The sequence below is a fragment of the Somniosus microcephalus genome, chromosome 1, assembly GCF_052327205.1.
Source record: "Somniosus microcephalus isolate GS21.2 chromosome 1, FLI_Smic_1.0, whole genome shotgun sequence".
NCBI classification, from domain to species: Eukaryota; Metazoa; Chordata; class Chondrichthyes; order Squaliformes; family Somniosidae; genus Somniosus; species Somniosus microcephalus.
The window spans coordinates 78,990,970-79,131,884 of NC_140987.1; the positions used below are offsets into that span (position 1 = coordinate 78,990,970).

The 140,915-nt window shown below is 45.9% G+C and overlaps 1 protein-coding gene across 1 annotated transcript; it reads left to right on the plus strand.

Annotated features, from left to right (window-relative positions):
- Positions 1–16,109: 16,109 nt before the first annotated feature.
- fbxo10 (F-box protein 10) lies at positions 16,110–97,691 on the plus strand. Its single transcript, XM_085983631.1, has 11 exons — positions 16,110–16,361; positions 19,182–19,772; positions 31,593–32,444; positions 67,312–67,461; positions 68,426–68,562; positions 69,914–69,984; positions 70,914–71,066; positions 74,962–75,237; positions 78,756–79,066; positions 81,525–81,706; positions 95,214–97,691. The coding sequence occupies exons 2-11, from the start codon at positions 19,188–19,190 to the stop codon at positions 95,398–95,400; spliced, it is 2,904 nt and encodes a 967-aa protein (XP_085839757.1). The 5' UTR covers positions 16,110–16,361; positions 19,182–19,187; the 3' UTR covers positions 95,401–97,691.
- Positions 97,692–140,915: the final 43,224 nt, after the last annotated feature.

Below are 140,915 nucleotides of genomic sequence, written 5' to 3' on the forward strand. Positions count from 1 at the left end.
CCTCATGGATGATCCATCTCAGCCTCCTCCTGAGTTCCCACCATCACAGAAGCCAGTCTTCAGCCAATTCTATTCACTCCACATGATATCAAGAAACCGCTGAGCGCAATGAATATATCAAAGGCTATGGGCCCCGACAACATCCTGGCTGTACTGCTGAAGACTTGTGCTCCAGAACTAGCCACGCCTCCAGCCAAGCTGTTCCAATACAGCTACAACACTACCATCTATCCGAAAATGTGGAAAACTGCCCAGGTATGTCCTGTCAATAAAAAGCAGGACAAATCCAATCCGGCCAATTACCGCCCAATCAGTCTACTCTCAATCATCAGCAAAGTGATGGAAGGTGTCGTCAACAATGTTATCAAGCGGCTCTTATTCACCAATAACCTGCTCACCACTGCTAAGTTTGGGTTACACCAGGATCATTCGGCTCCAGACATCATTACAACCTTGGTCCAAACAGGGACAAAAGAGCTGTATTCCAGAGGTGAGGTGAGAGTGACTGCCTTTGACATCAAGGCAGCACTTGACTGAGTGTGGCATCAAGGAGTAAAACTGAAGTCAATGGGAATCAAGGGGAAAACTCTCCACTGGCTGGAGTCATACCGAGCACAAAGGAAGATGGTTGTGGTTGTTGGAGGCCAATCATGTCAGCCCCAGAACATCTTCAGCTGCTTCATCACTGACCTTCCCTCCATCATAAGGTGACTGCACAGTGTTCAGTTCCATTCGCAATTCCTCAGATAATGGAGCAGTCCATGCTCGCATGCAGCAAGACCTGGACGACATTCAGGCTTGGGCTGATAAGTGGCAAGTAACATTCGCACCACACAAGTGCCAGGCAATGACTATCTCCAACAAGCAAGATTCTAACCAACCACCCATGACATTCAATGGCATTACCATCGCCGAATCCCCAACCATCAACATGATGCTCCAGGTTGGCACCGCCCCACAGCAACACCATAAAGCATCCCTGCAATGACTAAAATGACTAAGCCATTCCTTTCACACTCACCACCATTGCGGGGGGTACCGTTATGTTTCACCATTCACTGCAACTCACTAAGCCACTTACAAAGGTGGACACAAATCTGTCCAACACTGGAAAGTGCTGAAAATGAAGATTTTTATGTTTGACAGCACGTTAACGGAAACTTGACATAAACATTGGATAACACACCCAAGTGGCCTCCTTGTTTGTTGTTAGTTGATGTGATTGCACTAGGATGAAGGTGAGTGTGAGGGGTTGCTAGTGAGATGGGGATGTGATAATGTAGATAGAGAGGGGTCGGTGGGCATGCAAGGTATGTTGGTGTGAGTAAGGATGTGCAGGGGTAGAGTTGGGAAGGCAGAGTGATGGGGATGTGATGAGAGGCACAGCAGGATGAAAGTGAGTGTGGCTTTGCACTCATGTTTCCTGATCTAATGAGATAATTGAAACATTTGTGGCACTGCACCCAGGTCCTCCTGACCACATCCCTGCCGGTGACCTCCTCTGTAATCTCAAACCAGGCTGTTTTGGTGTCCTGGGGAGGTCTCTTCTGCCCATTGGAAGGGAAGAGGACCTCCCTGCATGCTCTGACTCCCTCCATAAGCATATGGAGGGAGTCATCGGAGAACCAGAGCCTTGGTGAGACCACACCTTGAGTATTGTGTGCAGTTTTGGTCGCCTTATCTGAGGAAGGATGTTCTTGCCATGGAGGGAGTGCAGCGAAGATTCACCAGACTGATACCTGGGATGGCAGGAATGACGTATGAGGAGAGATTGGGTCGATTGGGCTTATACTTGCTGGAGTTTAGAAGAATGAATGGGAATCTCATTGAAAGTTATAAAATTCTAACAGGACTAGACAGACTAGATGCAGGAAGGATGTTCCCGATGGTGGGGGAGTCCAGAACCAGGGGTTACAGTCTAAAGATAAGGGGTAAGCCATTTAGGACAGAGATGAGGAGGAATTTCTTCACCCAGAGAGTGGTGAACCTGTGGAATTCTTTACCACAGAAGGCAGTTGAGGCCAATTCATTAAATATATTCAAGAAGGAGTTAGATACATTTCTTAAGGCTAAAGGGATCAAGGGATATGGGGAGAAGGCAGGGACAGGGTACTGAGTTTGGATGATCAACCATGATCTCATTGAATGGCGGAGCAGGCTCGAGGGGCCGAATGGCCTACTCCTGCTCCTAGCCTCTATGTTTCTATGTAACCTGGGTGCAGCCCTCTGCCTCTGTGTAGTCATTGTCAGTGTTTGCAGCATTCCAATGCTGTAATGCACTGACAGCACTATGTTACATTGACATTTAAATCCAATGTGGCCATGGCCCCTTTAAAGATCCTGGTTGAAAACACGTCATTGATGATGTCACCAGACCCGTACCATTTAATTGGGCCGGGTAACGCACAGGGCGGCCTTAATAGGCTCTATTAAGGGAAAGTCATTTTCAGCAGTGAGATAGAGCCAGCAGCGGGGTCGCAACCCGCCATGGCCAATGCCCATACTGGACCCACCCAGGTAGGCAAAATTTCAGATATTCGATCTCCCTTGTTAAAAATAGGAATAATGTTAGCTATTTGCCAGTCCTCTGGCACTACACGTTTTACTAACAAATGATTAAATATGTGTAATAGTGCCTCTGCTATCTCTTCCCTAGATTCTTTTAAAATGCACGGATGCAATCCATCCAGACCAAATGTTTTATCCTCTTTGCGTTTGAACATTTATTTAATATTTCTCTTTTTATTTTAAATATGGTTATTTTATTTCTAATTTCATCTTCCAATGTCATGTCCATACTGATGGTTAGTGTAGTGTCCGGGTATCAATAATACTTGGACTGCAGGAGAACAATAAAACAGGTATTTACTGAACAGAGGGGAACTCAAAACTGAAATACAGAAGCCTGCTATGGCTTTATATACAGGGGTGGTCACTGCCGGTACTGCAGTATAGAATCAGATCTTCTCTTAAAGGTACATACACAACAATTCCTCCCCTTTTAGATAAACAGTACATAACATTCATTTAACAATTAAATAATAACTAATTACAATTACAATTTTCTCTGTACTATATACATCAACTGAAATAATCATTTATAAGTTCAGTCTTTGAGGAGGCTTCCTGATCCTGAATGGATAGCGCCTTTCTCGAGTATCCTGTTCTTGCGGCGGAGTTGATTCTGGCTCATTGTCATTGGTTGGTTCGTCAGCTTCCAATACCACTGCTTCTGAGGTAGATGCAATCTGTACTTCGGGTTGATTACCAGGTGCACCTGCTCGTGGTATGGGTTTGGCTTGTTCCTGTGACTCTAGAATCTGGTCAGCATGGTGTCTCACGATGCTCTCTCCAACGTCCACTGTGTACATTAGTGGCCCCTGCTGTGTGCATATCGTTCCTGGCTGCCATTTTTCTGTTCGGTAGTCGCGGGCCAAGACTGGTTGCCCTATCTTGAAGCTCCTGGTTGGCTTCTCATTTATGTGCTGGAATTGCTTATCCTCAACATCTCGTCTTATGTTTGGTTTGAGCAAATCCAGGCGACATCTTAGCCTTCGGTTGAAGAACATTATGGCTGGAGCTTGGTTGGTGACTGCATGTGTCGCATTCCGGTAAGCAAACAAGAAATTATCCACCTTATGTTGTAGTGGTATGTCGTCATTATGCATTGCCTTTATTGCCTTTTTAAAGGTCTGAACAAACCTCTCAGCCAATCCATTTGTGGCTGGATGATATGGGGCAGATGTGTAATGCTTCACCCCATTATTCCTCAGAAACCTCCGGCAATCCTCTGACACAAACTGTGGCCCATTGTCGGAGCAAATCTGTTCTGGCAAGCCATTCCTGGCGAAGATGGTCCGTAGGACTGCAATAGTTTTCTCCGTGGTGGTGGAGGACATTTTGATGACCTCTGGCCATTTCGAATGGGCGTCCACAGCGATTAGGAACATTGAGTCCATAAATGGACCAGCAAAATCAATGTGTACCCATTGCCGTGGAGATGAGGGCCACTCCCATGGATGTAGCGGGGCCTGTGGTGGAGCGTTTTGGACCTTCTGGCATCCTGTGCATCTCTTGGTCATGTCCTCGATTTCTTTATCGATTCCCGGCCACCACACTAACGCCCTGGCTAGGCTCTTCATTTTTACCCCTCCCAGATGACCCTCATGAAGCTCATTGAGCACTCTATCTCTCAACTTGGGTGGAATTACCACTCGGGATCCACACATCAAGGTCCCCGGCACACTGACAGCTGTTCTCTCCTTGGCGAGAATGCTGGCAACAGTGAGTCACCATGTGCTGGCCATCCCTTCACCGTCAAATCATAGACCCGAGAGAGTGTCGGGTCATTTCGGGTTTCCTTCTCTATACTTGAGTTTGTAACAGGTAGTGCGCTGACCCTTCCGGACTGCGGCGGGCTCGGGCTCGATCGAGCGGCTCTGCAAAGGGGCCGTGCAGCGTCATCGGGAGGAAGAGAGAAAGAGAGAGGGTGGAGCGCACAGGGCGCGGTCGGTGCTCAAGAACCGGGCAGCGTGGAGATGATAGAACGAGGGGAAGGAAAAGTGATACGCGCTGAAGCCGCGGGTCGCCGCCATTGCCCTGTAGAACGCTAGGAGCAGCGTGGCAGCAAGGGGAAGAAGGAAAAGCGCGGGAGGCGCCATTTTATTCCATTGGGGAAGAAGGAAAAGCGCGGGAGGCGCCATTTTATTCCATTGGGGAAGAAGAAAAAGCGCGGGAGGTGCCATTTTAAATCACTCATGATGCCGAAGAGTGGCAGTATCACTGCTTTCGACAATGAGGTAGAACACTGCACCACGTATGTGGAAAGAATTGAAGTGTACTGCGAGGCAAATGAGGTGGCCAATGGAAAGAAGGCGTCGGTATTATTAAATTTGATGGGCGCGAGAACGTACGGCCTATTGCGGAATTTAATTACCCCAGCTAAACCAATGGAGAAAAGTTTTGAAGAAATTGTTAATACCTTACAGGAACACCTAAACCCTACACCGCTGCTGATAGCAGAAAGATTCAAGTTCCATAAAAGAAACCAGCACAAAGATGAGAGCAATGCTGACTATCTTACGGAACTATGCAAGGTATCGAAGTACTGCCAGTTCGGAGCAGGACTGGCAGACACCTTACGGGATAAGTTTGTCTGCAGGCTCCAGAGTGAAGGAACCCAGAAACGACTACTTTCGGAAAAGGACCTGACGTTAGAACAGGCTTTCAGCGTGGCAGTATCCTACGAAGCAGCAGCACGGGGTGCTGCGGAAATACAACAGAAACCACAAGAATACAGCGCTAACGAAATGGCATATGGAGCAGAAAAGTGCTATCGCTGCGGCAGAACAACCCATGATCAGAAGGACTGCTGGGTTAAGGACAAAGTATGCAGGCAATGTGGGAAAATGGGACACATAGCAAGAGTCTGCAGGTCGGGAAAGAAAACCAACACTACAAGAACTACTAAGGAAAAGTACAAGAAAGTAAAGAAATTGACATACTGCAGTTCGGAAGATCAGGAGAGTGATAAGGACTCCGGGAGCAGGAGACTAAGTTGTCTAAAGTTACACAACGTGATCACAAAGGAGGATCACCGAACCATTTGGGTCACCCTCATGATAGCAGGGTCCCCAGTAAAGATGGAATTGGACACAGGATCAGCCCTAACTGTCATGAATCGACGAGACTATGAGCGGCTATTCCCACACATACCCTTGAAGGACACGTCCATTGTATTGAAGACATACACGGGGCAAAAAGTCTACCCCAGAGGAAAAATAAGGGTGCCAGTTGAATACAACGGCAAGGAAACACAGAAACTGTATCTATATATACTACCAGATGGAGGACCACCATTATTGGGACATGAATGGATCCGAAAAATACAATTGGATTGGCATTCCATTCAGGCGCGTATTTACTGAACAGAGGAGAACTCAAGACTGAAATACAGAAGCCTGCTATGGCTTTATATACAGGGGTGGTCACTGCCGGTACTGCAGTATAGAATCAGTTCTTCTCTTAAAGGTACATACACAACAATTTGGTCACTTTTTTCTACTGCCATTATGTTAGCTCTAATAAATGCAGGTAATCCACCTCCCCTTTTTCCCTCTCTATCTTTTCTAAATATGTTATATCCCACAATGTTTAATTCCCAGTCCTGATCTTTCTGTAGCCATGTCTCACTAATCCCTATTATATCTGGTTCCTTGCAATATATTATTGCCTCCAGTTCCCCTGTTTTATTACGGACACTGTGTGCATTGCTGTACAGTTTAACTCATTTTTAATAGCAGTTCCTCTCACTTTATTTTTAACCATCTTTTTACACTCCTACAACTCTCCGAAAACACAGCATCAGTTTCCACATGTACGCTGACGACACCCAGCTCTAACTCACCACCACTTCTCGCAATGCCTCCACGGTCTCTAAATTGTCAGACTGCTTGACCGACATCCAGTTCTGGATGAGCAGAAATTTTCTCCAATTAAATATTGGGAAAACCGAAGCCATTGTTTTCAGTCCCCGACACAAACTCCATTCCGTAGCCACTGACTCCATCCCTCTCCCTAGCATTTGTCTGATGCTGAAGCACACTCACTGTTCGCAACCTTGGTGTCATATTTGACGCTGAACTGAGCTTCCGACCACATATCCGCAGCATAACGAAGACCGCCTATTTCTACCTCCGTAACATCACCCGTCTCCGCCCTTGCCTCAGCTCACCCGCTGCTCAAATCCTCATCCATGCCTTTACCTCTAGACTTGATTATTCCAATGCACTCCTGGCTGGCCTCCCACGTTCTATCCTACGTAAACTTGAGGTCATCCAAAACTCGGCTGCCCGTGTCATAACTTACACCAAGTCCCGTTCACCCATCACCCTTGTGCTCGCTGACCTACATTGGCTCCCAGTTAAGCAATGCCTCAATTTCAAAATTCTCATGCTCGTTTTCAAATCCCTCCATGACCTCGCCCCTCCCTATCTCTGTAATCTCCTCCAGCCCCCCAACCCCTCGAGATATCTGCGCTCCTCTAATTCTGCCCTCTTGAGCATCCCTGATTATAATCGCTCAACCATTGGCAGCCGTGCCTTCAGCTGCCTAGGCCCTAAGCTCTGGAATTCCCTGCCTAAACCTCTCCGCCTCTCTACTTCTCTTTCCTCCTTTAAGACGTTCCTTAAAACCTACCTCTTTGACCAAGCTTTTGGTCATCTGCCCTAATTTCTCCTTATGTGGCTCAGTGTCAAACTTTTTGTCTTTTAATACTCCTGTGAAGCGCCATGGAACATTTTACTATGTTAAAGGCGCTATATAAATACCAGTTGTTGTTGTTATTTATTCCCTGGCCATTTATGTCCTCCCTTAGTTTAGTCTGTCCTATGCTCTCCTTTCCTGTCTCGTTTATATTTAGGCTTGTTTTATTTCTTGTACATCCCGCCCCTTGTCTTACTAGTTTAAAGCCTTTGCCACCTCCCTATTTACCCTTTTCGCTAGAACACTGGTCCCATTCCGGTTCAGGTGGAGCCCGTCCCATCGGTACAGCTCCTTCCTGTCCCACTACTGGTGCCAATGTCCCATGAAAATAGAATCTCTCTTTCTGACACCAACCCTTTAGCCACACATTAACTCTACTGATCTGCCTAACTATGCCAATTTGCACATGGCTCGGGCAATAATTGAGAGTTTATTACCCTCGAGGTCCTGCTTTTTAATTTAGCTGCTAACTCCAGACTTTTGCAGGCATTCAGGGAGACACATCTGAAATGCTGCAATGAAATATGTAACTTCCACATGGGACCAAAAAGATGGTGAGGATGAAGCTGTAATAAGTGTGAGCAGAGCGGTTCTGATGTGCCTTCAATAACCACAAAACTAGAAGTTATAGACTTTAACAAGTTGGCTTTTAATCACTAAGATCAGAGCTAACATCTCAACACACTGACTGGCTCGCAGGAATGAGTCATACAGGTCCTGGGATCTTTATGTAAGAGAAGTCAGGGGCGGAGCCAAGAGCCAAGACCTGGAACATTCCAGGTTAGTCAGGAAAGAGGAAGTGAAACTATACACCGTGTGGGGGAGGGTAATATACATGAGTGCAAAACGAATACAGGCAAGCCAAACACATTTCATTACATTCACCCCTTCTTTAGATTTAGTCCATCGGGGTGATGTTTCTTAAAAGTTGGTATAAGTGAGTCTGTCAGGAGGTTTTGCGGTTCTCAGTGATCGGCGCAAAGCCGGTTGGGGTGCCTCTAGGGGAGTGGATTCTGGTTCCTCCGCTGTCCGGGCCTCCGCAGTGTCTTCCAGGTTATCTGCAGTGTCCTCCAGGTTAAAGTTGGGTATTGATACCTCTGGGCGTCCTGTCACTTTTTGGTGTAGGTCTTCCTCGGGTAGTCTCTCATCGTTCTCTCCGCTCCCCGAGGGAGCGAGGTCTTTTATGGAAACAGTGTCCTCTCGCCCGTCAGAGTATTCGATATAGGCGTACTGAGGGTTTGCATGGAGGAGCTGTACCTTTTCCACAAGGGGGTCCGTTTTATGGCCTCTCACGTGCTTCCGCAATAGTACTGTCCCCGGAGACATCAGCCATGCAGGTAGAGATATGCCCGAGGTAGATTTCCAGGGGAAAACAAACATCTTTTCGTGAGGGGTAGCGTTAGTGGCTGTACATAACAGAGACCTTATGGAGTGGAGCACGTCTGGGAGGACTTCCTGCCAGCGGGAGGTCGGAAGGCCTTTTGACTTTAAGGCTAACGTGACAGCCTTCCAAACAGTAGCATTCTCCCTTTCCACTTGCCCATTACCCCGGGGGTTGTAGCTAGTGGTTCTGCTAGTGGCTATCCCCTTTGAGAGCAAGAACTGGCGCAGTTCGTCACTCATAAATGACGTCCCCCTATCGCTGTGTATGTAGTTCAGCATGCCAAACATGCAGAAAAGATTACCGAGACACTTGATGACCGTGGCACTGGTCATGTCTGGGCAGGGAATGACGAAGGGGAAGCGGGAATATTCATCGATGATATTGAGGAAGTATACGTTACGGTCGGCAGAGGGAAGGGGTCCCTTGAAGTCCAGACTTAGGCGCTCGAATGGCCGTGTGGCTTTGATAAGGTGTGCACGGTCAGGCCTGTAGAAACGAGGCTTGCATTCCGCACAGATGCGGCAGGCTCTGGTCATTGCCCTGACCTCCTCGATGGAGTGGGGCAGATTGTGGGACTTTATAAAATGGTATAGTCGGGTGACCCCTGGGTGACAGAGGTCGTTGTGGAGACCCTGTAATTTGTCCGTATGAATGCTGGCACACATTCCCCGCGATAGGGCGTCTGGGGGTTCATTAAGGGCTCCCGGCCTGTACATAATATCATAGTCGAACGTGGATAGTTCGATCCTCCACCTGAGTATTTCATCATTCTTGATTTTCCCCCTTTGTTTGTTATTAAACATGAAAGCCACCGACCGCTGGTCGGTGAGCAGGGTGAAACGTTTGCCGGCTAGGTAGTGTCTCCAGTGCCGCACTGCCTCCACTATAGCCTGTTCCTCCTTCTCGACAGAAGAGTGCCTGATTTCAGGTCCCTGAAGGGTTCAGGAGAAGAAGGCCACAGGTCTCCCAGCCTGATTGAGGGTCGCAGCTAAAGCAAAGTCTGACGCATCGCTTTCGACTTGAAAGGGAATGCTTTCGTCCACTGCACACAGTGCAGCCCTTTCAATGTCCTGTTTGATACTGGTGAAAGCCTCCCGAGCTTCAGCTGATAGTGGGAAGGACGTCGATTTAATGAGGGGTCGGGCCTTATCAGAGTAATTGAGCACCCATTGGGCATAATATGAAAAAAAACCCAGGCACCTTTTTAAAGCTTTGGGATTGTGTGGCAGGGGCAGTTCCTTTAGGGGGCGTAATCGGTCAGGGTCCGGTCCAATTACCCCATCTTCCACCACACAGCCGAGGATACAGAGACGGGTTGTGTTGAAGACACATTTGTCTTCGTTGTAGGTTAGATTCAGCTTTAGGGCAGTTTTTAAAAATCTCGCAAGATTTAGATCGTGGTCTTGCTGGTTGTGCCCGCAGACAGTGACATTGTCCAGATAGGGGTAGGTAGCTTGTAGTTTATTCTCGTCAACCATGCAGTCCATCTCACGTTGGAAGACCGAGACCCCATTTGTTACCCCGAAGGGCACTCTGAGAAAATGGTAGAGGCGTCCGTTCGCCTCAAAGGCGGTGTATGGCGGTCCTCCGTTCTAATGGGGAGCTGGTGATACGCGGATTTGAGGTCGATAGTCGAGAAGACTCGGTATTGCGCGATCTGGTTGACCATTTCTGATATGCGGGGTAAAGGGTAGGCGTCCAGCTGGGTATAAATATTAACAGTCTGGCTGTAGTCAATTACCATCCGTTTCTTTTCGCTATTTTTAACTATGACTACTTGGGCACGCCACGGACTGGTACTGCATTCAATAATGCCTTCCCGCAGGAGTCTGTCCACTTCCGCCTTGATAAAGTGTCTGTCTTCCAGACTGTACCGTCTACTTTTGGTCGCTATGGGCCTACAGTTCGGAGCGAGATTAGCGAATAAAGAGGGCGGGCTGATTTTTAAGGTTGATAGGCCACAGACTGTGAGTGGCGGCTGGGACCCGCCATATGCTAGCGTGACACTTTCGTGGTGGCACTGGAAGTCCAGGCCCAAGATTACATTAACACAGAGTTCTGGCATCATGAGGAGTTTAAAATCCTTGTAGTCCGTGCCTTTTACAGTCAGTGTTACCACACAGTAGCCCAAAATGTCCGAAGTGTGGGGCTTAGCAGCCATAGCAATTCTGCTCCGTGTAGGGGTTACCGTTAATGAGTGCCGCCGTACCAGGCTAGGGTGGATAAAACTCTCGGTACTCCCACAGTCAATTAAACATTTAGTTAAATTCCCGTTTACCTGTATGTCCATCATGGATTTTGTCAACGGGTGTGGCCTGGATTGATCCACCGTGATCGAAGCCACTGTTGGGCCCTGGGCGGCCGTTGAGTCGGGAAAAGATGGCGGATCCCAAGATGGCGGCCCGCACGGCACGCACGAGGCGGTGACGGAGTTGGAAATCGGATTCCCCCTGCAGACTTTGCTAAAATGCCCCTTTTTCTTACATTTGAAGCATGTAGCGTCCTTCGCTGGGCATCGTTGTCTGGGGTGCTTGGCCTGGCCGCAGAAGTAGCATTTCGGGCCTCGAGACATTGCCGCTGTAGTTGGACTCCTGGGTGAACTTCTGTGTGGGGACTCCGGTGGCGTAGAGCTGGTCTGAGACCTGGATGGGGAAGATGGCTGATTCCAAGATGGCGGCCCCCTCGGCGCGCATGAGGCGGTGAGGGCCGCATGGCCGGAAGAATAAGAGTCAGAGTTTCTCTGGGCCACGTCCAGCGATCGCGCAGTGGCCACTGCCTTTTTTAAGTCCAGGACCTCCTTCTCCAGCAGTCTCTGCCGGATATAATTCGATTTGAGGCCCGTGATGAAAGAATCGCAGACCAATTCATCAGAGTACGCGTTGGCCGTCACGGCCTTGCAGTTACAGTCCCGGACCAGGTCCTTTAGGCCCTGTAAGAAATCGTCCATTGATTCCTCTGGTCGCTGCCTGCGTGTAGCCAGCAGATGTCTGGCGTACACTTCGTTTACCGGCCTCTGGTATTGGGCCTTCAGGATAGTGATGGCCTCCGTGTAAGAGGTGGCGTCCCGGATGAACGAATAAATCCGATGATTAACGCGAGTAGTCAGTAGACACAGTTTATCTACCTCGCTAGCGGATGAGGCCCTCGCAAAGAGTTCGAAGCATTTGAGCCAGTGTCCAAATTGATTTGATGCTTCAGCAGAATGTGGATCCAAGTCCAGACGCTCTGGTTTTAGGAGTCGATCCATCCTAGTATTCTTTAGTGATTAAAATTGATGTGCCTTCAATAACCACAAAACTAGAAGTTATAGACTTTAACAAGTTGGCTTTTAATCACTAAGATCAGAGCTAACATCTCAACACACTGACTGGCTCGCAGGAATGAGTCATACAGATCCTGGGATCTTTATGTAAGAAAAGTCAGGGGCGGAGCCAAGAGCCAAGACCTGGAACATTCCAGGTTAGTCAGGAAAGAGGAAGTGAAACTATACACCGTGTGGGGGAGGGTAATATACATGAGTGCAAAACGAATACAGGCAAGCCAAACACATTTCATTACAGGTTCTAATGCAGCCCAGGGTCTGTAACGATCCTTTCCGTGTACTCTTTTGATGCACACTTCAAACAAATAAATGGTAACTAATAAAACTTTAAATAATACTTAACAACTTAAATTAAAATTGTGTTGGCCGGGGTGATGATGCACTCCAGTCCCTGCGGCACCCACCGGTCGCGGAAGGCCTCAAGTGTGCCAGCGGACACCACGTGCTCCACCTCCAGGGCCACCCGGGCGCAAACATGGCCGTGGAAGAGAGATAGGCAATCGGGCCGAACGACCCCCTCGACCGCCCGCTGCCTGGACCAGTTGATGGCCACTTTGGCCAGGCCCAGGAGCAGTCCTACGAGGAGGTCCCTCGATCTGCCTGCTCCCCTCCTGTAAGGGGTCGTTTTAACGAGCTTGTGGTGTGCGAGATCGGTTTTTGATTTCACACTGCTCGTGAGCGGTTCCGAAGCGCTCCCCCCTCATCGGTTCTAGACACTGGGCTTATTGCCAGACCACCTTGATGTGTTGGCCCAGCTTGTGACTCGGAAGACAAATGGATCAGGTGAGACAAGGTAAGTTTTAAATCAAAGGTATCTTTATTTTTAAGGAGAATAAAACATAGAGAATGAAGAAACAATGCAGACAAAAATCATGAACACGCCTCTCAATGGGAACTAAAATTTAACACACAAGAGTTACTTTGACTATCATAATACATCAATTCTAGATCAGCGATATAATAAAACGGGGGTGGAGAAAGCGCACGGCACAACGAAGGATGAATAACACTCCCGAATTACAAAGCCCTTAATATTAAAAACCCTCCCGTCTCCACAGTATACCTCAACTAGATCAGCTAGGTTGAGTTGGGCCTCTATGCTCACCAGGGTTTTTAAAACTGTCCTTGACCTTGGTGCTCCTGTATCGTCCGGGATCTCCAATCTTCCTTATGGGACCGGCTCCTGAACCTGCTGTCCTGCTCGAACTTGTAGGCCCTCCGTGCTCCTCGAACCGTAATCGAACCTCTCCACTCGCTCTGCCTTTGACCTCGTGTCTGTGTGAAACTGTGTTTTTTAATGTCTCTTTTCCCCCAACAGTTATACTGTTTTCTTGCCCTTACCTTGGCGCCAAATCAGGGGTTTTCTTTTGTTAAAGTAATGGGCAGGCTGCTTTGACAAAAGCGGGTACTTTATTTTAATGTCTTGTAAATGAAACTAATGGGATCTGTCCTGTGTCCCTCTGAGTTTGGTACAGATAATAGGTTTTGTCTGTGCTCTGCGATTTCAGAGATGGGTTTGCGTTTTGCTAGCAATTAACACACCTTGAGGTGTATATACTTTTGTTTTGACTTCGTTACTACTGTAACCATTTTACCATATCAATTGCAGTCAGTTCTGGAATCTTCTAATCGGTGGTGACTCAGGTTTCTTTAAGATACTGCAGTGGTATGTCCTTCTGAAATGAGTCATGTGATCTGCCAACTCCATCTTGTGTTCATAAAATGTGGCCATTTCAGGGGTTTTACAATGTAGACTGTATTTTCCTGGATTTTTGCGAATCCTACACTCCGCACCGGGTGACCAAAGATCAGGAGCGTGGGACTGAAGTGCAGCCAAAAATCGAAGAGCAGCCCCTTCAAATAATGGAAGAGGGGCTGCAACCTCTCACATTCCACATAGATCCTTTCAGTGTACTCTTTTTGTTGGGTGATTAACCAATTAGTCTGTAAATTAATAAAACTTTAAAAGAACCTTAACAAATTAAATCAAAATTTAATTGGCCAGGGTGATGATGCACTCCAGACCCCGCAGCGCCCACCGGTCGCGGAAGGCCTCGAGCGTGCCGGCGGACAATGCGTGCTCCATCTCCAGGGCCACCTGGGCGCGAACATGGCCGCGGAAGAGAGGCAGGCAATCGGGCCGAATGACCCCCTCGACCGCCCGCTGCCTGGACCAGTTGATGGCCTTTTTGGCCAGGCCCAGGAGCAGTCCCATGAGGAGGTCCTCCAATCTGCCCACTCCCCCTCTGCACCGGGTGACCAAAGATCAGGAACATGGGACTGAAGTGCAGCCAAAAATTGAAGAGCAGCCCCTTCAAATAATGGAAGAGGAGCTGCAACCTCTCACATTCCACATAGATCCTTTCAGTGTACTCTTTTGATAGGGGTGGATAAACAAATTATCTGTAACTTAATAAAACTTTAAATAAAACTTAGCAAATTAAATTAAAATTTGGTTGTCCGGATTGATGATGCACTCCAGTCCCCGTGGCGCCCACCGGTCGTGGAAGGCCTCAAGCGTGCCGGCGGACACCGCGTGCTCCATCTCCAGAGCCACCCGGGCACGAACATGGCTGTGGAAGAGAGGCAGGCAATCGGGCCGAATGACCCCCTCGACCGCCCGCTGCCTGGACCAATTGATGGATCTTTTGGCCAGGCCCAGGAGCAGTCCTATGAGGAGGTCCTCCGATCTGCCCGCTCCCCTCCGCACCGAGTGACCAAAGATCAGGAGCGTGGGACTGAAGTGCAGCCAAAAATCGAAGAACAGCCCCTTCAAATAATGGACGAGGGGCTGCAACCTCTCACATTCCACATAAATCCTTTCAGTGTAATGATAGGACAAGAACTGCCTGAAAATGATGGCGTCCTGTTGCAGTGCTGAAGATAAGTCAACGAAGTAATATTTCCTATTTGGAATTGTGTCTAGTGGTAGTGTATAGTTGTTTCTCAGCAAAACTAAGCTTACCAAAACCAGTACATGAATACTGCCTATATTGGTATTGCTAGAGTACTGGAAATTCTACAATTTACACGGAGGAATTCCAATATGAGCAAAAATAACAACAAAATCTAGGGCTTTGGAGCTGTGTCTTGTATGTCATTCACAAGCTGGAATTCCAGCCCTGTTGTTTTAAAAGGGTTCATAGGTTTTGAAAATGTTCTGTCTGGCGTACAAGTTTATATTGTATAAATACTGCTTTATATAGACTATCGCAGAAGTACAGGTGTTCAGATACTTGGTAACATGAATGTACCTGTAATTGATAAATGGTGTACTTGTATATACTTATCAATAAATATCCCAATGCTTGTTTAGAGGAATTTCCGTTTATATTTCTTGAAGTGGGGATTTGGGGAATAGAAAGGGAAAAGTTGTCCCAAGATTTTATTATCCAGGTATGCACCTACAAAGGTTTTCCTGGCGTGGAAACTTGTCTGGCAGGGTTCTTTAAAGCTGCCGACAAAATCGGCAAGTAAAGTTCCAAGTAATACAGCAGAATTTTGTTTTAAAACAAACATCCCGTGATTCAAAATACAGAATGATGATTCCTTTCTGTACTCAAGGCAACTTTCCATAAAATGCTGTAGGATTGGCTTTAAAAAAAAATATTTTCCAGATACTCAGTCAAACCCTAAGCACAGTTGAGGAGTGGAGTGCTGTTTTATGAAGCCCAGAAAGGTGGTCCGTCTAGCCGACTAGTTGAATAGTCTCTAACCTGTCAGTGTTTGTAACTTTGTTTTACATGTACTTAAGCTGGGAAAAGTCACTTCAATTCTACTTACAATTCTGTACATCCTATTTCGGATCTGGTTGACAGAAAGGCCATTTGGAATTAATGGCGTGGAAATGGCTTCTGAAGTGTACATGGTTAAGCTGCACTTCATTATATTCACCTCCCTGTAAAATTGTCTGTATTTGGGTAATATGTGCACCCTAACCTTTATTCATGGCATGTTTTCAAATGGCTGGATTGAGTGTGTTCAGTTCTTGGTGGTTACCCCCACCCACTCCCTCCTACAAATAGATTATTTTTTCATTGATTAAAATTTTTCAGTGAGTTGCATTTTGTAACATTAATATCTTCTTCCTTTCTGCGATAAATATAGATTTGTGTTATCCTTTACTCTGGGGACGCCTTCGCCTTTTAGAAGCCTACGGCTCATCTTCCTAACGACCGTGCGTTGCTACGTGATGTCATCCCCGGGCTCCGGCGCGGGATTCCTGGCGGCGGCTGGTTGCGGCAGTCGGGCGGGCCGCTGCTCAGCTTCTTTCCGGACCCGATGGAGCGGCAGAAGGCGGCTTCCGATGCTGCAACGCGGCCAAGCGGACAGTGAGAGTCTGCGGACTCCAGCTGCGGGCGCCATGTGTCGGCCTCACTGAAGAAACAAAAGGTGATTTGGAGCCCGGCACAGTCGGTACACCCCCGGTTAGAACCGGCTATACCGCCCCCCGTTAGAGCCGTCTATACCCCCCGCCCCCCGTTAGAGCCGTCTGTACCCCCCGTTAGAGCCGTCTATAACCCCCGCCCCCCGTTAGAGCCGTCTATACCCCCCGCCCTCCGTTAGAGCCGTCTATACCCCCCGTTAGAGCCGTCTATAACCCCCGCCCCCCGTTAGAGCCGTCTATACCCCCCGTTAGAGCCGTCTATAACCCCCGCCCCCCGTTAGAGCCGTCTATACCCCCCCCGCCCCCCGTTAGAGCCGTCTATACCCCCCGTTAGAACCGTCTATAACCCCCGCCCCCCGTTAGAGCCGTCTATACCCCCCCCGCCCCCCGTTAGAGCCGTCTATACCCCCCGTTAGAACCGTCTATACCCCCCGCCCCCCGTTAGAGCCGTCTATACCCCCCGCCCCCCGTTAGAGCCGTCTATACGCCCCCCGTTAGAGCCGTCTATACCCCCGCCCCCCGTTAGAGCCGTCTATACTCCCCGTTAGAACCGTCTATACCCCCCCCCCCGCCCCCCGTTAGAGCCGTCTATCCCCCCCCCCCCCCGGTTAGATCCAGCTATACCCCCCCCCTCCTCCTCCTAGTTAGATCTGGCTATGCCCCCCCCCCGGTTAGATCCGGCTATGCCCCCCCCCCGTCTCCCGGTCAGATCTGGCTACCTCCCCCTCCCCCTCCCCCTCCTCCTCCCTCCTGTTAGAGCCGGCTACACCCCCACACCACCCCCACTGTTAGAGCCGGCTACTACACCCCCCCCACCCCCCGTTAGAGCCCGGAGCAGCCCGCGGCCCCCCCCCCCCCGAGCCCGGTACACCCACCACCACCCGTAGATCACAGGGCTTTCCTGTGAGTTAAACAAGCATGGAAATGTGGTGCCAAGTAAGTGAATCTTCACAGACCATATTAATGGTACTGAGGAGAAAGTGTGTTTTGTATCTGGTGGCCTGTTTGCATATCAATATGTTGTAGCTGTTTCTGAATTGTGATACTGTTCATTCAATAGCCAACTTGAAGTGAATTTGAGTGGTTTAAAAAAAAGATTCTGATCAAGTATTGCAATCCCTCTGACTTTGATTCAGATGAAACTCACATTTGACATCTTGAGGGACAGGGCACAGCAAGACTCACATACTGAAAGCAGTATAGAGGATGAAAACCGGCAAAATTCGCCATTCAAAGATTTACCGACTGTGTTATAGTTGGCTCAGTGGTAGCACTCCTGCCTCAAGTCAGAAGGTTAAGTTCAAGTCCTATTCTAGGACTTAAGCATGTAATCTAGGCTGACACTTCACTCCATTGCTGCAGGAGTGCGACAGTGTCACAAATGCTGCCTTTTGGATGAGACAAGGCTCTGTCTCCCTGTTCAGCTGGACGTAGAAGACTCTGTGGTGGTGTTTGAAAAAGAGTATGGGATTTCTCCTGATGCCCTGGGCAGTATGTATCCCTCAACCAACATCAGTAAAACAGATCAATTCATCCTTTTTCCTCAACCTAGGATTCCCCTCTACCGTGGCTGACACGGCCCTCAACCGTGTCCGTTCTATCTCCCGCACTTCTGCCCTCACCCCTTCCCCTCCCTCCCAGAACCACAATAGAGTTCCCCTTGTCCTCACCTTTCACCCCACCAGCCTCCACATTCAACGGATCATCTTCCGCCACCTCCAGCGTGATCCCACCACCAAACGCATCTTCCCCTCACCTCCCCTTTCAACATTCCGTAGGGACCGCTCCCTCCGCGACATCCTAGTCCACTCCTCTACAACCCCCAGCACCCCTTCCCCTTCGCCTGGCACCTTCCCATGCAAGTGCAGGAGATGCAACACATGCCCTTATACCTTCCCACTGTCCAGGGCCCCAAACACCCCTTCCAGGTGAAACAGCGATTTACTTGTTGTACTTGCAATTTAGTGTACTGTGTTCGCTGCTCATGGTGTGGTGTCCTCTACATTGGGGAGACCAAATGCAGATTGGGTGACTGCTTTGCGGAACACCTCCGTTTAGTCCGTAAGGGGGACCCCGAGCTCCCGGTGGCTTGTCACTTTAATTCACCGCTCCATTCCCACTCAGACCTCACCGTCCTCGGCCTCTTGCATTGTTCCACGGAAGCTCAGCGTAAGCTTGAGGAACTTAGAATCTTTCGATTAGGCACTCTACAGCCCTCTGGACTCAACATAGAGTTCAACAATTTCAGATCATAACCTCGGCCCCTATCATATATATATATTTTCTTTTTTTTTCTTCCCTCCCACATGGCAGCTGTCCTTCACTCTGCCAGCGCAATTCACACTCCAAGTAGAGCCATCCTTTATTCCTTAACCTGCCCCATTACCACCTCCTCTCACCTTGAATATCTCTTAATCTCTCCTGCTTTCTATCCTATCACTGACCTTCCCTTTTGTTCTTTCATCCCCTCCCCCTTTTCCCAGCCCCTAAACCTGCTTTCCATTTCCTGCTTTTTTTCCAGTTCTGACGAAAGGTCATCGACCTGAAACGTTAACTCTGTTTCTCTCTCCACGGATGCTGCCCTGGCCTGCTGAGTTTTTCCAGCGTTTTCTGTTATTTAGGATTTCCAGCATCTGCAGTATTTTGCTATCAATTCATCTCATTGCTGTTTGTGCACAAAATTAGCTGTGTAAGAACAGTGACTGCACTTCAAAGTAATTCATTGACATTAGCGATATGCTGAGGACACAAGCGGCACTATACCAATGCGACTTCTTTCTTTATGTTTTTATAAGTTTGTCTAAAGGTCTCTCTTTAATTCATAGGTGACTATGGAGATCAGTGGTCTCCCACTGGAGTTGTGGCGCCTGATCCTTGCATATTTGCCTCTCCCAGACCTGGGTCGCTGCTGTGTGGTGTGCAGGGCCTGGTACGAACTGATTCTCAGCCTGGATAATACCCGATGGAGGCAGCTGTGTCTTGGATGCAGTGAGTGCAAACACCCAAACTGGCCTAATCAACCTGATGTTGAGCCCCATTCCTGGCGGGAGGCTTTTAAACAACACCATTTAGCTTCAAAAATCTGGACCAAAAATGCCCAGGACCTGGAATCCTCAAACTGTTTGTATTTATTTAGGCGGAAAAAGGATAGAAAAACTATATTCGTCGGCCCAACAAGTGAACATGTAAACCTCAGGAGTGCCTTAGCAGTTGCCAACGTGTATGATAAGATTATTATTTCCCCTGGAGTATATGAAGAACAGAATGAGGTGACTTTAAAGGTCCCCGTAGAGATAATTGGACATGGAAAGCTAGGGGATGTGGCACTCCTCATTAGTTTCGACCAACACTGTCCAACAGCACGGCTATGCAATCTGGTCCTCATGCCTGCGTGGTTCACACCTGTTGTGTACAAGGTGAGCATCCATTCCAGAATATCTAGTAGAAACGTGAGAATTGTTAGATGAAAAATTACCAAGATCCATCTAGTTGGCCTTCTACCATCCTGATAGTTGTATGATGCAATGTTAATGGAGTTGATTAATCAGAGCAACCAATCTCTAAATTAGTCTACAACAGACCCAGACATGAGGCGAGGAAAACCCCAGTGGCGGAAAGCTTTGGGAACCATCTGTTCCTCCCAGGCATCCGACACTTTTCATACGTCATGTCTCAAATGACTCATATACTGTATATTTGGTGTGTCTTATTATCATGGATTAAGCAGGTATCTTCCTAAAGAGGAGATCTTTCACCTCATTAATCCAGTATGCAAGTCTCGCGGTTTACCAGGTTTGAGAGGCTAAAGACTGGAGCTTGATCTAATGTACACCCCAGTCCCAAGAAAATGTCTTGAAACGAGAGACCTTCTATTTATAGGCGCCTTTTGGGAATGGCCAGTAATCATCCTTCAGCTGCACGCATGCGTGTGCACTGAAAAGGAAGGTTGAGTAAATGCTACAAAAGCTCTGGTTATCTGACCTTTCTAGAAGCTGGTGGTTTATAGATTTATTAACTACATGCTCAATCCATATTGCATTGTGCTTTTTATTTTTGCTGAACCACATCCCATTTCCTGCAACAAAGAGCTTTGTGTAGTTCAAGTTACTGTAATAATTTAAACCTGCCCGGTATTAGAAGCTCTTGCCTCCTTGCCAGGTAATGGTGCCGTTTAAATCTCGGAGGAGGGGTGGGGGGATCACGTTAGCCCACAGTGGATGTCTACATTAGTCTGTGTTTGTGCTAAACCTCTTGGCAACTAGTAAAGAAGTGGACTGAAATTTTAAGGCTCTTCACATTGCTTTGGTACATCGCGATCGCCTCCTGAAAACCAATAACATAAAGCCACGACAACTTTTAGACCATATACGTTGGATATGAGCTAGCAACCTGGCTGGATGCAGCAGGCTTATTATTTCAATAAGGTGTCGATACAACTTAAGCTGGAAGTCTGACACTGTTCTAGGTGGGAGGGGACTAAGATTTAGCTGCATTTCAGCATTTGGCGAATGCTTTGTTTTACAGATGTTTTTTTTTAATGTGAGATCATCCACCTTACCAGTGATGTGAACTGATCATGATTTGCCCTACAGTCATTTGCATATTTTGAGGATGTAATTTGCAATTTTCTGCTCTATTCTCAACTGTGTCATTTTCAAGACTGAGTTCGATAGATTTTTGTTCAGTAAGCATATCAAGAGATATGGATCAAATGAAGGTAAATGGAGTTGAGGTACAGATCAGCCATGATCTAATTGAATGGCGGAACAGGCTTGAGGGGCTGAATGGCCTACTCCTATTCCTCAATTCCATAGTGTAGAAAATATAGGATGGCCCAATGGACAGGTATTATCCTTCAATCCTATGACCTATACTTGATAACCCAGTGCACTGCACAAAAATAGTCTTGTGCATTATTATTCATTTGCTTTAGCTGACTATTTCCTATTTAGTTGACAACACCCATGTTGCTGATGTTCTGTAAATAGTCTTGTTGAATAAGTCATGAATTAATAACATAATTTAGATTAATAATTCATATCAGTTTACTAGATTATTGATTATGAACCTCTCTAAATGTCAATATTCAATTGAGTTGTAGTGAGGCTAAACGAGTATCTTGTCAAATTTTATTCTGATAATTTGTCATTATCCTGTCAAGAAATATTCAAACATCATTTTGAAAAGGTGAAGATATGGCCTCATTGGAACTCTCACTGTGGAGAAGTTTAGCGTGAATATTAGCTTGAGGAAAATCTTATTACATTATGTTTTTGAGCATGGAGAAGGGAGTGTGTATGCAAGGGCTATGAACAGTGATCTTGTGAGCAGTTTAGAATGCATCACAGAATTATAAAATATGGAATGAAACACTGCATTTGGCCCATCTAGGCAACTATCTAAAACAAACTGTGTCCAATTAACACTATATTATTAACTCTCCCCAACTTGTTTAAGCTCCCAAACAATCACAGGTAAAATGTCCGAAAGGATAATACTGAAATTTCTCCCTGATCTTAAAAGCCAATCAGGCAGAAGCTCATTACATTATCGAACCCTGGCCGATTGCATTCCACTGATAGCTGGTCTGTGGCTGTGCTCCATTTGAAAGCAGGGAGGGAGATGGAGGCATTTAGGGAGAAGCATAATAGTCGAAAGAGCTGCTCCCAGTGGAGTGGATAGGGGAGCGAGAAGTAGACCAGTGCTGGACGGACAGAGGACTGTGCAGCTGTATGACTGAGGGGCTGCTGAAGTTTAGTGCGGTAAGGCCATGAAGTAAGTGAGGATGGGAAACTTAAAACAAATTCATTGGGGATGCAGCGGAGCTTGTTCAGAGTGTGGGACTTTGCGTGGGTGAGGATACAGGTTGCAGTATTCTGTAGGATCTGTAACTGTGGGAGGAGGTTTGCAAGAGCAATGCTTGAGAAATTGAATGTTGAAATGATAAAGGTGTGGTTTATGCTTTTCATAGTTATAGAAGACAGATTGGAGCAAAGGTAGAAGAAAACAGTGTTGGTAAGAGAGTAGATGTGGAAAACAAAGTAATCTCCAGAGAGAGTGCAGTTTTTTTGCCATCTTCCTTAAACTGTTTATAACAAGAAAATGTTAATGGTCAGGGGAATGGTTGATTGATGTACAACAACTAGGATAAAGACAATTAAACTATGGCGCATCACACGAGGGGGAGGGCACATTTTCTCTAGCTTGTAAAATTCCTTTGTTTTCATGCACTGATTAAGATGCAAGAATAACCTACATTGAGGTGTTTAAAGTTCTTGACTAAATGAAAGTGAAGGGGTTAGTAAATGCTTTTAAATCATGCACAATGCCTTTTTATGCTAGAACACAAAGTAAGGGTTTGTCGAACAGCGAAGAAGACATAGGTTAGCGGGATGGGCTGGCAGATGCAGGTTAGCGGGATGGGCTGGCAGATGCAGGTTAGCGGGATGGGCTGGCAGATGCAGGTTAGCGGGATGGGCTGGCAGATGCAGGTTAGCGGGATGGGCTGGCAGATGCAGTTTAACATGAAGTGTGAAGAAATGCATTTTGGGAGGATGAAATAAAGAGTAGCTTGCCTTTCAAAAGCTAGGCTTTATTAACCTTAAAAAACCAGCAGTACATGTTGAGCACCCAGTCTCAACCAAACTGTAGAAACTGAATTTAAGATGGCCACCACAGGTCACATGGAATCAACTAACCAATAAGTTTACAGCATATATCTCAAGGCAGGAAAACAGGCAACCAATTACAATGCTTCTTATAAAACAAGAATAATCACCACAGAGGAACATCCGGAAAAAGGAGTAGAGACTCGATGGAAAGATACTGACGGGAATGGAGGAAGGAAAACCTAGGTGTGGAAATACGGAATTCCCTGAAAGTACGAGTGGAAATAGGTAAAGCCGTAAAAAAGGCCAGTAGCATTTTGGGTTTTATAAATAGGTGCATAGAGTACAAGAGCAAAAAGGTAATGATAACTTGTGTTTATATAGCACATTTAACGTAGTAAAACATCCCAAGGAGTTTCACAGGAGCGTAATCAGGCCAAACTTGACACCAGACCATTGAAGGAGACATTAGGACAGGTGACCAAAAGATGGGGCAGAGTTCAATGTTGGGTATCATTGCACAGTGTCAGATTGAGGGGGCACAGTTCAATGTTGGGTATCATTGCACAGTGTCAGATTGAGGGGGCACAGTTCAATGTTGGGTATCATTGCACTGTACCAATAGGTCTAAGAGCGTTAAACAAGCCTGAAGGCTTTGTGTCTTAATGCGAGGAGCATCCGTAATAAGATGGATGAATTAGCTGCGCAAATAGAGGTAAACAAATATGATTTGATTGGGATTACGGAAACATGGCTCCAGGGTGGCCAAGGCTGGGAACTCAACATCCAGGGGTATTCAATATTCAGGAAAGATAGGCAAAAAGGAAAGGGAGTGGGGTAGCATTGCTGGTTAAAGAGGGGATTAACGCAATTGTAAGGAAGGATATTAGCTCTGATGATGTGGAATCTGTATGGGTAGAACTGAGAAATACCAAGGGGCAGAAAACATTAGTGGGAGTGGTATATAGACCTCCAAACAGTAAGGCGGAGGTTGGGGATGGCATTAAACGGGAAATTAGAGAAGCGTGCAATAAGGGCACAGCAATCATCATGGGTGACTTTAATTTACATATAGATTGGGCTAACCAAATTAGTAACAATACTGTGGAGGAGGAATTCCTGGAGTGTTTACGGGATGGTTTCCTGGACCAATATGTCAAGGAACCAACTAGAGATCAGGCCATCTTAGACTGGGTATTATGTAATGAGAAAGGATTAATTAGCAATCTTGTTGTACGAGGCCCCTTGGGTCGGAGCGATCATAATATCAGAGAATTCTTCATTAAGATGCAGAGTGAAGTAGTTGACTCAGAGACTAGGGACCTGAATTTAAATAAAGGAAACTACGATGGTATGAGGCGCGAGTTGGGTAGGATTGATTGGGGAATGTCACTCAAAGGGTTGACGGTGGATAGGCAATGGCAAACATTCAAAGACCGCATGGATGAACTACAGAATTTGTTCATCCCTGTTTGGCATAAAAATAAAACAAAAAGGGTGACTCAACCGTGGCTAACAAGGGAAATTAGGGATAGCATAAGATCCAAGGAGAGGACATATAAAATGGCCAGAAAAAGAAGTAAACCTGAGGATTGGGAGCAGTTTAGGATTCAACAAAGGAGGACAAAGGGATTAATTAAGAAGGGGAAAATAGAGTATGAGACTAAGCTTTCAGGGAACATAAAAACTGACTGTAAAAGCTTTTATAGATATGTGAAGAGAAAAAGATTGGTGAAGTCAAGCGTAGGTCCCTTGCAGACAGAATCAGGGGAATTTATAATGGGGAACAAAGAAATGGAAGACCAATTAAATACATATTTTGGTTCTGTCTTCACAAAGGAGGACACAAATAACCTCCCAGAGATGTCGGGGAACATCGGGTTTGATGAAAGGGAGGAACTGAAAGAAATCAGTATTTGTAGGGAAATGGTGTTAGGGAAATTGATGGGATTGAAGGCCGATAAATCCCCAGGGCCTGATGATCTACATCCTAGGGTACTTAAGGAAGTGGCCCTAAAAATAGTAGATGCATTGCTGATCATCTTCCAACATTCGATGGAATCTGGAACAGTACCCATGGATTGGAGGGTAGCTAATGTTACCCCACTATTCAAAAAAGGTGGTAGAGAGAAAACGGGGTATTACAGACCGGTGAGCCTGACATCAGTAGTGGGGAAAATGCTAGAGTCCATTCTAAAAGATGTAATAGCAGAGCACTTGGAAAACAATGACGGGATTGGACAAAGTCAACATGGATTTACAAAAGGTAAATTGTGCTTGACTAAGCTACTGGAATTTGAGTATGTAACTGGTAAAATAGATAAGGGGGAACCAGTGGATGTGGTGTATTTGGACTTTCAAAAGGCTTTCGATAAGGTCCCGCATAAGAGATTAATGTGTAAAGTTAAGGCACATGCGATTGGGGACAAGGTATTGACTTGGATAGAGAACTGGTTGGCAGACTGAAAGCAAAGAGTTGGAATAAACGGGTCTTTTTCCGAATGGCAGGCAGTGACTAGTGGGGTACCGCAGGGATCGGTGCATGGACCCCAGCTATTGACAATATATATTAATGATCGAGACAAGGGAACTGATGGGCCTTCAATAACCACAAAACTAGAAGTTATAGACTTAAACAAGTGGCTTTTAATCACTAAGATCAGAGCTAACATCTCAACATGCCGACTGGTTTACAGGAATGAGTCATACAGATCCTGGGATCTTTATGTAAGAGAAGTCAGGGGCGGAGCCAAGACCTGGAACCTCCCAGGTTAGTCGGGAAAGAGGAAGTGAAACTATACACAGTGGGGGAGGGTAATATACATGAGTGCAAAACAAATACAGGATCAAGACAAACAGATTTCATTACATTCACCCCTTCTATAGATTTAGTACATTGGGGTGATGTTTCTTAAAAGTTGGTATAAGTGAGTCTGTCAGGAGGTTTTGCAGTTCTCAGTGATTGGCGCAAAGCCGGTTGGGGTGCCTCTAGGGGAGTGGATTCTGGTTCCTCTGCTGTCCGGGCCTCCGCAGTGTCTTCCAGGTTATCTGCAGTGTCCTCCAGGTTAAAGTTGGGTATTGATACCTCTGGGTGTCCTGTCTCTTTGTAGTGTAGGTCTTCATCGGGTAGTCTCCCATCGTTCTCTCCGCTCCCCGAGGGAGCGAGGTCTTTTATGGAAACAGTGTCCTCTCGCCCGTCAGAGTATTTGATATAGGCGTACTGAGGGTTTGCATGGAGGAGCTGTACCTTTTCCACAAGGGGGTCCGTTTTATGGCCTCTCACGTGCTTCCGCAACAGTACTGTCCCCGGAGACGTCAGCCACGCGGGTAGAGATATGCCCGAGGTGGATTTCCGGGGGAAAACGAACATCTTTTCGTGAGGGGTAGCGTTAGTGGCAGTACATAACAGAGACCTTATGGAGTGGAGCACGTCTGGGAGGACTTCCTGCCAGCGGGAGGTCAGAAGGCCTTTTGACTTTAAGGCTAACGTGACAGCCTTCCAAACAGTAGCATTCTCCCTTTCCACTTGCCCATTACCCCGGGGGTTGTAGCTAGTGGTTCTGCTAGTGGCTATCCCCTTCGAGAGCAAGAACTGGCGCAGCTCGTCGCTCATGAATGACGTCCCCCTATCGCTGTGTATGTAGTTCAGCATGCCAAACATGCAGAATAGATTACAGAGACACTTGATGACCGTGGCACTGGTCATGTCTGGGCAGGGAATGGCAAAGGGGAAGCGGGAATATTCATCAATGATATTGAGGAAGTATACGTTACGGTCGGCAGAGGGAAGGGGCCCCTTGAAGTCCAGACTTAGGCGCTCGAATGGCCGCGTGGCTTTGATAAGGTGTGCACGGTCAGGCCTGTAGAAACGAGGCTTGCATTCCGCACAGATGCGGCAGGCTCTGGTCATTGCCCTGACCTCCTCGATGGAGTGGGGCAGATTGCGGGACTTTATAAAATGGTATAGTCGGGTGACCCCTGGGTGACAGAGGTCGTTGTGGAGACCCTGTAATTTGTCCGTATGAATGCTGGCACACATTCCCCGCGATAGGGCGTCTGGGGGTTCATTAAGGGCTCCCGGCCTGTACATAATATCATAGTCGACCGTGGATAGTTCGATCCTCCACCTGAGTATTTCATCATTCTTGATTTTCCCCCTTTGTTTGTTATTAAACATGAAAGCCACCGACCGCTAGTCGGTGAGCAGGGTGAAACGTTTGCCGGCTAGGTAGTGTCTCCAGTGCCGCACTGCCTCCACTATAGCCTGTGCCTCTTTCTCGACAGAAGAGTGCCTGATTTCAGGTCCCTGAAGGGTTCGGGAGAAGAAGGCCACAGGTCTCCCAGCCTGATTGAGGGTCGCAGCTAAGGCAAAGTCTTGACGCATCGCTTTCGACTTGAAAGGGAATGCATTCGTCCACTGCACACACTGCAGCCCTTTCAATGTCCTGTTTAATACTGGTGAAAGCCTCCCGAGCTTCAGCTGATGGTGGGAAGGACGTCGATTTAATGAGGGGTCGGGCCTTATCAGAGTAATTGGGCACCCATTGGGCATAATACGAAAAAAATCCCAGGCACCTTTTTAAAGCTTTGGGATTGTGTGGCAGGGGCAGTTCCTTTTAGGGGCCGTAATTGGTCAGGGTCCGGTCCAATTACCCCATCTTCCACCACACAGCCGAGGATACAGAGACGGGTTGTGTTGAAGACACATTTGTCTTCGTTGTAGGTTAGATTCAGCTTTAGGGCAGTTTTTAAAAATCTCGCAAGATTTAGATCGTGGTCTTGCTGGTTGTGCCCGCAGATAGTGACATTGTCCAGATAGGGGTAGGTAGCTTGTAGTTTATTCTCGTCAACCATGCGGTCCATCTCACGTTGGAAGACCGAGACCCCATTTGTTACCCCGAAGGGCACTCTGAGAAAATGGTAGAGGCGCCCGTTCGCCTCGAAGGCGGTGTATGGGCGGACCTCTGTTCTAATGGGTAGCTGGTGATAGCGGATTTGAGGTCAATAGTTGAGAAGACTCGGTATTGCGCAATCTGGTTGACCATTTCTGATATGCGGGGTAAAGGGTAGGCGTCCAGCTGGGTATAAATATTAACAGTCTGGCTGTAGTCAATTACCATCCGTTTCTTTTCGCTATTTTTAACTATGACTACTTGGGCACGCCACGGGCTGGTACTGCATTCAATAATGCCTTCCCGCAGGAGTCTGTCCACTTCCGCCTTGATAAAGTGTCTGTCTTCCAGACTGTACCATCTACTTTTGGTCGCTATGGGCCTACAGTTCGGAGCGAGATTAGCGAATAAAGAGGGTGGGCTGATTTTTAAGGTTGATAGGCCACAGACTGTGAGTGGCAGCTGGGACCCGCCATATGCTAGCGTGACACTTTCGTGGTGGCACTGGAAGTCCAGGCCCAAGATTACATTAACACAGAGTTCTGGCATCACGAGGAGTTTAAAATCCTTGTAGTCCGTGCCTTTTACAGTCAGTGTTACCACACAGTAGCCCAAAATGTCCGAAGTGTGGGGCTTAGCAGCCATAGCAATTCTGCTCCGTGTAGGGGTTACCGTTAATGAGTGCCGCCGTACCAGGCTAGGGTGGATAAAGCTCTCGGTACTCCCACAGTCAATTAAACATTTCGTTAAATTCCCGTTTACCTGTATGTCCATCATGGATTCTGTCAACGGGTGTGGCCTGGATTGATCCACCGTGATCGAAGCCACTGTTGGGCCCTGGGCGGCCGTTGAGTCGGGAAAAGATGGCGGATCCCAAGATGGCGGCCCGCACAGCACGCACGAGGCGGTGACGGAGTTGGAAATCGGATTCCCCCTGCAGACTTTGCTAAAATGCCCCTTTTTCTTACGTTTGAAGCATGTAGCGTCCTTCGCTGGGCATCGTTGTCTGGGGTGCTTGGCCTGGCCGCAGAAGTAGCATTTCGGGCCTCGAGACATTGCCGCTGTAGTAGGACTCCTGGGTGAACTTCTGTGTGGGGACTCCGGTGGCGTAGAGCTGGTCTGAGACCTGGATGGGGAAGATGGCTGATTCCAAGATGGCGGCCCCCTCGGCGCGCATGAGGCGGTGAGGGCCGCATGGCCAGAAGAATAAGAGTCAGAGTTTCTCTGGGCCACGTCCAGCGATTGCGCAGTGGCCACTGCCTTTTTTAAGTCCAGGACCTCCTGCTCCAGCAGTCTCTGCCGGATATAATTCGATTTGAGGCCCGTGATGAAGGAATCGCGGACCAATTCGTCAGAGTACGCGTTGGCCGTCATGGCCTTGCAGTTACAGTCCCGGACCAGGTCCTTTAGGCCCTGTAAGAAATCGTCCATTGATTCCTCTGGTCGCTGCCTGCGTGTAGCCAGCAGATGTCTGGCGTACACTTCATTTACCGGCCTCTGGTATTGGGCCTTCAGGATAGTGATGGCCTCCGTGGAAGAGGTGGCGTCCCGGATGAACTAATAAATCCGATGACTTACACGAGTAGTCAGTAGACTCAGTTTATCTACCTCGCTAGCGGATGAGGCCCCCGCGAAGAGTTCGAAGCATTTGAGCCAGTGTCCAAATTGATTTGATGCTTCAGCAGAATGTGGATCCAAGTCCAGACGCTCTGGTTTTAGGAGTCGATCCAACCTAGTATTCTTTAGTGATTAAAATTGATGGGCCTTCAATCACCACAAAACTAGAAGTTATAGACTTAAACAAGTTGGCTTTTAATCACTAAGATCAGAGCTAACATCTCAACACGCCGACTGGTTCACAGGAATGAGTCCTACAGATCCTGGGATCTTTATGTAAGAGAAGTCAGGGGCGGAGCCAAGACCTGGAACCTCCCAGGTTAGTCGGGAAAGAGGAAGTGAAACTATACACAGTGGGGGAGGGTAATATACATGAGTGCAAAACGAATACAGGATCAAGACAAACAGATTTCATTACAGGAACTAAATGTAATATCTCCAAGTTTGCAGATGACACAAAGCTGGGTGGGCGTGTGTGCTATGAGGAGGATGCAGAGAAACTCCAGGATGATTTGAACAGGTTGGGTGATTGGGCAGAAGCATGGCAGATGCAATATAACGTGGATAAATGTGAGGTTATCCACTTTGGTGTCAAAAACAGGAAGGCAGATTATTATCTGAATGGAATAGATTGGGCGAAGGGGAAGTGCAACGAGACCTGGGTGTCCTTGTGCACCAGTCGCTGAAGGTAAGCAAGCAGGTGCAGCAGGCGTTTAAGAAGGCAAATGGTATGTTGGCCTTCGTAGCGAGAGGGTTTGAGTACAGGAACAAGGATGTCTTGCTGCAGTTATACAGGGCCTTGGTGAGACCACATCTGGAGTATTGTGTGCAGTTTTGGTCACCTTATCTGAGGAAGGATGTTCTTGCCATGGAGGGAGTTCAGCGAAGATTCACCAGGCTGATACCTGGGATGGCAGGAATGACGTATGAGGAGAGATTGGGTCGATTGGGCTTATACTTGCTGGAGTTTAGAAGAATGCGAGGGGCTCTCATTGAAACTTATAAAATTCTAACAGGACTAGACAGACTAGATGCAGGAAGGATGTTCCCGATGGTCCGGGAGTCCAGAACCATGGGTCACAGTCTAAGGAAAAGGGGTAAGCCATTTAGGACAGAGATGAGGAATTTCTTCACCCAGAGAGTGGTGAACCTGTGGAATTCTCTACCACAGAAGGCAGTAGAGGCCAATTCATTAAATATATTCAAGAAGGAGTTGGATATATTTCTTAAGGCTAAAGGGATCAAGGGATTTCGGGAGAAAGCGGGGACAGGGTACTGAATTTGGATGATCAGCCATGATCGCATTGAATGGCAGAGCAGGCTCGAGGGCCGAATGGCCTACTCCTGCTCCTATCTTCTATGTTTCTGTACCACAGGCTGAATTGTGCATGTTTATTTTTTCCCAGTTCTGCTTGGTGCATGATCACCGTGATTTTGCTTTGGGGAGATGATCCAATCAGTCTTCCCTGCGCGCCCCCCCCCCCCCCCCCACATTATGGAGGGCAGAGCAGATGGTGTGTTACATCGGGACAGCATTTGCACATCTTTGTGGTAACATGAAGTGGTGTTGGTGAATATGTGGGAGGACGTAGCCTCTAAAGGATGCACGACACTGGGGAGACCAGAATTAAGCAAAATAGAAAGAAAATTATAGAGTAAATGCTGTTTTTTCTGGTATTAAAAAAATCCCTACGCTTCAATTTCTCATATTGTCGGTGTATACACAGGATGCATTAACTTAGTGGCTGTGGTACTGGACAAGCAACCCAGAGGTCGTGAGTAGAAGTGCCGCCAATAAATGGGGTAATTTGTGGGCGTGAGCCAGAAATATAACCATGAAAGCTGCCGGCTTGTTGTAAAAACCCAACTGGTTCACCTCATGCCCTTCAGGAAGGGGAACCTGCCACCCCTACCCCGTCTGAGCCTACACGTGACTTCAGTCCCAATTTATGGGTTCACTTAATGCCCTCCGGGCATCCAGGGATGGGCAACAAATGCTGCCTTGTCAGTGTTGCCCCCATCCCGAGAACAACAAAAACTGAAAAGAAGGGTCTTAGTTTAACTTAATGTGAAGAGATTGATGAGCATGTGTGTTGACTTTATCACTTTTAATCAACAGACATTATCCGGCCATGTCCAGCTTGATAACTGCAACATAGAGAACGGGCAGCTGCAGATCCACGCACCTGGAACCTGTCAGGTGAAGTTTTGCACTTTCAGCCAGTCTAGCGTCAATTTCCACAATGTAGCTCTCAGCATAATTGAAAACTGTGAGTTTATTGGGAGTGAGAGTACATCGGTGACCGTGGAGGGCCCTGGTCTGACTGACAGAAACTGGGCCTGCAGACACCTGGCGGTGGCTGCCAAATCCAAAGCCGTTTTGAACGCGCCAGGCCAAGCACTTTCAAACACCGAAAATCATTGTCAACGTTCATTGAGCAACTTTAGAACATTTGAATCGAATGAGAATGTGACTGATTCACGCCAGGCTTCGGGCTCCAAACAAAACTTCCAGACGCCCTGCGTGAGAGATGGCCAGTGCAACGGAGAAGGATGCATTCCAAAAGGGAGCCCTTGTGAAGGGGAAGTCATTACCTTGGAGACTGATTACAGTGACAGTGAAATGAGCACAGGTAGCGAGAATGAAGATGATGAGCAGTCTGTGTATAAACTCTCTTACCAGTCCCACGGCCTGAGTCACTTGTTGGCGAGGACCAATCCGTTTAGATCTCAGAAGAAGGGAACTGATCTCCTGCAAATGGACTTGGAGTTAAAAACCCTCCAAAAGGAGCTGCAAAAGGATAAAGAGGCCCAGCTTCTCGCCAGCACGCTGCAGGGCTGCTTAATCCGAAAGTGCCTTTTTCGGGATGGAAAGGGCAGTGTGTTTGTCTGCAGTCACGGGCAAGCTAGACTGGAATGCAACATCTTCAGAAATCTGAGCTATGCTGTGCGGTGCATCCAAAATGCCAAGGTATAAAACTAAGGGTAGGGACTTCAAGAGCAGCCGGGCAAGGGTACAAGGTTTAAACGTCAGGGACCCCCACCCCGGCCTTAAATCTGCCTACTAATGTTGGATTTGTTTTGTCCTTCTGGTTTCTAGTCTAAAGTTTGAGCGTCTTTTGATAATGGAACGCCGTACCTTTCATTTGGGAGGGCAAGGGCAATCCTGTCTGCTGATCGGGGTGTAGCTTTGTTAGTGGTGGTGATGGAAAGGCCCAAGCTGGAAAATGCACAAGTTTTTCTATCAACGCTAGTACTGTGATTGAGCAGGCAGGGGCTCTTTTCCCTGAAGACCTGATAGAGGTCTTTAAAGTCATGAAGGGGTTTGATAGAGTGGATGTGGAGAAACTGTTTGATAGCCGCAAATTTCAAAGTTTGGCGATGACAAAACTTGGAAATGTAGTAAACAGTGAGGAGGATAATGGCACACTTTAGGAGGACATAGACTAGTGAAATGGGCAGACACGTGGCAAATGCAATTTAATGCAGAGAATTAAAGGAAGGAAGAATGAGGAGAGGCAATATGAACTAAATGGTCCAATTTTAAATTGGGTACAGGAACAGAGACCTGGGGTTCACATACACAAATCTTTGAAGATGGCAGGACAAGTTGATAAGGCTGTTTTTTTTTTTAAAAAAAGCATATGGGATCCTAGGCTTTACTAAGAGAGGTATAGAGTACAAAAGGAAGTTATGCTAAACGTTTATAAATCACAGGTTAGGCCTCCGCTGGAGTATTGTGTCCAATTCTGGGCATCACGCTTTAGGAAGGATGTCAAAGCCTTGGAGAGGGTGCAGAGTCATAGAGTTTTACAGCACAGAAAGAGGCCCATCGTGTCTGCGCCATCCATCAATCCCTGTCCAGTCTAATCCCATTTTCCAGCATTTGGTCCATAGCCTTGTATGCAATGGCATTTCAAGTGCTCATCCAAATGCTTCTTGAATGTTGTGAGGGTTCCTGCCTCTACCACCCTTTCAGGCAGTGAGTTCCAGATTCCAACCACCCTCTGGGTGAAAAAGTTCCTCCTCAAATCCCCTCTAAATCTCCTGCCCCTTACCCTGAATCTATGCCCCCTTGTTATTGACCCCCCTACTAAGGGGAAAAGTTCCTCTTTATCTACCCTATCTATGCCCCTCATCATTTTGTACACCTCAATCAGGCCCCCCCTCAGCCTTCTTTGCCCCAAGGAAAACAACCCCAGCCTGTTTAGTCTTTCTTCATAGCTGAGTCGCTCCATCCCAGGTAACATCCTGGTGAATCTTCTCTGCACCCTCTCCAAAGCAATCACATCCTTCCTATAGTGAGGCGACCAGAACTGCACACAGTACTCCAGCTGTGGCCTCACCAGCGTTTTGTACAGCTCCATCATAACCTCCCTGCTCTTATATTCTATGCCTCGGCTAATGAAGGCAAGTATCCCATATGCCTTTTTAACCACCTTATCTACCTGCTCCGCTGCCTTCAGGGATCTATGTACATGTACACCAAGGTCCCGCTGACCCTCTGTACTTCCTAGGGTCCTACCACTCATTGTGTATTCCCTTGCCTTATTTGTCCGTCCAAAATGCATCACCTCGCACTTTTCAGGGTTAAATTCCATTTGCCACTTTTCCGCCCATCTGACCAACCCGTTTATATCGTCCTGTAGCCTGAGGCTATCCTCCTCGCAATTTACCACCCCACCAATTTTCATGTCATCTGCGAACTTACTGATCATACCTTTTACATTCTCATCCAAATCATTTATGTAGATCACAAACAGCAAGGGACCCAGCACCGATCCCTGAGGTACCCCACTGGACACAGGCTTCCAGTCACAAAAGCAACCTTCGACCATCACCCTCTGCCTCCTGCCACTCAGCCAGTTTAGGATCCAATGCACCAAGGCACCCTGGATCCCATGGGCTCTTACCTTCTTGACCAGTCTCCTATGTGGGACTTTGTCAAAAGCTTTACTGAAGTCCATGTAAACCACATCCACAGCATTTCCCTCATCCACACACCTAGTCACCCCCTCGAAAAATTCAATCAGATTTGTCAGACATGATTTTCCCTTGACAAAGCCATGCTGACTATCCCCGATTAATCCTTGCCTCTCCAAGTGGAGACTAATTTTGTCCCTCAGAATTTTTTCCAATAATTTCCCTACCACAGATGTTAGGCTCACTGGCCTGTAATTCCCTGGTTTATCCCTGCTACCCTTCTTGTATAATGGTACTACGTTAGCTGTTCTCCAGTCCTCTGGTACATCCCCTGTGGCCAGAGAGGTTCTGAAAATTTGTGTCAGAGCCCCTGCAATCTCCTCCTTTGCCTCCCACAGCAGCCTGGGATACATCTCGTCCGGGCCTGGGGATTTATTAACTTTTTGGCCTGCTAAAACCGCTAGTACCTCCTCCCTCTCGATGCTAATATGTTCAAGTATGTCACAGTCCCCTTGCCCGATTTCTATGTCTACATCGTCTTTCTCCATAGTGAACACAGATGCAAAAAATTCATTTAAAACCCCGCCTACATCATCTGGCTCTACACACAGATTGCCACTTTGGTCCCTAATGGGCCCTACCCTTTCCCTGGTTATCCTCTTGCCCTTAATATACCTTATAAAACATCTTAGGATTTTCCTTTATTTTGCTCGCCAGTGTTATTTCATGGCCCCTCCTCGCCCTCCTAATTTCTTTTTTAAGTATGCCCCTGCATCTTTTATACTCCTCTAGGGCTTCCTCTGTCTTTAGTCTTTTGTAACTGCCAAAAGCCCCCCTTTTTTTCCTAATGCATTTTTGTATATCCCTTGTCATCCAAGGTTCCCTTTGCTTGTTGGTCCCACCCTTGACCTTTACAGGAACATGTTGGCGTTGTACTCTCTCTATTTCCCTTCTGAAAGTCTCCCACTGTTTTGATGTGGATTTTCCTATAAGTAGCTGCTCCCAGTCCACTTTGGCCAGATCCTGCCTTATCATATTAAAATCGGCCTTCCCCCAATTTAGAACCCTTATTTCCGGGCCTTCTTTGCCTTTTTCCATGACCACCTTAAATCTCACCGAATTATGGTCACTGTCGCCAAAATGCTCTCCTACTGACACTTCCACCACTTGCCCGGCTACATTCCCTAGAATTAGGTCCAGTACCACCCCCTCTCTTGTAGGACTTTCTACATGTTGGCTCAAAAAGCTCTCCTGGATGCACTTTAAGAATTCTGCACCCTCTAAGCCTTTCACACTCTGACTATCCCAATTTATATTGGGGAAGTTGAAATCCCCCACTATTATTACCCTATTATTTTCGCACTTCTCTGAGATTTGCCTACATATCTGTTCCTCTATCTCCCCCTGACTGTTTGGGGGCCTATAGCACACTCCCAGCAAAGTGCTTGCCCCCTATTTGTTTTTAAGTTCTACCCATATGGCCTCATTAGAGGAACCCGCTAATATATCATCCCTCCTTACAGCAGTAATTGACTCCTTAATTAATATTGCAACACCCCCTCCCCTTTTACACCCCCCTCTGTCTCGCCTGAAGATTCTATACCCCGGAATATTGAGCTGCCAGTCCTGACCCTCCCTCAACCATGTCTCCGTGATAGCAACAATATCGTACTCCCATGTGTTCAACAACTTCAGTTCATCCACCTTATTTGCAAGACTCCTTGCATTAAAATAAATGCCTTCCAGCCCTGCCATATTCCCTTTTGCCTTCACATATTTGCTCTGACTTCCCAGCTGACTTGTTTTTTTCTCTGTATTTGGCTGTAAATCACCCCCTACTATAGCTCCACTCTGTATCCCATCCCCCTGCCAAGTTAGTTTAAACCCCCCCCCCCCCCCAGCAGTGCTAGCAAACCTCCCCGCAAGGATATTGGTTCCCCTCTGGTTCAGGTGTAAACCGTCCGACTTGTACAAGTCCCACCTTTCCCAGAAGCAGACCCAGTGATCCAGGAAACTAAAGCCCTCCCCCCTGCACCATCCCTTTAGCCACGCATTCATCTGTTCTATCTTCCTATTCCTATACTCACTAGCACGTGGCACCGGGAGTAATCCACAGATTACAACCTTTGAGGTCCTGCTCTTTAATCTTCCACCTAGCTCCCTAAATTCTTGCTGCAGGACCTCATCCCTCTTTTTACCTATGTCGTTGGTACCAATGTGGACCACGACCTCTGGCTGTTCACCCTCCCCCTCCAGAATGCCCTGCAGCCGCTCAGTGACATCCTTGATCCTGGCACCAGGGAGGCAACAAACCATCCTGGATTCACGTCTACGGCCACAGAAACGCCTATCTGTTCCCCTTACTATAGAATCCCCTACCACTATTGCTCTCCCACTCTTTTTCCTCCCTTCCTGGGCAGCAGGAGCACCCCCAGTGCCAGGAAGTTGGCTGCTGCTGCCTTCCCCTGGTGAGTCATCCCCCTCAACAGTATCCAAATCTGTATACCTGTTTGAGAGGGGAATGGTCACAGGGGTCTCCTGCACTACCTGCCTGCTTCTATTGCTCCGCCTGGTGGTCACCCATTTCCTTTCTTCCTGTGCAGCCCTTACCTGCGGTGTGACCAACTCACTAAACGTGTTATCCACGACCCCCTCAGCATCGTGAATGCTCAACAACCCATCCACCCGCAGCTCCAGCGCCTCAATGCGGTCTGCTAGTAGCGGCAGCTGGATGCATTTCCGGCACGCGTGGTCATCAGGGGCACTGGCAGTGTCCCTGAATTCCCACATAGAGCAAGAGGAGCATAACACGGGGCTGGGCTCTCCTGGCATGACTTACCCTTTAATTAATTTAAATTAATTTACTATCACCAATTAAAGATATCTCTAAGGCGCTTGTATAGTCTACCAACAGTCCCTGCTACACCAGAAAAGACCCTGGTAACTATAAACTACAGAGTTAAAGTTTAAAAAAGAGAAATACTCACCAACCAATCACTTACCTGCTCCCTGGTGACGTCACACTCTGATTACTTTTTACCTCTCTCCCCGCTGCTGAGTTGGTGTGCCTCGCTGCTTGCGCCGGTTTTTATCCCGGGCTCTGCCTCACCTCGCTGCTCCGTGCTCCGACTGGTCGGGCCTCGCTGCTTGCGCCGGTTTTTATCCCGGGCTCTGCCTCACCTCGCTGCTCCCTGCTCCGTGCTCCGACTGGTCGGGCCTCGCTGCTTGCGCCGGTTTTTATCCCGGGCTCTGCCTCACCTCGCTGCTCCCTGCTCCCTGCTCCGTGCTCCGACTGGTCGGGCCTCGCTGCTTGCGCCGGTTTTTATCCCGGGCTCTGCCTCACCTCGCTGCTCCCTGCTCCGTCTGGTCGGGCCTCGCTGCTTGCGCCGGTTTTTATCCCGGGCTCTGCCTCACCTCGCTGCTCCGTGCTCCGACTGGTCGGGCCTCGCTGCTTGCGCCGGTTTTTATCCCGGGCTCCGCCTCACCTCGCTGCTCCGACTCCGACTGGTCGGGCCTCGCTGCTTGCGCCGGTTTTTATCCCGGGCTCCGCCTCACCTCGCTGCTCCGTGCTCCGACTGGTCGGGCCTCGCTGCTTGCGCCGGTTTTTATCCCGGGCTCCGCCTCACCTCGCTGCTCCCTGCTCCGACTCCGACTGGTCGGGCCTCGCTGCTTGCGCCGGTTTTTATCCCGGGCTCCGCCTCACCTTGCTGCTCCGTGCTCCGACTCCGACTGGTCGGGCCTCGCTGCTTGCGCCGGTTTTTATCCCGGGCTCCGCCTCACCTCGCTGCTCCGTGCTCCGACTCCGACTGGTCGGGCCTCGCTGCTTGCGCCGGTTTTTATCCCGGGCTCCGCCTCACCTCGCTGCTCCGTGCTCCGACTCCAACATCCAGAGGAGATGTACTAGAATTTTACCCAGGATGAGGGACTTCAGTTACTTGGAGATACCTGGGATTTTTCTCCTTAGAGCAGAAAAGGTTAATGGGAGATTTAATTAAGGAAATATTTCAAAATTATGAAGGGGTTTGATACAGTAAATAAGGAAAAACTGTTTCGAGTGGCAGAAGGGTCGATAACGAGAGGACAAAGATTTAAGATAATTGGCAAAAGAACCAGGGAAGATGAGAATTTTTTTATGCAGCGAGTTATGATCTGGAATGCACTACCTGAAAGGGTGGTGGAACCAAATTCAATAGTAACTTTCAAAAGGGAATTGGATATATACTTGAAAAGAGCAGGGGCATGGGACTAATTAGATAGCTCTTTCAAAGAGGCTGAATAGACCAAATGAGGACCAGGAGGATCCTCTGCTTTCAAAGAGGAAACCTTTTAATGGACCATCCCTGGGTAGCGCCGCATCTATTTCCACCGTCATTGAAGCTGCCCCTACAGTTGGTTCATTAATTGCTGTTTTACTAATGAAGTTGTACAGATAAACAATACACAGGGCTCTCTTCCTGCCCTACAGGGGCTGCTTTATGCTGGGGTACAATTCCACAAACTCCAAGAGCCCTCTGCTGTCTTGCCCAAGTGAGTCTGGACATTGAGTGTTGGTAGGCTATTTGATCATGGGGTGGGACATCACACCATGTGGTGTGGTACTGAGCCTAATCCTTTCCTTTCCCTTCGCATGTATCCAGATGGGTGCACTTTCCAATACAGGTCAGTGATGGAGAAGAGCAGGAGCACGGGCTAGTTTTATTTCTGTTGGATTTTCCCTTCATTTGTCGAGGGCACGGATCGGTTATATTCCTCGGCTGAAATTAAGTAACTCGGCACAACCTGGGCGCCGTGGTAGCAGTCTCGCCTCTGATCAGTAGGTTTAGACCCGCTTTAGGACTTGAGCACGTAATTTAGGCTGATATTCAGTGTAGTACTGAGGGAGTGCTGCACTGTTGGAGGTGCTTTTTTTTTCGAATAAGGTCCAGCCTTCCCCCTTCTCGGGTGGATGTAAAAGATCCCAAGGCAGTTTTTGAAGAAGAACAGGGTGTTCTCCCTGTCCACTATTTATCCCTCAACCAACATCACTAACACAGATGGTCATTTATCCCATTGCTATTTGTGGGACCTTGTTGTGAGCAAATAGCTGTCATGCTTCCTACGTTTCAACAGTGACTAAACTTCAGAAGTATTTCATTAGCTGTAAAGTGCTTTTGGGACGTCCTGAGGTTGTGAAAGGCCCTATATAAATGCAAGTTCTTTCTTACTCTACACTTTAGAGGCAGCCTAGGAGCAGACATTTGGGTCTGGATTTTCTGCCACTATCCTCCCTGAATGATACGTTTACCCACAAACTACGCAAGGGGCTCATTCCTGCTTGTCATAGGCAACTATTCTAACTGAACAAAGTCCACTGTGGACATTTTCGCCAATAGTGACTCGGCAGAGGTAATTTTGCCCACTAATAGTGGGGTTCAACACTACTGTGCAGCCACACTGAAACCTCACCAAGGGTAGAATGAAACCTCACCAAGGGTAGAATGACAATGATTATCTGAGGGACAGCTCTTCCTTGAATAGTGCCCTGGGACCTTTTACATCCACCTGAGAAGGCAGACGGGGATTATCGTCTCATCCGAAAGATGGCACCTTCGACAGTGCAGCACTTCCTCAGTACTGCATTGAAGTGTATGTATCTAATGTAGCTATCTCGTTTATTCACTTTTAAGAGAAAACTGCAGGCTCCAAACAAACCTTCTGTCTGTGATCATTGATGCTAGTTCAATATTTTCTTCTAAAATGTCCATTTCTAAACAGTTGGATAGGAAGAGTAGCAACAAACGATTGCACAGCAGGACACCGTGATAATCTGCCTGTTGAAGCAGCATTCATCAGCAGTGCACTGATTCAAGGTGAAGGCTGTAGCACCTGCTAAATTTAGTTGCACAGCGTGTCATGTATGGGAGTGGAGGAAAAGAAAAAACAGAATCTTCTCCTTAGGCAGTCCCTCGGAACCGAGGATGACTTGCTTCCACATTAAAAATGAGTTCTCAGGTGACTGATGAGTCCAAAACGGGACCTACAGTCTCTGTCAGAGTTGGGGCAGACGGTGGTTGAAGGGGCAGGTGGGTGCGGTGCTTGGGTCGACGTGCGCTCCTTGCGCTCGGCTTCCGTTTGCTCCCGGCGAAGAGACTCGAGGTGTTCGGCGCCTTCCCGGATGCTTCTCCTCCACTTTGTGCGGTCTTGGGCCAGGGATTCCCAGGTGTCGGTGAGGATATTACACTTTTTCAAGGAGGCTTTGAGGGTGTCCTTGAAGCGTTTCCTCTGCCCACCTGGGGCTCTCTTGCCGTGTCTGAGCTCCGAGTAGAGCACTTGTTTTGGGAGTCTCGTATCGGGCATGCAGACGATGTGACCTGTCCATCGGAGCTGATCGAGCGTGGTCAAAGCTTTGATGCTGGGGATGTTGGCCTGAGCGAGAACACTGACGGTGCGCCGATCTTGCGGAGGCAGCGTTGGTGGTACCTCTCCAGTGCTTTGAGGTGCCTGCTATACATGGTCCATGTTTCTGAGGCATACAGCAGGGCAGCATCACTGCTGCTCTGTAGACCATGATAAAAGAAAAAACAGAATGTGAACAAGCTGGGTAACGATTTAATACGAGGTAGGAGGAAATGGCCAAAAATATTATTGAATTGGATTAATAACCCTTAACTGGCTTTAAGCTTGGTTTAGATATTCTACTTGTGTAATTGAGGCTACAAATGCAAGCTAATTGGTATGACTAGTTTGCAGAAGAAAGTTTTCTGGAATTTTAAAGTCTTGACTAGATAAAGCAAAGAGCCATTCGGATTCACAACAGCAGTGGTGTGTTTTTCAGGGTCTACAGTTATAGAGATTAAAATAATGTTTAAAGAGGGAATCTCGCCATCAGTGCTATTCATAAAACACTCCAAAAAAAAAAAAAAAAAAAAGAATTTATAATTAACAATGTGATGGGCCTTCAATAACCACAAAACTAGAAGTTATAGACTTAAACAAGTTGGCTTTTAATCACTAAGATCAGAGCTAACATCTCAACACGCCGACTGGTTCACAGGAATGAGTCATACAGATCCTGGGATCTTTATGTAAGAGAAGTCAGGGGCGGAGCCAAGACCTGGAACCTCCCAGGTTAGTCGGGAAAGAGGAAGTGAAACTATACACAGTGGGGGAGGGTAATATACATGAGTGCAAAACGAATACAGGATCAAGACAAACAGATTTCATTACACAATGCCAGAAAAGTGTGCAGGTGTCATTGAACCTAATAGTTCAGCTTCTCTGAACAACACATAATGGTTAAAAAGATACCTTCATTTAATTTTGAGACACTGGTAGTGAGACTAAGCAAAGCTTCCTGCTGAAAGAAAAATATGTTTAATACAAAGCAGTTTCCATTGAATTATAGATATTCATGAACACAATAATTAGGTGTTGGTCTGACTCAGTTGGTAGCACTTGTGCCTCGGAGTCCGAAGGCTGTGGGTTCAAGCCCCACTCCAAGACTTGAACACACCATCTAGCTTCAGTGCACTATACGTAAGGATTGCTGCATTGTCAGAGGAGCTGTCTTTCAGATGAGACATCAAACAAAGGCCCTGTCAGGTGGATGGAAAACATCTACGGCACTATTCTCGCAGAGCAGGGGAGTTCCCCTGATGTCCTGGCCAAAATTTCCTCCCTCGATCAGTATAATTCACTTGTGAAGCATTTCAGGGCATCCTGAGCACACAAAGTGCTATGTAAAAGCAAATTCTTTCTTCTCTCCTTACAAGTTCTTTCTGAAACTGAGTAAGCACATGGGATTCTGTAGTTCTGTTTCTGGGTTGCCCTTTTCTTTTATAAAAAAAAAAAAAAAAATTACAGACCGTTCTTTTTTTCCCCTTCCCCACCCCGAATCCTCAATTGTTCATCTTTTTCTCCACGCTTCTCGCTCTTTAACTTTTCCTCACTCTTGCGTGGCCATTTTGACTTGAACAGTACATCGAGCAGCTGTTAAAATGTACACAGATTGAGGACTCAAATTTGACCCTCATTTGATGCTGCCTAGGGTCTGCATCATAATTTGTTCCCTTGGATTCAAATATGACACCAACTGAGGCCAGGTAGAGTCTTTTCTACGTATTAAAGTGCATGTCAGTCCTTCACATAACGCAGAGGGGTTGAGTTTGCTGTGGAAAGCTCTCTCCTCTACAGTGACTGACAATTTTTTCATGCCATTTAGAGGAGCACTTCAGGTCAGCAGAATTTCATTTCACTCAATTTTAGATCTCCGCTCATCTGCTAAATGTTTGTTGAGTGAAAATAAATTGTATACGAAATCATATATTTATAATTAGGTTTAGCAGCCAACAGTGGTCCAAGATGTAATGATTTCATTATTTAGCTCTTGACACATTGTAGTGAAAAATATAAAAGAAATGCAGCTCCTTCAAATATTGAATTTCTCTGAGCTGGTGGTCTGTTGCTGAATTGAATTTCTAACTCATAATGCCTTCAAAAACTTCCCTATTACTGTAACCTCCTCCAGCCGGACAGCCCATTGAGAACTCTGCGTTCCTCCAACTCGGGTCTCTTGTGCATCCTCTACTTCCTTCGCCCCCACCATTGGCGGCCGTGCCCTCAGCCGTCTAGGCCCTAACCTCTGGAATTCCCTCCCAAACCTATTCGCCTCTCCACCTCTGCTTAAAACTTACCTCTTTGACCAAGCGTTCGATCACCTGGCTTTATGTCATCATCTTATTGATTATGCTCCTGTGAAGCGCTTTGGGACGTTTTAGCATGTTAAAGGCAATATATAAATGGTTAAGTTGTCGTCATCTTAACATTTTCAAGGCTGAGCTTTAGGTTGTACTGAAATAAGACTTGAACAACAAGTTTCAGAATTTAATATAGTGGAATATTTGATGCTCATTTTGGTTTTTAAAGTTGATTTAAAAACCCTTTCACATGCAGATATGGAAATAAAAAGCCGAGAGAAAAACTGCAAATGCTGAAAACAAGCAGAAAATACTGGAAAGCTGGTCAGTCAGCGTCTGTGGAGAGAACAGATGGTCAGTGATTTGGGCAGAGGCCTTCAAAACTGGAAGATGGAGAAGCATTTTAATAGTTTGAGGAAAGGAGAGACTAGTACTTCAAACACAGGGGAGAGGTTAATGGGTTGAATGAGCTGCAGCCTGCTTAAAAGAAAAGCAGGAGATTCTTGGATATTAAAAGTGTTAACCCTAATTTTATACCTATCCAACAATCTTCTGCTTTTCTTTTAAGTAGGCTGTAGGTCCATCAACCCATTAACTTCCTCCCTGTGCGTGTCATTTGTTTTCAGCATTTTATGATGCAATAATATCTTCCAACAGTTGTGGTAAACCACGTTCACTATCGTTAGCACTGTTCACCACTGTTCGTTATAACTGTATCACTGACCACTATTGTATCACGGTACGAGGTCGCCTCTTGCCACACTGCTATACCTGGGATGACCACTGCCGACTCCGCCTTGGCTCCACCCACCAGGCCAGGTATAAAGGTGAGCGACTGGCTGGTATTCCTCCTGCTTGGATCGGATCACCCACGAGAGTGGGCTGTTATTTAGTCAATAAAAACCTTTAGTCACCTTCGTAACTCTTCGCCTTTTATTGGAGGAATTGATAGGTATATCAATTTTATTGACTAAATTTAATGATGTCCGACAACGAGTCACAACCGGCGGAGGAGCCACCAGCGCAGCTCCCAGGAGCACAGCCACACCAGCCAGCTTGGCTGCGAGCCCTCAGACCGCCATACCTGGACCTGAACCCACGAGCAGCAAACTCAGCCGCAGACTTTAAACACTGGCTGGTCTGCTTCGAATCATACCTGAGAGAATCCAGCGTCCCTCAGGCATCCAAACTAAGTGTCCTGCAGGCACAACTGAGCCCGAGAGTATACACTCTCATCGAGGACATGACTACCTACGAGACCGCCATCAACCTGCTGAAACAGAAGTACCGGACCCCGGTAAACTACATGTACGCTAGGCACCTCCTAAGATCACGGCCGCAACAGCCAGGAGAATCAGTAGCCGAATTCTCACAGGCGCTATATGCACTCGCCAGGAACTGTGACTTTAAATCGGTGTCGGCAGCCGAAAATACTGAAGATAATATCCGCGACGCATTCCTGAAAGGCCTACGGTCCGAGTACTCACGGCAAAGACTGCTGGAAGCTAAAGACCTCAGCATGGAAAAAGCTGAAGCCCTCGCTATCTCCCTGGAAGTGGCCCACCAAGATCAGGAAGCATTCACCAGGTACTGCTCGCGACCCTGGGACTCGGGCCCGACCCCTACCACAGCACCCTTCCCAGCGCCGCCCCCGGGACCTACCTCTGCGTCGGCGTCCCGGACCCGACCGGCCCCGCCACCCCCGGCACCGGCCCCGACATCGGGCATCCGCGATCGGGCCGCCGGCTGTTTTTTTTGTGGCCAGGAGAAGCACCCGAGGTCGCGCTGCCCAGCCAAGAACTCTATATGTAGAACCTGCCTGAAGAAAGGCCACTTCTCCAAGGCCTGCAGGAGCGGATCCTCAGAGGCCAGCAGTGCCGCATGCGAACTATGGGGGCGGCCATCTTCGTTTAGGGCAACTGAGGCCAGCATCCCCACACATGAGTCATGGGGGCGGCCATCTTTGTTTAGGGCAACTGAGGCCAGCATCCCCACACATGAGTCATGGGGGCGGCCATCTTTGATTAAGGCAACCGACCCCAATAGTGCCTCATGGGGCCCTACCTCGTGGGAGACGCCATTTTACTCACCACGCCCGACCGCCTCGCCCGCAGATGACAACGACTCGCTCAGCTACACACTAGCTTCCGTCACCCTGGACCAAGCCCGCCCGCACCATCTGTCCAAGTCAATGATGGACATCAAAGTGAACGGCCACGCCACGACCTGCCTGTTCGACAGCGGAAGCACGGAGAGCTTCATCCACCCAGACACGGTGAGCCACTACTCCCTCTCTGTCCTACCAACGCGCAGCCGAATCTCGATGGCATCGAGGTCCCACGCCACGGACATCAGCGGCTACTGTGTCGTGACCCTGTCGGTTAAGGGCACGGAGTATAAAAACTTTAAACTCCTCGTCCTCCCCCATCTCTGCGCTGCCGTCCTACTAGGGCTGGACTTCCAATCCCACCTCCAAAGCGTAACCCTAGCATACGGTGGACCCCTCCCCCCACTCACAGTCAACAACCAGCAAACGTTAAACCGCCCACCGCGTAACACCTGCAGCCTCTCCACCCTCAAGGTCCCGCCACCCTCTCTGTTTGCTAACCTTACCCCTGACTGCAAACCCGTCGCTACCAAAAGCAGGCGGTATAGCGCCGGGGACAGAGCCTTCATTAGCTCTGAGGTGCGGCGCCTCCTGAAAGAGGGCATTATCGAGGGGAGCAGCAGCCCCTGGCGTGCCCAGGTCGTAGTCGTAAAGACCGGCGATAAAAACCGCCTGGTCATCGACTACAGCCAGACCATAAACAGATATACCCAGCTGGACGCATACCCCCTCCCCCGCATATCTGACATGGTCAATCAGATTGCACAGTATAAAGTATTCTCGACCATCGACCTGAAGTCGGCCTACCACCAACTCCCTATCCTCCCTGAGGACCGCCAGTATACCGCCTTCGAGGCGAATGGGCGCCTATACCACTTCCTTAGGGTCCCCTTCGGTGTCACTAATGGGGTCTCGGTCTTCCAAAGGGAGATGGACCAGATGGTTGACCAGAACGAACTGCAGGCTACATTCCCCTACCTAGATAACGTCACTATCTGCGGCCGCGACCAGCAGGAACATGACGCGAATCTGGAGAAATTCCTCCGTACGGCCCAACGGCTGAACCTCACCTACAATAAGGAGAAATGCGTGTTTAACACCACGCGCCTTGCCATCCTCGGCTGCGTAGTGGAGAACGGAATCATCGGCCCCGACCCAGAAAGAATGCGCCCCCTCATGGAGCTACCCCTCCCCCACTGCCCTAAAGCACTTAGGAGAACCCTGGGGCTTTTCGCCTACTATGCCCAATGGGTACCCAATTACGCGGACAAAGCCAGACCCCTCCTGAAAGCCACTTCCTTCCCCCTCACGGAGGAGGCGTGCGCGGCCTTCTCCCTCATTAAGGGAGACATAGCCAAGGCCACGATGCACGCAGTGGACGAGTCCATCCCCTTTCAGGTGGAGAGCGACGCCTCCGACTTCGCCTTAGCCGCCACCCTAAACCAGGAGGGGAGGCCAGTGGCCTTCTTCTCAAGGACCCTACAGGGCCCCGAGATCCGACATTCGTCGGTCGAGAAAGAGGCCCAGGCGATCGTGGAGGCAGTACGGCGCTGGAGGCACTACCTGGCAGGCAAACGATTTACCCTCCTCACCGACCAGCGTTCGGGTGCTTTCATGTTTAATAACAAGCTGAAGGGCAAAATCAAGAATGACAAGATTTTGAGATGGAGAATCGAGCTCTCCACCTACGATTATGAGATCTTGTACCGGCCAGGCAAGCTGAACGAATCCCCTGATGCCCTTTCACGAATGACATGCGCCAGCGCGCATATCGATAGGCTTCAGACCCTCCACGACCAGCTCTGCCACCCCGGAGTCACCAGACTCTACCATTTCATTAAGGCCCGCAACCTGACCTACTCCATCGAGGAGGTCAGGACCATGACCAGGAACTGCCAGACCTGTGCGGAGTGCAAACCGCACTTCTATAGGCCGGACCGAGCAAGCCTGATCAAGGCCACCCGCCCCTTCGAGCGCCTGAGCATCGACTTTAAGGGGCCCCTCCCGTCCTCTGACCGTAATGTGTACTTCCTCAACATCGTTGATGAGTACTCCCGTTTCCCCTTTGCCTTCCCCTGCCCCGACATGACCAGTAGCACGGTCATTAAGTGCCTGAATGCCCTCTTCGCCTTGTTCGGGTTCCCGAACTATATACACAGCGACCGGGGCTCCTCCTTCATGAGCGAGGAACTCCGGCAATTCCTCCTAGAGAGAGGTATTGCAGCAAGCAGGACCACCAGCTACAACCCCAGAGGTAACGGTCAGGTGGAAAGAGAGAACGCGACGGTATGGAAGGCCGTCCTCTTAGCCTTAAAGTCTAAGGGCCTCCCAACCTCCCGCTGGCAAGAAGTCCTCCCGACAGCGCTGCACTCCATCCGGTCATTACTTTGCACGGCCACTAACACCACCCCCCATGAACGAATGTTCGTTTTCCCCAGGAAGTCGACTACGGGAACCACTCTACCAACCTGGCTGACCGCCCCGGGGCCGGTCTGGCTGCGGAAACACGTGAGGACCCATAAAACGGACCCCCTGGTCGAGAGGGTGAACCTCCTGCACGCCAACCCCCAGTACGCCTACGTGGCGTACCCAGACGGGCGGGAGGACACTGTCTCCCTACGAGACCTCGCACCCTCAGCCGATCCGGAAACACCGCCACCACCCCCCCCAACCTCAGTCCAGGTAGACGGCATGCCGGAACCCCACGAGCCCTCGCCGACCACGCAAACACCAGCATCAACACCGGATAAGGCACCAGCACCGGATAAGGCAACACCACCGCTGCGGCGATCGGAGAGGCTTACGAAGCCTCCGGACAGACTGACCTACCAGAATTGGTAGTACACTTCACCCCGCCGGACTTAATTCTAAACAAGGGGTGAATGTGGTAAACCACGTTCACTATCGTTAGCACTGTTCACCACTGTTCGTTATAACTGTATCACTGACCACTATTGTATCACGGTACGAGGTCGCCTCTTGCCACACTGCTATACCTGGGATGACCACTGCCGACTCCGCCTTGGCTCCACCCACCAGGCCAGGTATAAAGGTGAGCGACTGGCTGGTATTCCTCCTGCTTGGATCGGATCACCCACGAGAGTGGGCTGTTATTTAGTCAATAAAAACCTTTAGTCACCTTCGTAACTCTTCGCCTTTTATTGGAGGAATTGATAGGTATATCAACAGTAAAGTGAAATTGATCTTCCGTTCTCCTGTGACTAAAAGGACCTCTGGAGAAGCTGCCAAGAATGACTTCTTGGCTCAATTTTCTGGAAGACCTCACATGACATCTTAAACCATGAGAGCAAAGCTTGAACGGTTTCTCTCGTCTCTACTAAGTTAATTGGTCATAGAGGGATTTCAGTTAAGTGTTACTATTGGCTCAGGACCCCTGGCTGGAGAAGGGAGGAAAATATCTTCGGGAGTTCCTGCTCCTGATTGCTGTCCAGTGAGCCCTGTTGTTGAGCAGACGTGCAATGTTGGTTGAGGACAGGATTGGTTGATAGTTTCCACACTCGAGAGCCAGCCATCACTCACTGTTGAGGTCAGTGGTGAGGAATCAATGACTTTAATAGGAACATAGCAGGAGGAGAGTAAGCCATTCAGCCCCTTGAGCCTCTTCCACCATTCTGTTAGCTCACAGCTGATCTCTACCTCAGCTGCATTTACCCGCCTTTGCTCCATATACCAGATACTGTACCCTCGCCTAACAAATTTCTTTCGATCTCAGTCTTAAAAATTTCAATTGACTCAGCGTCCATGACTATTTAGGGGAGGGAGTTCCAGATTTCCACTACCCTTTGTGTGGAAAAAGTGCTTCCTTATTTCACTCCTGATGACCTAGCTGTAATTTTAAGATTGTGGCCACTTGTTCTGGATTCCCCCACATGAGGAAATAGTTTCTCTGTACCTACCCTATTGAATTCTTTTATTATTTTGAAGACCTTGATTAGATCACCCCACAACCTTCTAAACTTGAACACCAGCCATTTATGCAACTTGTCCTCATAATTTAACCCTTTAAGCCTTTGTCTCATTCTAGTGAATCTGTGCTATGCCCATGTCACAAGATTGCCTCCAATTTTATGCGCGAGGACCACTCTCAAATCACTGTAAGGCAACACTAGAGGTGGCCATTTTGAGGGTCTCTTTCCCCCACCACCCCCCCAAACTTTCCTTTCCACTCTGCCATTTTTTTCTAACTAAATCAAGCACACTGCCACCGCGCAATATTATGCTTGAAAGACCCGCTCCTTGTTCTCGAGTTTAAAAAGGAGTCACTGTGAAGAAGGGAAAAGAAGGTTCTGTGGTGTATTTACTTTTCTGCTTTGATAGATGTGTATGTACCTTTAAGAGAAGAACTGATTCTATACTGCAGTACCGGCAGTGACCACCCCTGTATATAAAGCCATAGCAGGCTTCTGTACGTCAGTCTTAAGTTACCCTCTGTTCAGTAAATACCTGTTGTTATTGTTCTCCTGCAGTCCGTGTATTCTTTATACTCGGACACTACATTGGCGACGAACAGGTTCGAACTCACCTGCAGTACTGCATCACCTCACGGGGATCTTTCCCTGAGAAGAAGCTTTTGGAGGTCGAAGTCAGAACAACAGGCGTCGACCGCGGGCAACCGCCCAAGGATCCATCGGAGTTCGGAGAGCTGCAGGAGAGGCTGTGGAGAGCTGGGCTTGGCTCCCCAGTCAAGGTGTTCAGCAAATCGTGCTGGTAGCAGGTAGTGTGCTGACCCTTCCGGACTGCGGCGGCTCTGCAAAGGGGCCGTGCAGCGTCGTCGGGAGGAAAAGAGAGAGAGAGGGTGGAGCACACAGAGCGCGGTCGGTGCTCAAGAACCGGGCAGCGTAGTGAAAATAAAACAAGGGGAAGGAAAAGTGAGACGCACCGAAGCCGTGGGTCGCCACCATTACCCTGCAGAACGCTAGGAGCAGCGTGGCAGCAAGGGGAAGAAGGAAAAGCACGGGAGGCGCCATTTTATTCCATTGGGGAAGAAGGAAAAGCGCGGGAGGCGCCATTTTAATCCATTGGGGAAGAAGGAAAAGCGCGGGAGGCGCCATTTTAAATCAGCCAAGATGCCGAAAAGTGGCAGTATCACTGCTTTCGACAATGAGGTAGAAGTCTGGACCACGTATGTGGAAAGAATTGAAGTGTACTACAAGGCAAATGAGGTGGCCGATGGAAAGAAGGCGTCGGTATTATTAAATTTGATGGGTGCGAGAACGTACGGTCTATTGCGGAATTTAATTACCCCAGCTAAACCAATGGAGAAAAGTTTTGAAGAGATTGTTAATACCTTACAGGAACACCTAAACCCTACACCGCTTCTGATAGCAGAAAGATTCAAGTTCCATAAAAGAAACCAGCACAAAGATGAGAGCAATGCTGACTATCTCACGGAACTACGCAAGTTATCGAAGCACTGCCAGTTCGGAGCAGGACTGGCAGACACCTTACGGGATAAGTTTGTCTGCGGGCTCCAGAGTGAAGGAACCCAGAAACGACTACTTTCGGAAAAGGACCTGACGCTAGAACAGGCTTTCAGCGTGGCAGTATCCTACGAAGCAGCAGCACGGGGAGCTGCGGAAATACAACAAAAACCACAAGAATACGGCGCTAACGAAATGGCGTATGGAGCAGAAAAGTGCTATCGTTGCGGCAGAACAACCCATGATCAGAAGGACTGCTGGTTTAAGGACAAAGTATGCAGGCAATGTGGGAAAATGGGACACATAGCAAGAGTCTGCAGGTCGGGGAAAGAAAACCAACACTACAAGAACTACTAAGGAAAAGTACAAGAAAGTAAAGAAATTGACAGACAGTAGTTCGGAAGATCAGGAGAGTGATAAGGACTCCGGGAGCAGGAGACCAAGTTGTCTAAAGTTACACAACGTGATCGCAAAGGAGGATCACCGAACCATTTGGGTCACCCTCATGATAGCAGGGTCCCCAGTAAAGATGGAATTGGACACAGGATCAGCCCTAACTGTCATGAATCGACGAGACTATGAGCGGCTATTCCCGCACATACCCTTGAAGGACACGTCCATTGTATTGAAGACATACACGGGGCAAAATGTCTACCCCAGAGGAAAAATAAGGGTGCCAGTTGAATACAACGGCAAGGAAACACAGAAACTGTATCTATATATACTACCAGATGGAGGACCACCATTTTTTGGGACATGAATGGATCCGAAAAATACAATTGGATTGGCATTCCATTCAGGCGCTAACTGTGACTGATAAAAAGGATGATGACGTCACACCTGGATGACTGTCAAAGATTCTAACTGATGCGAAAGAGGTGTTCCAACAAGGACTTGGGACTCTAAAAGGAGTAACGGCAACGATAAAAATCGAACATAACCCAAACCCAAATTTTTTTAAGGCCAGACCGGTACCTTACGCGATCCGCCCAGCCGTTGAAGCAGAGCTGGAGAGTCTGGAGCGTTCGGGTGTGCTGTCCAAGGTGGACTGGAGCGAGTGGGCCACACCCATCGTTCCTGTAATGAAGAAATCATTGAGCAGCACACCTGGGGAACCGAAGAAGGTTCGCATCTGTGGGGACTTCAAGGTAACTGTGAAACCAGTCCTGCACACAGTACAATATCCACTTCCACGGATAGAAGATATTTTCGCCTCACTATCTGGAGGGAAACGCTTTACAAAGATTGATCTGGCCCAAGCGTATCTACAAATGGAGGTGGAAGAAGCATCTAGGAAATACCTCACGATAAACACTCAGAAAGGCCTTTACCAGTACAATCGACTGGTATTCGGGGTAGCATCAGCCCCGGCTATTTGGCAGAGGGCGATGGAACAAGTCCTGCAAGGGATCCCGGGGACCCAGTGTTATTTGGACGACATCCTGATTACGGGCGAAAATGACAGTGAACACCTTGCCAACCTGGAGCAGGTGCTCACGAGATTACAGGAATATGGGCTACGAGCCAACCGCCCCAAATGCGAGTTCTTCAGGAGACAAATCTCGTATTGTGGCCACATGATTGATGAGGAAGGGTTGCATAAGTCGCCGGACAAGATTGAGGCTGTAGTCAAGGCTCCAGCACCGGAAAATGTGTCGCAACTGAGGTCGTTCCTCGGGTTGGTGAACTACTACCATAAGTTCTTGCCGAATTTATCTACAATTCTGCACCCACTGAATGCCCTACTGCAAACTGGAGTAACATGGAAATGGAGTGATGAGTGTAAGCGTGCCTTTCAGAAATGTAAATGCCTAATCACTTCAAAAGAAGTATTGGCCCACTACGATCCAACACTACCAATTCGGTTAGCATGTGATGCGTCTCCCTATGGCATCGGAGCGGTGCTGTCACACAAATTCCTTGACGGTTCAGAGAGGCCAATAGCCTTTGCGTCGTGCTCGTTAACCTCAGCCGAGCGTAACTACGCCCAGATTGACAGGGAGGCCCTCAGCCTGGTGTGGGGGGTGAAGAAGTTCAATCACTATCTGCACGGGCAGAAATTCACCCTACTGACTGATCGTCAGCCCCTGGTCTCCATTTTTAACCCAAAGAAGGGCGTTCCGGTGATGACGGCGCAACGGCTGCAAAGATGGTCACTTTTTTTCTAGGGGCACATCAGTATGACATAGAGTACAAGGGTACGAAACAGCATGGAAACACTGATGGGCTGTCGCGCCTACCGTTGCCTACGGTAGAGGAAGCACCTGCAGTGGACCCTGTTGAGATATTCCATTCGACCATAGTCGAATGTCTACCTGTTACTAGAGAAGGAAACCCGAAATGACCCGACACACTCTCGGGTCTATGATTTGACGGTGAAGGGATGGCCAGCACATGGCGACTCACTGTTGCCAGTATTCTCGCCAAGGAGAGAACAGCTGTCAGTGTGCCGGGGGACCTTGATGTGTGGATCCCGAGTGGTAATTCCACCCAAGTTGAGAGATAGATTGCTCAATGAGCTTCATGAGGGTCATCTGGGAGGGGTAAAAATGAAGAGCCTAGCCAGGGCGGTTGTATGGTGGCTGGGAATCGATAAAGAAATCGAGGATATGACCAAGAGATGCACAGGATGCCAGAAGGTCCAAAACGCTCCACCACAGGCCCCACTACATCCATGGGAGTGGCCCTCATCTCCATGGCAACGGGTACACATTGATTTTGCTGGTCCATTTATGGACTCAATGTTCCTAATCGCTGTGGACGCCCATTCGAAATGGCCAGAGGTCATCAAAATGTCCTCCACCACCACGGAGAAAACTATTGCAGTCCTACGGACCATCTTCGCCAGGAATGGCTTGCCAGAACAGATTTGCTCCGACAATGGGCCACAGTTTGTGTCAGAGGATTTCCGGAGGTTTCTGAGGAATAATGGGGTGAAACATTACACATCTGCCCCATATCATCCAGCCACAAATGGATTGGCTGAGAGGTTTGTTCAGACCTTTAAAAAGGCAATAAAGGCAATTCATAATGACGACATACCACTACAACACAAGGTGGATAATTTCTTGTTTGCTTACCGGAATGCGACACATGCAGTCACCAACCAAGCTCCAGCCATAATGTTCTTCAACCGAAGGCTAAGATGTCGCCTGGATTTACTCAAACCAAACATAAGACGAGATGTTGAGGATAAGCAATTCCAGCACATAAATGAGAAGCCAACCAGGAGCTTCAAGATAGGGCAACCAGTCTTGGCCCGCGACTACCGAACAGAAAAATGGCAGCCAGGAACAATATGCACACAGCAGGGACCACTAATGTACACAGTGGACATTGGAGAGAGCATCGTGAGACGCTGATATACCTATCAATTCATCCAATGAAAAGCGACGAGTTAAGAAAGTAACTATAGGTTTTTATTGGCTAAATAACAGAGCCCACCCTCGTGGGTGATCGGATACAACAAGGAGGAATGCCAGCCAGTCGACTACCTTTATACCTGGGCAGGTAGGTGGAGTCATGGGCGGAGTCAGCAGTGGTCAGCCCAGGTATAGCAGCGTGACGAGGCGACCTCGTATAGTGATACAACAGTGTGAACAGTGATAACCATAGAGTAACGATATAACAGTGATAACTATAGTGTAACGATAGTGAACGATAAAAGTGGTTTACCACAGACGCCATGTTGACCAGATTCTAGAGTCACCGGAACAAGCCAAACCCATATCCTGAGCAGGTGTACCTGGTAATCAACCCGAAGTACAGATTGCGTCTACCTCAGAAGCAGTGGTATTGGAAGCTGACGAACCAACCAATGACAATGAACCAGAATCAACCCCACCGCAAGAACAGGATACTTGAGAAAGGCGCTATCCAGTCAGGATCAGGAAGCCTCCTCAAAGACTGAACTTAAATGATTATTTCAGTTGATGTATATAGTACAGAGAAAATTGTAATTGTAATTAGTTATTATTTAGTTGTTAAATGAATGTTATGTACTGTTTATCTAAAAAGGGAGGAATTGTTGTGTATGTACCTTTAAGGGAATAACTGGTCTTAGACTGCAGTACCGGCAGTGACCACCCCTGTATATAAAGCCATAGCAGGCTTCTGTACGTCAGTCTTAAGTTACCTGTTATTATTGTTCTCCTGCAGTCCGTGTATTCTTTATACTCGGACACTACAATAGAGACCTTAGCAGATTAACATCACCACACTGTGAAAATCCAGCTCCTCACACAGAATGTAGCAGATTCTTACCCCAGAAACTGAAATATCAAATTCACAGAAAACAGGGGAATTTTAAACTTCACTGCTTGGGCATTAATCTGGCAGAGCACGTGACCATCCATTTAGAACCCACCTGATTCCTGTTCTATTGATTAATTTTTGGTCCTTCTGGCTCCATGGGAAGGTTTTTTTAATTAAATTTACATCCAAGATAAACTTGCCTTTCATTGGCAGCCGCTGAAGAATCCTGAGCCAGGCAGGCCCGGCCCAACACCAGTTCCTCTCATCGGAAACCAATTTTCCAGAGGGGTCCTTTGACGTGTGTTGGGCCCCTAATTAATAAATGCAAGGGGCCCAATGGCTGTTTCAGGCAGCCCCTAAAAAAATGGGCCTGACTTATTTAGCTGTGACCCAAATGCACCTGGCTGTCCCACTGCTAAATCTATCAGCATTGTGCCTATTTTGCACTCAAAAAAACAAACTCAATGCAAACCAATTTGTAACCCCTCATCTGCTGCTGAAACTCTCTGGTAAAACAGACTCTCCCTCCCCCGACCCCCTCCCAAAATATTCCAATCCCCCTCAAGGTTTAAAAAACAAAAAGCAATTGATGACTGCATCTTTAATAGGATCTTGCAGCACAGGAGTCCATTCAGCCCATTGTGCCTATGCTGGCTCTTTGAAAGAGTAACCTAATTATACCCATTTTCCTGCTCTTTCCCCATAACCCTGCAATTTTTTCCTAATTACATTGATCAACAGCCGTTCACAGAAGGCTGCATTTCTCATCAATATTAAATTGATGGCCAACCTTGGCAAGAAAGTCTGAGATTCAATGTGACGGCTCTGGTCATTTAAGCATTTAGTACTTTAGACATTCCACTATATTTTATTTAGCAACTTGTACTTTGGCTTTTCTTTTGAGAAAGACTCATTACATTCTCTTACTAGCAATACAAATGCAAGTTAAGAATTCAACACAGACAAAAATCCATTCTTTTGTCACAATTCTGTTTTTCTTCCCATAATCTTTTCATCCTTGTTGCAACTATACATTGCCCTCTTGACTCTAGAGTCAATGACACTTTGACTCTTTCACCAAGGCCATTGCTGTGGATTTGGCTTGATTATCATCAGTTGGATGTGCTTTTCCACAGATTTCTCTCCCTTGTTTTATTTCCCTTTTGATCTCTGTCGTGCTGAGTTTTTTTTTTCATTCTCTTTGCGCACACCGAGAGAGAGGAAAAACAATGGCCGCGATTTTCCCTACCTCGGCGGGTCGCGGCTCCGCTGCTGGCTCTATACCGGCCTCCGACATGACTTTCCCCTGATTGGGCTTGTTAAGCCCCACCCAGCGAGTTTCCCGACCAATTGAAGGAATCGGGTCTAATGACATCATTTGATGACGCATCATCAGCTGGTTTCCTTAAAAGGACCATGCGCAAATTTACTTTGACATTTGTGCTGACATTGTTCTACAGCATTGTACAGAGGTGCACGGCTGTACCCAGGCTCTCCCATGACTTCCTCTATCTGCTTATGAAGGGAGTCACAGCCCGCAGGGCGGTTCTCTTCCCTTCCAATGGGCGGAAAAGACTTTCCCAGGAGACCAAATCAGCCTGGTTGCACATTGCACAGGAGGGCACAAGCAGGGACGTCGTCGGGAGGACCAGGCTGCAGTGGCGCAAACCTTTCAATGATCTCAGTAGATCACGAAATGTTACTGCAAAGCCACACTCAACCTCATCCTGCTGTGCCACTCATCACATCCCCATCACTCTGCCTTCCCTACCCTACTCCTGCACATCCTTACTCACACCAACTTACCTTGCACCTCCACCCATCCCCCTCTATCTACATTATCACTTCCCCATCTCACAAGTCACCCCTCAGACTCTTCCCTCATCCTAGTCCAATCATACCAACTAACAACGCACAAGGGTAGGCACTTGTGTGTTTTATCCAATGTTCATGTGAAGTTTCTGTTAATGTATTGTCAAACATTGAAATCTTTATTTTCAACACTTTGCATTCTTTGACAGATTTGTGTGCACCTTTAGAAGTGGCTTATTGAGTTGCAGTGAATGGTGAGACATAACGGTACCCCTTGCAATGCTGATGAGTGTGAAAGGAATGGCTTGGGCATTGTAGGGATGCTTTATGTTGTTGGTGTGGGGTGGTGCCAACTTGGCGCATCATGTGGCAGCCAGGGTGTGCAGTGTTAAGTGAAGTAAATCTGGCCATGGTGAGGCCATCCCTGGCGTCCCGAGCAGCAATGTGGTCGGGTGCTGATGCCCTCTGTCCTGTGCAGCATCAGGTAATTGCAGAGAAGGTTGGTGTGGTTGTTGGGGCTGATTATGGTCAGATTCTGAGGACCAAGGTGAGAGAGTATAAAGTGCACTCATGCTGGTGGAGTAGAGATGACAGAAGTGATCTGTCAATGGTGGGAGAGGTAATGAGGTCAGACTGGATGGAGACTTGTGTAAAGACTTGCAGCGTTCTGAATCTGTAGTGGAAATGCAGTTTAGAGAAGCTGGTGGTTAAGGGAACATTTCTCAATCAGCTGGGAGCTTTGACTTGACATTTGAAGCTGTCAACTCAACAGCTGATTCAATGGCCTGTGACCTCCTCGGCTTCACAGACAAGGTCTAGGCACAGCAGGAAACCAGTGGGTGACCTGTCAAGTTCAAAATGCTGGGGGCGGGGTGGGGGGGAAACATTAAGTGGCTGTAAACAAGCCACTAATTTGATTTGGGTCCCTTGCTGCTGTCTGTCGGGTCTGCTCCGTGCTGGCAGACCCGACATTGGGAAATGCAGGTGTGTGCATTTTGACAGCGGGTTCCCGACCCGCTGTAAATCATTTTAAGTTTCACAGCTGACCCGCCACCAATTGAGTCCGCTGAACGCCGGCAAAATCGCGGCCAATGTGTCAAGTACAGTGTATTTGAAGGAATTCCATAACAAGAAAAGCAAACAGAAAATCTCAGGAGAGGGACCTGAGGATTAAAAATGTAATATGTCAACAAAGGCGTACTTTGGGAGAATCCGGAATTCAGCTAATGAGGCTGAACTCTGGAGCACGCTTTACATGGGGGCAAATTAGCCGAGCTAGTGCCTAGAACATAAGAAGTAGGAGCAGGAGTAGGCCATACGGCCCCTCGGGCCTGCTCCGCCATTCAATAGGATCATGGCTGATCTGAATCTAGACTCGCGTCCACTTCCCTGCCCTCTCCCCCGTAACCCCTAATTCCCTTATCTGCTAAGAAAATGTCTATCTCCATTTTAAATTTATTTAATGTTGCAGCTTCCACAGCTCTCTGGGGTAGCAAATTCCATAGATTTACTACCCTCTGAGTGAAGAAGTTTCTCCTCATCTCAGTTTTGAAAGGGCAGCCCCTTATTCTAAGATTATGCCCCCTAGTTCTAGTCTCACCAATCAGTGGATACATCCTCACCACATCCACCCGATCAAGCCCCCTCACAATCTTACATGTTTCGATAAGATCACCTCATTCTTCTGAACTCCAATGAGTAGAGGCCCAACCTACTCAACCTTTCCTCATATGTCAACCCCCTCATCTCTGGAATCAACCGAGTGAACCTTCTCTGAACCGCCTCGAGAGCAAGTATATCTTTTCTTAAATATGGAAACCAAAACTGCACGCAGTATTCCAGGTGTGGCCTCACCAATACCCTGTATAACTGCAGCAAGACTTCCCTGTTTTTATACTCCATCCCCCTTGCAATAAAAGCCAAGATTCCATTGGCCTTCCTGATCACCTGCATACTAACTTTTTGTGTTTCATGCACCAGGACCCCCAGATCCCATTGTACTGTAGCACTTTGCAGTTTCTCTCCTTTTAGATAATAACTTGCTCTTTGATTTTTTTCTGCCAAAGTGCATAACCTCACACTTTCCAACATTATATTGCATCTGCCAAATCTCTGCCCACTCACTTAGTCTGTCTATGTCCTTTTGCAGGTTTTTTATGTCCTCCTCACTCACTGCTTTCCCTCCCATCTTTGTATCGTCGGCAAACTTGGATATGTTGCACTCGGTCCCTTCCTCCAAATCGTTAATATAGATTGTAAAGATCTTGGCAAGTGGTTGCGTTGAAAGCAGAGGTAGAAGTAGACCTTGTACAAGCACCAAATGTTTTGTGAGGCTTTGTGTATATAGAACCTTGTACTCTGGTAAGATAAACTTCCAAAAAGTGCGCTACAGCAGAAACCGTCATCAGGTACTGGGTTAAACGCAGAAAGTGGAGGAAATGCACAGTAAGTCCAATCGTTTCTTTGTTTCGATGTACTATACTGCTTTATTGAATTTTAAAACAATTTAATTCACTCTCGGAATCTGGGTGTCGCTGGCAAAGCCGACATTGTTGCTCATCTTTAGTTGCCCTGAAAAGGTGGTGGTGGGCTGTGTGGTTTGTTAGGCCACGTCTGAGGGCAGTTAAGAATGAACCACGTTGGTGTGGCTGTGGAGTCACATGAAGATGAAACCGGGTAAGTACGACATGTTTCCTTCCCTAGAGGACGTTAATGAACCATTTGGGTGTTTACAATCTGATGGCTTCATGGTCACTTTTAGTGATAACAGCTTTTAATTGCCAATTTTTTTTAACTGAATTCAAATTCTCAAACTGCCATAATGGGATTTGAACTCTCGTTCTCTGGATTATTAATCCAGGCGTCTGGATTACTATTCTATTTTGCTGGAAAATGAAGTTTGAAATTTACTAGAAGTACCGTATAACCTTCATGTAGAATCATAGAACAGTACAGCACGGGTGGAGGCCATTCGGCCCATCGAGTCTGTCCTGGCTCTTTCGAAGAGCAATCCAGTTAGTCCCACTCCCCTGCTCTTTCCCCATAGGCCTGCAATTTTTTCTCCTTCAAGTATTTATCCAATTCCCTGTGGAAGGCTACTATTGAATCTGTATCCACCACCCTATCGGGCAGTGTATCCTTATCAAAAAGAACATTGGCCCTAGTACTGAACTTTCATCTATTCAGTAGTGGTAATTTTAGGACACTACGGCACAGTTGCAGATTAAAAGACAATTATACTTTGTACAATAATTATACACCTGTTATCCTACTGGTTATAAGGATGTTCTTTGCAGCTCACTTGACCTTTCCTTCGCACTTATCCATTGTTACTTTTTTTTTTTACTCTAGATAGTTTCCTCGTGTGGCATCTTTGACCAGTCCTATCGGCAAACCGTCACTTACTTCAACCCAGACATTGCACTTTCAGGACACTGTTTAAGAAACATGCCTAGGAATTTTTTAAAAAACACCTCGTGACTGTAATAAAGGGCTGGTGTGGGAAAGAGGGGTTCCTTTTCGTGGGACACTGGCACCAGTTCTCTGACAGGAAGGAGCTGTACCGATGGGACGGGCTCCACCTGAACCGGGATGGGACCCATGTCCTAGTGGAAAGGATAAATAGGGAGGCGACGGGCTTTAAACTAGTAAGATGGGGGGAGGGATCTACAAGAAACATAGCCAACCTAAATATAAACAAAACAGGAAAAGAAAGCATAGGAAAGAATAAAGTAAGGAAGGACATTGATGGCAAGGGAATAAAACAGGAGTCTAAAAAGATGGTTAAACATAAAGTGAGAGGAAATCCTATTAAAAATGAGTTAAACTGTCTGTACAGCAATGCACACTGTCCATAATAAAACAGGGGAGCTGGAGGCAATCATGCGCTGCGAGGAACCAGACCTAGTAAGGATTACTGAGACATGCCTACAGAAAAATCAGGACTGGGAATTAAACATTGCAGGGTATAACATATTAAGAAAATATAGAGGGGGGGCAAAAGGGGAGTTGGAGAAGCTGTACTTATTGGGGATAATATAATGGCAGTAGAAAAAAGTGACGTAGCTATCAGCAAGACAAAAATAGAATCCATATGGGTAGAGATAAAAGATAATAAAGGATCAGTCACACTAATAGGCGTAGTCTACAGACCGCCTAATAGTGGAAGAGAGGTGGAGGAAGAAATATGCAGACAAATTAGGGAAATGAGTAAAAAACATAGAATAATAATCATGGGGGATTTCAACTACCCCGTTATTAGTTGGACAGAAGAGGTAGGTAAAGAGGATAAGAGTTCCTACAATGTGTACTGGACTCCTTTCTAACCCAATATGTAAAAAGCCCAACAAGGGAGGATTTGCTATTGGATCCAGTAATGGGGAATGAACCAAAGCAGATAAGAGAAGTAAAAGTAGGGGAACATCTAGGCAATAATGACCATAATATAATACACTTTTTAAGATGATAATTGAGAAGGACGTAAGTATGATGAAAACCAGGTTAATAGATTGGAGAAAAGCTGATTTTGAGGGGCTGGATAGAACTTGGGGAAAATAAAATGGCAACAACATTGGCAAACAACATTGTAGAACAGCAATGGGAAACATTTAAAACTGTGTTCAACAGAGTGCAGGAACAATATATTCTGCTAAAGGAAAGAACAAACTAAACACTAATGAGACTCCATGGATGAATAAAGCCATAAGGGAACAATTGAGGGTAAGAAGAGGCATACATTAAGTACATGGACAGCAGGTGGTGCATGATAAGGGAGAATACGAAGAGATTAGGAGAGAAGTCAAAAAAACAATTAGGAAGGCAAAGAGGAACTATGAAATTAAATTATCAAGGAACATAAAACAAAATAGTAAAATATTTTCCAGGCACATCAATAAAAAAAGGAAGGTTGGGATGGGAATATGGCCATTAAGTAACGATAGAGAGATGGCAGAAATATTAAATAATTATTTTGCTTCAGTATTTACCAGGGAGATGGAACAGGCAGACATGACATTGGATGGTGAGATTAGTAATGAGATAAGTGCATTTATATTAAATAAACGAATCAAACTCCAAAGAGGATAAAACCCCTCGTCCGGTTGGATTGCATCCATGCATTTTAAAAGAATCTAGGGAAGAGATAGTGGAGGCATTACTACACATATTTAATAATTTGTTAGAAATAGATGTAGTGTCAGAAGACTGGCGGATAGCTAACGTAATGCCTATATTCAAGAAGGGGGATAAAACATGTCCAGGGAATTATAGACCAGTCAGCTTAACATCGGTGGTAGGACAAATAATGGAATCCCTACTAAAGGAGAAAATAGAAGAACATCTAGAAACCAAAAATATAATAATGAATAGTCAGAATGGATTTCAGAAGGGAAAGTCTTGCTTGACCAACCTCATTGAAGTTTTTGAAGAGGTAACAGAGAGAGTAGGCAATGGTAATGCAGTGGATGTAATTTATCTAGATTTTCAAAAGACCTTTGATAAGATACCCCATAATAGACTGAGGAACAAGGTCAGAGAATGTGAAGTCGGGACAAGTCGCAGAATGGATAGCTAGCTGGCTTCAAGACAGAAAGCAGAGAGTAGGGGTTAAAGGGTAGCTTTTCACAGTGGCGGAAGGTGGGTAGTGGTGTTCCACAAGGATCAGTGCTGGGACCACTGTTGTTCACAATTTACATTAACGATTTAGACTTTGGAATCAAAAACACAATTTCTAAATTTGCGGATGACACCAAATTGGGGGGGGATAGTCAATACTGAGGAGGACTGCAACAAATTACAGGAGGACATTAATAAACTTGCAGAATGGGCATATAATTGGCAAATGAAGTTCAACACCGATTAAATGTAAGGTATTACATTTTGGTAGGAAGAATAGGGAGGTCACATTACTTGGAGGGTGCGAGTCTAGGTGGGATAAAGTAACAAAGGGAGTATAAATACACAAATCACTAAAAGTTGCGACACAGGTTCGCAAGGCCACAAAAAAGCAAACCAAGCACTTGGGTTTATTTCTAGAGGGATAGAATTGAAAAGTAGGGAAGTTATGCTAAACCTGTATCAAACCTTGGTTAGACCACACTTAGAGTATTGTGTACAGTTCTGGTCGCCATATTATAAAAAGGATATGGATAAAAAAGACTCGAGAGGGTGCAGAGAAGATTTACAAGGATGATACCAGAAATGCGAGGGTATACATATCAGGAAAATATGAACAGGCTGGGTCTCTTTTTTTCTCGAAAAAAGAAGGCTAAGGGGTGACCTAATTGAGGTCCTTAAATTATGAAAGGTTTTGATAGATTGGATACAGAGAGAATGTTTCCACTTGTGGGGAAGAACATAACAAGAGGTCATCAATATAAGATAGTCACCAAGAAATCCAATAGGGAATTCAGAAGAAACTTCTTTACCCAAAGAGTGGTGAGAATTTGGAACTCGCTACCACAGGGAGTGGTTGAAGCGAACAGTATAGATGCATTTAAGGGAGGCTAGACAAGCATATGAGGGAGAAGGGAATAGAGGGTTATGCTGATAGATTTAGATAAGGAAAGACGAAGAGGCTCGAGTGGAGCATAAACGCCGGCATGGACTGGTTGGGCCGAATGGCCTGTTTCTGTGCCGTATATCCTATGTAATCCTATGTCAAGCTCTGTGGTTGTATCACTTGCCTTCAGGTGATCTTCCTCAGCTCCAGAAGGTGGTAGATTAAATCATGGTTTAAGCTAAAACTGATGAGTGGCTTAATTAAATAGTACAGGAAACTTTGGTTTATCTGGAGGTTATATGTCCGGAATACTCAATCTAACGGCAAAAATCAGGAGCCGTTTTCTATAAGTTTTTTTAGTTCTCGTTGCTTTTTTTCCCCCCCAGTCAGGCACTGCAAGGTCTGTAGCTATAGCAACAGCTTCAGCTAGAGACGCTTGCAGCTGCAGCCGACTGTTTTGAAGCTGTTGCTAAGCAACAGGGTTTGTTGATTCACACGGAGCTTTTCAGTGCCGTATGTTTCAACGTTAACGCTGGTATGTCCGGCACTTTTGATGGTACGGCACCAGCTCGGTCCCGTCAGTGCCGGATATCAGAAAGTTTCCTGTAAATGGATAAATGAACAAAGAAATGAACAGAAACAATCACACATTATAGGTTTACAGCAGTTATATCTTGCCTAAATATTGGCCTTTACGTGGTAATTTACTGTTACCATCCAACATTTTGGCTTATCCATTTCTGAAGACTTCACTTGGACTTAATTTTACTAAACAGGCCAAGAAATACTTTTCAAAAAAATGAATGGGACAAAACCCACAAGCTGCCTGCATTTAAATTGAATGACATAGCCCCTCCCTTGACACCTGACCAGACACAACATCTATATTCTGCAACTATTGTATTAAAACAAGACAGGTTGCACCTCAACAGGGCCTGGACCAATGCCCTCGCAGGGAGGTTAAATACTGCCGTGGTGGAGGGTTGAAACTAATTTGTCAAGGAGAGGGCAGCAGAATGAAGTACAACTTAGAATAGTGAATTCGATGTCAAATCGGGTACAGAAAGAGAAATAAAAAGAGCGAAAGAAAGATTGGATTAAGAGAGAGAAAAACACAAAGAAAAAGTAAAAGATGTTCTTTTAATTGAAATTTTTTTTTTTTTTTTTAAACCTTCCAACAACTAAAATGAAGGAATGAGGCTCCACACTTGTAATAGTTCATTTTCAGTGCCAGCGAGGTTGATTGGCAGTAATTAACACTTATCACGCCATTAAAATGGACATACCCTAACTTTCTGTGGCGAGTTTAGTTTGTATCTACCGTGCAAGTACAGGAACTTCACGCTGTTCAATACATTTGAATGGTCAGTCAGACAGCGAGATGCTGTTTTTGCAGCGCATCTTGGACAGCAACTTCTGGATTTTCACATTTAACTGCACATCTGCCTTCGCCTGAAATTGCTGTGCAATTTGCGCACAAATAATGGTGAGCGCCGTTAGCCTCACCGTTACTTTGTCATCAAATTCTGGGCCAATAGTAAGGGACAAAATTAATTGGCACTAGGAAAAGTATTGGCTAATAAATGAAAGGCAGCTTGGATTTGTTAAAGACAAATCTTATTTGACTGCTTTGATTGATTTCTTTGATGAAGTAACAAGAGGGTTGATAAGGGTAGTGCGGTTGATGCATACATGGACTTTCAAAAGGTGTTTGATAAAGTACCACCTTATATTCTTGTTAGCAAAATTGAAGCCCGTGGGATTAAAAGGACAGTGGCAGTGAGGATATGAAATTGGCTAAGGTACAGAAAGCAGAGAGTAGTGGTGACTGGTTGTTTTTCAAACTGGAGGGAGGTATACAGGGTTCGGTATTAGGACCACGTCTCTTTTTGATATTTTTAATGACCTGGACTTGGGTATACAGGGCAAAGTTTGCAGATGACGCGAAACTCGGAAATGTAGTAAACAATGAGGAGGATAGTAACAGACTTCAGGAGGACATAGACAGACTGGTGAAATGGGCAGACATGGCAGATAAAATTTAATGCAGAGAAGTGTGAAGTAATTCATTTTGGTAGGAAGAATGAGGAGAAGCAATACAAGCTAAATGTTACAATTTTAAAGGGGGTACAGGAACAGAGAGACCTGGGGGTGTATGTGCACAAATCTTTGAAGGTGGCAGGACAAGTTGAGAAGGCTGTTAAAAAAAGCATACAGGATCCTTAGCTTTATAAATAGAGGCATAGAGTACAAAAGCAAGGAAGTTATGCTAAACCTTTTATAAAACACTGGTTAGGCCTCAGCTGGAGTATTATGGCCAATTCTGGGCACCGCACTGTAGGAAGGATGTCGAGGCCTTGGAGAGGGTACAGAAGAGATTTATTAGAATGGTACCAGGGATGAGGGACGTCAGTTATGTGGAGAGATTGGAGAAGCTGGGGTTGTTCTCCTTAGAGCAGAGAAGTTGAGAGGAGGTTTAATAGAGGTGTTCAAAATCATGAAGGGCTTTGATAGATTAAATAAGAAGAAACCGTTTCCAGTGGCTGAAGGTTCGTTAACCAGAGGGGACAGATTTAAGGCAATTGGCAAAAGAACCAGAGGCGACAGGAGGGAAAAAAATTATGTAGCGAGTTGTTATGATTGGGAATGCACTGCCTGAAAGGCTGGTGGAAGCAGATTCGATGGCACCCTTCAAAAGGGAATTGGATAAGTACTTGAAGGGGGAGAAAATGTGCAGGGCTATGGGGAAATAGCAGGAGAGTAGAACTAATTGGATAGCTTTTCCAAAGGGTTGGCACAGGCACAATCGGCCGAATGGCCTCCTCCTGTGCTGTTTCATTCTATGATTCTATCCATCCTCAAATCATTGTATTTTGAGAGTAGAATTTATGTGAAACAGAATGTTACTTGAGTAGAATGGCAGAAGTTTGCATGCTCTGTATATAAAGTTTCCTTGTACTCTAGGTTGTTTGCTTTGGGGGATGCAGCTACTGCATGAGAATGTGTTCATTTGATGCATTCTTTGTCTGCAATGTTGCTATTTATTGTAGAGGCAATTTTGAAATGGTCCAGATTCTCAAATTGAATAAGTTGCACTCAGTTTTTAGGCACTGGAGTTTGAAGCCCTAACCTATAGTTTTGACCCAAGCTATACCAGGGACTCAACAAAGCAAATACAACCAGTAGAACAAGTGATGCAGATGAAATGGTCCAGATTAATGTACTGAATTACTGTGTATTTAGACAATTACGGTGTGTTCAGCAGTGGGGAAAAAAGCCTACCCAGAAACATTTTTAAAGTGTAATTTAAGTGATATGAAGTCTGTCGCCTTTTTTATTTCACAGTGCAGATTAACATGGAGTTGGAAGGTAGCAGCTTGGAATGGCTAGTGAGGAATTGCAGTCCAAAATATTGCTCCAAAAATGGGAGGGAAATGCACCAAATGAAATTTTGATTAAAAAAAAATGGGAGCTATAAATACTCTTGATGTTCCCCCAATTCTCCCACTGAAAAACCATATATATATATCTCACATTTAACGTAGTGTTTAACTAGGCGTTTCACAGACGCGTAAGCAAACAAAAATTAACACCGAGCCAAAGAAGGACACATTATGACCGATGACCCAAAGATTGGGGAAAGAGAGAAGTTTTAAGGAAGGTCTTAAAGGAGGAGAGAGGTAGCAAGGTTTAGGGAGGGCATTTCAGAGCTTGGGGACTAGACAGCTGAAGGCACGGCTGCCAATGGTGGTGTGAAGGAAGGGGTTTGGACAAGAGGTCAGAATAGGAGGACTGGAGAATACACGAAGGATTGTAGGGCTGGAGGAGGGCCTCAGTTTAATGTCTCATAAGAAAGATGGCACCTCTGACAGTGCAACGATCCCTCAGTACTGCACTGAAGTGTTGACCTAGATTATGTGCTTAAATCGCTGGAGTGGAAACCCACAACCTTTTGACTCAGAAGCGAGAATGCTACCACAGAGCCAAAGCTGACTATTTGTGCTGAATTTCCACAAAATTCATCTGTTTAATGGATTAATACTGTGTGTAGTTCGTGGCTGTAGTTTAGTATTAATCAAATGTGCTCTGATTGGTAGGCAGCTAATAGTCCTGTTTCTCACCCTCAGATTATAATGATCAAGAATGAAATTAGTCAATGCAAAGCATCGGGAATATTTTTACGACTGGCGGCAGGAGGTCTAATCGCGGACAACAACATCCACTCCAATTCAGAGGCTGGTATTGATATCCGGAAGGGAGCCAACCCTTTGATACTGGTAATTAACACTTTGTTTTGCATGGCTCTTTGCTACCATTGATTTTGACTTGCAGTCAGTCTCCGTATAGCTCTTGATCCCAAGCAGAAATTATTTAACCTGTGTGTATCAGAATTTACTCTCAAGTGCACAAGATTTTTTTCTCCCTTTAACTCCCATTGAAAAATAGTCTTATAGGTTGTCTCCTGTATAGTGACTGCATCACTGTGACACATCTAACAACAGTGCGTTGCACACTTCTTACCTTTTGACGCCTGAATCTGAATTCAGCCCAAACTGATGGGATGAAAATCTCTGCCATTCTGCTGGCTGTATTGATTCTACATGAATGACTTTGGGCCTTATTCTAGTGAGCACCAGCTCACAGCACAAAGGCGCCTCCAACTTGTGCAAATTGGCATTAAATTGGAGATCGCACTGAGAAAGGTGATGAGCAAGGCTGCTATGGGAAATGGAAATGCCACCCCTCTGGCATTGGGGTTAAGCAATGTTGGGACAGAGGAGAGAAGCCTTACTCTCCACCTGGCCTGTATTTGGTGTTCAAGATGGGAGAAAGCTTCACTCCACAAAAGCCACATCCTTCACTCCAATGTGTACAGAAGGGTGCAAAAACCGAACATGGTCTGGGTGGAGAGCTCCCTCAATTCTGACCCAACAATATTCCTTAACCCAAATCTCAGAGGAGTGCCATAACTGTGTACACCACCCTAACCCTAGCAACACAGACTTGGTGTCGAATCGGGGGAGGTGGGGGGGGGATTCTGCTCTACATGGCTCAGCTACTCAACCTGCTGAGCCATTGGCAAGCCACATCAGAGCTATTTTGTAACAATGTATTCAGTTTGAGTCTGAATTTTCAGAAGAAGCAGTCTCTGGTCTTTTAGTGCTGTGCGGCAGAGGTGATGGCGTTCAAGCAGCAATACTCCATTGTGGTGTTTCCCTCTTTTTTGGCTTTTCTCTGCAGTGTAACCAGATACACAGCGGCCATCGCTCTGGGATTGTTGTGCTCGGGAATGGAAAAGGCATCATTCGCAGTAATCGAATCTATGGAAATAAAGAAGCTGGCATCTACATTTTATATAATGGAAACCCCGTGGTGAGGTGAGTGCTCCAATAAACTCTCACTTGCAGCTTCTGTCATTTTGGTCCTAATCTCTTGGGCACAGCTGTGACTCCTGGGGATTGTGTAATGTCTGACTGAGCATTAAAGATATTTGCATGATCTGGTGTCTTCTAAATACATTTGTAGTAGCTGTGAAATTGTATTTTGTTGCTTAGCACCTGAGGTATAAATAGGCAACACATGTTTTTCTTGAGAGTAATTGGTGAATCTACAAATCCCAAGTTGCATTACCTCTGTTGTGTGTATATCATGAATAGTTAAATGTAATCTGCTCATCTTCATTAAAAAGTAACAGTGGAAAAAGGTATGTTGTGCATTTAGACTTGTAACAAAGTCTGGGAGCCTTGATATCAGCCATTCCACTGAGTTCTGCTAAAACATGGTTTCAAAGCATCCATTTTTTTTTCCGAATAGATGCTATGGAATATTCCCAAGCCGAGGTCTAACCTGGATACTGACTATTTATTTACAAAAGTCAACTATAAATGACTTGTTACAATAATAAAATTCGCCATCAAACAGTTATTAGACTATAGTTGCACTATGTTTTAGCTAGGTTATAAAGGTCTACTGTGGGAAAGGTGATGTGGATAAGGTAATGAACGTATTTATGGCATCTCGAGCAGATAGCCCCAAAATTGCCGAAACCCAGGTTTCGGGCTGATGGTGCTGAGCTTTGGCTCAGTGATGGCGCTCTTGCCTCTTGAGTCAGAAGGTCGTGGGTTCAAATACCACTCGAGACTTGAGCACATAATCCAGACTGACACTTCAATGCCGCACTTGAAGCGAGTGCTGCAATGTCATGCCGTCTTTTGGAGGAGACATTAAACCGAGATCCTGTCTGCCCCCTCAGGTGGTCATGGCCAATATTTATCTCTCAACCAGCATCACATAAATGACTAGATAATCTGTTTATTAAATTGCTGTTTGTGGGAACTTGCTGGATGCAAATTGGCTGCTGTGTTTCCTACATTACAATAGTGATTACACATCAAAAGTACTTCATTGGCTGTGGAACATCCTGAGGTCGTGAAAGATGCTATATAAATGCAAGTTCTTTCTTTCTTCACTCACTCACTCACTCACTTAATGTGCTGAGTGTCGTTGATGTATGTGGGAAAACTTCTGGGTAACATCCCAGAGGAGAAGCATCTAATGGAGAAAGTGGTAGGAGCTAAGGCTGGAACCCTGGGGTATGGCAGTGGTAACTGTGCAGGTGTGGCAAGATATCCACCACCCCCCCCCCCCCCCCCCCTTAACCTCCACCGACACAGACAGTAACACTTCCTAGTCCTGTTTGTATTCATTTGATAATGTGTCTCTTCACAGTGGAAATCACATTTACCAAGGACTTGCCGCAGGGGTTGCAGTGAATGAAAATGGAAGGGGCCAAATATTAGGTCAGTATGCAGCTTTACAACATGCAAAGCACTGTAATCAAAGACACAGATATTTAAATTGAGCATTCTGCGAGGCTATGCTTATCTTGCTATTCTATATTCTATGAAGGACTCAAGCGCACACTGCATTTTAAGAAACTGATAGAGGGTCTATTTTTATTGTGTCTTATTCTGTTTGTATAACCTTTCCCAAGCCTGATTTTATTTGCTGTATTTGAATAAAGAGTACCTGTGTTCCTGCTCAATGTTAACAACCTTTCGACAACAACAAAAATCCATCAAGGTAGGGTTCTCTTCCCCAAACCTCACCTGTGTGCAGCTCTTGATTTGCGTTCATGTTTTGATCAATTAGTTAGAGATTGGAGCTCTTCTGTTAATGGAAGTACAGAAATAATTTGGGGGGAGGAGGGGGGGAGATCATCTGTGGCTGTTCCCTGTCCAGTACTGCTGCTGGAGAAGTGTGCAAGTAAGGGCAAGATTGGGCTCAGCTGTGATGCTCCTTACTGTCATATAACCTGATGACATTTACTGCTGAGATCCACAAATAAAGAATAGGTAGAGGGGGTTGTCTGCAGCTTGTGGAAGCATGCCCAAGCAGTGGTCACAGCCTGCAGGAGAGGAGGGGGGCAATTGGAGAAAAGAAGAGAATGATTGAAAGCTACTGAGATGATCATGGGTGTTTAAAATGACACACTGCACTGTTGTACGGGCAGGTACACGCCTCGATCACTGTCCCGTTCCTAACGTAGTTTAATATGCAGTGCAATTTGCTGATGCGGCAGTAATTTCCGCAGAGGTTCAACCCCACCCCCGGAGATGGGCGTGAACGGATAGATGGGTAGGTTCTTCTACAACATTCAACGTGGTTTATCATTTCAGCTGGTTTTGTGGTTGTTGTCGTAATTACATATATTTCATTTCAATTTTAGAAAATATTATACGTGAAAATCATTGGGGAGGTGCGGATATTCGGCGAGGAGGGGACCCTATTCTGCGAAACAATCTTATCTGCTACGGTTATTCGGATGGAGTCGTTGTGGGCGAGCGAGGGAAAGGGTTGATAGAAGGGAACACCATATATGGTAAGGAATGCAGTAGGTTATATTTCAGCTCATCTTTAAGTTTCTGTGCCCTGTGTAATCAAACCTCAAAGTAGGTTGTTTTTGCTACCTACACTGGTCTGGGTGCAGGTTGGTTAAGTATGTTAAATTAAGATGTCCTGTCTGATTAATGATGTGACACAGATTTCCTTTATGTTGACTGGGGTTTACAGAATGCAAATCAGAATTAGGTAGAACCTATAGCACAGAAACAGGCCATTTGGCCCAGCTAACCTATGCCAGTGTTTTATACCACAGGAGCCTCCTCTCACTCTAATTATCTCTCCCCACCCTGACCCTGTATCCACCGCAGTTAGACAGATGGCTGTTGAAACAACCATTTTGCAAAATACAATAGTTTCTCTTGTTTTGATTTGTTAAAACCTCTCTTGTGGGCACATCATCCTGGAACAGTTTCTAGGTATTTTACTATAGGACAGAGAGCCCCTGGGGCACTCTCAAGTAATGAATGGTGTTGAAGTAGATCAGTTGAAAGAGATAGAGGGGTCTTGGTAAATGCAATGTTCAACATGCCCAAACAGTACAGGGCAGCGATCAACAAAACCAATAGGATGTTAAACTACATTGCCAAATCAGTAGACTACAAGTCCGAGGAGTTAACTGTATAGTGCTCCGGTCAGACTGCATCTTGTACACTGTGTCATGTTCAACTGCTGGATGCAGTGCAGAGAAGAACCATGAGGCTATTTCCACACCCCGCCACTCTTTTCCCCCCCCCCCCCCCCCCCCCCCCACAAGTGTCAGGAGTGTGAGTTAAGGGGAAAGACTAGAGAAACCTTGGATTTTCAGCCTGGAAAGGAGGTGTAAGATAGTAAATTGCATGGAAAAGGTAGATTAGAGAATTGCTCCAAACTAAATCATGAGAGTGAGAAAATAGGACACTGGTTCAAACTGGTAAAAGGCAAATTTAGGACTGATGTCAGGAAGTTCTTCACACAGAATGATCAATACTTGGAATGGACTCACAGGTAGAGTAATGAAGGTGAAAACCCTGGGATCATTTAAGAAACAATTGGATGTCGTGATGTGGTTGGGACAAAAGAGAAATGGATATATACTTGAAAAGGAAAAAATTGCAGGGCTATGGGGAAGGAGCAGGGGCATGGGACAAATTTAATAGTTCTTTCAAAGCGCTGGCATAGGCACGATGGGCCAAATGGCTGCCTTCTGTGCTGTAAGATTCTATGACACTAGGGCCTTTCTGGCCAGTTGCCCTAAGATGGAGCAAAGAGCCTTTCTTACCTGTCTTTATCCCACCACGAAACGCACCTTCCCCTCCCCTTTCAGCATTCTGTAGGGACCACTCCCTCCGAGACACCCTAGTCCACTCCTCTTGCAAGCGCAGGAGATGCAACACCTGCCCTTATACCTCCCCCCTTCCCACTGTCCAGGGCTTCAAACACCCCTTCCAGGTGAAACAGCGATTTACTTGTACTTCTTGCAATCTAGTATACTGTATTCGCTGCTCACAATGTGGTCTCTACATTGGGGAGACCAAACGCAGATTGGGTGACCGCTTTGCGGAACACCTCCGTTCAGTCCGTAAGGATAACCCCGAGCTTCCGGTCGCCTGTCACTTTAATTCACCGCCCCATTCCCACTCGGACCTCACCGTACTCGGGCTCTTGCATTGTTCCACGGAAGCTCAGCCTAAGCTCGAGGAACAGCACCTCATCTTCCAATTAGGCACTTTACAGCCTTCCAGACTCAATATCGAGTTCAACAATTTCAGATCATAACCTCGGCCCCCACTACATTTTTACTTATTTTTTTATCCACACCTTTGTTTTGGCCCTCCCCCCACCCCCCCTTTTTTTCTCTCCCACATGGCAGCTGTCTCCCATTCTGCCAGCGCATTTCACACCTAATCTAGAGCCGTCTTTTGTCTCCACTAGTCCTATCACCATCTCGTCCCGTTTTGAATACCTCTTAATGTCTCTTCACTTCTCTTTTGTTCTCTCCCAGCCCCCAAACTGGCCTCTTAATCGGTTTCATTTCCTGTGCCTTTTCAGTCTTGACAAAGGGTTTCGACCTGAAACGTTAACTCTGTTTCTCTCTCCACGGATGTTGCCTGACCACCTGAGTTTTTCCAGCATTTTCTGTTGTTTCGGATTTCCAGCATCTGCAGTATTTTGCTATCGTACTAAAAGCAGCTTCCCTTGTTTTCTTTGCTTGACAAATTAATGACTGGTTTATTGACTGGATGGGAACTTGTTGATAGACCCTCGCAAATTTAATCACATCATCTTCTGCCATTGCGCTGTTTTTATGCACAGGACTGCTGAATGTTCGACAAATGTGTCATTAATTCACAATGACTTCATGTAAACAGCCCCACTGTGATCAGTCCAAATTGCATTGCGAGTTCCACAGCCATGATGAGAATGCAGTGCAGTCAACCTCGCTAATTTAATTTGCATGGTTTCCAAATGAGTCTGTTCTGTTAACAACCTCCTTCACAGCCATCACACAGTCAGAGTAGGAAATTAACCTTGCTGATTAGCAGAGCTTTTACGCTTAAAGCTTATAATCGTATTGAATGAAATTTGAGCACCTATGTCGAATTTCTTTTGATCAGGGAGTACTGGCACTTTATTGAACAGATGCTGCTTTTTTGCCGTAAGGTTTATTTGTAAAATTAATGAGGCTTTACATTTACACAGTGAAATTGGACTCCAATCAGTCTCTTCAACTATTGAAAATGACGCATGCTAATATGTCTGTTTTATTCTATAACTTTCATGTCATTTCTGGTGTGCACTGTGCACAGTTCTGGTCTCCATATTATAAAAAGGTTATAGAGAGGGTGCAAAAAAGATTCACAAGGATGATACCAGAACTGAGAGGTTATAATTATCAGGCAAGACCGAACAGGCTGGGGTGCTTTTCTCTAGAAAAGAGAAGGCTGAGGGGGGTGACCTGATGGAGGTCTTTAAGATAATCGAAGGGTCTGATAGGGTAGTCATGGTGAAAATTTTTCTACTTCTGCGAAGATCAAAACTAGAGGCAATAAATATAAGATAGTCACTAATAAATCCAATAGGGAACTCGGGAGAAACTTCTTTACCCAGAGAGTGGTTAGAATGTGGAACTCGCTACCACAAGGAGTCGTTGAGGCAAATAGCATAGATGCGTTTAAGGGAACACTAGATAAGCACATGAGGGAGCAAGGAATAGAAGGGGGGTTAGATGAAGAGGGGTGGGAGGAGGCCTGTGTGGCGCATAAGCACAAGCATAGACCAGTTGGGCCAAATGGCCTGTTGCTGTGCTGTAGACTCGATGTAATTTCAATAGCGGGGGGTTTCTTAGAGACTTGTGTTGACCCCTGTAGTTTTCTGTAAAGAGGCTGATATCTGAAAACTCTGAATAAGCAGTGGTTTTAGTGCTTCATATTGACAATCCATCCCTGTGGTTCATCCTGTTTTAGTCTCATTCAGCCAGACTTCAATCACAATGTAAAGGTGATGCTTTACTTGCTTACTTTACTTACATTGGGTGGGAAGGGTTAAAATCCCCCCCCGCCACAGTGACCAGAACAGCCTTGGGTTCACCTCCCAATTAGTGCCAAGGTAGCTAACGTCAACGGAATGGCAGCTGGGAAGGTCCATGTGTGTGTGCGAATGGAGTCGGTCTCAACGATCATGTCACCACACTCGCTGCCTAACCTCCCACATGAAGATCAGCTACCACACAAGGTACTGGGGGGTACTGATGGAACCGAACTCCAGCATGGGTTATACACATCCAGAGAGAAGAGAGCAGAAAATCAGAAAGGACAAAGCATCTTGAATAAAGCTGTTCACTGTTTTCTGAATCTCGATTAAGAATTTAATTTCATTTGTAAATGTCTGTGCAGGTAACAAGGGCTGTGGTGTGTGGGTCATGTCCTCTAGTCTCCCCCACATCGCCAATAACCAGATCAGCCGCAACAGCATCTATGGAGTGGCTGTCTTCTGTCGTAAGGATGACGCAAACGACTACCTCAACAACCAAGGAGGCAATGAGAACTTCAATGATGATGGGGAGATCGTCAACTGGGAAAACGACTTTGACAGTGATGAGGAGAGATACACGTCGCACAAGCCAATCACCGTGGCACTGATTGAGTTTAACAACATCAATCACAACGGTGGTAAGTGGATGATCAAACTTATAGCAACTTGTGTAAGTAGTTCGTCGGAGATGTGTGACCAATTGGTTTCAAAGGTTGAGTATTAAATGTTTTCAGACATCCTAATTGGTCACAAAGCTAGGGTAGGATAACTTAATTTAAAAAAAATTATCACAGTTTGGCTGATGGAGAATATATAATATTGGAAATTGTAAGAAGTAGCTATTGGAAATAAAACCATTACATTTCTTGTAATAAAATCATGGAAACAAAATACTCTGGTGAGAATGTGGAACTCGCTACCACATGGAGTGGTTGAGGCAAATAGTACAGATGATTTTAAGGGTAAGATAGATAAGTACATGAGGGAGAAAGGAATAGAAAGATACAGGAAACTTTTTTTATCCGGCACCGACTGGACCGGCGTGGTGCCGGTTGATCAAAAAGTCCGGATTACAGAGAGGTATACTTAGTAAGGTACGAGAGCCCCGTACACGGCCACAGATCCAGGCGTCCCTGTTGCATGGCAACAGGTGCAGGAACCCCGGTTACACGGCCACAGATCCAGGAACCCCGGTTACACGGCCACTAATATGAAGTAAAACTTACCTGAACCTACTCCTGAATGTTGCCGGTTGAGAGATTTCCGGTTATTTAGGTGCCGGTAAAAAGAGAGTTTCCTGTATGTTGATACAGGGTGAGATGAAGTAAGGTGGGAGGAGGCTCGTGTGGAGCATTAACAACACCGTAGACCTGTTGGGCCGAATGACCCGTTTCTGTGCTGTAAATTCTATGTATGCTTTTGTACTGAATTATATTTACATATTCTCGGGCTTCAATTTTATTTTGGAAGAGGTGCCTTTGGTGAGGTGTTTATATAACCACTAGCAAATCTCCCATGTTCTGTTCCATGTGCATTGGGTTGTGGTAGAAGGACAGGGACACTACCGTGCAAAACATAATGGGGCCAGTTTTTGTCTACTGGTGTATGTCAGTTCTAAATCGTTAAGAATAGTAGGGGGTAATTTTGACTTTGACATAAAACAGGCAATGTCGGTTCAGCCGCTCATTCTACATTCCTCCCGATTTTCATTTCCATTGACTTCAGTTGCCCCCCTGTAATGTGAACAGCACCCAAAATTCCTGGATCAGTCCCCTGGGAGGGGAAATTGTGTGAAAGTAAAATGTAAAAGTTGGGGGTTAAAATTCAACTTTGGTGGGGCGCAACACAGGTGGTGGCAGATCAGCTACCCATTATACAGCCTGCCCAATTTTCCTTTCCTTTTGGCCGGGGTGTATAATGGACGGCCGATCTGCCACTGCCCTTGTTTTGCTCCCCCGTTGGAGTTGGAATTGTATCCCCCCCTCCATATTGACAATTCAATGAAAGTGTCACAACAGACGTGACAGAAATTCTGAAAGATTTTAGAAAGTGTCACCTCAACAATTAGCAGCCTTTGCCAAGGCTGAAGGGGCAGGGAATTGAGAAGTGATGGTGAAAGGAAACATCGTGTGTACGCACAAGTCCGCAGGCAAGAAACTGAGCAGCTCAGCCCCCTGTTTGACTGCTGCTGCATGAGGTGGTTGCGAGGGAGTTGTACTCTGTGTCCTTCCCTCACCCTATTTCCATAATTCCCCATTGCAGCACACCTGGAAGGAGGCGGAGGCACATTTGAAGCCACGGGTGTCCAGTAGGGCACTCTGCCGTCCCTATGATGCGTATTAGACGTTGCCACACAGACATTTGCAGTTTTGCTACATCTGAGGAACTCGGATGGCAATTATCATCCATAAAAATCATTGATCATGGTTCGGAATATGCGGTAGATAAGCAGGGAGGATTTATGCCCATTTGTCCGTCACTTTATTCAATGTATATCCTCCCTTGTGAATAGACCAGCACACTATTATTGCTGTGAGGATTTGAGCCTTGTGGATGTATGGAGAAGGTGCCAGCCCCTAGCCTATTGGGTTTCATCTAATGCACTGCTGATTGTTCATTTTGCCACTTATTCAAGTTGTCTCAATAGATCCCCTGTAGGATTGCATCTGTCCCTGCCTCTGATCTAGGAGTACAGGGTGTGTTTGACAGTGCTATCTGATCATCTTTGGCACTCCATTAAGGGCTCCCAAAAAGGTTTGCATCTTTACCATCTCAATATCTTTCTTTTGGATGCTCAATGGTTGTTTCTTTGTGTATGTTCTCATCTTACCTAACGGCATGTGGGAATACCTTCACCACATGGACTGCAGCAGTTCAAGAAGGCAGCTCACCACCACCTTCTCGAGGACAATTAGGGATGGACAATAAATGCTGGCCTTGCCAGTGACACCCACATCCCATAAACGAATAATTTAAAAAAAATATCTACAACTCCTTGGAATCTTTCCATGGAACTATGGCCCATGAGGAGCACTAAGGTGCTTTATCTCTTGTGGTATCAATTGTTCCAGGATAGAGGTATTAACTTGAATATTTTATGCAGTCTGCTAAATGTGTCTCTCGGTGGCATAGTTAATGGTTCATAGGGTGTCAAGTGGCTTCCCATCTCCGCACTGACTCAAAGCTACTATAGAACTGACTGCTCTCTCATCCTGTCTCCGCCATCATTGTGGTAATCAGAGTTCAAAAAGTTATGGTACATTATTGGCGGACTGGCCTGAGAGTTTGATTGGCGGCCTGCAAGACCTCCATTGATCCCCAAATGCATTCTGTTATCTCCAACAAAGTAAGACGCCTGTAAGTAAACGTGAACTGTCATGTCTGGAAAGTAGCAAAGCAATTTGAATCCAGTAAATGTTTAACTATATAGAAAGTGGTGCCCACTGGAAGGCCTTCAATGTACTGTTGAGATGGTATCCAGTATTGTGGATCCATATGGTTTGCAGTATGGATTGTTGTCTGGGCTGTCACTTTTTAATTAACCTGCTACAAAGGCCGAGTGCATCCTTGATACATTATCACTGTGGAACAATACATTCTCCCACCATTAACTTGCCCCAGTAGTATGGCGCTCAGGCTTTTGTTTTCTCAGGATGCACTTTTCATGCAAAGGGTAGTGGAAATCAGGTGTACTCTCCTGAAAGGCTGTGGATACTGGGTCAATTGAAATTATTAAGACTGAGATCGATGAAATTTTGTTGGGCAAAGGCAAGTAAATGGAGTTGAAGTACAGATCAGCCATAATCTAATAGAATGACCGAACAGGCTTGAGCGTCTGAATGGCTTGCTCCTGTTCCGATGTGGGTGATGCTGGCCAGACCACATTAATTGCCCATCCCTAGTTGCCCTGTGAAGGTGGTGGTGGGCCTTCTCCTTGAACTGCTGCAGTCCTTGTGGTAATGCTGCCCCCATAATGGTGTAATTGGAATTATCAGAGCATTTGGATAGCACTTCAGCTGTAATGTCATCAGGTTGGTTGTAGAAAGAGATTATTAATTGCATACCCAGTTACTCTTTACTGTTCCAGCCTGTGTGTTTATCACTACTGTAGTTTCATGTGCTGACTGTTCTTTTTCTTCTAATTTCTTCTCAACAGCTGCTGGACTCTACATAAAAAGCAGCGAGACACTCAACATAATAGCCAACGCAGTCCACGCCAACCATGACAATGGGATTGCAGTTTATCAGAGCAGTCAATTCACCCACATCACAAACAACAGCATCACCTGCAACAGTGTAGGTGGAGTTCTTGTAGAAGCAGGATGCAAAGTTGAACTTCGGGGCAATGGTATCTATGACAACAGCAGCCATGGTGTCACCTCAAAGGGAGAAGGGACTGTCTTGGAGAATGACATCCTGGGAAACCATGGGTGTGGCTTACAGCTACTCGAGCATGCAGATATGAAGGTGGGTTCTCCATCAGAATTTTAAACTGTCTTTAGTGATGTTTGAGGACCGGACCATTATTTTCTATGAACATGCAGTTGCAGTATTTTGTGTCTATAGAGTGTAATCCGAATATGCCTCCATCTCTCTGTGCTGCTTACTTTGGCTGCATTACCCATCGATTTTAAAATACCCTGTGTCTCTTTTTTACTGCAGTAGGTGAGTTATGTACTGACTCCAAAACTCTGGTCCCCAGTTAAAATTGGGGCCAGTTAATTACTTTTGAAGTGCAGTCACTGTTGTTTTATAGGCAAACGCGGCAGCCATTTTACACACCGCAAGGTCCCACAAACAGCAATGACCAGATAATCTGTTTTTAGTAATGATGGTTAATAAATATTGGCCAGGACACTGGGAGAACTCCTCAACTCTTCTTTGAACAGTGCCGTTGGATCTTTTACATTCACCTGTAAGGGCAGACGAGGCCTCGGTTTAATGTCTTATCAGAAAGACTGCACTAAAATGTCAGTCTAGATCATGGGCTCAAGTCCTAGAATGGGGCTTGAACTAATGCCCTCTGGCTCAGAAGCACAAATGCTACCATTAAGCCAAGGCAGATATTTGCAGATTCTGCTAGAAAAGTGACTTTAGGGGAAAGTGCCGAATGTTGTGTGCTAACCACCCATAGGAGGCTGAACATTTAGTTATGGAATGCATGGGTATGAGAGAACAGTGCTGCACAGTCTTTTTATAAGGATGTTGAAATGCATCCACACCCGATGTTGTTGTTGAAATTTTATTCGGCATGGAGCCTGGCCTCTCCGTACAGCACTGCTTTGGAATGGCTGCATCCGCCACCTCCCACCAAACTCAGCCGCAATTGAAAATCAACTAAACTTTAAGCTGCTGCTGCCCTGTAAATACAGCAATAGCTTTCAAAATCCCCCCCCCCCCCCCCCCCCTCTGCAGCACTGGTACACTGCCCACCTCCGGGTCGGAAATTGCTGGAACTCCAAAACGCAGTTGGATGTAAGAACATGTGAGTGGGGTGGATGTGCAACATACACCTCCTGACAGACATTTGAGGCTGGCGGAATATCTGATTTCTGAAGTAGAGGTAGGGACAGAAACAAACGGGCCTTATTTACCTGCTGAACCCAAACATTACTGGAGAAGAGACTTAAGTTTAATGATTTGTTGGTCTGCGATCTGGGCTGTTACTAGGAGATCCAGTCGGAGGCTGTCCTTCTGAGTCAGTTGCCAGAGAGCGCTGTGTCATACTTTCCAATGTGTTCCTAGCTGTTTGATGATGGTTTGAAAAGAGTTGCTTGTACGTTATAAGGGTGTTGCCGAGCCTCTACCCTTGCAGCAACATCAAACCTAGAGCGTCGCGATAAACAAAAGCTGTCTTTCCAGGGCATCCTCATCTACATTTTATAACTGCAGTAAATGGAGATTGAGGCTCCTGCTTGCCAGAAGTTTTTTTTATATATTTGTATCACAAGCCTGCCGATTTAATGATTTGGAGTTAGAAAGGAAGAAATTACTTGCATTTATATAGCGCCTTTCACGCCTGCAGGACACCCCAAAGCGCTTCACAGCCAATGAAGTACTTTATTGAAGTGTAGTCACTGTTGTAATGTAGGAAATCGCCGGAGCCAGTTTGCATACAGCAAATCCCACAAACAGCAATGAAATAAATGATCAGATAATCTGTTTTAGTGACGTTGATTGATGGATCAGCTAGGACACCAGAAGAACGCCCCTGCACCTCTTTGACATAGTGCCATGGGATCTTTACGTCCCCCTGAGAGAGCAGACAGGGCCTTGGTTTAACACCCCATCCGAAAGACGGCACCTCCGACAATGCAGCACTCCCTCAGTACTGCCCTAGTGTGGCAGCCTGGATTATGTGTGCAAGTCTCGAGCAGCGCTTGAACCCTTTTAACTCGGAGGCGAGAATGCCACTGAGCCACAGCTGACGCCTTGGTTGCTACATATCTACACAAATTCCAGATTCTCATTTCTAACGATCGTCTTTTTTTATTAAGTATTCCATCTGACATTACAGCCGACTCTTATTAATTCAAATACGATAGCAAAATACTGCGGATACTGGAAATCTGAAATAACAACAGAAAACGCTGGAAAAACTCATCTCTCCACAGATGCTGCCTGGCCTGCTGAGTTTTTCCAGCGTTTTCTGTTGTTATTTCTTATTAATTCAAAGTTGCTTTTGATTCGAAAACAATTTAATTATCCATTAGTTTGAATTAAGCAATTGAAATAAAACAGTTCAGAAGTGTGGTTTTTCTTTCTCTCGATTTCAGTTTGAATTAACATAATTTGATTTAGAAGATAATTTGAATTAAGCAGTCAATTTATCAGGGGAGCTTTGTGAATGTATCTGAGCATTACTGTGGGATGGGGAGAGATGGGAGCGGTCTGTGAGATAACACTTCGATGTGCTTTGCTTCAGGTGACAAAGAACAGAATCCAATCTCTTCACGACTATGGGATTGCAATCTTGGACCAAGCTAAGGGAGCAGTGCAAGAAAATCAAATCTTCAGAGGAAAAATAGGGAAGACCATTTTAGAGAAAACGGAAAACTCGGAAAATTGTACTGTCCAAAGCAATGAAATTTTAGCCTGCAGCAAAAAGTAAGATCTTGTTATTTATAGATTTTTTTTATTTTTTTATTTCCCTTGGGCACAGACATGATGGGCCGAATGGCCTCCTGCTGTGCTGTCATTTCTCCAACCTGCTTATTTTTTTCTCTCTGTGCTCTCCCACCTTCAGGCTGAGATAGGTTAGGTGAGATCTTCCATCTCAGGGCTCTTAGTTTGGGGGGGGTGGGGGTGAGCACATGTGTCGGAATTTCGCTCCCCCAACCCATGAATTGCAGCCCTATATTTAAAAAAAAAAGCATGTAATGTATCTCGTAGGACTGATGCGTATGAAATGAATTGTTCAGCAATCCTATTAACTTGCCTGTTTTCAACTTTGTGTGAAACCTTTTATAATTAAAGTAATAGAAAACCACCTCATAACAGCAACTGTAATGACCTTCACCTGTTCTTGGGATGTGGGCAGCCCATCAAGTGCCAAGGAGGTGGTGGAACTTCTGATTTTAAAGAAGGAATTTGCATTTATATAAGCACCTTTCGCGACCTCAAGACATGGAAATGTGCTTTACAGCCAATGAATTACTATTGTGTAGTCACTGTTGTAATGTAGGGAAACGCGGCAGCCAATTTACACACACCAAGATCCCATAAATGACCAGTTAACCTGTTTTTTAGTGATGTTGGTTGAGGAATAAACATTGGCCAGGACACTGGGAGAACTCTCCTCCTCTTCGAAATAATACAATGGAATCTTTTTGTCTACCTGAGTGTGAGACTAATGCATCAGTGAAATCATATTTCCTTTGTCAGGCTTCGAAGGACAAATATTTTTAGTCATTCGCTTGAAGTCCTTCAAACCTCATAAATCACTACACTAGAGATGGAAATAGAGCCTGATCATGTGAGGTGGCACAGTTTGGAGTATGTGGCAGCCCTGCTCGAGTGTTGGGCGCATTGAAATATCAGAGCCAGGCAGCTTGTGGCAGCTCCCCAGCAGCTGAGCTGTGAGGCTTGTTCACTCTTCTCATCGTAGCTTTAACACTTGAGGGCTGGGTAAGTTTTAACAAAATACCATAAAATGGATCCTGTCATAGCACTCCTACCCACACTGGCTCTGTTTCTATTGTTGGACCCCTAACTATAAATTCACTGCATAGCAATCACCCTGCTTTATTGTGTCACCTTCCCAGCCTTAGAGGAAGGGGAGATGCATGCCTAGCCTAATTGGTGCTGCTGTAATTCAGATCGCTTAAGTCAGTAGAGGCCAGAGATCAAGTGTGGGATCTTCCTGTGCTGCGCCAGACCGTATTGACTTGGATAGAGAAATGGTTGGCAGACAGAAAGCAAAGAGTTGGAATAAACTGGTCTTTTTCCGAGTGGCAAGCAATGACTAGTTGGGGTACTGCAGGGATCGGTCCTTGGGCTCCAGCTATTCACAATACAGGAAATTTTCTGGTATCTGGCATTGACGGGACCGAGCTGGTGCCGTTAGATCAAAACTGCCGTATAAACCAGCGGCAATGTTAAAACATAGAGCTTTTCAGCTCCGTGTGAATCAACAAACCCTGTTGCTTAGCAACAGCTTCAAAACAGTCGGCTGCAGCTGCAAGCGTCTCTAGCTGAAGCTGTTGCTTAGCTACAGACCTTGCAGAGCCTGACTGGGGGGGAAAAAAAAGCAACGAGAAGTAAAAAAACTTATAGAAAATGGATCCTGAATTTTGCCGGTAGATAGAGCTTTCCGGACTTTTAACCTCCGGTTAAACGAAAGTTTCCTGTATAAATGATCTAGACAAGGGAACTAGATGTAATATCTCCAAATTTGCAGACGACACAAAGCTGGGTGGGCGTGTGTGCTGTGAGGAGGATGCCGAGAAACTCCAGGATGATTTGGACAGGTTGGGTGATTGGGCAAAAGCATGGCAGATGCACTATAACGTGGATAAATGCGAGGTTATCCACTTTGGTGGCAAAAACAGGAAGGCAGATTATTATCTAATGGCAATAGATTGGGAGAAGGGGAAGTGCAACGAGACCTGGGTGTCCTTGTGCACCAGTCGCTGAAGGTAAGCATGCAGGTGCAGCAGGCGGTTAAGAAGGCAAATGGCATGTTGGCCTTCGTAGCGAGAGGGTTTGAGTACAGGAACAAGGATGTCTTGTTGCAGTTGTACAGGGCCTTGGTGAGACCACATCTGGAGTATTGTGTGCAGTTTTGGTCGCCTTATCTGAGGAAGGATGTTCTTGCCATGGAAGGAGTTCAGCGAAGATTCACCAGGCTGATACCTGGGATGGCAGGAATGACGTATGAGGAGAGATTGGGTCGATTGGGCTTGTACTTGCTGGAGTTTAGAAGAATGAGAGGGGATCTCATTGAAACTTTTAAAAGTCTAACAGAACTGGACAGACTAGATGCAGGAAGGCTGTTCCCGATGGTCGGGGAGTCCAGAACCAGGGGTCACAGTCTAAGGATAAGGGGTAGGCCATTTAGGACAGAAATGAGGAGGAATTTCTTCACCCAGAGAGTGGTGAACCTGTGGAATTCTCTACCACAGACGGCAGTAGAGGCCAATACATTAAATATATTAGAGAAGGAGTTGGATATATTTCTTAAGGCTAAAGGGATCAAGGGGTATGGGGAGAAAGCAGGGACCGGGTACTGAATTTGGATGATCAGCCATGATCTCATTGAATGGCGGAGCAGGCTCGAGGGGCCGAATGACCTACTCCTGCTCCTATCTTCTATGTTTAAGTATATTTCCATCTACTGAAACCATTGGGGGAGCTTCAGGAATCGGCACTTTAGTGCTTGAAACTGTTTGGTCCTTTATATAGGCAGCTCTCGGTTAGGAGTTTACTAGTATGGTGTGACTTTATAATAGAAGTTTAAAGTTATTAAAATTCCTGGTCTAAACCCTCCCTTAGCATTAATACACTGGTAAAGATGCACATGCTGGCCACAGTTCAAGCACTTATTCCGTTCAGCCCAATCTGCCTACAGCCTACTGAACTCGAATAGTGAAATTGGGATTTGAGTCCGTGCTGTGAGTGGAAAAGTGTTGCACTCCGAATTTCAGCTAGGCTTTTCTCATAGAACTGGATCTCCGAGCAAACGCACAGGGTTTTGAACGGCGTGGGCTCAATTCAAGGGCTTGATATCTCGATAAGTTAACCAATCTGGCACACCCTGTGGTGATCTGCACTTGAAGGTGATGAGGTTCGGAGGGGGCTCTAGAACAGTGTGGCATCGGTTGATTTTCAGACTGGAGGAAGGTATACAGTGGTGTTCACCGGGGGTTGGCTCTAGGACCACTGCTTTTCTTGATCTATATTAATGACTTGACAACATAGCAATGGAGCAGATAAAGCATTTTGGACAGAAAGCAAAGAAATGGCTCCTACAATTGTTTAACCACTGCCTGGCAACACACAAGCTACCTAATATCTGGCAAAAGGCACATGTAATAGCACTATTAAAGCCTGGGAAAGATCCCTCAGATCCTAAGAGTTTTCGGCCAATTTCACTGCTTTGCCACGCCTATAAGCTGTTTGAACACCTCATACTCAATAGGATAGCACCAACTGTAGATGAGAAGATCATTCCAGAGCAAGCAGGTTTCCGCCCCGGCAAATCAACAACAAGCCAACTGCTCAACCTCACACAACACATCGAAGATGGTTTTGAGCAAGGGATGGTAACAGGTGCTGTTTTTGTAGACCTGTCAGCAGCATACGATACAGTGAACCATAGACGTCTCCTCTGCAAGATTCTAGAGATGACAAAAGAGATTCACTTAACAGAGCTGTTAGAAAGCATGCTTCAGAATCGCCGGTTCTATGTTGAACAAGGTGGGAAGCGCAGCAGGTGGCGTATTCAGAAGAATGGTCTTCCTCGGAAGCGTGCTTGCACCGCTGCTGTACAACATCTACACAAATGACCAACCTATAGATGGTGTTACATGCCGTTTTATATATGCTGATGACTTCTGTGTCACTGCCCAAAGCACTGATTTTAACACCGTGGAGAAAATGCTTTGAGGTCTTGGAGGGACTAAAATCCTACTATGAAGAAAACCACCTTCGCGCAAACCCATCAAAGACGCAAGTTTGTGCATTCCACCTCAGAAACCGTGAAGCCAAACGCCAGCTGAAAGTAACCTGGTGTGGAGCAACACTGACGCATTGCGAGCACCCTATCTACTTAGGAGTCACCCTTGACCGATGCCTCACCTTCAAGAACCACATCGAGAAGACAAAGGCAAAAGTGAGTGTATGAAACAACATCCTGAATAAGCTCACGAACAAGCCCGAAAACATTGCGAACCAGTGCACTTGCTCTTTGCTATTCCACTGCCAAATACGCCTGCCCTGCATGGGAAAGGTCTACTCATGCCAAGACGATGGATGCTGTTCTGAATGCAAGCTGCCGATTTATCACAGGTTGCTTAAAACCAACAAACACCAACAGCCGATATATCCTGGCGGGTATCGCTCCCCCTGATATAAGAAGAACGGTAGCCAGCAAGAAAGAGTGACTCCGTCAAATATCAGATGAGAGACTCCCTCTGCATTGTCATACACCTACACCCAGCTGCCTAAAGTCAAGGAAGAGCTTCATGAACAGTGTTGTTCCATTACAATCAACCTCATATGAAGCCCACATCGCCTTGTGGAAAGACCGGCTCGCCAGTCTTGAACAACCCCCAGCGATGGAAATTTTACCTGATGAAAGCCTTCCCCCAGGAGCTAATTGCAACTGGGCAACTTGGAAGTGCCTTAACAGACTTCGGACCAGTGTAGGTTGCTCAAAGGTGTCACTAAGCAAATGGGGATATTCAACCAGCCCGACAACTTGTGAATGTGGAACTGAGGCACAGACTATGCAACATCTCCTGCAATGCCCATCGTTAGAGGAACCCTGCACTGTTGCAGATCTTGCCGAATTCAACAACAAGGCGCAAAAATGTGTCCAGTTCTGGCTGGGCTATGTATAGACTGTCCGTGGACACGATAAGAAGAAGAATGACTTGGACATGGGTGTACAGGGCACAATTTCAAAATTTGTAGATGACACGAAACTTGGAAGTATAGTAACAGTGAGGAGGATAGTGATAGACTTCAGGAAGACAGACAGGCTGGTGAAATGGGCGGACACGTGGCAGATGAAATTTAACGCAAAAAAGTGTGGAGTGATACATTTTGGTAGAAAGATTGAGAAGAGGACATGAATTAAATGGTACAGAGAGACCTGGCGGTATGTGTGCACAAATCGTTGAAAGTGGCAGGGCAGATTGAGAAAGCAGTTACAAAGGCTTATAGAAACATAGAAGATAGGAGCAGGGGTAGGCCATTCGGCCCCTCGAGCCTGTGCCGCCATTCAATGAGATCATGGCTGATCATCCAAATTCAGTACCCTGTCCCTTCTCCCCATATCCCTTGATCCCTTTAGCCTCAAGAAATATATCCAACTCCTTCTTGAATATATTTAATGAATTGGCCTCCACTGCCTTCTGTGGTAGAGAATTCTACAGGTTCACCACTCTCTGGGTGAAGAAATTCCTCCTCATCTCAGTCCTAAATGGCTTACCCCTTATCCTTAGACTGTGAGCCCTGGTTCTGGACTCCCCAACCATCGGGAACATCCTTCCTGCATCTAGTCTGTCCAGTCCTGTCAGAATTTTATAAGTTTCAATGAGATCCCCTCTCATTCTTCTAAAGTCCAGCGAGTACAAGCCCAATCAACCCAATCTCTCCTCATACGTCATTCCTGCCATCCCAGGTATCAGTCTGGTGCATCTTCGCTGCACTCCCTCCATGGCAAGAACATCCTTCCTCAGATAAGGCAACCAAAACTGCACACACTACTCAAGGTGTGGTCTCACCAAGGCCCTGCACAACTGCAGCAACACATCCTTGTTCCTGTACTCGAACCCCCTCGCTACGAAGGCCAACATACCATTTGCCGCCTTAACCGCCTGCTGCACCTGCATGCTTACCTTCAGCGACTGGTGCACAAGGACACCCAGGTCTCGTTGCACTTCCCCTTCTCCCAATCTACTGCTGTTCAGATAATCTGCCGCCTTGTTTTTGCCACCAAAGTGGATAACCTTGCATTTATCCACATTATAGTGCATCTGCCATGCTTCTGCCCAATCACCCAACCTGTCCAAATCATACTGGAGTTTCTCGGCATCCTCCTCACAGCACACACGCCCACCCAGCTTTGTGTCGTCTGCAAACTTGGAGATATTACATCTAGTTCCCTCGTCTAGATCAGCTATATATAATATATATTGTGAATAGCTGGGGTCCTGGGACCGATCCCTGCGGTACCCCACTAGCCACTGCCTGCCACTCAGAAAAAGACCCGTTTATTCCAACTCTTTGCTTCCTGTCTGCCAACCAGTTCTCTATCTAAGTCAGTACCTTGCCCCCAATCCCATGTGCCTTAACTTTACACGCTAATCTCTTATGCGGGACCTTATCGAAAGCCTTCTGAAAGTCCAAATACACCACATCCACTGGTTCTCCCTTATCTATTCTACCAGTTACATCCTCAAAAAATTCCAGTAGATTCGGCGAGCACGATTTACCTTTTGTAAATCCATGTTGACTTTGTCCGATCCTGTCACTGTTTTCCAAGTGCTCTGCTAGTACATCTTTTATAATGGACTCTAGCATTTTCCCCACTACCGATGTCAGGCTTAATTCCCCGTTTTCTCTCTACCACCTTTTTTGAATAATGGGGTAACATTAGCTACCCTCTAATCCATGGGAACTGTTCCAGAGTCTATAGAATTTTGGAAGATGACCAGCAATGCATCTACTATGTCTAGGGCCACTTCCTTAAGTACCCTAGGATGTAGATTATCAGGTCCTGGGGATTTATTGGCCTTCAATCCCGTCAATTTCCCTAACACCATTTCCCTACAAATACTGATTTCTTTCAGTTCCTCCCTCTCATTAGACCCTATGTTCCCCGACATCTCTGGGAGGTTATTTGTGTCCTCCTTTGTGAAGACAGAACCAAAATATGTATTTAATTGGTCTGCCATTTCTTTGTTCCCCATTATAAATTCCCCTGATTCTGACTGCAAGGGACCTACGCTTGACTTCACCAATCTTTTTCTCTTCACATATCTGTAAAAGCTTTTACAGTCAGTTTTTATGTTCGCTGCAAGCTTACTCTCATACTCTATTTTCCCCCTCTTAATTAATCCCTTTGTCCTCCTTTGCTGAATCCTAAACTGCTCCCAGTCCTCAGGTTTACTGCTTTTTCTGGCCAATTTATATGTCCTCTCCTTGGATCTTATGCTATCCCTAATTTCCCTTGTTAGCCACGGTTGAGTCACATTTCTTGTTTTATTTTTATGCCATACAGGGCTAAACAAATTCTGTAGTTCATCCATGTGATCTTTGAATGTTTGCCATTGCCTATCCACCGTCAACCCTTTGAGTAACATTCCCCAATCAATCCTACCCAACTTGCGCCTCATACCATCGTAGTTTCCTTTATTTAAATTCAGGACCCTAGTCTCTGAGTCAACTACTTCACTCTCCATCTTAATGAAGAATTCTATCATATTATGATCTTTCTGACCCAAGGGGCCTCGCACAACAAGATTGCTAATTAGTCCTTTCTCATTACATAATACCCAGTCTAAGATGGCCTGATCTCTAGTTGGTTCCTCGACATATTGGTCCAGGAAACCATCCCGTATACACTCCAGAAATTCTTCCTCCACAGTATTGTTACTAATTTGGTTAGCCCAATCTATATGTAGATTAAAGTCACCCATGATAACTGCTGTGCCCTTATTGCACGAGTCTCTTAATTTCCCGTTTAATGCCATCCCCAACCTCCGCATTACTGTTTGGAGGTCTGTATACCACTCCCACTAACGTTTTCTGCCCCTTGGTATTTCTCAGTTCTACCCATACAGATTCCACATCATCAGAGCTAATATCCTTCCTTTCAATTGTGTTAATCCCCTCTTTAACCAGCAATGCTACCCCACCTATCTTTCCTGAATATTGAATACCCCTGGATGTTGAGTTCCCAGCCTTGGTCACCCTGGAGCCATGTTTCCATAATCCCAATCATATCATATATATATCCGTTTACCTCTATTTGCGCAGCTAATTCATCCACCTTATTACGAATGCTCCTCGCATTAAGACACAAGGCCTTCAGGCTTGTTTTTTTAACACTCTTAGACCTTTTAGAATTATTATTTACTGTGGCTATGTTTGATTTAAACCCTTGATTTCTCTAACTGCCGCCTTTTGTTTTTCTCCTTCCTGTCTTTTGCTTCTATCCTTGTTTCCCTTTCCTCTGTCTCCCTGCTCTGGTTCCCAACCCCCTGCCATTTTAATTTAAACCCTCCCCCAGAGCACTAGCAAACACTCCCCCTCGGACATCGGTCCCGGTCCTGCCCAGGTGCAAACCGTCCGGTTTGTGCTGGTCCCACCTCCCCCAGAACCGATTCCAATGTCCCAGGATTTTGAATCCCTCCCCTTTGCACCATTCCTCTAGCCACATATTCATCTGAAATATCCTTTTATTTCTACTCTGACTAGCACGTGGCACTGGTAGCAATCCTGAGATTACTACCTTTGAGGTCCTATTTTTTAATTTACCTCCTAACTCCCTATATTCAGCTTTTAGGACCTCATCCCGTTTTTTACCTATATCGTTTATATGCACCACGACAACTGGCTGTTCACCCTCCCCTTCCAAAATGTTCTGCAGCCGCTCTGAGACATCCTTGACCCTTTCACCAGGGAAGCAACATACCATCCTGGAGTCACGTTTGCGGCCGCAGAAACGCCTATCTATTCCCCTTACAATAGAACCCCCTATTACTATAGCTCTCCAACTCTTTTTCCTCCTGTCCTGTACAGCAGAACCACCCATGGTGCCAGGAAGTTAGCTGCTGCTGCCTTCCCCTGATGAGCCATCCTCCCCAACAATATCCAAAGCGGTATATCTGTTTGAGAGGGGGATGGTCACGGGATTCTGGGCATCACACTTTAGGAAGAATGTGAAGGCCTTAGAGGTTACAGAAAAGATTTACGAGAATGATGCCAGGAATGAGGGACTTCAGTTACGTTGATAGACTCGAGAAGCTGGGGTTGTTCTCCTTGGAGTAGAGAAGATTGAGAGGAGATTTGATAGAGGTGTTCAAAATCATGAGCGGTCTGGACAGAGTAGATCGAGAGAAACTGTTCTCATTGGCAGAAGGGTCAAGAACCAGAGGACACAGATTTAAGGTGATTGGCAAAAGAACCAAAGGCGATGTAAGAAAAAACCTTTTTACGCAGCGAGTGGTTAAGACCTGGAATGCACTGCCTTAAGGGGTGATGGAGGCAGATTCAATCACAGCTTTCAAAAGGGAGTTAGTTAAGTATCTGAAGGAAAGAAATTTGCAGGGCTACGGAGAAAGGGCGGGGGAGTGGGACTAGCTGAAGTGTACTGTGGAGGAGGAATTCCTGGAGTGTTTACGAGATGGTTTCCTGGACCAATATGTCGAGGAACCAACCAGAGATCAGGCCATCTTAGACTGGGTATTATGTAATGAGAAAGGATTAATTAGCAATCTTGTTCTACGAGGCCCCTTGGGTCGGAGTGATCATAATATGATCGAATTCTTCATTAGGATGGAGAATGAAGTAGTTGACTCAGAGACTAGGGTCCTGAATTTAAATAAAGAAAACTACGATGGTCTGAGGCGCGAATTGGGTAGGATTGATTGGGGAATGTCACTCAAAGGGTTAACGGTGGATAGGCAATGGCAAACATTCAAAGACTGCATGGATGAACTATAGAATTTGTTCATCCCAGTTTGGCATAAAAATAAAACAAAAAAGGTGACTCAACCGTGGCTAACGCGGGAAATTAGGGATATCATAAGATCCAAGGAGAGGACATATAAATTGGCCAGAAAAAGCAGTAATTCAGAGGATTGGGAGCAGTTTAGGATTCAACAAAGGAGGACAAAGGGATTAATTAAGAAAGGGAAAATAGAATGAGAATAAGCTTGCAGGGAACATAAAAACTGACTGTAAAAGCTTTTATAGATATGTGAAGAGAAAAAGATTGGTGAAGTCAAGCATAGGCCCCTTGCAGTCAGAATCAGGGGAATTTATAATGGGGAACAAAGAAATGGCAGACCAATTAAATACATATTTTGGTTCTGTCTCCACAAAGGAGGACACAAATAACCTCCCAGAAATGTCAGGGAACATAGGGTCTGATGAAAGGGAGGAACTGAAAGAAATCAGTATTTGTAGGGAAATGGTGTTAGGGAAATTGCTGGGATTGAAGGCCGATAAATCCCCAGGGCCTGATGATCTACATCCTAGGGTACTTAAGGAAGTGGCCCTAGAAATAGTAGATGCATTGCTGATCATCTTCCAACATTCGATGGAATCTGGAACAGTACCCATGGATTGGAGGGTAGCTAATGTTACCCGACTATTCAAAAAAGGTGGTAGAGAGAAAACGGGGAATTACAGACCGGTAAGCCTGACATCGGTAGTGGGGAAAATGCTAGAGTCCATTATAAAAGATGTAATAGCAGAGCACTTGGAAAACAGTGACAGGATCGGACAAAGTCAACATGGATTTACAAAAGGTAAATCGTGCTTGACTAATCAACTGGAATTTTTTGAGGATGTAACTAGTAAAATAGATAAGGGAGAACCAGTGGATGTGGTGTATTTGGACTTTCAGAAGGCTTTCGATAAGGTCCCACATAAGCGATTGGCGTGTAAAGTTAAGGCACATGGGATTGGGGGCAAGGTATTGACTTGGATAGAGAACTGGTTGGCAGATAGAAAGCAAAGAGTTGGAATAAACGGGTCTTTTTCCAAGTGGCAAGCAGTGACTAGTGGGGTACCGCAGGGATCGGTCCTAGGACCCCAGCTATTCACAATATATATAAATTATGTAGACGAGGGAACTAGATGTAATATCTCCAAGTTTGCAGACGACACAAAGCTGGGTGGGTGTGTGTGCTGTGAGGAGGATGCGGAGAAACTCCAGTATGACTTGGAATGATTGGGTAGAAGCATGGCAGATGCACTAGAATGTGGATAAATGCAAGGTTATCCACTTTGGTGGCAAAAACAGGAAGGCAGATTATTATCTGAACGGCAATAGATTGGGAGAAGGGGAAGTGCAACGAGACCTGGGTGTCCTTGTGCACCAGTCGCTGAAGGTAAGTATGCAGGTGCAGCAGCTGGTTAAGAAGGCAAATGGTATGTTGGCCTTCATAGCGAGGGGGTTCGAGTACAGGAACAAGGATGTCTTGCTGCAGTTGTACAGGGCCTTGGTGAGACCACACCTTGAGTATTGTGTGCAGTTTTGGTCGCCTTATCTGAGGAAGGATATTCTTGCCATGGAGGGAGTGCAGCGAAGATTCACCAGACTGATACCTGGGATGGCAGGAATGATGTATGAGGAGAGATTGGGTCAATTGGGCTTATACTCGCTGGAGTTTAGAAGAATGAGAGGGGATCTCATTGAAACTTATAAAAGCCTAACAGGACTGGACAGACTAGATGCAGGAAGGATGTTCCCGATGGTCCGGGAGTCCAGAACCAGGGGTCACAGTCTAAGGATAAGGGGTAAGCCATTTAGGACAGAGATGAGGAGGAATTACTTCACCAGTAGGCAGTGGAGGCCAATTCATTAAATATATTCAAGAAGGAGTTAGATATATTTCTTAAGGCTAAAGGAATCAAGGGATATGGGGAGAAAGCAGGGACAGGGTACTGAATTTGGATGATCAGCCATGATCTCATTGAATGGCGGAGCAGGCTCGAGGGGCCGAATGGCCTACTCCTGCTCCTATCTTCTATGTTTCCCTCCCAAACCCTTTGACTATTCTAATTTTAAATATAGGCATAAATGTATTGCTTGTGATTGTGTAAGTTCAAAAAAAATGTCATCCAGATGGGATTTGAAGACAAGAGTACAAATTAATTTTGTGCGGATGAGGAGATATTTTGTTTGGATGACGTCCATGGTTTTCATTCAGAGGTTTAAGGATTGGAAATGGCATTTACCTGCTATTCCTTAGTACTGTGGTTATTGTCCTTTTTTTTTTTAAGTGGGAAATCAATGAGACACATCTGTATCAACACAATTCTGCTTTTAACAAAAAGCTTATTATCTACTTTGCTGTTTTCATATCTTTGCATTCTTCCCTTGGAGCACAGTGTGAAGTAGTGGAAGGATTTGCAGGCTGATTAACAGTCTGACAGGCCACAATGTGAACGCTCCTTCCGTGGCTGTAACCATCTTAATACCAATGGATAGGGTGGTTAGTCCTATGCAGCGGAAGAGTATTCATGAGCTCCCACAACTCATGTTTAATGTCCTCTAGCAATAGATAACAAGATGTAGGTTCAGGGTTAGTTGTGATACCAAAGTGTGATTACATGCAGTTTGTATGCAGTCCCCATCGCTAATAGCGGGCGCATTGGTGCTAACCTGATTTGTCCGCTATATCCGTTGGCTGGTTTATATGCAGTCCTGTAACTACCTTGGAGCGCTTGCCATGATGAGTCGCGTATATCTAATCCTTTTTCAATTGGTATTGCTAACTACTCCACTCCGTCTCGCACAGCATTGTAAAGTTCTTGACATTATTCCTCTCAAGTATGTGTGGGGGAAATATGTGACCACCTTTCATCTTGCTTCTTGGACGATTTAATGAATTTGATTCCGCCAAGGTAGCAGGGAAACTTAAATAACAACAGAAAATGCTGGAAAAACTCAGCAGGCCAGGCAACATCCGTGGAGAGAAATTAAGAGTCGACGTTTCGGGTGAACCCTAGCAAGGAAACTTGATTTGCTTCAATAACTCCCCTTCATTATACGTGTTTATGATAAAAGTGATCTACATAATTTGCGATTATAAGTCAACAATGGATTGCAAACTGTAACCTGACACTACTTAGAGGGGATTAAGTATATGAGGTAATTGAACCTTAACGAGGTGCAAATTTACTGAACACCTGTTACTGTTCGAACTAGCTGGGACACTTAACACGCTGTAAGTGGTGACTTTGTAATTGACAATAATGTTGATGGAAATTGGTTAGTGCTATTTGCCTGATTTAAACGTGGATGGTGTAAGTGTTGGGGACTGTATATTCATGATGAGCTCCAAACCTACAGCTTAAAAAAAAAATTTGATAGTGATAGAAGGAGTTAGATATATTTCTTAGACAGCACTGTTAATGTATGGGAGGTTTTATATGCTTTACACACCATTCCTACTGTGTTTGGTACTGTCAGTGTTCAGTCCTTCTACGATACAGCATCATTTCAGCAAACAAGAAATGATAGATTCTCAAAGTCATCCTTTAAGAATGAATAAGGTTCACCATTCAGCTTTCTCTACAAGACTGAGTAATGGTTGTCTCATTTGTATCAGCCTGTGGGTTGAACACCACCGTTCCTTGTGTTCTGTGACAAGTGAGATCTGTAAACAACATTCATCATCTTTTTTCCTTAACGGAACATTTCTGTTAGTTCTTGTAGATCTGGTGTAGCCTGGAAACTGGACAACCCTCCAGCGAGGCCACTTGTCGATGGATCAAATCGAGCCACCTCCACGGTCAAGACCAGTCAAAGAGTTGCATCCATGACCAGTCGAATAGCTGCAAGGGTCGAAGGGGGCTGCCATGACAACGGAAGCATTTTCTGTTCCATTCTTTAATGATGAAAATCAACAGGTACAAAACGTGCCACAGAAAAAAGATTTAATGCCTCAGTTCATGTATCAAATGTGCTTTCAGTAATGGACAAGAAACTTGGGGCACACCTTTTGTTAATTCACTGCTTTACAGGCTACCTTGGACTTAATATAATCAATGAACAGCATAACTGTTGACTTTAACCTCCATTTGGAGTTTAATAATATGGTGCAACCCTCTAATAGAAGCTTAAACCTGCTTATTAAAGTTCCTGGTTTCGTACCTCAGTCTGCATTATTAACAGCTGCCAATCTTATCCATGTATTTTGACTCCAGGCTGGTATGCAACCAAGGAAAGCCCTTTACCCTGAACCTGACTGTTTCCCAACCTGCGATATCTACACAGAAATAAGATATTTCCCCTAACATTTCAACGGGCAGTGGTTATGAATGGAATTCCACCGATTTGCGAACCTGCAGAACATTTCATTTTGTGTTAAACTTGTTTTTAATTTTCTTTGTGGACTAGTACTGAATTCCTCTTAAAGTTTTATTATCTTTAAGAGTAAAAGAACGTTTGAGACCTTGGTTACACCGGACCCTGCTGTCTGTGCCGAGGTGGACAAAAACATCTTTTAAGGAGAGTTTTTACATTGTGCACTTCCCCTGAATCCTATGGTGTTGTACTTCGTCATGGAGAACAGGAAGATCTTGGGTTTGAACCTTGGTCTGTAATGTGGTACACAGAAGAAGCATTGCTGATGTGAAATCAGCTCCCTGACGGGGACCTAATTTAGAGGTTAAGCTCCCTGATGCTGGTCACTTTGCTAAATACTGGAGCTTAAGTTGTGATTGGTGCACCCTGGGTGTGCCAGGATAACCCAAGTATATGAAAATGTTCAGCGATTTCTTCTGTGAGCTGTGTCGTGAAGCCATTTATAAAGAATGCTTGTACGATTTAGCTGCACGTAGCACGTGGAGGAAATCTCCCCCTGGCCTTATTCCATTCCGATTCAGGATTCTTGGGCGTGAGGGGGCTGTAGGTTTCTATGGACCGAAGGAAGAGTCACCCAGGCCCCTGTTGCATCTCTCTCTAGGCGGGCTTCAGAATGATGTTGAGGGAAACCCCGGAGGCCAATTGAAAGGAAAAAATATTTTAAGCACCACCTTATGGAATTTCAGTTAAACTCGACTGTGTTTAGTCAGTGTTTATAGTCGATCCATTTCAAATCACCTGCCAAACAGAACTACAGCTGATAGTGATCCAAGTCTTGGTAAAATATTGTGGCCATGAAATTCCACAGGGTTTTTAAACTCTAGTGAGGGACCGGCAAAAACTCCCAAAGAAAAAGTGTAAATGGCCACCCTCAGCCATTTCTCTGGAGGTTGCCCCTGGCCTCCCGTTAGCGTAGGATTCCAGTAAAATCCTGGTGGAATTTCAGGGCCACCATGTAGGTATTAAATACCGCGTAGGATGAGTTTCCACAGCGGTTTTCCCACTTGTCCAGTGACTTGGCCATTTTTCTGGGGTTTCCGTAGCTCTTCTACCAAAGTTACAGGAGCAGTGGTGAGAGAAAGAGAACCCCTGTGGAAACTCCCCCACCCCTTGCAGGATTGGGAGAAATGCTTGCTTTTAGACTTTTACCCACATTGTGATCCTTACTCATCCCTGTCTTATTTGGATGACTCCAAAGGGAGAAACTTAGAATAACTTTTGAGTCAGAATTTGAACAGCTGCCTCAGACTTGCCAGCAGTGACAACCGTTTCTCTGTTCAGCTCAGTGAGTAGATTGTATGATGCTGTATTCACGTTTAAAAATTGAACTGGGAAGAAAAAAATTGGCAAAGGGTAATAACATAATTGTTGACAATCTAGAAACCTGGGGAGTAAAATGCAATGGGGGCAGGAAACAGGCGATAATGGATCGCCCGGCCATTATACACACTGTCCGCTTTAAGGAAAGGAAAATCAAGCGGCACAAGTATCAGCTGGGGCGTATAACTGGCAACCGATCTGCTCCTGCCTGTTTTGCACCCCAACTGAAGCTTAATTGTACCTCCATATGTTTTAGACAAGTCTCAAATTTTGGTTTTGCTTTGCTTAAAATTTTGGAGCTCCATTCATTGTTGATCCACTTGTTCTTTTAAAATTGGTTATACATGGACTGAGTTTTCAATTCCCTAGGTTCTATACCATTTGGTAATTCTCTTGAGCCTTCCTGTAGATTGGCAGGCTACTATCAAAACACCATTGCTATTCATTACCTAATTTCCTGTTGGCTTGTAATGAAAAATAAATATTTTTTTTTTCTAATCCCATCTCACATGAAGCCTCTGATTTTACATTTACAAATTGGTTCAATTTGGGGCATAGGATTTGGAACCATATTGTATTTCAATGCAAAACAAAATGAACTCGCATTTTTATAGCACCTTATCACTTCCTCGCGATATCTAAAATTTCACAGCCAATCAATTACTTTTTGAAGCGTAGGCAAACATGGCTACCAAGTTTCCACACACCAAGGTCCCACAAACATCAAATGAATTACGGTAGTTTTTTTATTGATAGAGGTTAAGTGATGAATGTTGGGCAGGATATTGGGAGAACTCCCCAGCTCTTGTTCAGGTGCATGGTACTATATGAACAAGAAGATAGAGCTTCAGTTTAAAATCTCAACCAAATGACAGCACCTACAACAGTGCAGTAATCCCTCAGTACTGCACTGAAGTGTCAGCCTAGACTATGGGCTCAAGTCTCTGGAGTGGAGCTTGAAGACGGTGCTAACAACTGAGCCAAGCTACACAAAAACAAGTAAATATTTGATACGAACAGTTGAATCATTTGTACCGAACCTTTTATTGGGCCAGAAATTCCAGGCCAGAAGCGTGAGTACGGTCGGCTTACACACGCTTCTGGCCATTGGAAATGCCGGCGTTCAGCATGAACAGCGAATGCGGGGAACGCCGGCATTTCCAGACCTCGAGCGCATGCGACTGCACAGGCAGCGCTTGCGCAGTGAACTTCGTGGATTTCATTCATGAAATCCGTGAGGTTAAGTCCTTAGAAGTTACACTTGAAAAAAGCAAGTGTAAAGTTGTTCATTGGCTGCGGAGGAAGATATATTTTATCGTGGAGCTTTTGAAATGCAATATTTTTGTTTGGGAAAGGGAGGGAAGTTATTTTAAGAAATTTTAAGTAAGTTTAAAAGTTAAAATTTTTTTTTTAAAGGGTTTTCAGAACGGTAGGTAGAAGGGGCAATTGTGGCTGTGTGAATGGAATGTGAGAATGAGTTATGTATGTATGTCCACATATATTCCTTTACGTATATGTATGTATGTTTTATATTCCTTTACTAATGTGTATGAATGTATGTTTTTAATTATGATTTTCCAATAAGTTACTTTCTCTGAAAGTCATAATTAAATAATACATTCATACACATAAGTAAAGGAATATATACATAACACGCAAAGGAATATATACAGACATACATACTTTCAGAAGCTCCACGATAAGAAATATCTTCCTCCGCAGTCTCTGTAGCAACTGTACCCATGCTTTTTTCATGTGTAAGTTGTAATGACTGGACCTCAGTGAAAGCATTAATGAAAGCGGCGAATTATACTGCTCACGCGCTGCCTGTGCAGTCGCACGCGTTCTGCCTCTGAACCCCTTCGTTCAGAGGACAGGAAATGCCGGTTTTCCCCACATGCACTGTGCATGCTGAAAACCGGCATTTCATCCGGCCACATGCGTAAGTACCCCGACCGTACTAGCGCATTTGGAAGGGAATTATTGGGCCAACATTTTACATGTCAATAAAATAAAAAATTTAACAATTGCACGACTTGCCCCCTCGCATCTGCGACTGAGGGTCCAAGGAGGTGCATTGTGCAAGAGGTCATCATCGTACGTATCCTCACACTGTTCCCTTTGGAGAACTGTATGAAGTGGTGGAAGGATTTATGGCCGTGATTAACGCTCATTCCGTGACCGTAACCATCTTTGAACCAGCCATTAGGGTGGTTAGTCCTATGGCGGGAGGGTTTTACAGGCTCCCACAACCCATCTGAGGGGGGGGGGGCCACCAACACCCACGGACGCAAGTATCCCGCTGGATGTCCACCCAGAATTTAAAGTTGGAGCTCCGACTCCACTTGCCGGGACTGTCTGGAGTGGGGTTCAAAACCCTACTCCTTCTGGCCCAGCAGCGGGGATGCTTACTGCTATGCAAAAGGCCCACTCCGCACAAAAGGTGACACCCATACGTTTCCTGCGCCTTTTCCCTCCCCGTGACTGGAGCCCTATGCTGCCATTTCACGTTGCTAATTGGATTGGGCCTTTGTCATAGCGGTAGGATCCCCGCCGCTGGGCGAGATCAGGGTAGGGTTTCGAACCCCACTCCAGACAGTCCCGGCAAGTGGAGTCGGAGCTCCGGCTCTAAATTCTGGGTTGACATCCAGTGGGATATTTGCGTCCGTGGGTTTGGGTGGCCCCCCCTCCTTGTATAGCTTGTGGGAACCCGTAAAACCCTCCCGCCATAGGACTAACCGCCCTAATGGCTGGTTCAAAGATGGTTGCGGTCACGGAATGAGCGTTAATCACGGCCATAAATCCTTCCACCACTTCATACAGTTCCCCAAAGGGAACAGTGTGAAGACACGTATGACGACGACATTGCTAAATAAATAAATGGAATAAAAAAAATTCTTTTAGGGCTTTTAAAAGTCTTTAAAGTGCTTTAATTCTCTTTAAAACTCCTTCAGATTACTCAAAATAATGTAAACATTTTAAAACCTTTATAAAAGTTACCAAAATCTTCAAAAAACTTCCAAAAACCTATTTAAACTGCTGCTTTGCATGTAAAAAAGCAAAGCAGCTTGACAGAAACATTGGGGGCGTGTCCAGTGATACTGAGACCTCAAGGGGCGTGTCTCACTTACACTGCACGCTCCTGGCTCCGCGCTGGCTGCACTCCTGGGCGGCGTGACGTCATACGCTGCCCGGGATTATTCTTTCAGTTTCTGCAAGTGCAGGCGTCCCTGGAGCTGATCGGCAGGAGCGCGGGGTAAGTGCAAATACGGGGCTTGCACGCGCTGCAAGCCCCGTTCTGGAATTTCTGGCCCATTGATTCCAGCAGGATTTAGCATCAGAAATAGTAACTGTAGATTGCTCCCCTTCAAGTGTGGTAGTGACGTTCTTCAATTGAAAGGATGCACTGCACTTCATGAGTAAGAAATTAATAAATTGTGAAACCCTGCAATCTGTAACCGAGACCCTCCAGGTCTCCACATACCCTTTCTTTATTGCAGGTGGATGTAAAAGATCCCATGGCACTTTTCAAAGAAGAGTTATCCTGGTGTCCTAACCAATATTTATCCCTGAAACAACACCACCAGAACAGATGGTGGGAGGGTAACAGGAGCTGGGCACAGTGCACATGTGATGAAAGCTCCCAACTGGCTGCTTCCCTCCCCTCTTCCTCGCGAAAGCAAAGATAATGGCATTTATGAACATACAAATTAGGAGCAAGAGTAGGCCACTCAGCCCTTTGAGCCAGCTCCTCCATTCACTAAGATCATGGCTGATCCGATTACTCCACATTCCCGCCTACCCCCGATAACTTTTCACCCCCTTGCTTACCAAAAATCTATCTACCTCTGCCTTAAAAATATTCAAAGACTCTGCTTCCACCGCCCTCTGAGGAAGCGTTCCAAAGACTCGCGACCCCTTATTTTTAAACAGTGACCCCTAGTTCTAGATTCTCCCACAAGAGAAAACATCATCTCCACATCCACCCTGTCCAGACCCCTCAGGATCTTATATGTTTCAATCAAGTCACCTCTTACTCTTCTAAACTCCAGCGGATACAAGCCTAGCCTGTCCAACCTTTCCTCATAAGACAACCCGCCCATTCCAGCTATTAGTCCAGTAAACCTTCCAACGCATTTACATCCTTCCTTAAATGAGACCAATACTGTACACAGTACTCCAGATGTGGTCTCACCAATGCCCTGTATAACTGAAGCATAACCTCCCTACTTTTGTATTCAATTCCCCTCACAATAAACGATAGCATTCTATTAGCTTTCCTAATTTAAGATGAGGATGGGATTGGGCTTGGCTATGATGCCCTCCATAGAATCCAGCTCTGCAGGAGCACAGGAGAAATTTGGATGAGAAATCTAATTAAACCCTTTTATCAGTAAAATTATTCTCTACCTCCATTTCCCTCCAGAAATGACATTTTAAATGTATTTTTCAAAAAATCATACTGAAAAGTTATTTGGATGTCAGTTGATGTACTAAATTAGAATATGGAAAGACACCATCTGTCTGCCTTTTTTTCTTCCTCGCTGCCGCAGTGGTTTTAGCAATTTATGATCTGTGTCTTAGTGTTTAAAATAATTAGCAGTTACCTTTTCTAACCATCAGCAAAACACGGATGAATAATTAGTTGATTTCAAAATTCAACTGGTGTTCTATTTTGAAAACCAAACTAACATAAACATCAACTCTCTCTCTCTTTCCCCCCCCCCCCCCTCAGCTTAATGCAAGTTTTGGAATATAAAATCAAAGCTACAACAGGTGTGTAATCAGAAGTATCCACTTTCTCATTCTGTTCCACACACTCACTTTAAACACATAACAAAATGATTTTGAAATGTGATCTTGTTTCTCAAAATGGTTTCAAAAGAATTACTGAATTGTACTGATGCATCCTGGTAAATTAGATATACTAATCATCTTAGGCGGAACCGAGGATGACTTGCTTCCACACTAAAGATGAGTTCTCAGGTGACTGATGAGTCCAATGTGGGACCTACAGTCTCTGTCACAGCTGGGGCAGATGGTGGTTGAAGGGACGGTTGGGTGGGGTGCTTGGGTTGACGTGCGCTCCTTCTGTGTGCGCTTGGCTTCCGCTTGCTCCCGGCGAGGAGACTCGAGGTGTTCGGCGCTGTAAAGTCCGCGCCTCAATAATACACGGACTTCGGGAGAACAGTTTAACAGGTACTTTACTGAACAGGAGGCAGCTTGAAACTGAAACTACAGAAGCCTGCTAGGGCCTTTTATACAGGGGTGGTCACTGCAGTCTAAGACCAGTTATTCCCTTAAAGGTACATACACAACAATTCCGCCCCTTTTAGATAAACAGTACATAACGTTCATTTAACAACTAAATAATAACTAATTACAATTACAATTTTCTCAGTAATATATACATCAACTGAAATAGTCATTTATAAGTTCAGTCTTTGAGGAGGCTTCCTGATCCGGACTGGATAGCGCCTTTCTCGAGTATCCTGTTCTGGCAGTGGAGTCAATTCTGGCTCATTGTCATTGGTTGGTTCGTCAGCTTCCAATACCCCTGCTTCTGAGGTAGACGCAATCTGTACTTCGGGCTCATTACCAGGTGCACATGCTTGTGGTACAGGTTTGGCTTGTTCCTGTGACTCTAGAATCTGGTCAGCATGGTGTCTCACGATGCTCTCTCCAACGTCCACTGTGTACATTAGTGGTCCCTGCTGTGTGCATATCGTGCCTGGCTGCCATTTTTCTGTTCGGTAGTCACGGGCCAAGACTGGTTGCCCTATCTTGAAGCTCCTGGTTGGCTTCTCATTTATGTGCTGGAACTGCTTATCCTCAACATCTCGTCTTATGTTTGGTTTGAGCAAATCCAAGCAAATCTTAGTCTCCGGTTGAAAAACAGTACGACTGGAGTTTGGTTTGTTACTGCATGTGTCGCATTCTGGTAAGCAAACAGGAAGTTATCCACCTTGTGTTGCAGTGGTATGTCGTCATCATACATTGCCTTTATGGCCTTTTTAAAGGTCTGAACAAACCTCTCAGCCAATCCATTTGTGGTTGGATGATATAGGGCAGATGTGTAATGTTTCACCCCATTATTCTTCAGGAACCTCCGGAAATCCTCAGACACAAACTGTGGGCCATTGTCGGAGCAAATCTGTTCTGGCAACCCATTCCTGGCGAAGATGGTCCTTAGGACTGCAATAGTTTTCTCCGTGGTGGTGGAGGACATTTTAATGACCTCTGGCCATTTCGAATGGGCGTCCACAGCGATTAGAAACATTGAGTCCATAAATGGACCAGCGAAATCAATGTGTACCCGTTGCCATGGAGATGAGGGCCACTTCCATGGATGTAGCAGGGCCTGTGGTGGAGCGTTTTGGACCTTCTGGCATCCTGTGCATCTCTTGGTCATATCCTCGATTTCGTTATCGATTCCCGGCCACCATACAACCGCCCTGGCTAGGCTCTTAATTTTTACCCCTCCCAGATGACCCTCGTGAAGCTCATTGAGTACTCTATCTCTCAACTTGGGTGGAATTACCACTCGGGATCCACACATCAAGGTTCCCCGGCACACTGACAGCTGTTCCCTCCTTGGCGAGAATGCTGGCAACAGTGAGTCACCATATGCTGGCCATCCCTTCACCATCAAATCATAGACCTGAGAGCGTGTCGGGTCATTCCGGGTTTCCTTCTCAATACTTGCGTTTGTAACAGGCAAACATTCGACTGGTCGCATGGAATATCTCCACAGGGTCCATTGCAGGTGCTTCTTCCGCCGTAGGCAACGGTAGGCGCTACAGCCCATCAGCGTTTCCATGTTGTTTCGTACCTTTGTACTCTATGTCATACTGATGTGCCCTTAGAAAAAGTGACCTTCTTTGCAGCCGTCATCACCGGAATGCCCTTCTTTGGGTTAAAAATTTTGACATGGGGTTGATGATCAGTCAGTAGGGTGAATTTCTGCCCGTGCAGATAGTGATTGAACTTCTTCACCCCCCACCCCCTGTCAATCTGGGCGTAGTTACGCTCGGCTGAGGTTAGCGAGCGCGATGCAAAGGCTATTGGCCTCTCTGAACCGTCACGGAATTTGTGTGACAGCACCGCTCCAATGCCGTAAGGTGACGCATCACATGCCAACCAAATCGGTAGTGTTGGGTTGTAGTGGGCCAATACTTCTTTTGAAGTGATTTGGCATTTACATTCTTGAAAGGCACGCTTACACTCATCACTCCATTTCCATGTTACACCAATTTGAAGGGCGGCGTTCAGTGGGTGCAGAATTGTAGATAAATTCGGCAAGAACTTATGGTAGTAGTTCACCAACCCGAGGAATGACCTCAGTTGCGACACATTTTCTGGTGCTGCAGCCTTGACTACAGCCTCAATCTTGTCCGGCGACTTATGCAACCCTTCCTCATCAATCATGTGGCCACAATACGAGATTTGTCTCCTGAAGAACTCGCATTTCGGACGGTTGGCTCGTAGCCCATATTCCTGCAATCTCGTGAGCACCTGTTCCAGGTTGGTAAGGTGTTCATTGTCATTTTCGCCCGTAACCAGGATGTCGTCCAAATAACACTGGGTCCCCGGGATCCCTTGCAGGACTTGTTCCATTGCCCTCTGCCACATAGCCGGGGCCGATGCTACCCCAAATACCAGTCGATTGTACTGGTAAAGGCCTTTGTGAGTGTTAATCGTGAGGTATTTCCTAGATGCTTCTTCCACCTCCATTTGTAGATACGCTTGAGCCAGGTCAATCTTTGTAAAACGTTTCCCTCCAGATAGTGAGGCGAAAATATCTTCTATCCGCGGAAGCAGATACTGTGCTGTGTGCAGGACTGGGTTCACAGTCACCTTGAAGTCCCCACAGATGCGAACCTTCCTTGGCTCCCCAGGCGTGCTGCTCAATGCTTTCTTCATTACAGGAACGATGGGTGTGGCCCACTCGCTCCAGTCCACCTTAGACAGCACCCCCGAACGCTACAGACTCTCCAGTTCAGCTTCCACAGCTGGGCGTATCGCGTATGGCACCGGTCTTGTTAAGTCTGTGTGTTATAGTGATAATTACTACACAGACTACAAGAGTAAATTCAACAGGTCTTTACTGGTTGGAGGTAGGGACTATACTGAATACAATATTACTACACAGCAACAGAGAAAACACCATTAGACCAGCAACCAGAGACTAGAGATAAGACAAGACAGAGCCGGACGGAACGGCTGCACTCCCGCACGGAACAAAAGCAACAGACACACAATACAAGGGGTGCCACACAGACCGACCAGCATGCTGACTCGCAATCTTCCCCCACCACCATGGAACCACAAGCGAGCCGCTCACAAGAGGTACGCACACACCAGACACCCCAGCCCAGCACACACACTATGAGTCCAGGCGAAAGCCACCAGACAGTAAACACAAACAAGGCTGACGTCGTAATACTCATAGACTCAAATGGGAAATTTCTATGGGAGAAAAAGCTCTTCCCTAGAAGTAAAGTAGAAAAGATTTGGTGCCCAACAACAGACAGAGCCATGGGATGGCTGACCAAAGCCAGATTAGGCTCCCCCCAACACATAATAATACACACGGGCACAAATGACCTAAAGGCCAAACAGAAAGAGGTAGCAACATCGCTCAGAGCAATGATTAGGAAGGCAAGCAGTACATTTCCAAACACTAGAATCACTGTTTCCACAATATTGCCGAGAACAGACTTCAACAACAACACAATTCATGAGATAAATGCCAGCATAGCAACAGAATGCGAATCAAACCACAACGTACACCTGGCCCAACACCCCACCCTCGATGAAGAATGTCTTTACGACCACGTCCACATCCAAAGGCAAAAAATATCGATCTTTGCTAAAGCCCTGAAGGACGTCGCTTTTAACCGGGTCCATACCCAGACTCCAAGAGGACCCCCCCCCCCGACCACCAGAGATCAGCGGGGTACATATCAGGAACACTACAAAGACCACCACCACACCAACCGAGACCGGAGAGGATCCCCATGCAAAACAACATTATCAGACCTGCACCACTCCTGTCCCACAGGGGAATAGGACCGCTACCAGCCAGACAGAGGGAGAGATGCACAGGACGTACACAATACCTCAGACAGAAACAATCCATTAAGAGACAATAAGCAGATGTGCAGCAGCATCTACTTCCGCCTTATGGATCAAGGACTAATTAATAGAAAGAACTGTAACCAAATTGTATTAACTTTTGTAGACAACTGGGGTGATCTTTTTTTTCCCCACACTTAGACACGACAAACACGTACCACTCTTTAACCTATCATAGAAAAAGATAAAACTTAACATGAAATCCTTATATATTTCGACCTGGAATATCCAAGGTCTACGCTCTTCACTGCGAGAAGTGAAGAGTAGGACCCCAGAGTTCATAGAGGAAACTAAAGATCTAGATATTATCATTTTACAGGAATCTTGGTATAAAGGAAAAGGACACACCGGCTGTCCCCAAGGGTACACTGAGCTAGTGGTCCCCTCCAATAAATTACCAAGTGTAACCCAAGGCAGAGACTCCGGAGGCATACTGATCTGGTTTAAAACAGAACTTAAGAATTACATCAAATTTATAAAAAAGGGCGAAAACCATATGTGGCTCAAACTTGAGAGGGAGATTATCTCAAACACCCAAGATGTTTACATTTGCGCACTTTATATCCCTCCAATCGATTCCCCGTACTACAAAGAGGACACCTTCTCCAACATGGAGGGGGAAATTATCCAATACCAGGCCCAGGGGAACGTGTTGATCTGTGGGGACCTCAATTCAAGAACGGGCGAAGAACCAGACTTCACCAATAATCAGGGAAACAATTACGTATTCGGGAATAACCACTTTGACATCCCTTCCCTTCCATACAGGCATAACTGCGACAAGCAGTCAAATACCAACGGTAAACAGCTACTACAGCTCTGTCGAAACCTGGGTCTGTACATTGTCAATGGTAGGTTCATAGGAGACCTCCTAGGAAGATCGACCTACTGCTCACCTCTTGGCTGCAGCACAGTAGACTATATGATTACAGACTTGGACCCATCCTCTTTCAGAGCATTCACAGTCAAACCACAAACAACACTGTCAGATCACAGTCAAATTACTATGTTTCTCAAAAAGACAGAAACAAACAACATAGAAACACAACCCAGTAAACTGTACAACACCAAAAAATCGTACAGATGGGCCAAAAACGACACGGAAAAATACCAGAAAACAATTAGCAATGCATCAACTCAAGCTCTCTTAGACACCTTTCTGGATAACATATACACTCACAATAAAGAAGGCGTAAACCGGGCAGTTAGTAAACTAAACAATATTTTTGATAATTTGGCAACAAATGCAAACTTGAAAGCTCGCAAGAACAAACCCAAAACAAAAAACTATGAAAAATGGTTTGACCATGATTGCCATAACATGAGGAAAAAACTTAGAAAACTATCAAACCAAAAACACAGACATCCAGAAAACGAGGAATTACGCCTTACTTATTGTCAGACGCTAACACAATACAGAAACACACTCAGGACCAAAAAAGAGCAATTTATTAAGAATACACTCAGCTCCATGGAGGAATCCATTGAGTCGAATTGTTTCTGGGACAACTTGAAAACACTACACAAAAAACAACACGACGATTTGTCCATTCAAAATGGGGACACATGGGTAAACCACTTTGAAAAATTATACCAGAAAAACACACTAGGACCAGAGCAACACCAAATACGCAAAAAACTTGAAAAGCTTGAAATGGCCATAAAAGATAACCAAAACCCGCTAGACGCCATAATAACAGAAAAAGAACTTCTTGAAAAACTCAAGGACCTGCGACCAGGAAAAGCTTGCGGGACAGACGGCATACTAAACGAGATGATTAAACACGCAGACGACAAACTGAAACTGGCTATCCTAAAACTCTTCAACTTGGTTCTGAGTGTCGGTTATTTCCCTGACATCTGGAACAAAGGACTCATAACACCCATATACAAAAGTGGGGACAAAATCGACCCAAACAACTATCGAGGCATCTGTGTAAACAGTAACCTGGGGAAGGTATTCTGTAGCATCATAAACAAAAGACTTATAAACTTCCTTGAAGAGCACAATGTCTTGAGTAAAAGCCAAATTGGATTCCTGCCAAACTATAGAACATCCGATCATATCTTCACCCTACAGACCCTAATTGACAAACACATTCACCATAACAAAAGCAAAATCTACGCATGCTTTGTAGATTTCCAGAAGGCTTTCGACTCCATCTGGCATAACGGTTTATTCCTGAAACTTATCGAAAGCGGGGTAGGAGGTAAAACATATGATGTAATTAAATCAATGTATACAAACAATAAATGTGCAGTTAAAATTGGAGACAAACAAACAAAATACTTCCCACAGGGGCGGGGGGTGACGCAGGGCTCGCCAATCTCACCGACACTCTTTAATATTTACATTAATGGATTGGCAAAACTACTTGAACAATCTACAGCACCCGGCCTCACCCTATATGAATCCAAGGTTAAATTCCTCCTCTATGCCGACGACCTGGTTCTGCTGTCACCAACTAAGGAGGGTCTACAGCAGAACCTGGACCTGCTGGAGTCGTACTGCCAGACTTGGGCCCTGACAATAAATCCCCAAAAAACCAAAGTCCTTGTGTTCCAGCAAAGATCCAAACAACATGGACCCACAATAAATTTCACAGTAGGAACAACCAAAATTGAACAAACCACTCACTACACATACTTGGGCTTAAAAATCAGTTCTACGGGAAACTTCAAACTGGCTGTGAATGAACTGAAAGAGAAAGCAAGAAGGGCTTTCTATGCCATCAAAAAATCAATCCAAATAGAAATCCCAATTAGCATTTGGCTCAAAATTTTCAAATCAGTAATTGAACCAATTGCACTCTATGGCAGTGAGGTCTGGGGACCACTAACACAACAAGATTTTGCAAAATGGGACAAACACCCAATTGAGATCCTACATGCGGAATTCTGTAAAAGTATCCTCCGGACTCAAAGGAAAACAGTAAACAACGCATGCAGGGCGGAACTAGGCCAATACCCATTAATAATCACTATCCAAAAAAGAGCCACCAAATTTTGGAATCACCTACAAATGAGCAACCCCCAATGCTATCACTACGACGCCCTGAAATGCCAAGAGCTGACCATAAAGAAGAATACCCTCAGTCAACTAGTCCTGGGACTCAATAAAGTAACTAATAACAATACTAACAATAACCAGTCCCAGAACAGTGACAGGGTAACACAAAGAATTCGACCCAACACAATCGTCGCTAAGCAAAAGGAAAAATATCTGTCATATTGGGCAGAAACAACAAAAACCCAAAGCAAACTCAATTGCTACTTGGCCCTAAACAGACAATACAACATAGCTGATTACCTGACCATGGTAAAGGATAACAAACTGAGAAGAACCTTGACAAGGTACAGACTTAGCAAACATAGCCTAGCGATTGAAAAAGGCAGACACAGGCAGACCAGGCTGCCAAGAGAAGACAGGATATGCTCTCACTGCAGTCAGGGAGTAGTTGAGACAGAGATGCACTTCCTCACAGCCTGTGGAAAATATCAGGGCATCAGAGAGAATTTCTATCAAAAATTCTCACAAATATGCCCTGAATTCAGAAATCTGACTGACAACCAAAAACTCCCATTCCTACTGGGGGAGGAGAGAAGCTGTGTAACACTGGCGGCACACTATGTTACAGCTTGCCATGAACAGAGGGACAACCAGTAAACTAAGACAAGAGTATATATAAACAAGGCGAAAATATATTTATAAACTCAGGGATATACCTGTTTATACACTGTATGAATGGAACCGCGTTTATGTGTTCAACCATAAATGTATTTTGATGCTTTGGCAACATAAGATGTACCTTATCATGCCAATAAAGCGATTTGTATTGTATTATTGTATTGCTTATATACCGGTGTGGTCACCACCGGTATTACGTATACAGCAGCCAGAGAAAGTAGTACATCTCTTAAGGTGGAACAGGCTTAAGTTCTCTTAAGGTGGAACAGGTTACATACACCACAATCCTCCCTTTTTAGCTTAACAGTCATATCCCCATTTAACATAACATAATAACATATATACATATATAACTTCAGGTATAACAGTTCAAAGGTTCAGTCTCTCAGGAGGCTTTCTGATGCGGCTTGGATAACGCCTCTCAGTAGTCTCTGATTCTTGTTGTTGAGGTGCCTCCTCTATTTGGTTTCCAATGTATTGGGTGTCATCATCATCAAGTACATTCCCTGCCGAGGTAGATGCTTCAGGTTCATTAACGTCTTCCACAGTTGTCTCTGTCACAACCATGGGTTCGACCCTTGCTCTCAACTCTACCAGTTGATCCGCATGACGCCTTATCACATTGTTACCAATATCTACTGTGTACATCAGAGGTCCTTGTCTGGCCCGAATTGTTCCGGACTGCCATTTTTCGTTTCCATAGCCCTTTGCCAACACTGGTTGTCCTACGTCGAAAGTTCGAGTGGTCTTGTTGTTAATATGCCGAAACTGTTTGTTTTCCACTTCCTTCCGCACATTTGGTTTTAACAAGTCCAACTTGGACCGCAACCTCCTGTTATAAAACATCATGGCAGGACTTTGGTTAGTCACTGCATGATCGGCGTTTCGATATGACATCAGGAACTTGTCGACCTTGTGTTGCAGCGGAATCTGATCATCGTTCATGGCCTTAATTGCCTTTTTGAATGTCTGGACAAATCTTTCAGCCAACCCGTTTGTCGCCGGATGATATGGGGCAGAGGTATAATGTTTTACTCCATTCTTCTTTAAGAATTGTCGGAATTCTTCCGATACAAACTGTGGTCCGTTGTCCGAACAGATCTGTTCTGGCAATCCGTTCCTTGCAAATATTGTTCTTAACACCGCAATTGTCTTTTCTGAAGTAGTGGTATTCATCTTGATGACTTCTGGCCATTTGGAATGTGCATCCACCGCGATTAGGAACATGGAGTCCATGAATGGACCAGCAAAGTCAATGTGTACGCGTTGCCATGGGGCTGAAGGCCATTCCCATGGGTGTAGCGGTGCTATCGGAGGTGCATTTTGCACTTTTTGGCACCCAGCGCAGCTTTTCGTTAACTTCTCAATCTGTTGGTCGATACCCGGCCACCATACATAAGCCCTAGCAAGACTTTTCATTTTAACTCCCCCCAGATGACCTTCATGCAGTTCGTTTAAAACTCTTTCCCTTAACTTGGGAGGAATAATCACTCTTGTCCCGTACATCAAGGTACCATGGCAGACGGACAGCTGGTCTCGCCTTGCCGAAAATGCCGGTAACAGAGGATCACCCCGTGTTGGCCATCCTTTCACTGTCACCTCGTAGACTCTGGACAGTGTCGGGTCGTTCCTGGTTTCTCTTTCAATACTTGCATTGGTGACTGGTAAACACTCGATGATGGTCGAATGAAATAACTCAACAGGGTCAACTTTCGTCGTGTCTTCTTCTTCTTCAGGTAGTGGCAGGCGCGACAGCCCATCAGCATTGCCATGCTGTTTCGTACCTTTGAATTCTATTTGATATTGATGTGCCCCTAGGAAAAGAGACCATCTCTGGAGACGCTGTGCTGTCATCACCGAAACACCCTCCTTAGGGTTAAAAATGGATACCAACGGTTGATGGTCTGTCAGAAGTGTGAATTTTTGGCCCTGCGGGTAATGATTAAACTTCTTCACTCCCCATACAAGGCTAAGAGCCTCCCTATCGATCTGCGCATAGTTGCGCTCAGCGGAGGTCAATGATCTGGATGCAAACGCGACTGGCCTTTCCGTGCCATTTGGCAACTTGTGTGAGAGTACTGCCCCAATGCCATATGGAGAAGCATCACAAGCCAACCGAATAGGCAGTGTCGGGTTGAAGTGAGCCAACACTTCCTCTGAGGTGATCAATTCTTTGCTTTTGCGAAATGCCTTCTTACAGTTTTCGCCCCATTCCCATGGTACCCCTTTCTGTAAAAGAGCGTTTAACGGGTGCAGTACCGTGGATAGATTTGGCAGAAATTTATGGTAATAGTTAATTAATCCTAGAAACGACCTCAACTGAGAGACATTCTCCGGAGCGGGAGCCTTTACAACTGCCTCAATCTTGTCAGGAGACTTATGAAGCCCCTCCCGGTCAATGACATGGCCACAGTACGAGATCCGCTTCTGGAAGAACTCACATTTCTGCCGATTTACTCTAAGTCCATACTCTTTCAGTCTGTTGAGCACCAGTTCCAAGTTTGCGAGATGTTGTTCATCACCATCACCTGTGATCAGAATATCGTCCAGGTAACATTGTGTGCCTGGAATTCCCTGTAATACCTGCTCCATGGCCCTCTGCCAAATTGCTGGAGCCGATGCCACTCCAAAAACCAGCCTATTGTACCAGTACAACCCTCGATGCGTGTTGATCGTGAGGTATTGGCGTGACTCTTCCTCAACCTCCATCTGCAAGTATGCCTGCGCCAGGTCTATCTTGGTGAAGTGTTTCCCGCCAGACAATGAAGCGAAAATATCCTCAATCCGTGGAAGCGGATACTGCACTGTGTGAAGCACCGGATTAACGGTGATATTGAAATCTCCACAGATGCGAACCTTCCCTGGATCTCCTGGCTTGTTGCTCGCAGGACGTTTCATAACGGGAACAATGGGCGTAGCCCACTCACTCCAATCTACCTTAGACAGTACACCTGAACGTTCTAGTGCTTCCAGTTCCGCTTCAACAGTAGGTCGTATTGCATAGGGTACCGGTCTGGCTTTAAAATTTTTGGTTGTGCATGTTCATCAATCTTGATGTTTGCCGTAATTCCTCTCAGTGTTCCCAGTCCCTGCTGGAACACCTCTTTAGCATCATCCAATATTCTGGACAATCGTTTAGGTTTGACATCTGTTTCCCTGGAATCTACCGTTAGTGCCTTCAAGGAGTGCCAGTCCATATTCATTTTCCTAATCCACTCCCATCCTAGTAGTGGTGGACCTCCTTCAGGTAGCACATATAAGTCCATTACTTGGCTTTCTTCGCCCTTGTGGACCACTTCTACCTCTATTTTTCCGATGGGGTACACTGTTTGCCCCGTGTATGTTTTCAATATAATCTCCGTATCCTGTAGGGGAATATGTTGGAATAACCTTCTGTAATCTTTCTTATTCATGACCGTCAATGCTGATCCAGTGTCCAATTCCATTTTTACTTGGACTCCTGCTATCTGAAGTGACCCAAATTGTCTGGAGATCTGCATCCTTACCAACGTTGTGTACTCTTAAGCTATCCAGTTCATTACTGCTAGCGTCTGAATCTGACTTCTGTTCGGTCAAACTGTTCTTTGTCACCTTGTGTACCTTTGCGTATTTTCCTTGCGGTGACTTTTTGTTGCTGGTCTTCTTTCCTGACCGGCATACTTTAGCTATGTGGCCAAGCCTGCCACACGTTCTGCATTCTTGGTTTTTAAACCAACACTGGTTCTGACCGTGCGTTGTCTTTCCACAACGATAACATTTGACAGAACTCAAACCCAATTTGTTTGTACCGAGTTCCGGTGACCGTAGTTGCATTACTGCCGTGCCTCTCGCTGCGGCTTCGTGTGCTGCTGCCATAGTGACCGCCTTCTCAAGCATCAGCTCATTCTCCTCGAGCAGTTGCTTTTGTGTATCCTGTTTAAATAAACCACACACAAATTTATCTCATAGTGCCTCTGTCAGTCCCGTTCCAAACTGACAATATTTTGCTAGCTTACGTAATTCCATCAAATATTCAGCATTGCTTTCATTCTGCAGCTGCCTTCTGTTGTAAAATTTAAATCGTTCCGCTAGCATCAGCGGCGTGGGGTTTAGATGATTTTTCAGGACAGTAACAATCTCCTCGAACGTCTTATCCGCCGGTTCATCTGGTGATACAAGGTGTTTCAATTGCCCGTATGTCTTCGCACCCATTAAATTTAATAATGTTAGTGCTTTATCTGCATCAGGAATTTTATTTGCCTTACAATAATTTTGTATGCGTTCTACATACATGGCCCAATCTTCGATGTCACTATCAAAGGTATTAATATTCCCATGTTTAGGCATCGTTGCAATTTATTGTATTTTTATGTTATCCAAGATGGCGGCTTCCCGCTCTTGTCTTCGTCCTCCGCCCACAAAATGGCGGTTTTCCCGCACTTGGCGGTCTTCAACCGTCCCCCGACGCTGTCTCCGCTTCACCGCGGCTCTCGCACCTTCAGTTTCCCCAGACGCTGTGCCTTTTAGCCCGAATGCGGCCCTTATCTCCGGTCGCGATCGATGTCCCCGCGCTGCGCCTCTCGCTCGAAAACGGCCCGGCCCTTATATCCGGTCGCGATCGATCTCACCGCCCTTATTCCTCCGTCTTCCCAGCCCCGTCTGTACAGCCAACGCGGTTGACTTTCTGTCACGTCACTGCCTTGCTTACCCACCACCGAGGTAGAAAGAAGAAGCTGACAGTTGCTGATGGAGGCTTCGAGGTCAGGATGTCTTCTGCACTCCGGTTTCTCGATGCCTGCCGCTCGACGTGTCTTCCAGTAGGGTGATGAGGGTGGAAACCTCTCTTCGACGTCCTGTCTGTGGACGAAGCCGCCGTGGAAATAACTGCCGCAGGGTAAGAATCGGACTCGTCGCCACTGTTAAGTCTGTGTGTTATAGTGATAATTACTACACAGACTACAAGAGTAAATTCAACAGGTATTTACTGGTTGGAGGTAGGGACTATACTGAATACAATATTACTACACAGTGCTTATATACCGGTGTGGTCACCACCGGTATTACGTATACAGCAGCCAGAGAAAGTAGTACATCTCTTAAGGTGGAACAGGCTTAAGTTCTCTTAAGGTGGAACAGGTTACATACACCACAGGTCTGGCCTTGAAAAACTTTGGGGTTGCGTTATCCTCAATCTTTATGGTTGCCTTTACTCCTTTTAGAGTCCCAAATCCTTGTTGGAACACCTCTTCCGCGTCAGATAGAATTTGTGACAGACGTCCAGGTGCGACGTCATCATCTTTTTTGTCAGTCACAGTTAGTGCCAGAATGGAATGCCAATCCAATTGTAGTTTTCGGATCCATTCATGTCCCAGTAATGGTGGTCCTCCATCTCGTAGTATATGCATGTATAGTTTCTGTGTTTCCTTTCCGTTATATTCAACTGGCACCCTTATTTTTCCTCTGGGGTAGACCTTTTGCCCCGTGTATGTCTTCAATACAATGGACGTGTCCTTTAAGGGTATGTGTGAGAATAGCCGCTCATAGTCTCATCGATTCATGACAGTTAGGGCTGATCCTGTGTCCAATTCCATCTTCACTGGGGACCCTGCTATCATGAGGGTGACCCAAATGGTTCGGTGATCTTTTGCGATCACGTTGTGTAACTTTAAACAACTTAGTCGCCTGCTCCCGGAGTCCTTATCACTCTCCTGATCTTCTGAACTACTATCTGTCAGTTTCTTTACTTTCCTGTACTGTTCCTTAGTAGTTCTTGTCGTGTTGGTCTTCTTTCCTGACCTGCAGACTCTTGCAATATGTCCCATTTTCCTGCATTGCCTGCATATTTTGTCTTTAAACCAGCAGTCCTTCTGCTCATGGGTTGTTCTGCCGTAACGATGGCACCTTTTGGCTCCATACGCCGTTTCGTTAGCGCTGTATTCTTGTGGTTTCTGTTGTATTTCTGCAGCTCCCTGTGCTGCTGCTTCGTAGGATACTGCCACGCTGAAAGCCTGTTCTAGCATCAGGTCCTTTTTTGAAAGTAGTCGTTTCTGGGTTCCTTCACTCTGGAGCCCGCAGACAAACTTATCCTGTAAGGTGTCTGCCAGTCCTGCTCCGAACTGGCAGTGCTTCGATAACTTGCGTAGTTCCGTAAGATAGTCAGCATTGCTCTCATCTTTGTGCTGGTTTCTTTTATGGAACTTGAATCTTTCTGCTATCAGCAGTGGTGTAGGGCTTAGGTGTTCCTGTAAGATATGAACAATCTCCTCACAACTTTTCTCCATTGGTTTATCACAGAATCACAGAAACCCCACAGTGCAGATAGAGGCCATTTCGGCCCATCGAGCCTGCACCGACACATATCCCACCCGATCCCCGTAACCCCTACACCAACACATATCCCACCCTATCCCCGTAACCCCACGTATTTAATCCCCCTAACACTAAGGGTCAATTTATCATAGCCAATCAACCTAACCCGCACATCTTTGGACTGTGGGAGGAAACCGGAGCACCCGGAGGAAACCCACGCAAACACGGGGAGAATGTGCAAACTCCACACAGACAGTCACCCGAGGCCGGATTTGAACCCGGGTCCCTGGCGCTGTGAGGCAACAGTGCTAACCACTATGCCACTGTTTAGCTGGGGTAATTAAATTCCGCAATAGGCCGTACGTACTCGCACCCATCAGATTTAATAATACCGACGCCCACTTTCTATCAGCCACCTCATTTGCCTTGCAGTACACTTCAATTCTTTCCACATACGTGGTCCAGTCTTCTACCTCGTTGTCGAAAGCAGTGATACTGCCACTTTTCGGCATCTTGGGCGATTTTAAATGGCGCCTCCCGCGCATTTGCTTCTTCCCCAATGGAATAAAATGGCGCCTCCCGCGCTTTTGCTTCTTTCCCAACGGGATAAAATGGCGCCTCCCGCGCTTTTGCTTCTTCCCCTTACTGCCACGCTGCTCCTAGCGTTCTACGGGGTAATGGCGGCGACCCGCAGCTTTGGCGTGTCTCGCTTTCCTTCCCCCCCCGTTTAGTTTCTCTCCGCTGTCTTGCTCTCGAGCACCGACCGCGCCCTGTACGCTCCACCCTCTCTCTCTCGTTTTCTTTTCCCGGCGACGCTGCGCGGCCCGATTTGTAGAGCCGTTCGATCGAGCTTGAGCCCGCCGCAGTCCGGAAGGGTCAGCGCACTACCTGCTACCAGCACGATTCGCTGGAACCACAGTCTCTCCCGCAATTCTCCGAACACCGATGGATTCTTTGGGCGGTTGCCCTCGGTCGACGCCCGTTGCTCAGACTACGACCTTCCAGGACCTTCCTTTCAGGCGAGATCCCCATGAGATGATGCTGCACTGCAGGTGAGTTCGAACTTACTCGTCGCCACTGTAAAGTCCGCGCCTCAATAATACACGGACTTCGGGAGAACAGTTTAACAGGTACTTTACTGAACAGGAGGCAGCTTGAAACTGAAACTGAAACTACAGAAGCCTGCTCGGGCCTTTTATACAGGGGTGGTCACTGCCGGTACTGCAGTCTAAGACCAGTTATTCCCTTAAAGGTACATACACAACAGGCGCCTTCCCAGATGCTTCTCCTCCACTTTGTGCGGTCTTGGGCCAGGGTTTCCCAGGTGTTGGTGGGGATGTTGCACTTTTTCAAGAGGGCTTTGAGGGTGTCCTTGAAGTGTTTCCTCTGCCTACCTGGGGCTCTCTTGCCGTGTCAGAGTTCCGAGTAGAGTGCTTGTTTTGGGAGTCTCATATCGGGCATGTGATGTGGCCTGTCCATCAGAGCTGATCGAGCATGGTCAAAGCTTCGATGCTGGGGATGTTGGCCTGAGCGAGGACACTGACGTTGGTGCACCTATCCTGCTAATGGATTTGCAGGATCTTGCGGAGGCAGCGTTGGTGGTACCTCTCCAGTGCTTTGAGGTGCCTGCTGTACATGGTCCATGTCTCTGAGGCATACAGCAGGGCGGGTATCACTACTGCTCTGTAGACCATGAGCTTGGTGCTGGGTTTGAGGTCCTGGTCTTCAAACACTCTCTTCCTCAGGCGACCGAAGGCTGCACTGGCACACTGAAGGCGGTGATGGACTTCGTCATCGACGTCTGCCCTTGTTGACAGTAGGCTCGCAAGGTATGGAAAGTGGTCCACGTTGTCCAAGGCCTCGTTGTGGATTTTACACATTTCTACACATGCTCAGACTGCACAATCCAAATTCAGCTCTTACCATCACAGCTCTGGGGAAAAATATCAAGTCTGAGCCTGGGCTTTTGAGAAAGGCTAAGGTCTTCAAGTAAAGGCTAAGGTCTTCAAGGGAAAACTTTAATAAAAGCATTGAGAGACATAAGATAATTCACTGGATCCATTTAATCATGCTATTGTGAAATATATTTTTAAAATTATGTTTGTACTTATTTTGGGCATTCAAAATTTGTTAGAGAAAAAAAATTCAGAAAGCCTGAGTAATTTGTAGGAACAGAGTGGCCAGATTACACAATCGCAGGATAATATTGTCTCACTATAAAACAACAGCTAACATGTGTCACATGACATCTTTAACTTTGAAAAACCTATCAGTACACCACCTACAGGAGTAATAGGTACCTATCAGTTTTCAGTAAAACATGTGGCCCATATCCTGAATTTGATATATAATAGATTGCACTCATCAAGGTGAGGATATAAGTATCGAGGAATAGAACACTTTCGTTACCCAGTGTCAGAACTACAGGTTATTTCTAACACACCCCACTACCAGGGCGGTAATCTGGCAGAGCAGTTGTAGAGCCCGACTGATCTTCAACGCACTGAAATCAACAGGATGAAAATTGGGTGTGTTCTACAAAGGGCAGGTGATCCATTCTGCCAGATTACCACCATGGCAGTGAAGGGAAATTAGCCCCCAGTCACTAAATCCATCTGATGCCTGACGTGTCCCCTTGTCCTCCTCAATGCACCCGATGGCGTTGCTCACTCTCTGCCCCTCCTCTCTCTCTAAAAGAGTAGGAAGGTTCAGCCTGTATGAATACATACCAGGAATCTAGGAAAGGAGCTTCCAATCTCAAACATAATTCTTTTAAAAGTGCCTGTACATAAAGCAAATGTATTTAAAAAAAATATTTGTGTACCAGGCCCATATGGGCATCTGTTGATTTTGAGCCAACTTTACACAAAGTATGGAGTGGTGCAGTAAAGGAAAATACAATTATTTTGGCAGTCTAGTAAACCGCACCACAATCCACACAAGCCTTGTGTACTCGCAACATCCAGATTACTGAACACTCAAAAGCAGTACAACAATGCTCTCAAACCCAAAGCTTCAGTTTGAGCCTCAGACAACCCAAGCAACATCTGCTGAGAAAAAGCAGTACTGCAAGAGAAAAAACTGCTGCAATATGAAATTACGTTCACTTTAGAGCAGAGAAGCTTAGGGGGAGATTTAATAGAGGTGCTCAAAATTGTGAGGGGTTTTGATAGAGTAAATAAGGAGAAACTGTTTATAGTTAGAGTTTAATCCCGCTCGGTGCAGTGTGCACCGAGCGGAATTAAATGGAGTGGACTTGAACAGAGTGCTTTGGTTGGGAATTTGGAAAGAGTGGGAATTTGGAGAAGAGGGGGAAGGAGTTGTTGCTTTTTGCCTACACTACTTGTAGTGCTTTGTGTTACAGGTAGATATTTAATTTCAGCACCCTTAACTTAATCTAGATCAAGTAAGTAGTCAGGAAACTACACTGTAAACTAAGTTACCTAAGTACAAATTTAATTAAATAAATCAAGGTTATATAGGGATGGCAGTGTAGGTGGTGTGCCGCAACTGCAGCATGTGGGAGTTTGTGGTGAGCATTGTGATCCTGGACAATCACGTTTGCAGTAAGTGCCTGCATCTTGAGGAACTTCAGCTCAGAGTTTTTGAGCTGGAGTCTGGGGTACAGACACTGCGGGGCATCAGGGATGGTGAGAGTTACCTGGACACTTTGACCCAGGAGGCAGTCACATCCCTTAGGTTACATAGTGGTACAGGTCTGGTTAGTGGTCAGGGACAGGACAGTGTGACTGCAACTCAGGCAAGTAAGGGGACCCCAGGCACAGAGCTGCAGGAGCCTCAGCCTTTGCCCTTGTCCAACAGGTATGAGGTCCTTGCTCCCTGTGTGGAGGAGGGAAAAGCCTGTAGGATGGATGAGCAGGCTGACAATGCCACCATGGTGCAGGAGGCCATTCAAGTGGGGGGAGTGAAAGGGAATGTAGTTATGGTAGGGGACAGTATAGTCAGGGGGATAGATACTATTCCCTGCAGCCGCGACCGAGAGTTCCGAAGGTTGTGTTGCCTGCCAAGGTTAAAGACATCTCCTCGTGGCTGGAGAAGAACTTGGTGTGGAAGGGGGAGGATCCAGTTGTCGTGGTCCACGTAGGAACCAACGACATAGGTAGAACTAGGAATGAGGTTCTGCTGAGGGAGTTTGAGGAGCTGGGTTGTTACCTGAGCCACGCGCAAATTGGCATAGGGACAAACAGATTAGAGGTTTAAATGCGTGGCTCAAAGAGTGGTGTGGGAGGAAGGGGTTTCGGTTCATGGGGCACTGGCACCAGTACTGGGGAAAGAGGGAGTTGTTCCGTTGGGCTGGGACCAGTGTCCTAGCGAACTGAATAACTAGGGCAGTAGACAGGGCTTTAAACTAATGAAGGGGGGCGGGGGGGGGGGCGGGAGGATTCAGGAAAGAGTAAATTTAAAAGCAGTGAGAGAAATGTCAAGGCTCTAGAGCAGAGTAGAGTTTTGGGTAAAAATAAACAGAGTGGGGCAGGAAGGGACAGAGAGAGTAACAAAGGTAATAAGGCATCGGTGACTAAGGTGACATCAGGGAAAAAGAGAAATAAATCAAAGCTAAAGGCACTATATCTGAATGTGTGAAGCATTCGTGATAAATGAACAGGTTTGATCTAATAGCCATAACGGAGACGTGGTTGCAAAGTGGCCAAGGTTGGAAACTAAATATTCCAGGATACATAACTTTTAAAAGGGATAGGCAAAATGGAAAAGGAGGAGGGGTAGCCCTGAAAATAAAGGATGGGAAAAAGGCAGTAGAGAGAAAGGATCTTAGCTCTGAAAATCAAGAAGTAGAATCAGATTGGGTGGAGCTAAGAAACAGCAAGGGGCAGATAAAATTTTTGGGAGTTGTTTATAGGCCCCCAAACAGTAGTTGTAATGTAGGGCAGAGCTTAAATCAGGAAATTAGAGGTGCATGTAACAAAAGAAAGAAAATAAAGACTTGCATTTATATAGCGCCTTTCACGACCACCGGACGTCTCAAAGCGCTTTACAGCCAATGAAGTGGAGGCACTGTTGTAATGTGGGAAATGCGGCAGCCAATTTGCACACAGCAAGGTCCCACAAACAGCAATGTGATAATGACCAGATAATCTGGGTTTTTTTGTTATGTTGGTTGAGGGATAAATATTGGCCAGGACACCAGGGATAAATTTCCAGCTCTTCTTCGAAATAGTGCCATGGGATCGTTTACGCCCACCTGAGAGAGCAGACAGGGCCTCGGTTTAACGTCTCATCTGAAAGATGGCACCTCCAACAGTGCAGCACTCCTTCAGCACTGCACTGGAGTGTCAGTCTAGCTTTCTGTGTTCATTACAGCCTTGGTCTAAACATGGACAAAGGAGCTGAATTCCAGAGGTGAGGTGAGAGTGACTGCCCTTGACATCAAGGCAGCATTTGACCGAGTCTGGCATCAAGGAGCCCTAGTAAAACTGAAGTCAATGGGAATCAGGGGGAAAACACTCCACTGGCTGGAGTCATACCTAGCACAAAGGAAGATGGTTGTGGTGGTTGAAGGTCAATCATCACAGCCCCAGGACATCGCTGCAGGAGTTCCTCAGGGCAGTGTCCGAGGCCCAACATCTTCAGCTGCTTCATCAATGACGTTCCCTCCAACATAAAATCAGAAATGGGGATGTTCGCTGATGACTGCAGAGTATTCAGCGCCCTTCACAACTCCTCAGATAATGAAGCAGTCCATGTCCACATGCAACAAGACCTGAACAACTTTCAGGCTTGGGCTGATAAGTGGCAGGTAACATTCGCGCCACAGAAGTGCCAGGTAATAACAATCTCCAACAAGTGAGACACTAACCACCTCCCCTTGACATTCAATGGCATTACCATCGCCGAATCCCCCACCATCAACATCCTGGGGGTCACCATTGACCAGAAACTTAACTGGACCAGCCACATAAATACTGAGGCAACAAGAGCAGGTCAGAGACTAGGTATTCTGCGGCGAGTGTCTCACCTCCTGACTCCCCAAAGCCTTTCCACCATCTACAAGGCACAAGTGCTTTGTGCATTGAGTGCTGTTGGAGTTTTGCTAAGTGGGAGAAAAATCATTTAAGTGTATTTTGTGAATTTTAGTGTGTTAAGAAGTCAATTATTTGAAGTAAGTTTAATTTTTTAAGGGTTTTTTAAACTCTTGGGCAGTTTAAACAGGAAGTAGAATCCGGGTATAAAAGGGGAGGGGCTAGTGCAGTGCACAGAGTGCTTTGTGCATTGAGTGCTGTTGGAGTTTTGCTAAGTGGGAGGTGAGGGTGTGTTTTTGCTCTGTTTTATTCCCCACTCCCAGGCTTAGACAGCACTGCGGAGGAGGAGCAGCGAGACGAGTCAACCAAACAGGCTCCACAGACAGTATTCAAGGAGGAGGTTGGTGATCAGCTGGTTGGTTGGTTTTCTTCCTTCTCTTCTCTTTCATACCTTTAAGTTGGTAAGTCCTATTGAATAGTGGTGTGATATTATCATATATATCCGGGCAGGGTCTTCATAACTAATAATAAGAAATTAAATTAATTATATAGAATGGAGCAGGTGATGTGTTACTGTTGCGAGATGTGGGAGCCGTTGAACCCCATTGAGGCTAACGGTGATTACATCTGCAACAAGTGTTTGCTGCTAGAGGAACTCAAGTTCCATGTTGTGGAGCTTGAGACCGAGCTTCGGACACTGCGACACATCAGGGAGGGGGAGAAGTTCCTGGACTCTATGTTTCAGGAGATGGTCACACCTATGAAGTTAATTACTGCAGATGTAGTCCGTGGTCAGGGACAGGACGGTGTGAGTACGAGTGAGGAAGGTACAGGGATCCAGGATGTAGTTTTGAAGGAGATGCAGCCCTTGTTCTTGTCCAGCAGGATCGAGGTTCTTACTCCCTGTGAGGGCGGGAGCGGGGACTGCAGGGAGGATGAGCAACCTGGCCACAGCACCGTGGTACAGGGGGCCATTCAAGTGGAGGGAGTAAAAAGAAATGTTGTAGTGGTAGGGGATAGTATCATTAGGGGGATAGATAGGGTTCTCTGCAGTCAAGAGCGGGAGTCCCGAAGGCTGTGTTGCCTGCCTGGTGCCAGGGTTAAGGACATCTCTTCTGGGCTGGAAAGAAACTTGCAGTGGGAGGGGGAGGATCCAGTTGTCGTGGTCCATGTTGGTACAAACGACGTAGATAGGACAAGGAAGACGGTTCTGTTAAAGGAGTATGAGCAGCTAGGGGTCAAATTAAAAAACAGAACCTCAAGGGTAATAATCTCTGGGTTATTACCTGAGCCACGAGCGAATTTGGCTAGGATAAATAAAATTAAAGAGTTAAATGCGTGGCTCAAAGACTGGTGTGGGAGAAATGGGTTTTGCTTCTTGGGACACTGGCACCAGTACTGGGACAGGAGGGAGCTGTTCTGTTGGGACAGACTCCACTTGGCCAGTGCTGGGACTAGAGTCCTGGCGAATCATATAACTAGGGCTGTAGAGAGGGCTTTAAACTAATTAGTGGGGGGGAGGTTTCTAGAGAGCAAATAATAGAAATGACAACAGAGAAGGTCATAGACTTAGGTAGCAGTGGGGGAATTAAAAAACAGAATGTGTCAGGAAGGGACAGAAGGTATGGAGTAAAAAGTAAAGTACTAAAAAGGGAAAAAACAGGAACTAAGTGTTACAAAACATATTTGAGAGTTCTTTATCTGAATGCACGTAGCATTCGTAACAAAATGAATGAGTTAACGGCACAAATAATGACATATGGGTATGATCTTGTGGCCATTACAGAAACATGGCTGCAGGGTGACCATGACTGGGAATTAAACATACCAGGTTATTTAACAATCAGGAAGGACAGGCAGGAAGGGAGAGGAGGTGGGGTGGCTATGTTAATAAAGGAAGGAATCACTATAATACAGAGAAATGATATTGGGTCAAAGGAGCAGGATAGTGAAACAGTTTGGGTGGAGGTAAGGAATAATAAGGGGAAAAAAACACTAGTGGGTGTAGTCTATAGGCCTCCGAGCAGTTGCAACTCTGTTGGACGGAGTATTAATCAGGAAATAGTTGAGGCTTGTAATAAGGGAACAGCTATAATTATGGGGGATTTTAATTATCATATTAACTGGACAAATCAAATTGGGCAGAGCAGCCTTGAGGAAGAGTTCATTGAGTGTATTAGGGATGGGTTTCTTGAGCAGTATGTAACTGAACCGACCAGGGGGCAAGCAACCTTAGATTTGGTCCTGTGTAATGAGACAGGATTAATTAAAAATGTCCTAGTAAAGGATCCCCTTGGAATGAGTGACCATAACATGGTTGAGTTCCATATTCAATTAGAGGGTGAGAAGGTTGGATCTCAAACAAGCGTGCTGAGCTTGAATAAAGGAGACTATGAAGGTATGAGAGCGGAATTAATTAGAGTGGACTGGGAAAATAGATTAAAGGGTAAGACGGTACATGACCAGTGGTGTACATTTAAGGAGTTATTTTACAACTTCCAAAAAAAATATATTCCACTGAGGGAAAAAAGGGTGTAAAAGAAAAGATAGCCATCCGTGGCTAAGTAAAGTAATTAAGGATAGTATCCGACTAAAAACAAGGGCATATAAGGTAGCCAAATCTAGTGGGAGGATGGAAGATTGGGAAGTCTTTAAAAGACAGCAAAAAATAACAAAAAGATTGATTAAGAAAGGGAAGATAGATTATGAAAGTAAATTAGCAAAAAATATAAAAACAGACAGTAAAAGTTTCTATAGTTATATAAAAAGAAAAAGGGCGGCTAAAGTAAATGTTGGTCCCTTAGAGGATGAGACCGGGAAATTAATGGTGGGAAACATGGAGATGGCAAAAACACTGAACAATTATTTTGTATCAGTCTTTACAGTAGAGGACACTAAGAATATCCCAACACTGGCCAAACAGGGGGCTCTAGGGGGGGAGGAACTAAATACAATTAAAATCACTAAGGAAGTGGTACTTGGTAAAATAATGGGACTCAAGGCGGATAAATCCCCTGGACCTGATGGCTTGCATCCCAGGGTCTTGAGGGAAGTAGCGGTAGGGATTGTGGATGCATTGGTAATAATTTTCCAAAACTCACTGGACTCAGCAAAGGTCCCGGCAGATTGGAAAACTGCTAATGTAACACCCTTATTTAAAAAGGGTAGTAGGCAGAAGGCTGGAAACTATAGACCTGTTAGCCTAACATCTGTGGTTGGTAAAATGTTAGAGTCCATTATTAAGGAGACAGTAACGGGACATTTGGATAAACATAATTTAATAGGGCAAACTCAGCATGGTTTCATGAAGGGGAAGTCATGTTTAACAAATTTGCTTGAGTTTTTTGAGGAAGTAACATACAGGGTGGATAAAGGGGAACCAGTGGACGTAGTGTATTTAGACTTCCAAAAGGCATTTGACAAGGTGCCACACAAAAGATTATTGCTCAAGATAAAAAATCACGGGATTGGGGGTAATATTCTGGCGTGGGTGGAGGATTGGCTCTCTAACAGAAAGCAGAGAGTTGGGATAAATGGTTCGTTCTCAGATTGGCAACCAGTAACTAGTGGTGTTCCGCAGGGGTCAGTGCTGGGTCTCCAACTCTTTACAATCTATATTAACGATTTGGAGGAGGGGACCGAGTGTAACATATCAAAGTTTGCAGATGATACAAAGATGGGAGGGAAAGTAGTGAGTGAGGAGGACATAAAAAACCTGCAAAGGGACATAGACAGGCTAAGTAAGTGGGCAGAGATTTGGCAGATGGAATACAATACTGGAAAGTGTGAGGTTATGCACTTTGGCAGGAAAAATCATAGAGCAAGTTATTATCTTAATGGCAAGAAAATGGAAAGTACTGTAGTACAAAGGGATCTGGGGGTCCTGGTGCACGAAACTCAAAAAGTTAGTATGCAGGTGCAGCAAGTGATTAAGAAGGCCAATGGAATGTTGGCTTTTATTGCTAGGGGGTTGGAATATAAAAACAGGGAGGTATTGCTGCAGTTGTACAAGGTATTGGTGAGGCCGCACCTGGAATACTGCATACAGTTTTGGTGTCCATACTTAAGAAAAGACATACTTGCTCTCGAGTCAGTACAAAGAAGGTTCACTCGGTTAATCCCGGGGATGAGGGGGTGGTCATATGAGGAGAGGTTGAGTAGATTGGGACTCTACTCATTGGAGTTCAGAAGAATGAGAGGCGATCTTATTGAAACATATACGATTGTGAAGGGGCTTGATCGGGTGGATGCGGTGAGGATGTTCCCAATGATGGGTGAAACTAGAACTAGGGGGCATAATCTTAAAATAAGGGGCTGCTCATTCAAAACTGAGATGAGGAGAAACTTCTTCACTCAGAGGGTGGTAGGTTTGTGGAATTTGCTGCCCCAGAAAGCTGTGGAAGCTACATCATTAAATAAATTTAAAACAGAAATAGATAGTTTCCTAGAAGTAAAGGGAATTAAGGGTTACGGGGAGCGGGCAGGAAATTGGACATGAGTCTGGGTTCGGAATGGTCATGGCCCTGTGGGTAGTGGAGCGGGCCCAGGGGCCGTGTAGCCTTGTTCTGCTCCTACTGTGTTCTAATTCTGTTAGATTTCAGGAGATGGTTTTATTCCTGTTCCTGGCTGGGGTGGAGATCGCCTTTACAGAAGGTAAGTACTGTAGAAAATATAGGGACAGAGTGATCTCCTGGAAGAATTTCGATCGCCTAGATGGGTCGGAGAGGAATTTCCCAGATTTTTTTCTCCCAAATTGGCCATTGGGTCTTTATCTGGTTTTTCGCCTCTCCCGGGAGATCACATGGGTTCGGGTGGATGCAGAGTGATAGAAGATTTGAGGTTAGGATCAGATCAGCCATGATCTTATTGAATGGTGGAGCAGGCTCGAGGGGCCGATTGGCCTACTCCTGCTCCTATTTCTTATGTTCTTATGTAAGTAAGGAGTGTGATGGAATACTCTCCACTTGCTTGGATGAGTGCAGCTCCAACAACACTCAAGAAGCTTGACACCATCCAGGACAAAGCAGCCCGCTTGATTGGCACCCCATCCACCACCTTAAACATTCACTCCCTCCACCACCGGCGTGCCGTGGCTGCAGTGAGTACCATCTACAAGATGCACTGCAGCAACTCGCCAAGGCTTCTTCGGCAGCACCTCCCAAACCCGCGACCTCTTCCACCTAGAAGGATAGGGCAGCAGGCACATGGGAACACCACCACCTCCAAGTTTCCCTCCAAGTCACACATCATCCTGACTTAGAAGTATATCGCCGATCCTTCATCGTCGCTGGGTCAAAATCCTGGAACTCCCTACCTAACTGTGGGAGTACCTTCATCACACGGACTGCAGCGGTTCAAGAAGACGGCTCACCACCACCTTCTCAAGGGCAACTAGGGATGGGTAATAAATGCTGGCCTTGCCAGTGACGCCCACACCCCATAAGCGAAGAAAAAATTCCCTGGAGTGGGACTTGAATGCACAACCTTCTGACTCAGAGGTGAGAGTGCTACCCACTGAGCCACAGCTGACACTGGGTAATATAGTAATCATGGGGTCTTTAATCTGCATATAGACTGGGCAAACCAAATTTACAGTAACAGTGTGGAGGACAACTTCATGAAATGTATGCAAGATAATTTTTTAGATCAGTATGTTGAGGAACCAACTGGGGAACAGGCTATTTTAGATCTAGTATTGTGCAACAAGAAAGGGTTAATTAATAACCTTGTGGGAAAGGGGCCTTTAGGGAAGAATAAGCATAATATGCTAGAATTTTATATTGAGTTTGAAAGTGACTCAGTTAAATCCGAAACTACGGTCTTAACTCTAAACAAAGCAAACTACGTAGGTATGAAGGGCGAGTTGGCTAAGGTAGATTGAGAAACTACTTTAAAAGGTATGACAGTGGACGATCAATGGCTAGAATTTAAAGAATTAATACATAATTTTCAACAAATATACATTCCTTTAAGGTGCAAAAACCCCACAAGAAAAGTGGTCCAATAGTGGCTAACCAGAGAAGTTAAAGATAGTATTAGATCAAAGGAAGAGGCTTATAAAGCTGCCAAAAAGAATAGTAAGCCTAAGGTTTGGGAGGATTTTAGAATTCAGCAAAGCAGCACCAAGAAATTGATAAAGAAAGTGAAAATAGAATATGAGAGTAAACTAGCGAGAGACATAAAAACAGACTGTAAAAGCTTCTATAGGTATGTAAAAAGTAAAAGATTAGTGAAGGTAAATGTGGGTCCCTTACAGGCTGAGACAGGAGAAATTATAATGGGGAATAAGGAAATGGCAGAGAAATTAAACAAATGTGCTAGTCAGAGTAGAAATAGAAGGATATTTCAGCTGAATACATTGCTAGAAGAATGGTGCGAGGGGGAGGGATTAAATTCCTGGGACATTGGAACCAGTTCTGGGGGAGGTGGGACAAGTACAAACTGGACGGTTTGCACCTGGGCCGGACCGGGACCGATGTCCTAGGGGAAGTGTTTGTAAGTGCTGTTGGGGAGGGTTTAAACTAAAATGGCAGGGGTTTGGGAACCTGTGCAGGGAGACAGAGGAAAGGGAAGCAAGGATAGAAGCAAAAGACAGGAAGGAGAAAAGCAAAAGTGGAAGTTAGTGAAATCAAGGGTATAAATCAAACATGGCGGCAGTAAACAATAATTCTAAAAGGTCTAAGAGTGTTAAAAAAAAAACAAGCCTGAAGGCTTTGGCCTAGAAATTGGGTTGGGGCGCCAAAGTGGCGCAAAAGTCGGCGGAGCACAGGATTTAGCGCGGCGATCGGAGTGATACCGATCGCCAGAAATTCAGTTTCAGTGCCCCTCGAGGGACACAGGGCGCTGAAACTTATTATCGCAGTGCAACGTGCCGCAGCGCCACATGCTGCGGCACGGCACGCTGCGGTACTGCAGGTCTTCCTCCCACTGTTAAGGGGGAGGTGCCTGCAACAGCGCGATCCCCGATCGCGAGTGCCGGCAAATGAGCCCGGCACCAAGGAGAAGTGCCGGGCTCTCGGGAAACAGCCGGCAATGCTGCGGGGGGGGGGGTTAGGAGGCTGGGGACGGAGGTGCTGGCAGGCGGCCGCCGAAAAAGCGGCCGCCCCGCACCTCCACCTTAACTTGCGCTGCTGCCGGCACAGTAAGGCCCCGTGAACCGGGTGCGGGTAGCGAGCAGCGCAACTGCGGCGTTCGCTACCAAATATCGTGAACGGGGCACAAATGGGGCGCTGCGCACACCGATGACGTCATTGGTGGTGGCGCAGCGCAAATGCCTAACGCCACCATTAGCGCCCCTACTGAATATCGCCGCAGACGCAGCCAGTGGCGCTACAGCCACTGACTACCTCTTTAGGCGCTAACAGCTGGCGCTACTCACCCAATTTCTCCCCCTTTGTGTCTTAATGCGAGGAGCATTCATAATAAGGTGGATGAATTAGCTGCGCAAATAGATGTAAACAGATATGATATAATTGGAATTACGGAGACATGGCTCCAGGGTGACCAAGGCTGGGAATTCAACATCCAGGGGTATTCAATATTCAGGAAGGACAGGCCAAAAGGAAAAGGTAGTGGGGTAGCATTGCTGGTTAAAGAGGAGATTAACACAATAGTAAGGAAGGATATTAGCTCTGATGATGTGGAATCTGTATGGGTAGAGCTGAGAAATACCAAGGGGCAGAAAACATTAGTGGGAGTTGTATACAAACCCCCAAACAGTAATGCTGAGGTTGGGGATGGCATTAAACGGAAAATTAGAGCTGCGTGCAATAAGGGCACAGCAGCTGTCATGGGTGACTTTAATCTACATATAGGTTGGTCTAACCAAATTAGTAACAATACTGTGGAAGAGGAATTCCTAGAGTGTATACGGGTTGGTTTACTGGACCAATATGTCGAGGAACCAACTAGAGATCAGGCCATCTTAGACTGGGTATTATGTAATGAGAAAGGATTAATTAGCAATCTTGTTGTGCAAGGCCCCTTGGGGAGGAGCGATCATAATATGATAGAATTCTTCATTAAGATGGAGAGTGAAGTAGTTGATTCAGAGACTTGGGTACTGAATTTAAATAAAGGAAGCTACGATGGTATGAGGCACGAGTTGGCTAGGATGGATTGGGGAATGTTACTTAAAGGGTTGACAGTGAATAGGCAATGGCAAACATTTAAAGATCACATGGAATTTGTTCATCCCTGTTTGGCATAAAAATAAAACAAAAAACATTGGCTAAGAAGGGAAATTAGGGATAGTATAAGATCCAAGGAGAGGACATATAAATTGGCCAGAAAAAGCAGCAAACCTGAGGATTGAGAGCAGTTTAGGATTCAGCAAAGGAGGACAAAGGGATTAATTAAGAGGGGGGAAATAGAGTATGAGAGTAAGCTTGCAGGGAACATAAAAACTGACTTAAAAGCTTCTATAGATATGTGAAGAGAAAAAGATTGGTAAAGTCAAGCGTAGGTCCCTTGCATTCAGAATCAGGGGAATTTATCATGGGGAACAAAGACATGGAAGACCAATTAAATACATACTTTGGTTCTGTCTTCACAAATGGGACACAAATAAACTCCCAGAGATGTCGGGAACATAGGGTCTAATGAGAGGGAGGAACTGAATGAAATCAGTATTTGTAGGGAAATGGTGTTAGGGAAATTGACTGGATTGAAGGCCGATAAATCCCCAGGGCCTGATAATCTACATCCTAGGGTACTTAAGGAAGTGGCCCTAGAAATAGTAGATGCATTGCTGGTCACCTTGCATAATTCTATAGACTCTGGAACAGTTCCCATGGATTGGAGGGTAGCTAATGTAACCCCACTATTTAATAAAGGTGGTAGAGAAAAAACGGGGAATTATAGACCGTTAAGCCTGACATCGGTAGTGGGGAAAATGCTAGAGTCCATTATAAAAGATGTAATAGCAGAGCACTTGGAAAACAGTGACCGGATCAGATAAAGTCAACATGGATTTACAAAAGGTAAATCATACTTGACTAATCTACTGGAATTTTTTGAGGATGTAACTGGTAGAATAGATAATGGAGAACCAGTGGATGTGGTGTATTTGGACTTTCAGAAGGCTTCCGATAAGATCCCGCATAAGAGACTAGCGTGCAAAGTTAAATCACATGGGTTTGGGGGTAAGGTACTGACTTGGATAGAAAACTGGTTGGCAGACAGGAAGCAAAGAGTTGGAATAAATGGCTCTTTTTCCGAGTTGAAGGCAGTGACTAGTGGGGTACCACAGGGATCGGTGCTTGGACCCCAGTTATTCACAATATATATTAATGATCTAGATGAGGGAACTAGATGTAATATCTCCAAGCTTGCAGATGACACAAAGCTGGGTGGGCATGTGTGCTGTGAGATGAATGCAGAGAAACTCCAGTACGATTTGGACAGGTTGGGCGATTGGGCAGATGCATGGCAGATGCAGTATAATGTGGATAAATGCGAGGTTATCCACTTTGCTGGCAAAATCAGGAAGGCAGATTATTATCTGAATGGCATTAGATTGGGAAAAGGGGAAGTGCAACGAGACCTGGGTGTCCTTGTGCACCAGTCGATGAAGGTAAGCATGCAGGTGCAGCAGGCGGTTAAGAAGGCAAATGGTATGCTGGCCTTCATAGTGAGAGGTTTCGAGTACAGGAACAAGGATGTCTTGCTGCAGTTGTACAGGGCCTTGGTGCAACCACACCTTGAGTATTGTGTGCAGTTTTGGTCGCCTTATCTGAGGAAGGATGTTCTTGCCATGGAGGGAGTGCAGCGAAGATTCACCAGATTGATACCTGGGATGGCAGGAATGATGTATGAAGAGAGATTGGGTCGATTAGGCTTATATTCGCTAGAGTTTAGAAGAATGAGAGGGGATCTCATTGAAACTTATAAAATTCTAACAGGACTAGACAGACTAGATGCAGGAAGGATGTTCCCGATGGCGGGGGAGTCCAGAACCAGGGGTCACTGTCTAAGGATAAGGGGTAAGCCATTTAGGACTGAGATGAGGAGGAATTTCTTCACCCAGAGAGTGGTGAACCTGTGGAATTCTCTACCACAGAAGGCAGTTGAGGCCAATTCATTAAATATATTCAAGAAGGAGTTAGTTATATTTCTTAAGGCTAAGGGGATCAAGGGATATGGGGAGAAAGCAGGGACAGGATACTGAATTTGGATGATCAGCCATGATCACATTGAATGGCGGAGCAGGCTTGAGGGGCCGAATGGCCTACTCGTGCTCCTATCTTCTATGTTTCTATACTTTGTGTCTGTCTTCACGGAAGAAGACGCAAAAACCTTCCCGGAAATAGTGGACAACCAAGGGCCTAGCGAGAATGGGGAACTGAAAGGTATTAGTATTAGTAAAAAAGTAGTACTGGAGAAATTAATGTGACTGAAAGCCGATAAATCCCCATGGTTTTGAAAGCGTTAGCTATAGAGATAGTGGATGCATTGGTTGTCATTTTCCAAAATTCCATAGATTCTAGAACGGTTCCCGCGGATTGGAAGGTAGCAAATAATAACCCCACTATTTAAGAAAGGAGGGAGAGAGAAAACGGGGAACTACAGACCAGTTAGCCTGACATCAGTAGTAGGGAAAATGCTAGAATCTGTTATTGAGGACGTGGTAACAGGGCACTTCGAAATAATCATAGGATTGGGCAGAGTCAGCACGGATTTATGAAAAGGAAATAGTGTTTGACAAATCTGTTAAGAGTTTTTTGAGGTTGTAACTAACAGAATAGATAAGGGGGAACCAGTGGATGTGGCGTATTTGGATTTTCAGAAGGCATTTGATAAGGTGCCACACAAGAGGTTATTAAACAAAATTAGGGTTCATGGGATTGGGGCTAATAAAATAGCATGGATTAAGGATGGGTTAACGGACAGATAACAGAGAGTAGGAATAGATGGGTCATTTTCGGTTTGGCAGGTTGTAACTAGTGGGGTACCACAAGGATCAGTGCTTGGGCCTCAGCTATTCACAATCTACATCAATGATTTGGATGAGGGGACCAAATGTAATATATCCAAGTTTGCTGATGATACAAAGCTGGGTGGGAATGTAAGTTGTGAGGAGGATGCAAAGAGGCTTCAAGGGGATATAGACAGGCTAAATGAGTGGGCAAGAACATGGCAAATGGAATATAATGTGGAGAAATGTGAAGTTATCCACTTTGGTCAGAAAAATTGAAAAGCAGAGTATTTTTTAAATGGTGAGAGATTGGGAAATGTTGGTGTTCAGAAGGACCTGGGTGTCCTTGTACACAAATCACTGAAAGTTAACATGCAGGTACAGCAATTAGGAAAGCAAGTGGTATGTTGGCCTTTATTACAAGTGTATAAGAGTAAAGACATCTTACTGCAATTATATAGGGCCCTGGTGAGAACACACCTGGAGCATTGTGTACAGTTTTGGTCTCCTTACCTAAAGAAGGATATATTTGCCATAGAGGGAGTGCAACGAAGGTTCACCAGACTGGTTACGGAGATGGGGGTGATTGTCCTATGAGGGCAGTTTGAGTAGACTAGGCCTATATTCTCTAGAGCTTAGAAGAATGAGAGGTGATCTCATTGAAACATACAAAATTCTGACAGGGTAGATGCAGGGAGGATGTTTCCCCTGGCTGGGGAGTCTAGAACCAGGGGGTCACAGTCTCTAAATAAGGGGTTGGCCATTTAGGACTGAGATGAGGAGAAATGTCTTCACTCAGAGGGTGGTGAATCTTTGGAATTCTCTACCCCAGAGGGCTGTAGAGCCTCAGTCGCTGAGTATATTCAAGATAGAGATCGATAGATTTTGAGTATTAAGGGAATCAAGGGTTATGGGGATAGTGCTTGAAGGTGGAGATGAGGTAGAAGATCAGCCATGATCTTATTGAATGGCAGAGCAGGCTCGAAGGGCCAAATGGCCTACTCCTGCTCCTATTTCTTATGTTCTTACTGAGGGGATGCTGCACTGTTGGAGGTGTCGTCTTTCAGCCGAAACGTTAAACTGAGGCTCTGCCAGCCAGCTCAGTGGACGTAAAAGATCCCATGGCACTTGCATTCAAATAAAGGGGAAATATCAGCCGCTTCTATTATTATTCAATGATTCCTGATGGAAAGTGTAGGTTGATCAGGCTCAGCTGTGTTTTAGTTAAGCTAAAAGCAGACATGATGAATTTAAAACCACAAAGGCGACAGATACCTTGTGCTTTGTGTTTCATGCCTCATGTCTTTAATTTTATTTATATAATCAAACACAGCTCTATAAAACAAATTATTCCTGTAGCTGCATAACTAAAGGTATCAACGGATCTCTGTCGAGATCAAAGTTGGGGCCCAGTAAAATCCAAGCTCACATGGATATCATATAATATGCATTGAATCACCTGCACATGCAGCATTAGTGTCCTTACAAAGAAGGTCACTGTACTGACTAATGGCAGGTACATGTAATATGTTTGAGAAGCTTTCTTCCCATTTGAGCAAACACCAACAAAAAACAGATTGCCTGGTCATTTATCTAATTTCCTATTTGAGATCTTACTGTGCACAAATTGGCTACAGTGTTTGCCTACATAACGATAGTACAATAGTGATTGCACTTCAAAGTGATTAATTGGCTGTGACGTGCTTTGAGATGTCCTGAAGATGTGAAAGGTGCTATATAAATGCCACCCCCCCCACCCCTCATGTTTTTCTTTTTAAAAGCTTTCCAGTTTCACAAGCCAAACCTTGACTAAGAAGTTGGACAGACCTGGCTCAGGTCTCTGTGGATGCTGATCTGTAACCATTTACTAGGTGGTTCAGTAAAGCAGCACAGATTAAAATGTCTTGTTTTTCTTCCATGTGGGAATGTGTCTTGCTTAGTGGTTGTTAATAGCAGAGACTCACCAGATAGGGATTCAGTAGCATAAACCCTTGTACAAACTCCTCCTGACGCCGTGTTCAGTAATATGCTGTCAGCAGGTATTTGAAAACACAACCTTTTACGTTCAACTGAATTGCCTGTACAAATAAAATACAGAACTTGGAGTATATAGACTATCTGGTCCTCAGGACATCCCAAAGCACTTCACAACTGAGGGATACTGCTGAAGTACAGTCACTGTCATTACATAGTTAAGTGTGACAGCTAATTTGCACACAAGGTTCCACAAACAGCAAATGAATGAACAACCAATCTGCTTTTTGATGATGGTGTTGGTTCAATTGTAAAGTTTAGTCTGTGATATGTCCCAATGGATAGCAAATGGCCCTCTTTATTTTTGATGTCATAGTAACACGAATTCTGCACCAGGTGTCGTCTTGCAGACTGCCTCTAACCAACAGTTCGAAACCAGAAAGTGGTGTGACAAGGAAAGCTGCAGATTTTTTTCTAAGATTTAGAAATGTAGGGAAATTCAGTAGAATATACGTTCACTTCAAGAATGTTTAAAAGTTATCCGAACTAAGATGAGGACCACGTGAAGAAAATGTATAGCATGCTAAACAAGCTTCATCAAAAAGTTTATTTAATTTATAACTTTCACTTATTCAGATTGTAATGTATTATCACATGGTTTGTCACATGGTATAGATTTTTAAAATTTGTTTTTATGGGATGTGGGCGTCGCTGGCAAAGCCAGCATTTATTGCCCTAATTGCCCTTGATAAGGTGGTGGTGAGCCGCCTTATTGAACCGCTGCAGTCTGTTTGGTGAAGTCCACAGTGCTGTTAGGTAGGGAGTTCCAGGATTTTGACTCAGCGATGATGAAGGATCGGCGATGTACTTCTAACTCAGGATGATGTGTGACTTGGCGGGGAACTTGGAGGTGGTGGTGTTCCCATGCGTCTGATGCCCTTGTCCTTCTAGGTGGAAGAGATCACGGGTTTGGGAGGTGATGCCGAAGTCTTGGCGAGTTGCTGCAGTGCATCTTGTAGATGGTACACACTGCAGCCACGGTACGCCAGTGGTGGAAGGAGTGGATGTTTAAGGTGGTAGAAGGGGTGCCAATGAAGCGGGCTGCTAATCAAGCGGGCTGCTTTGTCCTGGATGGTGTCGAGCTTCTTGAGTGTTGTTGGAGCTGCACTCATCCAGGCAAGTGGAGAGTATTCCATCACACTCCTTACTTGTGCCTTGTAGATGGTGTAAAGGCTTTGGGGAGTCAGGAGGTGAGACACTCGCCACAGAATACTGAACCTCTGACCTGCTCTTGTTGCCACAGTATTTATGTAGCTGGTTCAGTAAGTTTCTGGTCAATGGTGCCCCCCAGGATATTGATGGTGGGGGATTCGGTGATGGTAATGCCATTGAATGTCAAGGGGAGGTGTTTGACTCTCGCTTGTTGGAGATAGTCATTGCCTGGCACTTCTGTGATGCGAATGTTACCTGCCACTTATCAGCCCAAACCTGAACGTCATCCAGGTCTTGTTGCATGCGGGCATGGATTGCTTCATTATCTGAGGAGTTGTGAATGGCACTGAACACTGTGCAGTCTTCAGCGAACATCCCCATTTCTGACCTTATGTTGGAGGGGAGGTCATTGATGAAGCAGCTGAAGATGGTTGGGCCTAGGACACTGCCCTGCGGAACTCCTGCAACGATGTCCTGGGGCTGTGATGATTGACCTTCAATCACCACAACCATATTCCTTTGTGCTAGGTATGACTCCAGCCAGTAGAGAGTTTCCCCCCACCGATTCCCATTGACTTCAGTTTTACTAGGACTCCTTCATGCCACACTCGGTCAAGTGCTGCTTTGATGTCAAGGGCAGTCACTCTCTCCTCACCTCTGGAATTCAGCTCTTTTGTCCATGTTTGGACCAAGGCTGTAATGAAGTCAGCAGCCGAATGGTCTTGGCGGAACCCAAACTGAGCAGCAGTGAGCAGGTTATTGGTAAGTGCCACTTGATAGCACTGTTGATGACACCTTCCATCACTTTGCTGATGATTGAATATGGTCAGTTCGCTCTGGCTTAGTAAAGCAAGCTTATGAACTAGCAACTGGTGTCTCTGTCCTTCATTTGTTCTACCCATATATATTACATTTTTGGCGATGAGAATGAGATCCCAAAGTCATTTTTAGGGATTATGGAAGGACAGTGTTCAACCTTCCAGTGGAAAAGTTTAAGATGAATTTGTGACACCTAAACTGAATTTTTTTTGCATGATGTTTTACTATTAATGCTGATGCAGAGTCATCTGTGCTTTACCTTCATGTGTATATATACACACACAGCAACAGCGCCGTTGATTCTCACAGATACACAGGTAGCGTGCCGAGTCACTGTTCAATGGGTTCGGGACAATCATGGCCGCACCTACGAGATTCATCGGAAGCCTTGGCATGTATAGCCGAGCTCGCGAACCATTCAGTTCTTACATTGAACAGATGGAGATGTTTTTTTAGGGCAATAACGTTATTGAGACCGAAGGTGCAGATGAGAATGTTCAAATTCAAAATAAAGTAATTCGTGAACGTAAAAAAGCAATTTTTCTAACGGAGATTAGGCCAGATGTCTACGGAACATTGACAAATTTACTCACACCAGGGAAAGCGAAGGATGTGTCGTTTGAAGACAGTCGAGAAACTCGAGGACCATTTCAACCCAAAGCCATTAGAAAAAGCAGAGAGCTATAAGTTTGGTACCAGAAACCAAAAACAAGGTGAAACCAGTGAGTGTATTGTAACTCTTAAGAACCTGTCTTTGCATTGTAACTTCAGCACATTTTTGGATTGTGTGTTGCGAGATAAGTTTGTGTGTGGACTGGTGGATGAGTGCACGCAGTCCAAGTTACTGAACGCTCCAAACCTAACGTTTGACATAGGGCAATTTTGCATGCTATCTGTGGAGATAGCATCTAAGAATGCTTGGGAGCTCCGTCCAACTCAAGGGACTAGTGCAGTTGAGGTCTACAGTCACGAAGCCATCGCCAAAACTAAAGCTGAGACCCCAAGTCAAAAGCATGTCAGAGAGAGCAGTTCAGTGAATTGTTATCGCTGCAATGGAAATCACTCACCACAGACCTGCCAATACAGAAATGTAAAGTGTTTTCACTGCAAGAAGCAAGGCCATATTTCAACAGCTTGCAGAGCTAGATCTAAAGCAGGAAGTAAGAACCATTCTAGTGGCAATGCAAAGCAGCGACAACAAAAGGGAAGAATTCACAATTGAAGTGAACACACCTGATATTGAAGAACTAGGCATCTACAGTATCCATGCCACTATCGGCAACACCAGCAGTCGTGAGAAAGACTTCCCAACAAAACTTTTGATTAATGACCAATATATTGTACAGTGAGCTACAACATCAGGCCAACCCTCATGGGCAAAGACTGGTTGAGAAAGTTGAATCTGGAAAGACATCTTCAGTGTAAATGCTTCAAAAAAACGACTCGACACAATGCTGAATAAGTATAAAAGCATATTCTCAGTTATGAGAGCATCACTTGGTACGATATGCATATCTACATCAAGTCCAATGCAAAGCCTGTCTATTGTAAGGTCCCCTATGCATTGAAAAGTCAGTTGGAGGAAGAGCGAGAGAACAGAGTGCTAGTCAAAACTGACAAAAGTGAATGGGCTACCCAGATTGTGTTAGTGCCCAAAGCAGACTAAAATGTATGCTTGTGTGGTGACTACAAAATTACTATCAACCAAGCAGTTGATGATGAACAGTACCCATTACAAGATTTGTATGCAGCACTCTCTAGGTCAAAGATTTTCTCTATGTTTGGCCTGTCGCACGCTTACACTCTTTGACCGCACAAAGGCCTTCGACAACGTCAACCGTGAGGGATTATGGAGTGTCCTCCTCAAATTCGGCTGCCCTCAAAAGTTTGTCACCATCCTCCGCCTGCTTCATGACGACATGCAAGCCATGATCCTGGCCAACGGATCCACCACAGACCCAATTCACGTATGGACCGGGGTCAAGCAAGGCTGTGTCATTGCATCAATGCTCTTCTCGATCTTCCTGGCTGCAATACTCCATCTCGCCCTCAGTAAGCTCCCCACAGGAGTGGAGCTAACCTACAGAACAAACGAGAAACTGTTCAACCTCCATCGCCTCCAGTCCAGACCCAAGGCCGTCCCATCCTCTGTCATCGAATTAGAGTATGCAGACGACGCTCGTGTCTGTGCACCCAGAGGTCGAACTCCAAACCGTCGTCAACACCTTCACCGGAGCATACGAGAGCACAGGCCTTACACTAAACATCCGTAAGACAAAAGTCCTCTACCAACCTGTCCCCGCCACACAGAACTGCTCCCCGATTGTCAAAACCCACGACGAGGCCTTGGACAACGTGAACCACTTTCCATGCCTTGGGAGCCTACTGTCAACAAGGGCAGATGTCGATGACGAAGTCCAGCGCCGCCTTCGCTGTGCCAGTGCGGCCTTCGGTCACCTGAGGAGGAGGGTGTTTGAAGACCAGGACCTCAAACCCGGCACTAAGCTCATGGTCTACAGAGCAGTAGTGATACTCGCCCTCCTGTATGCTTCAGAGACATGGACCATGTACAGCAGGCACCTCAAAAGCACTGGAGAGGTACCACCAATGCTGCCTCCGCAAGATCCTGCAAATCCATTGGCAAGATAGGCGCACCAATGTCAGTGTTCTTGCTCAGGCCAACCTCCCCAGCATCGAAGCTTTGACCACGCTCAATCAGCTCCGATGGACGGGCCACATCGTCCACATGTCCAATATGACACTCCCAGGAAAAAGTGCTCTACGAGGAAGTCCGACACGGCAAGAGAGCCCCAGGTGGGCAGAAGAAACTCTTCAAGGGCACCCTTAAAGCCTCCTTGAAAAAGTGCAACATCCCCACCGACACCTAGGAATCCCTGGCCCAAGACCGCACAAAGTGGAGAAGCATCCGGGAAGGCGCCGAACACCTAGAGTCTCTTCGCCGGGAGCAAGCGAAAGCCAAGCGCAAACAGTGGAAGGAGCGCATGTCAACCCAAGCACCCCACCCACCCGCCCCTTCAACCACCATCTGCCCCACCTGTGACACAGATTGTAGGTCCTGCATTGGACTCATCAGTCACCGGAGAGCCCATTTTTAGTGTGGAAGCAAGTCATCCTCAGTTCCGAGGGACTGCCTAAGAAGACTATCAGCACACACAAGGGACTGTACTCATACACCAAGCTGCCGTATGGTGTAAAGTCCTCCCCCATAATCTTCCTGGATACGATGGATAAGATATTGCAAGGAATTCCAAATTGCTTATGCAATCAAGACGACGTGCTGATTGCAACAAGCAGCAAGGAAGAAAATGTAGATGTGTTAGATTTAGTGCTTCAAAGGTTGAATTCCCAATGTCAAATTGAAAAGGAGTAAATGTGCTTTTGTGCAGCCTGAGGTTTTGTACCTTGATCTGAATGTTGATGCAAATAACTTGCAACCAATTAAGGAAAAGGTTGATGCTGTCATCAATGCTCCAAATCCACAGAATGTGTCTGAGTTAAAATCTTTCCTTGGAATGGTCCAGTACTGCGCACATTTCTTTCCTGAGTTATAAGAATATAAGAAATAAGAGCAATAGGCCACTTGGCCCCTCGAGCCTGCTCCGCCATTCAATGGCTGATCTTGGGCTCAAAGCCACTTCCCCGCCCGCTCCCCATAACCCTTCACTCCCTTA

Bases quoted from the DNA above. Each gene is read 5' to 3' on its own strand.
- fbxo10 (XM_085983631.1), top strand. From the start codon at position 19,188: ATGGAGATCAGTGGTCTCCCACTGGAGTTGTGGCGCCTGATCCTTGCA. The intron at 32,445-67,311 runs GTATAAAACTAA...TCTCACCCTCAG, and splicing joins GGTGCATCCAAAATGCCAAG to ATTATAATGATCAAGAATGA. The intron at 79,067-81,524 runs GTGGGTTCTCCA...GCTTTGCTTCAG, and splicing joins TCGAGCATGCAGATATGAAG to GTGACAAAGAACAGAATCCA.